The 120,015-nt window shown below is 37.5% G+C and overlaps 1 protein-coding gene and 1 pseudogene across 2 annotated transcripts; both read right to left on the minus strand.

The window, feature by feature from the left end:
* Positions 1-4,003: 4,003 nt before the first annotated feature.
* Positions 4,004-17,638, minus strand: LOC131554188 (uncharacterized; annotated as a pseudogene).
* Positions 17,639-26,064: 8,426 nt separating this feature from the next.
* On the minus strand, positions 26,065-118,339 carry LOC131554400 (LHFPL tetraspan subfamily member 6 protein). 2 transcript variants are annotated; one of them, XM_058799770.1, is made up of 4 exons: positions 118,022-118,339; positions 116,340-116,891; positions 34,361-34,459; positions 26,065-28,219 (listed from the first exon to the last, which is right to left on the minus strand). In XM_058799770.1, exons 2-4 carry the CDS (start codon positions 116,722-116,724, stop codon positions 28,101-28,103), a joined length of 603 nt encoding a protein of 200 aa, XP_058655753.1. In that variant the 5' UTR covers positions 116,725-116,891; positions 118,022-118,339; the 3' UTR covers positions 26,065-28,100. The 2 variants fall into 2 exon arrangements, with proteins under 2 accessions (XP_058655753.1, XP_058655755.1); XM_058799772.1 differs by lacking the exon at positions 34,361-34,459.
* Positions 118,340-120,015: the final 1,676 nt, after the last annotated feature.

Below are 120,015 nucleotides of genomic sequence, written 5' to 3' on the forward strand. Positions count from 1 at the left end.
CTCGTAAGTGGCTCTTGTGCCGTGGTGTCCCGCACATAGTGCGTCGTGGGCATACATCAGCCACACCCCCCTTTGGCACTGTGGCACCACAAGCCTTGGCGCAGTGAGGTCAACAGGGACATACCATAGAATGTTGTCCATCACATGCAGCATGGGTTTTACGTTGAGTAGTGCTTTGAGGGTTGGAGCATCAGCAAGCTGAGCAGGTGTAATAGGGTGGATGGAGGGGTCAGAGAGGTGGTGAAGAATAGTCTGTATGGCTTGCATGTCAGCAATGTCATTAGTGGAGATTTGAGGAGCCAGCGTAAGCGGCTGTGAGGTTGGTATTGTGGCAGGTTGAGTATGTTTGCTGCGGGTTATGGCTGCCACGTTAAGGGTGGGTGGTTGGGTTGGTGGAGACCATACCTCGCCGTGTAATGCACCTGCTTTGGCTAGGGCATCCGTTTGGTTGTTGAGGTCCTTGTCTGGACCAGGTTGCTTTGAGTGTCCTTTCACTTTCTTCCAGTAGACAATCATATCATGCTCACTTGTGATGTCGTCACATGCCTGGAACAGGTGTTGGTGTTTAACTGGTTTGTTGTTTGCTGTCTTGAAACCATTTTGCTTCCAGCCTGGAAGATGACATGTGAAGCCAAGTCTGGCGTAGTTGGAGTCTGTGCAGATTAGCAGTTCTCTGATGTTATGAGATGATGCTATTTGCAGGCTTATGAGAATAGCTGCTATCTCGCCATATTGTGATGATTGTGGGCCCTCGTTGTTGTAGGAACATCCATCGACATAGGCTGTGGGCATGCCTTGGCAGACATTCTCGTCAAAGTACCTGTGGCAAGTCGGTGGCAGTAGTTGGGGCCTTTCTGCTTCTACGATCTCAGTCTGTGTGTCGTCGGAGCAGTTTTGACAGGCTGCCAGGCCGTTACCCAGCGCCGACTTGTGATTTTGAGCATATCGTGCTTCCACATTGCGCCCCTGGAGGGCCATTAGCCATGTGGCAATGCGTGCGTTTGTGACCACACCGTCGCGGATACGCTGGCTGTTAAGAAATGTGACAGATTGATGACAGGTCTCGATGATCACTTTCTGTGCTCCGATGTAGTTGGAGAATCTTTGGATGGCCCATACAGTACAGAGCAGGGCTTTTTCACAGTCTGAGTATTTGCACTCTGGGGGAAGAAGAGTCTTGCTGGCATATGCGACCACCCTTTTGTCCTGGTCATGCCGTTGGTATAGACCAGCGCTGAGGCAGTGGCTGGAGAATCCAGCGTCCAAGTAGAACTCCTTCTGTGGATCCGGGTATGCCAGACCTGGAGCAATGCACAGATGTCGTTTCAGTTCATTCATGGCATTTTGCTGATTGTCTGTCCAGACGAAGGGGCAGTACTTTTTCAGAAGGGCAGTGAGAGGGCGTGCAATGTCCGAATAGTTTTCAATGAACTGCAGTGAATAGTTGCACACACCTAGAAAACTTCGGAGTTCTGAGACATTGGCAGGTGGCTTGATGTTCTGAATGGCCTGGATGCGGCTGGTTTGATGAGCAGGCCCACATAGTTGACCTTGGTTTTGCACCATTGTCCTTTGTGGAGGGCAATCTTGGCGCCAGCGGCGGTCAGCTGGTGCAGAACATGGTCAATTTCTTTCAGGTGACCAGCCACCGTCATGTTTTTCATGAGAACATCATCAACGTAGATTAAATTCCCTCTTACTCTGGCCTCTGGGCATGCTTTGTTGAGGAAGATGTTAAAGTCAGCGGGTGAGTTGGCGTAGCCGAATGGACACCTGGTGAAAGTGTACTGCCGATTGCAAAAGGTGAAAGCCAGCTTGTGTTGGTCATCTGGATGCACTGGTATAGTCCAAAATCCTGAGGCCACATCAAGAGTGGAGAAGATTGTGGCTCCTCTGATCCTTGGTATTTCTTGGTCCTGCTGTGTCATGGGCCACCGTGATAATGGCACCTGTTGATTCAGTTTCCTATAGTCAATTATTGGTCGCCACTTTCCGTTTGGTTTAAGGACAGGCCAGATGGGGGCAGAATAGGTGCTGTTACACGGACGGATGACATCTTTCTCAAGCATAGAGTTGATGATCTCCTGTATAGGTTTGTACGATTCTAGGGGGATCTTGTATTGCTTGACAAAAGTGGGTGGAGCTCTTGGGTGCGTTGGGATCCACACAACATGAAGGTTAGTGAGGCCACAGTCTAAAGAGTCTTTGGCAAATGACTCTTTGTATTTGTACAGGACTTGGCGGAGTTTGTGGCGGTCTGCATCCTCCTGTATGGCATCAGCATCTTTCAGAATTTGCTGGACTTGTGTCTCAAAACCTGGGTATGGCTCTTTTGTCATTAATTCCTCTGTCTTGTGTGCAGTCAGAGGTGCAGCAACACTGTCAGTCTCGCCGGTGGCGTGGTTAGAGACTGTATACACGGCAAGATGTTGGTCTTCTGTTAGCTCTGTTCTACACACCTGCTCCTTGACCACTGGCATGACTGAAGTTACGGTGATGATCTTGAAGGGTGCTGTTGACACTGTGTGGCCTGAGCTTCCTTCTGGAATCACTGAATCTGGGATGGGTCCAATTACTGGTAAAATCAGTTCAAAGTCATGGAAGTCATAACTCACTAGCCAACCCAGCCGGTAGGCCTTAGGCACTCTGACATCCGTTGCTGTGCAGTTGTTGAACAAGATGTACACTGCGTTGGGTCACTTCAACGAGGGGTGTAGCTTCCAGAGTGAGGCCCAGTTCCCCACACTCGGGTGAAGGCTGGAAGAAGCCCGATGGGTGGCTGAAGGTTTGACCGCATCGCAGGTTGAGTCGAACAGCGACCCCTTTGGTGCATACTGGTACTACAGTCTCTTGTTCGTTGATAAGCGTGCAGGCCTCAGGGATGGTTTCGCCTGACAGGAGGTTCTCAATGTTGACAGGAACAGTGGGGGACTGTGAGGTCATAGGAGCCCATATCACTTCATTGATCATGTCCACATGAGCCCTCAGACGAATCAAAATGTCCGCTCCGATGTAAACATCACGTGGTAGGTCTGGAAGGACCAGGAAGTAATGGGTTAAGCATCGGTCATTCCACTTCAAGTTCAGGGCACAGATGCCCTTGGCAGTCACCGTGGTCGACGGGCAGGAGTTCAAACCTTGCTCTTGGGTCAAGACGTTCCCGCGGCTGGCGTTGAGATTTTCTGTGACCTTTGTGACCTGGCAGTTTGTCTGGGGTGAACTTGGAGACTGAGGAGGCAGAGGTTCTCGCACTTGAGCCCAAATTTTCAGCTGTTTAAAGTCTAACAGGGGTTCAAAACGGTCTAACAGGTCTTTGCCAATGAGGAGAGGAAATGTATCCAATTTAGAGATGTACACAGGGTGTACTAAGCTCATAGGGCTGATGGTCAGGTGAATTGGAGCTATCTGTTCAAATTGGACCTCATTTTGGCTGTAGGATTGCACATTCAGCACACACCTCTGATATTTAAGAGTTCGATTCTGTCTCTTGGCTTCAATCTGAAGTCTGTCAAAAAGTTGGCTTGACATTAGAGTGAGGTCAGCTCCGGGGGTCCACGAGGGCGTCCAGTTTCACCTCATTCTCCAATGTGATGGCCAAGTATAGTTTTTTGGCCACCCCCCTTTTGATCAGGTTCCCCAGGAGTCTTGGCACTGGGGCTTGTGTGGTGACTGGCAAGCAGTCAGAGCTGGTTTCGTGTGGCTCGTCAGGGAGGCAGACCACCAAAACCGCGCTTTCGGGTACTTTGGGGTTTGTGTTTGAGATGTGATGCTGGATGTTGGCTGGCTCTGGTGGTTCAACAGTCAGCTGAGATGGTTGTGTGATGTCATCACTTGGTGATGGGATATGTGGTTCTGTGGTTGACAGTGGATTAGCAGTGGTCTGGTTGGGAGGTTCATTTTGAGAGGACTCTGAGTGGTCGTTAGGGTCAGATCTCATGCTCAGTCATAACTGATCTGACTCATCCTTCTTGTCTCCCTTGTGGGACTTTTCCTGGAGGAGCTCCTATAAAAGTCTCATGATCTCTGCTGATTCAGACGTAGCTTCCCGGTTCTGTTCGGCTGACGGTTTATATTTGGGCTTGTCCAGGGCATGTTGAGAGGGGTTCTGCTGCTGGCAGTCCGAGCTCGATGCTTGTGTCTGTGAGTGTCGGTACCCCTTGGACCGTCTCTTAGCCTCCCAGGTGGCTTCACCCTTTCGTTTGAGAGGTGGTTGTGACCTCTCCCAGGATCTCTCGGGGTGCCCAGCCTGATGCTTTGGACGGTCACCACCATGGCTACGCTGCCCTCTGCTGGCTGGGAAGGATCTTGACATTGTGTTGACAGGTTTGTCACTGTGGCGTGGCTCGGCGCCCTCTAGGGAAAGTTCTGAACTCTGATTAGTGACAGAATAGATTGTGGGGGGTTTTCCCATCTTTTCAGAAGCAGTTCTTTTTTTGGCATAGGCCTTATGGCTTAAGTCTCGTAGCTGTTGGGTGGACATAGTCCGTGGGCAAGCCAGAACCCCCAAATGATGACTCACTGTTGGGTGCAGGTTCCGGAGGAACAGAGTTTTGAAATTGAATTCTTCTTCCATTCCTGGCTCATTCCGTGCTCCGAAGTATGCTTGTCTGAGCCTGTTGTAGAAGGCCTGCATGGTTTCCTGTCTGCTCTGTTTAAGGTCCATGGCCGTAATCAGCCCTTGCTCTGATTCTGGGTCAGAGAATTCTTTAATCAAAGCCTGCTGCAGTTGCTGGTAATCCACTTTGACTGTTTCTGGCTGTCGGTGTAGAAAGCTCCGGACTTCACAGCTGGCGGTGATTCTGAGCAGGTAGAGTCTGTCTCGTGTGGTAACATTGGCAACAGTTTGCAAGTGAAAATCAATGTCTTTTAAATAATCATGCACATGGTGGCCTCCTGCAGGGTTTGGTGTGAAAGTGGGAATGTTTCTAGCCAGCTTATCCAATTCTTTAGGTGACACACCGTGACTGGAAGACAGCCTTTGGAAAGGCTCCCACCCCCTTTCTGCTGCTGGGGGTTCTGGGATGCTGGCAAGTGATGTCTTGAGCAGTGGGCTCTCACCCCCCTTTCGAACTGGGAGTTCTTGACTAGAAGGGATCAGTCTACTCAAAACTCTGGCCGTTTGATAATACCTAGAATATCAAAATCGACTGCGGGCGGCAGATCCTATTCCTATTTAGCACCCAAACTCTGGAACAATCTACCTAACACTGTTCGGGAGGCAGACACACTCTGTCAGTTTAAATCTAGATTAAAGACCCATCTCTTTAGCCTGGCTTACACATAACACATTAATACGCTTCTATTATTCAAATCCGTTAAAGGATTGTTAGGCTGCATTAATTAGATCAACCGGAACCGGGAACACTCCCCATAACACACGATGTACTCGTTACATCGTAAGTTGAATGGCATCTACGCTAATATTTGTCTGTTTCTTTCCTAGTCTGTTTCTCAGTCCGTATCCGATCAGATGGTGGATCAGCACCAAGAGATGGTGTCTACAGCCCTGATCGTCAGCGGAGCCCAGCACACCCAGATGACCCCCAGAGATATATCCCCAGATATATCAACCAAAAATAACAAAATAACTAAAATATAATAAAATACCTAACTACATAATACTACTATTGTTAGAAATTGCAACAAAATTAAAATAGAAATATAAACTTTTGAACTGCGGGTTTCGCCTGGTCAGAGGAGAACTGGCCCCCCGACTGAGCCTGGTTTCTCCCAAGGTTTTTCTCCATTCTGTCACAGAGGAGTTTTGGTTCCTTGCCGCTGTCGCCTCTGGCTTGCTCAGTCGGGGACACTTAATTTCTAGCGATTATCGCCGATTTGATTGCACAGATACTATTTAAACTAAACTGAGCTAGACAATGACATCTCTGAATTCAATAATGAAATGCCTTTAACTGAAAATTGAGTGTTTAATCTTATCATTATACATTACTGACACTCTATCCTCCAATTTGATACTGTTAAGTGCTTTGACACAATCTGTATTGTAAAAGCGCTATATAAATAAAGGTGACTTGACTTGACTTACTGGTTAGCGGAAATTCTGTGGTGTGCATTTCCCTTTCAGAGTCACTTTGCAGTCTATATGAATGTTTAAGCTCTCGGTGAACTGTGTAAAGTTCTTCTTTTAAATAGTCTCTTTGTTGGGCCAGGGCACTGACTTCAGCCCGGGCACTTTGCAGGTGGCCCTCACAGACCTTGGCCCTGGCTTCTCTTTCTTTAAGTTCTTTAAGTCTCTGCTCTCATCAGGAGAGCCTCAGCTTGCTGGAGTTTTTTACTCAGCTCCTCTCTGGTGTCCTTTTCCTGCAGCTCTCAGCGTGCTGTATCTACACAGAGATCTTTCAAGGCGTTCTGGAGTGTCTCTACTTCCTCCTGCAGCTCTGGGTCCTTTTCGTCCGATGTCCTGTGCTGGTGCTTCCTGTTCCCGGTGGGAGATGCTTGCTTCACTCTGCTTTGCCTGGCTGAGGAGGTGATTAATCTAAAAAATGTAACGCGTTAATATTTTTTTAACGCAAATTAATCGCTTGATAAGGTTTGACCCCAACTTCTTCCCGTCATCGCTCTCTCTCCCTCACAGACCGCACATACATAACAGTTACAGTTTGCACACACACTAACACACATCGCGCTAATGTTGTTAGCGCTGCTCTGACAATTTTATCAGTAAACAACTTAAAAACCACATGACTTCTCACAAACTAGGTAAAAACATTGGCGCTGTTTGTGAACAAAAGAAACTAAGTTTCACTATAACTAGAGACATTGCTGCTGAACACTATTGAGAGAAGCACAGAGGTAATCTCTCTCTCTCTCTCTCTCTCTCTCTCTCTCTCATAACTTACTTATTAACTGTATTATCTGCATTAGTCTGTTATCAATGGCTCAAGCCTCCGTTACTAGGTTTAAAATGACGTTTTGGAATTAGCAAGGCGTTGGATGAGATGCGGAAGAAATAATCCAACTCACAATAGTGATTTAAGTAGAAATACCGGACGAATGCCTTGAAATATATCATCTGATCGATGTCTTGAGGTGTGACAACCGTAGTATAAGTGGAATAATTGACTTCGGTCCGTTGAATTATTATAAAAATAATAAATGGTGTGCATTAATTTTCTAATAATTCAACGGATTCAAAATATTTGTATTTCTAATAATCCAACGGCCTGTCATCAATTATTCCTTACATATAAATGAAAAACTTCAAATAATGAATAAAACACAAATATAACAAATACATTAAATTATAAATTAAACTGTTCCATCGGGACGAGACCACAGGAATCAGATAATCCCTTTACAAACTCTGACATGGCTGGGGTTGGAATTGAACTGCGGGTTTTGTCTGGCCAGAGGAGACCTGGCCCCCCCGACTGAGCCTGGTTTCTCCCAAGGTTTTTTTCTCCACTCTGTCACAGAGGGAGTTTTGGTTCCTTGCCGCTGTCGCCTCTGGCTTGCTCAGTTGGGGGACACTTAATTTCTAGCGATTTTCGTCGATTTTATTGCACAGATACTATTTAAACTAAACTGAGCTAGACAATGACATCTCTGAATTCAATAATGAAATGCCTTTAACTGAAAATTGAGTGTTTAATCTTATCATTATACATTACTGACACTTTATCCTCCAATTTGATACTGTTAAGTGCTTTGACACAATCTGTATTGTTAAAAGCACTATATAAATAAAGGTGACTTGACTAGGGGCTACCAAACTTTCTATCATGTCAGAAATTCATCCAACCATCTGATTGCCGGTTGGGAGAGGTTAATCACCTCTTATTACACCGATGTTTGATTTTTGGGCCATTTTTTTCTGAGGTTGTTTGTTTAACACATATGTAAATGAACATGTTTAACCTTTTTTTGTAACGCTAATTTACTAAGCAAAGATGAAAATCAATGTCCATCAATATTATGCCTTACCTTAATGAAAGGTGAAGATGAAAAGATGAAAATATGCAAATAAATAAATAAAAGAAGTTTATTATTATTATTTGATGAAAAATGTATACTATACACAGCTTTAGGTGAAATTTAAGTAACATTTTAAAAAGCTACCAACACTAATGATGGTACATGATGAACACAACCTATGATTAAAGCAAAATCAATGACTGCCTTCCCTTAAAATGTGTACATAATGAAAATATGCATGCCACAGAAATGTATTAATATTTGATGAAAAATGCTTACTCCAGTGCTCTAAAAAATTCAAAGTGGACTCCCACAGAGAACATAAAAAAATGAATTCACGCCATTCTGAAATTAGCTGCTGCATCCTTCAGTTAACCCCTAATTTCCATTTCACTGAACCTTATCCACCTAAACAATTATTTTATGGTTTACAGTAGTCTACTCATTGAGCTCCTGTGTAACCATTACCACATGCCATTTATGTCAATGCTGAACCATTAGTTTACTGGCTATCCCAATAAGACTTCTGGATTTAAATGTCATTTCAGCTGGATTTAGAGTACATGACTAAATGGGAATACTAGTCTCAGTCAAATCACGTAAATACTGTACTACATTGATTTCCCACCAATAATACATGCAGTTATTGCACACAAATGAGTCCGATATTGCGATTGTCTCTTTGGTTAATCCTTTAACTAGGTTGTGCTGTGACATGCAGCTGTGTTTGCATACAGATGTCAGTGAATGTATGACATATATCCACACATCTCTCACGTCCACACATGCTAATTTCAAGGACTCGAGGCTGTGTTTGGACAATGTAACAGCAGTGAGTTGAAGCAAGAGGCAAATACCATTTACATTATAGCCAGTATGAAACAGTTCTGTATTTGAACACACATCTGTCAATATAACACATCCATATAACAGCAGACTGAATTTTGAATCTTGACAGTGTTTTTAGTGTCAAAATATAGAAGATACATTTACATTCACATGTATTCTGCAGGTTTTGTGATTGTTATCATACACTTTATATGAGCTTGTAAAGGGGAAACTATAACACTAAGTAACTGTTATTATATAATGCTATTATATCGCTTATTTTATATTACAAATTTATCCATGCAAATGTGCAAGTCATTATATATTATGGGGAAAAACTTAAATGTCATCCATTCACCATGAAGGATTTCACAGACATACAATCTAGATAAATGCAAAACAGGTTGAGCAGTCTGAATCAGTTTGAAACATCTGAAGATGACACAAAGTAGCTGTTTTAAGCTGACGTTTCCAGGTAAACTTTTTTCTAATCTCTAAAAACCAAGAGATGTTTAATTCAAAGACAAATATGAAATCGGAACTTTGACCAAATTATGATATGCAGACCATGTCAAGTTTTAACATGCAAACAAATATTTATAAAGTGCGAATTACAAATGAGGACAATGGAAGCAATCAAAATCAACAAAAGAGCAATAATATGCAAGTGCCATGACAAGTCTCAATTAGCCTATAATGCAATACACATAGCAAGGTTTTTTGTTTTGTTTTTGTGTGTGTGTGTTAATTATATAATAAATACAAAGAAAACAAATTGATAGAATAGAAAAAGAATAGAGAAAGCTAGCATTAGAGGCCTTTTTAAAAAAAGAAAACAAGCAGTTAGAAAACAAATATTTTTGAATATATATTATTACATATATTATTTTGAAATGTAAAAGGGTTTCTGGCATGTGTAAGTTTATGGGGTTGTGGTAGGATGGCCGGTGCAGTGGCTAAACAAACAGCAAAAAAAATAAAAATAATAATAAAAAAATACTCCAGAAATGTCCATGGAAAAATTGTTTTTAATTCCAAATGCCACAAATTCCAAAAAGGTGTAACAAGGGCCATAGCAAAATGTCCATTGTAAATAAAAAAATTACTCAAGAAAAAACAAGGATAAAAGAAAAGAAAACAAACTGTTTACAAAAATAAACAGTTCAAAATACAACTCAATTCATATAAATAGGATACACAGTTGGCTACTGGTCCAACAAACACCTCCTCTCTCTCTTCCAAACATTCATCTGTTCTTTTATAGGTTTAATCTCCTCCATTTTCAAACTGACCAATCGTAACCCCTCATCAGTTACTAACTGTACATTATCCAAGTTACAGAGGATTTATAAGCTTACAGACAGCACCTTAATAATCATCACCTCTAACAAGTTATATGATTAACTTGAAAAGCATCAAACATATTATCATTCATGTAATTTAGGCCTAAACATTCTTAATTGACAAACTCCTCCCCTTTAGGGTAACATATAGAGTGGGGGAACTGTGATGTCACTTTGTAGGCGGATCGGCTGTTAGCATGAGACTGGTTCTATGGAGCGAATTTTGTGCCAATAATCATCAAACAAATCCAGTGTTTTGCAAATAAACACAATCTGCTTTGCAAAGAAAACTGGACTTTCAAACAAGCATAAACTGATTTGCAAATACAAAACTATCTGAGAGAAAATGCAGATGTATGGACAAATATGTATTGTGTGTTACAACTGTGAGACTCATTTGCCTTTTTATGACGAAATGTGACTTGATTTTCTCACAAATGCGGCGGATGCAGGCGGATTTTCTCACATGTGTGCACACTGATTTTCTCACATGTGTGCACACTGATTTTCTCACATGTTTGCAGACTGATTTTCTCACATGTGTGCAAACAGATTTTCTCACAAATGCAATCCAAAACAGCAGATGGCGCTGTTGGTCAATTTATGCTAGTCTCTCGAGACCCGAAACACCCGTTGACCTTTTCAGGGAATACAGCAGACCAACATGAGTGGGGAACAGGTGAGTTTCTGTCTTACTATATCTATAATTAACCATTTAGCCTAGGTGTTTTCACAAAGAGTCCCCACTACACTGTTAGTGAGTGAAATTCACAATAAGTGCTGTAAAGTTGTTAACATGATTGATTAGTTCAAAAATCAGGAGTGACATGGCTAAACATTTAACTAGGCAGTCTTTCTCTATAAAAATGATCTGATCCATTCTCTGTACCTCTTATCCTCTGTTGGATCGCAGGATATAGAATATATAGGCTACATATGTTGATACAATTGTTCAACATTCAAAAAAACGCATGAGGTATAACAATAAATTGTCACAATATATTGTAATACTAAAATGAAGATGTATTTTGGATAGCGACAACTGTGTACCAAAAATGAATTTTATTTGTACGTTAGGTCAAGTAAGATTTATTGTCATTCTGCTATATATGTTGAGACATAGCCTACAGTGGAGAGAAATGTTGTAGGCTACCTCTGCAGTAAAAGTTTAAACAAGTATAAAACTACACATAGACAACGTACTGAAAGGAGTAGGCTAAACTAATTATACAAATAGGCTACTATAATCAAACTAGTTTAAGTTCAGATGACCTTTATCGTGATTCAGCTATATAAATGTACCGAAATATTATCTAAACATCGATATCCCTTTCGAAAATTAACCATGGTTTTACTAAATAAATACCATGGTGTTTGCAGAAAAGCTGCCATTACAGAAATGGTAACCTGCAAAAAAACAAAAACATGGTTACCACACTTTTACTATAGTAAAACCAACTTTAATTTTCATAAGGGATATCATAGTTTATTATCATATTTATGTTTATATATAGCATACAATAGTTTATATGCACGCCTTGTACAACATTTAAAACTAAAAGTGGCCTGTAAAGAGATATTTCATATTTCAACCAAAGCACATTGTTCTGTTATTAAGACTATACACCAATAAAAGTAGAACCTTTGCAGTTTAAAACTATGCAATACTCGTATCTGTATTTTTAGTTATTTTCGTGGTCTTCGACCCCAAAGATTATTTTCTAATCATTCCATTGTTAAAATCATTCTGAAATACTGGTAGACCACTGTTTATTAAAACACTGAATTTAGTATTATATCAGCATGAACTTGATCCTTCTCCCCAATCCACAGGACAAGAGTGACACCAGAAGAGAAATATTCATCATTTTGCTTGGCTACAAAATTACATAATTATTTGACACAAATGATTGCACAGTGTTATAACATTTAAAAAGTTTTAGATATTGCACTAAATGTGATTTGTTTTACATTTTTTTGTAAATAATTAATGACCTCTTGGGTGATATTACTATATCTGATACTAAATTAAATTGTCTAAGCTTTCATTTTTGGTACACAATATTGTCGCTATCCATAATACATTTGCATTTTAAAATGACTATATATAGTGACAATATATTGCTATACCCCTCCATTGTTTTGAATGTTGAACAATTGTATCAACATATGTAGCCTATATATTCTATATCCAGCGATCCATCAGAGGATAAGAGGTACAGAGAATGGATCAGATCATTTTTATAGAGAAAGACTGCCTAGTTAAATGTTTAGCCATGTCACTCCTGATTTTTGAACTAATCAATCATGTTAACAACTTTACAGCACTTATTGTGAATTTCACTCACTAACATTGTAGTGGGGACTCTTTGTGAAAACACCTAGGCTAAATGGTTAATTATAGATATAGTAAGACAGAAACTCACCTGTTCCCCACTCATGTTGGTCTGCTGTATTCCCTGAAAAGGTCAACGGGTGTTTCGGTCTCGAGACTAGCATAAATTGACCAACAGCGCCATCTGCTGTTTTTGGATTGCATTTGTGAGAAAATCTGTTTGCACACATGTGAGAAAATCAGTCTGCACACATGTGAGAAAATCCGCCTGCATCCGCCGCATTTGTGAGAAAATCAAGTCACATTTCGTCATAAAAAGGCAAATGAGTCTCACAGTTGTAACACACAATACATATTTGTCCATACATCTGCATTTTCTCTCAGATAGTTTTGTATTTGCAAATCAGTTTGCGTTTGTTTGAAAGTCCAGTTTTTCTTTGCAAAGCAGATTGTGTTTATTTGCAAAACACTGGATTTGTTTGATGATTATTGGCACAAAATTCGCTCCATATTGGTTCCCTCTACAAAAAGTCAATGGGATAGGCTTTTAGATAATCGCAAAAAATAAGCTCTGTGTTCAATCATAGTTCATGAAACTTACACGTTTTGTCCATCAAGATAATCTTCACAAAATAATATAACTTTGACGAATTTTGAAGCCTAATTAAAAGCGGCAGAACTAAAAAGCTAAACTTAGGCTATAAACGAACTACAGCACCATGGTCTCTCGCCTTCAGCGTCACCACCACCGTGCTCCCGACAACTGTTTCAAACTTATTTTAAACATGTTTAGTGAAATGTATTTACTCTGTTTATGAATTTTAATCCACGCTACGTGAACCGAGACTGGAATAAATACAAAACTAGAGCCAAACTAAAACTGAAATGAGACATTAATAATAAATAGTATAGTGAATAAATGAAATAATCTTAACTAAAGGACATTTAAAGCACGTATTTCTGTACATTTCAAAATGAGGTGCATTAGAAGTGAATAAATCCTTGATTAATATGAATATTTTAATTAAAAATGTATCCCCGCGTATTTAATCTTTTAAATAACAGCAGAGTGAGCGAGTTTTTGGATATGGTAAGATTAAATTTATTTTAGTGGACAAAGCAGGGCCGTAGCTAGTGGGGTGAAAGGTGGTGACAATTCTAGGGGCCCCCACCGCCCAGGGGGCCCCACAAAATCCAGGAATTATACTATATAGGCCCATGTTCTGTGAATAATTCTAATATTTTATTAGTTGTATAACTGAGACATTATGAAAACCACAGAAAACATGCAATTTGTTTAAATACATTTTCTAATATCTGCTCCTCTACCCTCCCGAAAAATGGTTTAGTTTGATACGAAGTATCCTCAGAAGTCCCACTCCAGATCGTGAACAAGACGACCAATCAGAGTTGAGACGTCAGATGAAGTTAGCGATGTACATTAGTGATGGGAAGTTCGGATTATTTTACTGACTCGGACCTTTGAGTCTCGTTCAGCAAAATGAACGAATCTTTTTTCGAGTCATTTCGTTCATTTTAGCAAAATATAATTAAAATGTTACATGCTACTTCCCTAACACATCTACTACTTATGCAAAAGTTGATCACACTACAAACAATACAAACTATAATGCTATAAGAAACATAAAAGATTAATTCATTGTTTATCTGGGTCTGTCTATTATTAGCTCACCTGACCTCTTATCTGACAAGTCTTCGGGTTTGAGTCGTTCGTTCATCACATGACAGCCTCATAAGCTAAACCAATGCAGTCAGAGCCGGAAAGAGAATTGATTAGTTCATATCCCGAGTCTTCGGGTTTGAGTCGTTCGTTCATCACGTGACAGCCTCATAAGCTAAACCTATGCAGTCAGAGCCGGAAAGAGAATTGATTAGTTCATCTCTCGAGTCTTTCGAGTCGTTCGTTCTTTTGTCACGTGATGTGACAGCATTGGACAGATAAATTAGTTAATTTACAAGCTTCCTTACAAACGGGTGCATAGTTATTATTATTATTATTATTATTATTATTTACTCTTACAGTTACGTGATGCGTTTCTGGTTTCAAATTGTAGCTTTTTAATTACAGTTTATAAATGTGAATTTCTGTCATGATGGTTCTTTTCCATAACACTGAATGTGGTAACAAAGGTAATAAACTAAAGAGTTGGTTATTATTGTTATTATTAAGTATTTTTCCCTCAGACTGAATAGGTGTAGCTTATGAGGCTGTCACGTGATGAACGAACGACTCAAACTTGAAGACTCGGGAGACGAACTAATCAATTCTCTTTCCGGCTCTCACTGCATAGGTTATGCGTATGGGGCTGTCACGTGATGAATGAACGACTCAAATCCGAAGACTCGAAACAGGTGAACTAATTCAGTGCAGAACCTACAGGATGTTGTGCATGCGCGACTGAACGAATCACTCTCCGAGACGACTCGTTCTTCCCGAGTCACATTAAAGATTCGTTCAAAAAGAACGACCCATCACTAATGTACATGCTGACTAACAATGTCGGGGAAAAGAAAATATAAATCAGGTTACCAGAAACAGAATGAAAAGAAGGAGAGAGAGGCCAGGAGAATTGCTGTATCCCAGTCTATCAAGACCTTCTTTAAGACAGGTTAGTATGTTGTCATGTAAACTATTGACCACCGCTGCCGCCACCACAATTTTATTTAGGCTACTGGCGCGTATCGGCCGCCGACCATATAGCGTAGTCGAGAAACTTGGTCAGATGGTAGTAGTCTGGCTCGCTACTCAGGCGTAAAGGCATTAGGCATTAGGTTCAGTAAAAAACCTTTATATGCATTTATTTGTTAACTGTTTTGTTATTTTGTAATAAACACCTATTAGGATAAATGTGGGCCTCCATGCTTGTATATTGTACAGTATATGATATGTGTGTGTGTGGGGGGGGCCCACATCAATATTTTTTCAGGGGGCCCCCAATCCTCTAGCTACGGCCCTGGGACAAAGTACCACATTTCAGCTCTCATTTTTTTAGGGTGGGTACACAAAATGTTATTTTATCCTTGCTTCTAGGAAATCCTCAATCTATATGCTTTCTAACAGCTTCATGTTGCCGTAAACATTTAATTTTAACGTGGTTTTAAGCACTATGCATCATTAAAGTTTCACTTTCACCACGTAAAGCGTAAATGTGGTGTTTACAAGTAATAATCGTAATATGAGTTTACCTTATGGTCCGAACCCAGAGTCTCCGTATCAGTAAATGATGAAGACATATGTCGCATTTCGGGGGAAAGCAAAAGAAAAGAAAAACATTGTCGAACAAAAATAAAATAAAATAAACAAAATAAAATGTCGAGCTTCTTTTAGTTCCAAGCCATGCGACGATCTGCGGCTGAGACTCAGGATCTCACCTGGACCACCAACACCATGTCACTCTCCAAGAAGGCACAACAGCGCCTACACTTCCTCTGCCGGCTCTCCCTCCACCCATCCTCACCACTTTCTACAGGGGCACCATTGAGAGTGTGCTGACCAGCTGCATCACTGTCTGGTACGGGAACTGTACAGCAGCAGACCGCAAGACCCTCCAGCGGACAGTGAACACAGCTGCAAAGATCATCGGTGCCCCTCTCCCCTCCATCCTGGACATTTTCCTCACACGATGCTCCAGCAAAGCCAATAGTATCGTGAAGGACTCCACACACCCCTCCCACAGTCTCTTCCAGCTTCTACCATCAGGAAGACGGTACCGGAGCATCAGAGCCCGCTCTGCCAGACTGCTCAACAGCTTTTTCCCCCAGGCTGTGAGAGCCCTGAACTCAAATCACCCCACCCCTCTCTGAAACCCCATACAAACCCCCTACCTCCTGAAACATGGACCATCTGAAACTTATGGAACTTTTTTTGTGCAATCGAAGTGTGCTACACACAGGTGAGTGGGCCTGTACAAACCACCTGTAGTAGCACACTCTCCTCCTCTATGCGCACTAGTCACTTTTCACACACAATGCAGTGTGTATACATATCCCACAAAAGACTCAGTAATATACGTATGTTTACATGCTCATGCACTACAAATCATCCTGCACTGTTCCCAAGCCAGCTGCTGACTCACAATGTTTCTCCTTGCACATGTACAGTATTTATCTGAAGCACTCGTATAGTTTGTATTGTTTGTATTTTTTAGTTTATGTATAGATAAAACATTTTTTTATATAGTATATAGTATATTTATAGTCAAATCTATCAGTAGGATATTGTGTATAGGTTTATATTGTTTTACTTCATTGCTGTATGCCTGTATTTATGTAGCACCGTGGTCCTCTGAGGCACGACATTTCGTTCCACTGTATGCCCCCGCATGTAGCGGAATGACAATAAAGCTCAACTTGACTTGACTTGACTTGATTGCGGCAAGTTCTTTTGGCTTTGCCGTGAGGTGAAGTTCTTCAGAGGGAGCTGGTGAATGTTTCAACACCACCCCCTCCACCTTTTGCTCATGTGTCAGTCCAGGAACAGGTGACCCGTTCCTGCTCGGCATGGGTGAGGTCGGTGCGCGTCGTGTCCTCGACGGCTCACGGCGCAGTTCGTAAGCGTGCTTGAGTTCCTCTTGGAAACTATCGGATTCCTCTCATGTTACTGTCGTGTTAGGCGGCTGATCTCGTTTCTTGACTCATCCAGGTGAGTTTCAAGGGCTTTGATTCTGCTGTTTTTATCCCTGAAGTCAGCCTTTGCCTTTTCCAGTAGCTGTTCTGCATACTGTAGCTTGTTAGAACGATCAACGTAGTCTGCCTTGACCTGTTCCATTTCTTGGGTGTTAGCTACTAGGGTTTCTTTTAGCTTGTTGATCTCCTCCTCAGCGCCTTGTTCCACCTCATCAGGCCTTTCCCGTCGTTCCTGAGCTTCCAGTTCCAGCTGCTCGATGCGTTGTTGTGCGTGTCTTAACTCCTGCTGGAGCTGTGCAGCGTGCTTGTCGCTCAATTTGAGGATGGCGATGAGTGTGTGACTTAAGGAGCCGGTGATCTTGGCTAATTCTTTGTGAGTGTAGCTTTGGCTTGGGTCTTGTGCCATGAGGCTTGTTATGTTGCCGTCCAGCTGGTTCTGTGTCTGATGTTTGAGTGTTTCAGCAGCCTTAGGGAGGAGGCTGTCTGTCGCCACACTGAGCCATGTTTCTAGGTCTTCTCAGTGGCCAACATGTTCTGTTGTGCGAGACATGTTTTGGCGGAATGAGGGGGATCTCGAACTGTGACTGACACAGACCTTGAAGAGAAAAACAAAACAAAACAAAACAAACAAAGCAAACAGGGGTGTAAGAGTGCAATGTAAAGTGTGTGCTAATGTTGAGTGTGGTTCTCTGTGACTGTGGTCCTCTGGGGCGTGCTTCTAATTTGTAGCCTCTGTGGGGGAAAATTGAACACACACGCACAGGTCACACAGCTGGAGAACAGAGAAAGGAAAGAAGAACACCAACAGAGCAAGGAACAGGGTAATACTCGAGTGTCATTCGTGCGTGCTTAAGGTTTTTGACGTCTACCTTCTCGGTGACCTGTTTTAGCCTGGCAGGGTAGGATTTCACAGAGGGGACATTAAATGGAAAACAGTTTTGAAATGTCGTCTCAAGTTCCACAAATACCTGTTCAAGGGTTAAAGTCCTCTGCTTGTGACAATCCTACAGGCACAATCTCAGCAAACAGTAGCAATAATCAAATTAGAAGATAGCAGCAAGGAGACCAGAGAAGAGGAAAAAGAGTGAGGAGTTGCTCCCAATTTTAGGATTAGTAGCAAGGGTGTCAGCGTGGTGGCGCTGTTGGATTGATACGCTTAGGGGGTTGGTTTTGCTGTTTTAATAGGCTAAAACCAACTGTCCTAAGTTTTGAGGAAACTCTAATTTCCTTTTGGGGTTTTGCTTAATTGGAAGGTTAAGGCTCTTATGCCCTAGGTTTGCTGAGAAGTTAAATTGTCCAGCGGAATCCCGCGGCCGGGCCTACCGTGGAGGCAATGTCACTTCACCAGCCAAGCACTAGGGGGAGCGCTATTTACGATCAGGCTTAAGCCAAACGTAAACCCATAAAGTTTTAGCTAAGTTAATTAAATAACTGAAGGAGAGAAAATAAGGCCTAACAAGTAGGACCAGAACTTGATTGCGAATTAATTTAGAGTTTCAAATGAGAAATTGTGGTTTCTAATTACACTTTAATGATGTTATCATTAAAACTGATAGGATGATTAGGATTAAAATTGTTCAATAATGTATCATTGAAATAGGGAAGCCAAACCCAAGATTTGATGAAATTAAAAATTTAGGGCAATAATGATAATCAATTATCAAAATCCAAAGATGTTTGTCATTCAAATTATCAGAGCAATTAACATTTCATTAATCAGCAGTTATTGTTGCAATCTGGAAACAGGAACTGTAATTAATTATTAAACTGAATTAGAGTTTTCAAACTCGTAATTAATTATGAAATTAAATTACAAATTTTGGTTTCCCCGGACAGCAGGTTCCTAGCATTTACTGATGTCATTAAAAATTCATAAGAGCAATTTATAATTCATTAAATTATAAAAGCACTTATAATTATGTTAACCAGTCTATGTGGAAGCAGGAACTGAAATTATTTAATTAAATTAAATTAAACTTTCAAATTTGGGATTAATTATGAAATTAAATTACCAATCTTGAATTGAATTTGGATCCCTATAACAAGTTACTAATTCCTCCTTGTGTCATGAAAGTCACAAGAACAAATAAATCTGTACCATCCTAATTACTTCTAAAGAAAATTAAAAATTTTCAGGCCAGAAAATTAAACACTTTGATAGTCAGTGATTAAGATCTTAATGTTATTGTAAAATTATCAAAGCCCTTATGATTAACTAATCCGTGACTATGTTGCTAGGTGGGAGTAGGAGCTGAAATTACTTAATGAAATGAAATTAATTTCAAATTTGTAGTTAATTATGACATTAAATTAACAATTTCAAATACTTGACAATAGCAACGTATCAACTGATGTCGTTAAAATCATAGGGACAGTTCATAAGTTACTTTAATCACTGTATTATCAAAGTAATGAGGCCAAAACCAAGAATTAATTCCTAATAAAACCAGTTATTAAACTGATACCCGTTAAAAACCTTAAACAAATGCTTATTAAACCACCAGTGAGATCGCTAACTAACTTCCCATGATAATTAGCCGCAGTGCACCGTAATGGTTTATTTAAGTTTGTATTTGTTAAAGTTATTTTAAATGGGAGGTGAGCGATAACAGATAGGAAGAGTAAAAGAGAGATAGAAATGATATGCAAATCTTAGTGTGAGTTAAAGTTCAGGATGGATAATCGCATCAATACTTCAAAACACACTGCAAAACACACTGCATTGACACCCACAAGCTAAATGCTACGTGCTAATAGCAAGCCCTCAATGCTACTAGTTCTGCCTAGTAGGTTTCAGTTAGCTTCAGTTAGCTTTAGCTTCAGGGCTATGTTATTCTTTACAACAGATTCAAAATGGCGTCGGGGCGGGGCCCACGCACTGAAAATTTTCCGGAAAAGAGTCTCGGAGGACTTCCGGCCAAGGCTGTCAGTAACACGCCCACATTGGCCTGTGAGTTCTAAGCTGTGGCTTGTCTAACTCACGTGAACTGGCTCTGCACTGAACAACCAAAAGCACTATGTAGATTCTCGTCTCTGTATAGCGCTGAATAATCTCAACTCGTTTAGAGCGAGATAAATTAATCCACAGATTAATTATTATGACGCTTCTTGGCCAAAGCGGTCACTATGGTGACCCACAGTCGGATGTGAGTTATATACAGTTTCAATACACACAGCGATGTGGGTGCATCTCACACTTGCAAAACCCACAAGCACTATATTAGATTTCCTATCTTTATAGCGCTGAACACTCACTCCTTCGAATGAGGTAAATTAATGTACAGATTTACTGCAATTAATACAATAACGCTATCGAGGCCACGGCGGACCTCAGTAACGTTACTTCTGATCTGTTTTCACAGACAAAACACAGTGGATTTTTTATCACACAATTTTCATTTCTTGATCAAGATCTCCCACAGAATGCGTTTGGCCACTCCTTCTGAGTGCCACATTTTACATTCACTGTTTTAGTGAATCAAAGTGGCAGAGAAATAAACAGTTAGCTAATCTGATATTCTCACCAGGGAGATAGAATAGTTTAATTGTTTCAACATCGGATTACGCGATGCAGATCAAAAGGCCTTACAGGAATAAACAAGGAACACGCTTATTTTTCCTATCCGTGCGCTTGGAAGAACGACTTTTTTTATTTTTCTTCTGTCCCAAACAGACAAATATTAATTACTGCAGTTCATTTCCTTTTAAACAACTAAAGTTGCTATTTCATTCAAACGACTCGTGACTTGTACCACAACTAAGCATATACAGTACCACAACAAGCAAACAAACAAACGCTGTCTCTCTGTATCTACACTATTTCTTCCGGTTAAAATAGACAAGATACAGCAATATTCCTGGTGTTATGAATTTTCAAATCAAACTAATGCCCGCATTCTCCACCATAATTGTAAGGAATTTAGCTCTAATTTATATGTAATAAATTTGATTAGCTCCTCATTTAAGCTTTTATTTTGAATTGTAGCTTTAGGAAATCGAATCATAGAGAAACTTATAATTTATACTTTCTCAACGACTTGAGCCAGCGAGCATTAAAGCAGTATATTTTAGCAATCCTGTTTATCTCATGGCCACGATAATAATACAGAATTGGTTGGGAAATTTTGAGCAACAGGTAACACGATCTTTGGCAAATAATTTAAGATTTGAAAATCACGGCACCAGACCATTCATTAAAAATGAATCGAGAGTTTATTTATACTCTAGGATACTATTCTAGGATACAATACTAACAAAACACATACACACACATACACACGTTCTGGCAAGATGAAAGCAGTTTGAAGAAAGTTTAAGGCTATTCTCTTTCCTGAGAATAAAGACGACCTGAAGACGTCTCAAACAGAAGACTCGACTATTGTTATCTTTTAAAGATTCATTCAAGTCAGCTCAGCAAATAGAGATTGTTTGTTTGTTTACTTGCTTTGAGTTGAGTTGAAGGCTGTTCTTCTTGAGGGAATCCCAGAGCTCCTTTTTGCGGCTGCTGTGTCGTTGTCACGTGACATCACTCGGGGAATCCTCTCTACGATTGGATGACTTCCTGGCAGCGCGCAAATGGCAAGGCTTTGAAGTTCTTACGCTGCAGGCTTTGCAAGTTACTTTGGTCAGACGTTGACAGAGTGTCCTTTGACATGTCCTTTGAGATGATCAGCTAGATGTTAAGTCTGTAGGCGGGTGAGGCGAGACCAAAGTTTCCAAGCAGCCAAGTTTTCCAGCTCAGTTTTTCTTTCTTCCGCAGCTTTTCCAAAGCTGGGTGTCTGTTTTATTGGACTGATGCGAGTCCATCCTATTCACTGTTTGGTCCAATCACATTGTCTCTGTAGGGTGGAGCCCCGCCCAGAACGGCTCCTTTTTGTGCATACATTATCTTAATGTTTCATCCATCATGTGAGGAACATTTCTTAATAACTTCTTATAAAAGTATTCATCATTCATACGAGACTGAAAATCGACATATAATTCATTTCAACTTCCGGCATTTGAGATAAGCTTTAACCCAATACTACACATGGCTATCTATTCAAAAAGACAGTTATAAGGCAAAGATAAACTAAAACACACCATGCATAACATAAAACACCAAGCATATATATAGATCTATATAAGACATCAATCATGAGGTATTTGTCATATCGAATACCTATAATTTTTACCTACTAAACGGGTTAAGTCATAGATTAAAATATCCTAAGTTCTAATAACCACAGCAAGATAAACAAGCATAAAATACCCCATTCATATATATATTGCCTCTTGAGTATATTGCTTTAATAGCAGCAGTTTTTTTTCTTAATTGTCCTTTTGGCAAAGTCCTTTTGTTCTCTTTTGCAGAAGGAGAGAAAAAGAGCGCATTCCTTTGGAAGGCGGGAGACCAAAGCTGAGGTCTTGAGGTCATTAGGAGTATCACGTTGTGTGGCTCTGGTGATCTTCTTAGCTCAGACAAAGCTGTAAGTCAGTCGCTTTTTATTTATCAGAAGCGTAGTTTATGGTAAGCGGGGTCGCATTATCGCGAACGCTCTGGTTCTGGAACCTCTCCAAAGAAGTAGTTCTTTGTTGTTAACTCCGTGCAGATGTAGTGTGGTCATTTCATCCTCAAACTTATCATGGTTTACGAGTCTCTCGAGGTGATAAGGAGTGTATGGCCGGACGCTAGTCAGAGAATTGTAGCGTTGTGTTGGTCATTTGTTAATTTTTACGACACAGCGTGGAGGGAGGAACTCAGTGGGATGTTCTGAGTTAAGATTATGTGTGTGCGTTCTTTTCGACCAGGTTCTACAAAGCAGACAGACTGGCTAAACCAACTGCCTGCTAGCTGCTTCAAATCAGTTAATTCTTAGCACATAGACACTCTTTCATCTAGATGTCATACTATAGAGACTGTGTCTGTTCCCTGAACTAGCAAATACAAAAAAAAAAACAAAAAAAAAAACAACAACAAAAAAACACGTCCAAACCAATTTAAAGTCTACCCCCATGAGTCGTGTACAAAAGTTAAAGGAGGAGGTGTTGCTACAATCTATAGTAATATTTTCAATAATTCTCAAAGGTCTGGTTTCAAGTATAATTTATTTGATGTAATGGTGCTTCATTTAATATTATCCAGAGAAAAAAGTGTTAATGATAAATCCGCTGTGATGTTTGTACTGGCTACTGTATACAGGCCACCAGGACACCATACAGACTTCATTAAAGAATTTGCAGATTTTCTATCTGAGTTAGTTAAGTTTACTTATTATGTTAATAAAGTGTTTTTAATTGTTTTATTTTTTTATTTATTTTTGCACAAAAAACAAATAAATACATGGAAAAAATATTATCTTCAACACTCATTCTGAACTTCTCCCAGAAACAGGCTGTTTTTAAGGGGCGGTTACTTTAGGCCTAGGCTACGAGATATCATATCGATCACAAGTACAGTATGGCGTACCACAAGGCTCAGTACTAGAACCACTGCTTTTCATGCTTTACAATTTACCCTTGGGAGATATCATCAGGAAACTTGGTGTTAGCTTTCACTGTTATGGTGATGATACTCGGCTCTATATTTCTTCGCGGCCCGATGAAACAAACCAATTTGTCAGACTAATGAAATACATAATTAATATAAAAAAATGGATGACTAGTAATTTCCTATTCTAAAAAACAGAGGTTTTAATTATTGGACCAAAAACCTCTGCATGTAATAACCTAAAACACTGTTGAACACTTGATGGCTACTCTGTTAATTCTTTGTCATCAGTTGGGAACCTAGGTGTGCTATTTGATAACATTCTTATTTATTTCCTTTGGAAACCATGTTTCTAGCATTTGTAAAACCACATTTTTGCATCTTAAAAATATCCAAAAAAAAAAAATTATAAAAATATTTTAATTACAACCTATGCTCTCAATGTCAAGTGCAGAAACATTAATTTATATGTTCATGATTATTGGGTGGTTGCTCTGCACGCTCAAACAAACTCCAGCTGGTCCAAAATGCAGCATCTAGAGTTCTTACTAGAATCAGGAACTATATAAAGCCTTATATATTGTCACAAACGGGGCAAACAAAGACAGGTAAGTACAACACAGGTAGGTTTATTGAGTAAATGGATGAAGGGAGTTCGTGAAGAGTAATGGCAGGTAGGGGAAAGATACTGATATCAGTCCTGGGAATGTCTTGCAGAATCTTGACTGTCTTAATCCTTGCAGGATAGTGAGAGCGGAGGAGTCCGAGGTCGAGGGGAAACAACGTGGGAGGATCGCTGGAGAATCTTTTGGAGAGGCAATGGGAAACTGGAAGGTAAACAACACAGGTTGGTAGCACAGGGGAGTCAGGTATTGTTCGGGGTAGTGAATGGTAGACCAGACAGTGAAGGACTGAGTGCAGCGTGCTTTTAAGTGCGACTTGATTGGAGATTGGCAGGTGTAGGTGATCAGAACACAGGTGAGTGAGATCTGGTGTAAGTGGTGGTTGATGACTGAGGTGACGGAGGAGGCTGTGACAATGTAACATCTCTGACATATATACTATTATACTATTATAAAGCCCTGAATGGTTTATCTTCTCAATACTTGAGCGAGCTCTTATAGCATGATAGAACACCAGATGCGCTCGTTACATCATAAGAAGAATGGCATCTACGCTAATATTAGTCTCTTTCATTCTTATTCCAAGGTCAACATAACCACCAGATCCAGTCTGTATCCAGATCAGATGGTCACTGCAGTCACCCGGATCCAGTCCATATCCAGACCAGATGGTGGATCAGCACCTAGAGATGACCTGTACTTCCCTGAATGTCAGTGGAGACCAGAACTAGATGCACCCTAGTCTCAGCCTCAGACGTCACGCCCACGGAATGCTGGCTAAACGTCTGATGCATATGGCACACAAAAGTGGAAACACTTCAGGAGTTTCGAAGTCGTCGTCGGATTGGTTAAATTACACAGGATTTCCGGGAGACGTGTGTGTCGCGTTCTTTAACGTTCCGCCTGGAAACAAAGATGCCGTGACGCCAAACCCCCTCACGAAAGAAGAAATCCATCGTGTTTACAACTGTGACGACAAACGCTTGTCAGGATCAAATAAACAATGGATTTTCAAAAGTATGTGAAATATTTAAAGTTCGCGGCATATAATCTTTTTAAATACGTCTGAGAGTTTTACTGTGAGTCTGTTATTGTGGCGACATTTCCACGCCCCGAAACATGACGCTGAACGAAACGAACTGTGATTGGTTGTTTGACGTGTCCTTGACCAATGAAAGCTACCATAGATTCCAGACCTGGCTACACAAGACTAGATGCACCCCAAAGACAGATCCCCTGTAAAGATCGCGTCAACTAGACAGCCATCGGGACAAGACCACAAGAGCCAGACGAGTCCTCTGCACAATCTGACATGTGTTGTAGCCTGGAATTAAACTACACCATGCTGTTTTCATCTGGCCAGAGGAGAACTGGCCCCCTTACTGAGCCTGGTTTCTTCCAAAGCTTTTTCTCCATTTCTGTCACCGATGGAGTTTTGGTTCCTTGCCACTGTCGCCTTTGGCTTTCTTAGTTGGAGACGCTTGACTGATTGCACAGACACTGTTGGAAGAGAGCTGAACTGGATGATGACATCAATGAACTGACTTTAACTGAAAAATTACTCTTTGTTATTGTCCTCTTGCATTATTGTACAAACTGTTTTCCTGTTTGACATTGTAAAGTTGCTTTGACACAGTCTGTATAAAACGGTATATAAATAAAGGTTACTTGACTTGGCTTGACTTAAAAGTAATTTCTGCACGAGTTGCACATCATACATTGTTACACAACTGACAGTAGTCAATGGACCTTTTTTCCTGCTAAGTTTTGCTAATGTGAAAACACTTTAAGTAAGTAGTCTGAGCAACAGTATTCTTTTAATATGCTTAATTATATGTCATTGGCCCAGCTGGGTATTTATTATACATTTATTAGCATCAGAAATCACATGCTCACATCTCTTTCACATGTCAGGGCTAACAATAGCAATGTGTTCAGTGAAACTGCTGTATATAATGGCTGTAACGATATCAAACAGTATTTTTGCTGTATCTTCTCTCACTGCCAGTGGTGAGATGTCAAGCTGAGATAATAGAGGAGTGAAGTGCTCTGTTCACTTGACCCCAATGTGTCATGCTGCGCACCTCAAACTTCCAACAATCTCCAGCAATATCAATGGGAGAAAAAGATCTTACACAGAACTGCAAGACACTTAACACCAAAAGAACAGGATCTCTTAGAAGTGTGAATGAAAGAGACATAGAGGTTTCCTCTGTGTGTGTGTAAAGTATCGTGGGTATTATCATTATGGGAACAGATCACAGGAGCAGCTTCATGCCCCACTAATGAGTGTGTGAGCTCGGGATATGAATTATAAACACCACAAACATGCGGTTAGCGGTACCTGCCTACCAACTGATATTAGATTCACTTGGAATAAGATTTAACATAAACATTAAAAAAGGATTCGCTGCACATTATTCCAAAGAAAGCATAAAATACTTTACAATCTTTTATCAAATGTAACAACTAACATGGAACCATCCAATCAAATCCTGATGGATAAAATGAAGTCCCAACCTACTTTAATTCCATTGAGTGTCTTGTTGTACTCTGAAATATGTCAGATTTTGGAAGCATAGTTGGCTGAATATGCCATTTCATACTAACTTTTGATAACCATCATTATGAAAATGGTGTGTAAAAAGTTCTGTGTGAAGAACGGTTGTAGCTGTGCTAATGAGTAGATACCTAAATCCTCATAACAACTAATGTGGACATATCTGTGTAGAGAGATTTAATGTACTGTAGTGTGTGTAATATTTTCTTATAAGCTAATATTTTATATCTGATTAACATAAAAACTAAAATGTTTATAAACAGATTTTATTCACAAACACAAGATGAATCAAATAAGCAATGATTCCTCTTTGTTGTCTTTTTAACACAATATGTTAATGAGTCATATTTCATCAGAACATATATTGTATTCTATATGTCTAGCATACATTAATGTAAAAATTATCAAGCTTTGAAACAAAAAGGCAATATATAGATATTAACTATGAATATTATTGCAGTTCACAATGGGTATGTAAATATAAACACAATAATGATGAATATATCTTTTGATAACAATTTACATGAAGTCTGTATATATAATGCTTAACGTTATTTTTTAACACACATTGTAATTGTAATTGTTACATAAACAATAAATACATTTTATAACATGACTCTGGAATACTTTATTCTGGAGTGGTCAAATATTTTTAGATAATGATTACTAAACTATATTTCACCACTGTCCATAACAACATACCAGTACAACCATTTTTTTTTTTTTTTTTGAGTTTTTGGCTATCGGTGCCGACAAATGATTTAATTTTTCATTTAATTCTTAAATGTAACTAAATATAATTTTAATCAATTCACATTTTTAAATGCCAGCTTTAGTTTTAATGCATTATAGAATTTAAAGTATAGTATTTATATGCAGTATGTAAGGCATATTTCAGGGCATAGTAATATTAATAGTTTATATACTGTATATATACAGACTTCATCTAAAGTATCTGTTTTACATCTACCAAAGCTTAATTTTACAATATCAATTCCAGAGAAAGAAAGAAGAGAAAAAAACAAACAAAGAAAAAAAGCACACTTGTAATATTCACAACAGTGGACATAAAAAGGCACACACACACACACACACACACAATAATTGGTCCTTTCACGTTAGATACTCTCTAGTTTTTTTTAGAGAGAGCAGAGGAAGTACTGCCAAAAGTCATGTCTCTTTGAAAAGTGCATGCTCATTTTAATCACACAAATGTCCATATGAGCATTTTGAGTCTTTTAATGAGTCGGAGTTGCATTAATGGAGGAAAGCCGTCATGCCATTGGCTGCAAAGTCGGTCTCCACTGCGTCTAAGGCATCTGTCCTGCTGTGGTTCAGGCTGTAGTTGAGGTCAGTTCTTCTAGTACGGGTATTGCTTTTGTTTCTTCCCTGCGAAACAGGCGAGCCAGGTGCACAGCAGAATGGCCGAGGTGGCGCCGGCCCCAGTGCAGTAGTACGCCCAGCCGATCTGACAAGAGCCTGAAGAAAAGTCAGAGAGAAAGAGCACTGACATAAATGCATGAACACTGCATGAACTTCTGAAAGCTTCAAATGTCAAAGAATGAAGGGAGCATATGTGTGATGGATGAAGTTTATGAAGACATGGTATGTGATAGATGTTTTGTTACATAGCTTATGGAAAGACATGCTAAAAAGTTGTGAAATTTGGCACACCGATTAGGAACATTCTAAACAGGGGTGTTCAGTCCATATAAGCTACAAATGTATTGAATAATCAAGCCATCTGAGAGAATGAGTTCGGGGCGTGGCTAATTAATATTATCATTACTATAAATTCCCATGCATGTCATTTGAGGTGTGACATAAAGCTTACATAATAAAATGCTCTGATTACATATGTAACTGTCCATAACATATTTATTTGTCACTCTTTTTCTTCAAATCTGTGCCACTTATGGAGGGATTAGGGTGAGCGGATCCACAACAGCTTTGGCGCCTACACCCTATTGTTATAAATCGTCATTATTGTTTCACATTCTCACTGGTTTGTTGGCATGTGGGTGATTTCATATGCAAGAAAATCTGTCAGCAAATTGCTCACCCAAGCAGAAACGTGCTTTTGATGACTGAAAATCATAGTAATTGTTTTTTTTTGGCATAAAAAAAAAAAAAGTAGGTACACATTACTCATAGCACGTAGCACTCAGCATACCAAGTTAAAGAGGTCACTCACCACTGATTCTTAATATTTCTAAAATCTCCTAATATATTCATATGAATTAATGATCCTAAAGTATAATAATTTTAACCAGTTAGTCTAGACACAAAAATTTGTTCCTGTTTCCTTGGCACATGCTGTGTTAAGTGAATTAGTGTTATTTTAGCACTAATGTACTATTATATTTTTTGTTAATAATTTGATTTTACAAAAATATTACACTATATTTTTATATTTTTGTTTTTATTTTATTTTTAGTAATAGGTTTAGGAAATTTGTTTATTTTTTTGTATTTATTACTATTACTACTATTATTATTATTGTTGTTGTTGTTTAATTATTATTATTATTATTCATTTGTTAGATTTTAGTTTGTAGATTTAGTTCACTTAGGATTTAACATTGCTCAGTGAAACTGGGACAGGATGTGACAAAATTCAATCAGTATTACAGGAATAATGAAGACGAAATAAACATTCAAAGCTATTCTGCCAGCAAGCAACTAACCTTAAATAACTGCTTTTCAAACAGACTCTCAAAACTGAATGATTAGACACAGCTCGTTTATTATGGACCTTCAGTTTTGCTTTGTTGCCGAGTTATGTATCTCTGATCACACAGAGGTCACTGCCAAACCAAGAGGCTTGCTGTGTGAATTTGTGTGTCAAAGTTCACCAAACTTGAACTCAGCATAAAATTCCCTTAGGGAAATTTATTTGCCACTGGAATTCCATTAATTTTGCCAGTTCCTATTGAATTGACTATATTCTGCTCACCATTGCTTTGTAACCTATTTTTTTTTTTTTTTAAAGATCTATTTTCATAATTTGTTTTGTCCTCAAATTTAGATCAGATCATACGGTGACGCATTGCTGCCGCACACGTTATTTTTTCCACTCAATTATGTCGTAATAACGAGATCTTTTTACGTTAAAATGACATATTTTCTCGTAATAACAAGATGTTATGTCGTTTTAACGACATCTTGCCTCGTAATAACGAGATCTTTTCTCGTTAAAACGACATCTTTTCTCATTAAAATGACAACTTTTCTCGTAATAACGAGATCTTTTCTCGTTAAAATGACATAATTATCTCGTTCAAATTACATCTTTTTTCTCGTTATAACGAGATATGTCGTTAAACTACATCTTTTTCTCGTTAAAACGACGCATTTTGTGCGTGATGTGACAACGTAACGTTAAGCCTATTTCAGTCATTTAGAACTGAGCTGCTTGGTGTTATTATAAGATAGACTAAGGCAGCCCATTAAAGTCAACTGTTATCAGTCAAGTCAACTGTAATAACGTCAACAAGGAATTTTGGAGTTTTCTTCGAAATCGTGGGGTTTCAAAGGAAGATATTAAAAAAAAAGCAGCTGGACAAGGTAAGTTACTGAATTCTGCTAATGCAAACAGTAAACAGGTTTGGGCCAGGGGTGTAAAACATAATTTCCTGGAGAGCCACAGCCATGCAGAGTTTAGATTAAACCCTAATTAAACGCTCCTGATCCATCTAATCACATCCTCCAGGCTTATTTGAATTTCAAAACTACATGGTAACATTATAACATTATTTGACCGGAACGATAAAAATGACGGTTATTATTGTACTGTATTACTATTCAAATGTAACTGTATGTTGCTATGGTTACCAATGTTTATAGGAAGCGCATTAATATAGAACGTGATTAAACTGGCAAATGGAGGTTTCAAAAAGTATTGATTAAAAGGGTGCCGTTAATTGTGGCCAATGTGTATTAGAGAAAAACATTTATTTCATAATGATATTTCCCCCCATTTTAAATTCTTATTATCCAATGAAAGGTTAGATTTTTGTGAATTTTTTAAATGAAAGATCAAAAGGATTAACAATGCAGATTCATTTTCACAGCCTTCTTTGAACATATTTACCAAGGGTGCCGATATTTTTGGCCATGACTGTGTGTGTGTGTGTATATATATATATATATATATATATCTGTATACGTAACATAGGCTAGGCTATACATTTCTGCAGGTTTGGACCTCCATACTGATTCTGGAGGTCAACAATTTTGGGCCTAATTTTAGACTGAGCATGCTGTTTTCTCATGAATACCCACCAGCTCTCAATGCACTGGTTGTGGTTGCTTGAACCATAGATGAAGCAGTTTTCTGCATATTCGTCATGGTCTTCATAGTGTAGGAACTTCTGCATTTGTTCCACATAACGGTTCTCTGTTGCCAGGTCTGACCTTATTCTGGCTGGTTTTCCCATTCTTTGTCTAAATTCATTAATAAAATAGCTGGCGATTACCTTTGGGTCAGAATTAGTAGAAGCATGGAGCCAAATTACCATTCTAGAAAATCCATCGATCGCGCCATTGATGCAGATACCAAAAGGTTTCAATTTGTCATAGGAGTCCATGTGCCACATAAAATTGGGGCCAGGATTTCCATATCCGATGTCTAAAGCGATTTCTCCTTCTCATTTGTACTCCATCGGGATCCAGAATGCCTAATAAATGTCGAATTACACGTTGACTGACAACAAATCCAGCCTGAATACACTTCAGATGTAGTAGTTTATATCCATATTCCATAATGGTCTTGTTCATTCATGAGGAATAATGCTACTTCCAATAGATCTGTTTGATTCTTTTGTCTGTACAGTCTCAGATGTTTAAGATGCCGACGAAGTGTTCGCATACTAATAATTATCCTATCGACGTGGCTCAATGTTAATAAAATGCTTTTGCGACTTAAACTGAGAAGAAAGTAAAAATAAATCAGTTAATTTAAATGTGCCATGAATTCAGCCAAAAAAGCATAAAAGTCGTTTTAACGAGAGAAAAAAATATTGTTTTAACGACATAATATCTCGTTATAACGAGAAATAATATGTGTGCGGCAGCAATACGTCACCGTAAGATCATCCATGGTGATCAAAAATGTAATATTTCTGGAATACCATGATTAACAATTTACACCTTTCTGCAATTTTGATCTCATCTGTTTTCTCTCATTTCCTTCAAAGTTTGTACAATCTCCACTAAAATTGGCTCAGATCATCCAGTAAAAAAAAAAAAAGTAATTGGTTGTATTTTTACAGGCTGAAACAGTTCTCTCTGCCTCATCTGATTAGTATTTCTAGGTATTTGTATGTAACATTCACGCATATAATTTTTGTGCATTTGGATATATAGTTGAAACATCAAATATGAAGGTATTGACATATAATACAAACTAGCACAAAAGCATGCATTCAGATTTAGAAACATTAAATACTTAAATTTTCTATTAACATTTTTACATGACTAAATGTACAGTATTTGTATAGTTATGTTTGTAGTTAATATAGGATTTATATGATTAATTTTAGTATTATTAATCTCATTATTATTAATAGCAGTATTAGTAGTAGTACCTTTGCAATCTAATAATCTAAGTTGTAATCTAAGTTAATGTTCACAGAAAAATGCAGAACAATCGATGACAATAATTCACCCAAAGTGAAAAGAAAACAATCAAACAAACAAACAAACAAATAAACAAACAAAAACTTGAAACGTTTAGCACCAAAATATAAAGTTGTTAGTATTCATGCCAAAGTCAAATGAACATTACAGCTTCTAAAATCAGTTAAGTGTTGAATATTTTATAAGTACAAATACAGATGCTAATTAAAGGCAGAAAAACAGTGGCATCATAATGATGATTAATTGCTTAAATAGAGAATTACAAAATTGATGTGTGCTGTGCTGTTAAGTTCAAGGGCATTCATGCTAAACATAGTATCAGACTGAAGGGAATTAAACAGACTCATGCTGCTTATGGGGATCAGCGGGCTATTCAAATTACAAAATGAACAGGAATGATGAGGTTTTATAACTTGAAATAAAGAAAGACAGAAAGGAAGACCTTGAGACATTTATTAAGGACTGTTACATGTTCCCTACAGGTATGTCAAAGGAACAAAACCCATTGATGTCTCATTTTAAAGCAACACATATGGTGAGAGACAAAACTTCTGTGTGACATTTGTTTGCTTCATTATTGCAGCAAACATTTCAAACAACATTGTCACATTTGCTCTTAGCTTTAAATGATGTGCAACCTTTACAATAGCAAAGCTCCTCAGAGTGAGAGCAGACAACCTCAGGAAATAAAAATATTCTTAATTCCTCCCAATTCTTTTAAGACATACTCACTTGAGGTTACACTATAATGCTTTCTCTTACTTTGAAATCATGCAGCCGTTTTCACTCTAAATAGCTGTTCGAAATAATAACACAATACTGTTTTTTATTATGAAAAATATTCCTTCTTAAAAACAGTTGAGGTCTGGGATTTGCCTAATGTGAACACAGTATGTCATTTGAATTAGAGAAGTTTGGGCGCTGAATGCAAAACATGCTCTCTAGGACAGTCTGAGTACTTTGTCAGGATCACATCAGTCTTCTGAAGCAACGGTCATTTGCATCCTTCTAGTTTTCATAGTGATTCATATTTTGTGTTGCAACAGTTAGTGGTATTTGCTAAGTCAAGAAAGATATTACTATTGCTAATACTTTTTTACTGGTTTAAATGTGAATTAGTGCCGTTACTGTTCTAACCAGTTAGACTAACGATTTTCACCTGTTGTACAATAAAACAGGAGGTATGCAGCAGAATTTTTATTTTTGGGTGAACTATCCCTTATTAAAACAAAAAGTGTGCTTATTTGTATTGAATGTTACTTGGAGTATCCTTTAAATCTTAAAATATATATTTAATAAAAAATATTGTTGATGATATGAAATGTTGATAATGTAACAATTAAAAAGGCCATAAAAAGAGAACATGACTGTTTCTTAACATAATTTAAGTCATTATGTTTTATGTATGTAACTGTTTTGTTATGAAACTGTGGTGCATTATTTTTAATCACATATTAAAATTAATATATTTAGTTAATATATTTAGTTAATATATTTAAAATGTTCTAAATTGCTACTTCATCATTACAAATGTGTAATTACAAATAAAATTAAAAACATGACACAAGTACAATGCATTACAGTACATTTTAATTCATCATGCTTGTCAGTATACATTCAGCATTACATTTTAACCATATTTAACCAAAGATAAATAATTATTTAAGTAATTAAGTCCTACTGAATTACGTACAAAATAATTTAAACTATAACATATTTTCATTGTCTGAAAACATTACATTCAGTTTGCACTTAAGTATATTCTTTAACAGTGTATTATTTCCATAAAAAGTTCACTTTTTCAAAGTATGTTAAAGTGTACTTATTATTTATTATATTTATTTATTTGTACAGGGATCTCTTTAAGCAAGGTCAACTGTTGAACATAATGCATTAAGTGTTTAATGCTGTCACTGTGTAATTAATGCAGATATTTTAAGATGTATGAGAACTTCAGAGTGTGGGTTACATGAGGACGTACCAAGTTCAAACTGATCTGAGCTGTTGTTGCATGTCTGCCGGACCTCCTCACTGTCCCACCCTAGAGGGTATAGAGCACATCCTGAACCGATGAGCAGACCTGCAAAAACAGAGAGAGAACAAGACATGATTAATGTTGCTCATGTATAATAGATTAAACACACACAGAAAGTTTTAGTGGTGTTTTATAAGAATAAGATTCTTAACCCTAAGTATTACATTTTATTGTGTAACTCAAATCACACAGTTTGTACTATATACATGAATGATATGTCAAATCAAGTGGCCTGTGCTATCATTTTTCTAAGTGATCAGACTTACCAAAATGCCATAAAAAGGGATATGCTCATCAACCACCTTCAGTGTTGGGGCTCACAAATCAACTTCCAAAGAGCTGTCTTCAGCCCACAAGTGTTAACAACGATTGCTGAAGTGAGAACACCATCTACCACACACCTCTAAGCTTATGAATGGTCTTTGAGAGCTGGCGCTCCTCAAGGGAGAAGGACCCAGTTGTTTGCTCAATTCCCACTTTAGTGCTTAGATGGCAGCTGTGTGCCTTCTACACTCAAAGTGTGCATTGCCGTTATATTGGCCATCCACAGCGAGGTTGACAGGCAGTCAGTGGGCAGGAATGCACTGGTAATCAGATTTATATGTGGTACGAGATGGCTAAACCCTCCATGCCCATCTACTGTCCCCACTTGGGGCCTAGCTTTGGTTATGAAAGCTTTGGCATGTCCTCCTTCATCACTCCCTTCTCGAATCCTGTTGATACAGCAAAGCTTGTCATAGCTTACATACAGTACATGTAAGTTCGTAATCACCTGCTTTGTTATCATGTTGTGCTTCGCTGACTCTTTTTGAGTCACTTTGAATGAATCACTGTATCGTTGTTGTTGAATCAAGAACAGCTGCAATCGGATCAGTCCAATTCACAAATGGATTGTTCAGTGCGATTTGTGAACTGTTTCAACAGGTTCATTAAAAAGAATCAGTTCTTTCACAAATTGGAGAGATTCTCAGAGGAGGTGGTGATTTTTTCAGTTCAAAATAAAGGGGAACAATGTTTTTTATTAAATGCGTAAAAAGTGTGATATTATGCATGCATTCAGTACTAATGCCTAATGAAATAAAAGTGAAGAAAAACTGTCCACCACTGATTTTTTTCACGTATGTTGGAGCTTTTCATAAAGTATTTAATTCCCATTTGCCAGAGAGAGAGAGAGAGAGAGAGAAAACGTCGTACAGAAAAGGGAAATGTCAAATTTGCCATCACTCCCTACGCTGTATTAGAAACAATCATGCAGCAGCATTAAATAGTTTTCTGAAATTTAATGCCATTAAAATAAATATATTAAAACATTCTAATTTATATTATAGCAAAACAGAACCTGCCTTTAATCCAAAAGATACTGCCTTTAATGAGGTCAGTAACAATCAAAGCTTTTTAGTGACAAAAAATAAATAAATAAATTCCTAAAATTATCATAGAACTAAAAATGGACTGAGATCACTTGAATCCTTGCTCAAACTAGTGGGCTGCAGCCAGGTCCCTAGTGCCACATAAAGATAGTGCGCTTTTTCTCCAGATTACCATGAGTTGGGGTCTTGACACAAACTCCCTTCTCACTCCAGCTGCTGTCTCCGTATAGATACACAAGTCCTTGGCTAAGGGCTTTTCTATCACATTAGATTAATCCTTTCCAATTTTTCCCTCATCAGTTTTAGCGGGGCCGGAGAGAGAGAGGGATAGGTACTGTGAGGCTCGATGATTAACCCCCATCACACTGCACAGATTTATTTACAGGAATTAGGCTAATCTATACACTGCTGTACACAGTTTGAGCAAGGTGGGATATGTCCTTATAGATGCACACACACACGCAAAAAGACGTAGAGATATTAATCAGGACTTGAGAGAGGCAATCATAAAGGCCCTCTAGAATGTATATTAAGACATCATCACAAACTACTTCAGTCTGTGTGCATTGAATTTATTTAATACACAAGTTTCACAATTTGAGTTGAATTACTGAAATAAATGAACTTTTCCACGACATTCTAATTTACTGAGATGCACCTGTATGTCACACCCTCAAAAATACATAACTGTATCTAGTTGCAAAATATGACAGCTTATTATACATTATGTCAAAGAAAGAAGCAGATTTAACTTTCTTTTTTTTTTTTTAATGAACACAATCTGTACAGGATTTTATTAAAAAAGAAGTTTAGGAGTGTGTCAAAGACAAATGCAGAATAATGACGAGGCAGCCTAAACAAAAGGCTGCATCCTAGTGAGGACGCATCATTTCTAAGTGTGCATGCTGCATGGTTACGTCAAGATATTACAAACTAAAATTTCATGAAAACTAAAACAGAGTTGAATATAACCATTGCTGCCACAAATTAAAGCTGCAGTCCGAAAATTGTGTTCAAAATTGACAATTTGAGTACACCGTGAATCCATTTTCCAAACCATGTTTTTGGCTTGTCCTGAATCACTATGGTACACATATAATAAGTGTTTATATTCGGACTATTTTAGACTGGTTCGGGTAGGTACCGCTGCGGAGTAGCTGTGTGATTCGTCATAGACATAAACAGAGAAGTAGCTCCAGCTACAGTGTTCTTCCGTAAGACGCACGCAGTTCTGTTTATTAACCGCTAGAGTGCCAAAAGTTACAGAATGCAGCTTTAAGAATTCCTTCCCAAGACTACGTGGGCATGTTTTATTAAGTAGTTCCCCCATTTCAGTAAATAATTTGTGGTCTCAATATCTTGTACACTTAATATTTAAATATATTTTAATATGTAAAAAAATCTATGCATTTTATTTTATTATTCATGTATAGTATTTCAATGGAAATGTCACTTATTTCCTTTTGACCAATAAAAGTTCTGTGGCTATACATTATGGAGAGCTTACGAACAAGTCCTGTTTTAAGAGCAAATGTGCAACCAAACTGTGAACTAGTACTTGTCACAGGACGTGGTTGTAGTAATAGCACCCAACGCAGAAATAAACAAATATTCTTTAATTCCAACTTGTGAACAAAGGACAGGAGAATAACCAAAAGAGCATCAGCACACATTTTCCATTAATTAACATCAATCCAGGACCAAGAACAGAAAGAAACTGAAGGCTTATAAAGACCGGGAAACAAAGGAGCAAACGAGATGATTAATACAAAACAGGTGATGTGAAACAACGATGATTAACTAATGAGAACAGGAAATACCAAATAAAGGCAAAACGGAACTAAACAGGAACACACATGTGACAGTACTAATTACTAACTCCCTAGTGAGAACATGGGTTTGATTCCCAGGGAATGCAGGAACTGTATACCTTTAATACATTTTACGTTGTTCTGGATAAAAGCATCTGCCAGATATGCAAATATAACCCCATCCAAAAGAACATTGAGACTTAGGCTAGTATGCAACCGGTATAGCAACATGCTACAAAACCACTTAGATGACATGAGTAACCACCAAAAACACCATACAGCATGAGTTTTATATTACATAAGTGGAAAGCACCATTTATATTTTGAAACATGTAAAAATTTAGTTTTTTCCCCAATGAGCCTTCATCAAACAAAATCATCCAAAAGAAAGTCACGCTTCTTGATTTTGTGTTCAGTGCCGCTAAAAGTTTTAGCACCGCAGAAATGTGAAAACTTTGCGTTTATATAATCTTTGCTGCAGCAGAGGCACAAATGTGTTTGCCAACAGCCCAGCCATGTTGTGACGCTAATGTATTCCTGCTGAATATTAAACAAAATCATAAATTCTCTTTCAAGTCGTCAGTAATGTCAAGAGATAAAGAGGCGTGTAATCAGCTAGAAATGCCCCACAGCACTCAAAAGTAAAAACAAAAGGGGTACAGCCTCCTCCATCCTAAAAAATTAAAGGAATGCAGCATGAGAGATTTTTTTTGGTCTTCATTAATCATGAAGTGGGTGCTGTCCTCATTTTAGCACTGAGAGACCTATAACACTAATACTGCTAATTAGCATAGTGATAAAACTGTATTTCTGTTATCATCCTTCATTTAGTTATGGACATTTTAATTTTAGCTGTTAGTTGCATAAAGCCTGTTAGAGGTTAAAAAATGGGTGAAAAATCCAATTGTTGTTGAACATTCAGTTCATAAAAATAAATCAGTTTTTTTTTTTTTTTTAAACAGAAGATAAAGGAAAGCAGGAAGTGCAGAACAACAAAGGCTGTTCTTCTCATCCTGTTCCTCGGCTGGAGCAGGATGACAAGGAGAAATGGAGAAACAGTTTCATTGCCTGCTGATCATCAGACCAAAGTGTTGCTTCTGTCTTTTATCTTTTCATTTTTCCCCCCGTTGTTCACACACTTCTTTTGCCAAAGAATTCAGTCAGGAATATTACTTCACCACAAAAATGTAAATGACACATATTACTCTTTTTCTTTTTTCAAATGGGAAAGTGTGCCAAATAATGATGGTGTTCCTATACGTACTCTCTAAAGGAGCAGGAGGTGAGGCAACATGGCTAATCATCTCAAGATCTAAAACATACTGAACATTAGAAATGCTCCCCAGCATGACATGACAGAAATAGGCCTATTATAAAATGGCCTGTCATTTGTCAAAAACCTTTTCTAACTAAAATTAAATAGTTATATGGAAGACAGCTCTTATTATTTGTGGTTTTATCAAGTTGAGTTTGGCTAGGGCGAGCTGTCTTGATATTGTGTTTTGCTCTAAAAACCTCTGGTATGGATCTCAGATTATGGTCTCAGGTAAGACTGCAGTGTATTTCCTCAAATAAATGTCTATTGGTCTGAGTCTGGATCCTGGAGGATCAATTCTTGATTCCAACTCAGTTTCAAGTAAAGCAACCAACCAGCAGGACACCTGAATCTGCATCAAAATAACTATATACAGTCCCACCTCAAGGCATATGTTTTAAAACTAGCACTCACCATATAAAGTCTGTCATTTTTCCATGTTTATTTGATTGCATTTTATTAAGTGTTTTCCCCCTGAAGTTTAATCCCATCCTCCACACTTACTATGTGGGTTACTGAAAGACTGAGATGGGAAGAGGAGGGACAGAGGGTGGGTGGAGATTACCAAGAATGGAAACAGCAACTTTATTGGTGTGCCAAGAAACCACAGGGAGATGGAGGTTCTGAGCACCAGCTAGGAGAAGCACGAATCTCAAAAGTTGCTCTCGAAAAACTGGGCTATGATGTGTCTCTTGTCTTTCTGTTTCCTGTTACATCAAACTTTGTGACCTCTTTATGTCTGTTTTTCTACTTCAGTGATAGACGCAAACAAAAACCCTGCAAGTGCGTTGATGATTCACCTCACGTCAGTGTCCCAGATGTGCATGCAATTACTCGTTTGAGGTGGAAAGTGGCAAGTTCTAAACCACCATAAACATGCTATAATGAATTCCATCTATTTCAGAGAGGTTTTGACATGCAACAAGAGGTGCTTTGGTTTTTAGAAGCACCCTTGTCGTGGGAAAGGAAAATTAGACACTACGAAAATCTCTGTTTCAGTGACTGATGTTGCTGATGGTTATTCTGGAAAATTTCTGATATACTTGTTACACTTTATTGTGCACTTGTAAAAATAACAGTCTCTGCATGTCTGGCATTATAATGTGTAATTTCATGACTGTGTTACAGAAACAGAATATTGAGGTATAAATCAACAAAATAATTCATCTGTAATTGTCACGAATCCAGCGGCTTTTCTAACGGACCCTGGTCAGGTATGGACCCATTCAATCAGCTGCTTGACCTGCGTCAAGGGAGTCTATCCATTGAGGAGTACGTCACTCAATTTTGTGTGTTATCTGACAAGGTACCTTTTGGTGAGGTTGTATTAAAAGACATTTTTCATTTCAGACTAAGTGAGTCCGTAAAATGAAAGGAAAGTTTAATGTTAGTTTAAAGGATTTATAGACTATGCTTTGCTGTGTGCTGGCTCTTCGTTTACTGTGGGTGTCGTGGAAGAGGAATGCGACACCGCGTCTGTGACTGAGATGGCGGACGCACCAGAATGCACTCACAAAATGGCGGACGCAACAACGCACCGTCATTTCTCAGCTGATCTTCGTGAGTCAAGTCACAGTTAATAGTCATGAGTCAAGTTACATCACAGCTGTTCACCCAGAGTCTCGTCACGTCTCAGCTGATCTGCCAGAACCGCTTTATGTAATGTCTACCGCTCCAGAGCCACATCCTGTTGCAGGTGTTATACTGCAACCCTCCACAATCCTACCAAGGGAACCTGTCATCAAGTGTCAGAGGTTGGCATCCAACGTGGAGAATCCACCGCTGGTGTCAGTACGCACAGTGGGTATCTCCAAATCTAATCACTCCAGTCCGCCTGCTCATAAACTCATTCCCCTGTCCGAAGTGCTTCCCATGATGGAAATCGCTTTATGTTGCGTTTGGGCTGTGTACACCACCACAGAACTGCCCGAGGTGGCGGCATCCACTGAGATGTCTCCAGAGGTGGCGGCTGAAGCTGCTGAACCTCTTGGGGTAGTGACGCTCGCTGCTGGGTTCTCCGAGACGAGGGCACCCGCTGCAGTCTCTCCAGAGGTGGCAGCACATGTTGCAGAACATCCCGTAGCGGTGGGGCTCGCTTCAACTCCTTGTATGGGGGTGGCGCCCAGCAATATTCTCTCAGCCTGTCGTGTTGTGGTCGAAGAGACTGCTACCGCTGTAGAACCTCCAGAGGTGGTGGCTACCGCTGCGGAACCTCCGGAGGTATCAGTGGTATCATCTCACCAACTCTCGTCCTGTTACGGCTATGGAGGCCGCCTACGAATCCTTGTCTTGCCCTGTCACGGCTATGGAGGCCATTTGTGATTCCTCGTTTTGCCCTGTTATGGCTATGGAGGCCGTCTGTGATTCCTTGTCATGCCCTGTCATGCCTATTGAGGCCGTTTGTGATTCCTTGTCATGCCCTGTCATGGCTATGGAGGCCGTTTGTGATTCCTCCAGTCCTGTCCAGTTTCAGTCAAAGAGCATGATTTTGAACTGTCTTCCTGCCCATTCCAGGCAATGAATCAGATGTTGGACTGTTTGTTAGCCCAGTTTCCCCCAATAAGCTCTATGGTGAATTGACTGCCCGCTCAGTTGTAACCAGGGAATCTGTTGATGGACTTCTTGTGTTCCCTGCCTCGGTCCTTGAGACCATATATGCTCTCTCTGTCTCTTGTGTTTCTGTTTTTCCTAGGTCTCAATCTCTGCTGTGGTTTTCTGATCCGTCGTGGTGCTCTTCTGCCTTGTCTGCTCCGCACTGGTGGGTTCCTGCTCTGTCTGCTTCGCTATGGAGGTCGTCTGCCCTGTCTGCTCCGCACTGGTGGGCTCCTGCTCTGTCTGCTCCGCCGTGGAGGTCTCCTGCTCTGTCTGCTCCGCACTGGTGGGCTCCTGCTCTGTCACGAATCCGGTCTGTGGCCTTCCGCCCGATAGCCACCAGAGGTCGCCTTCCATCGAATTGACTCTTGCACTACACTACTGTTGCACGTCACCCACGGACTACAATACCCATCATCCATTGCACTGCCGACACACACACACACACACACAGCTGATTGCACTGATCACACAGCTTACTTAAGCCATGGACTTCCTTAGTCAGATTGCCGAGTATTATCTGCATTCATCTCTCTCCTAGTGATAGCAACCTTACGGAGCCATTCCGTGTTTTCTGAAGTTAAGTCTAGCCTAACCTTGTTTATAGTCTGTTTCATCTGTGTCCTGATCCTTGCTTGGTTGATCTCATCTCGTCTCGTCTGTCAGCCGCCTGCCCTGGATCTATTGTCTGTTTGGATTAACCCTTGTCTTGCCGTTTCGGACTCTGTTCGCGCCTTGCCTGGATTATTGCTCACGTTTTGGATTACCTCTCTTGTCTAGCCCTCTGGATACTGTTTGCTGTTGTTCGACCCCGCCTGTATTTTGACCATGTTTTACAAATAAAGCTTGCACTTGGATCCGCACGTCTCACGTCTCGTCTGCCTCGTTACAGTAATACTTGATTATGACTGGTCAGTTGTTGCATTCTGCAGTCAAATATATTTGTATATTAACTGCTAAACTATATAATCGGCCGTTGCACCAGAAAACCAAAATACCTGTAGCAGTGCATATCCTTTGAACACTGAAACTTATTTAAGTATTTTTACTTATTTTGGTTTATTAATAATTGGCAAGTTTAGTTGTTTGTAATAATTTTACAAAATTATTAAAAACATAAGAATAATAATGTTATGATTAGTTATATTTTTTTATATAAAAAGTTATATTTTATCCAATAAGCTCTATGGTGAATTGACTGCCCGCTCAGTTGTAACCAGGGAATCTGTTGATGGACTTCTTGTGTTCCCTGCCTCGGTCCTTGAGACCATATATGCTCTCTCTGTCTCTTGTGTTTCTGTTTTTCCTAGGTCTCAATCTCTGCTGTGGTTTTCTGATCCGTCGTGGTGCTCTTCTGCCTTGTCTGCTCCGCACTGGTGGGTTCCTGCTCTGTCTGCTTCGCTATGGAGGTCGTCTGCCCTGTCTGCTCCGCACTGGTGGGCTCCTGCTCTGTCTGCTCCGCCGTGGAGGTCTCCTGCTCTGTCTGCTCCGCACTGGTGGGCTCCTGCTCTGTCACGAATCCGGTCTGTGGCCTTCCGCCCGATAGCCACCAGAGGTCGCCCTTCCATCGAATTGACTCTTGCACTACACTACTGTTGCACGTCACCCACGGACTACAATACCCATCATCCATTGCACTGCCGACACACACACACACACACACACACACACACAGCTGATTGCACTGATCACACAGCTTACTTAAGCCATGGACTTCCTTAGTCAGATTGCCGAGTATTATCTGCATTCATCTCTCTCCTAGTGATAGCAACCTTACGGAGCCATTCCGTGTTTTCTGAAGTTAAGTCTAGCCTAACCTTGTTTATAGTCTGTTTCATCTGTGTCCTGATCCTTGCTTGGTTGATCTCATCTCGCCTCGCCTGTCAGCCGCCTGCCCTGGATCTATTGTCTGTTTGGATTAACCCTTGTCTTGCCGTTTCGGACTCTGTTCGCGCCTTGCCTGGATTATTGCTTACGTTTTGGATTACCTCTCTTGTCTAGCCCTCTGGATACTGTTTGCTGTTGTTCGACCCCGCCTGTATTTTGACCATGTTTTACAAATAAAGCTTGCACTTGGATCCGCACGTCTCACGTCTCGTCTGCCTCGTTACAGTAATACTTGATTATGACTGGTCAGTTGTTGCGTTCTGCAGTCAAATATATTTGTATATTAACTGCTAAACTATATAATCGGCCGTTGCACCAGAAAACCAAAATACCTGTAGCAGTGCATATCCTTTGAACACTGAAACTTATTTAAGTATTTTTACTTATTTTGGTTTATTAATAATTGGCAAGTTTAGTTGTTTGTAATAATTTTACAAAATTATTAAAAACATAAGAATAATAATGTTATGATTAGTTATATTTTTTATTATTTTAAAACCTAATAATAATAATAATTATTATTAAGAAGGAGTAGTGGGTGGGGGCCAAAAAGAAGGATTTTACTTAGTGCCCCAATGCGTTTCAAAATGGCCCTGTGATACATTTACATTTACATTACATTTAGTCATTTAGCAGATGCTTTTATACAAAGCGACTTACAAATGAGGACAATGGAAGCAATCAAAATCAACAAACTACATACAACTGTCATACAATATTGATATTATATTACTGATATCATACAATATACAATATTGATGCAACTGTCATTACTTAAAAATGCCATGTTTATTTTGTGAAAATGACCACGACTTCTGTAAAGTTAATTCAGAACAGGGTTTGTAATTTTGAACATAAAGCCAAACTCTTATTGCTAGAGTTTAAAGTCAGATGTTGGCCAGACAATATTGACATATACCAGTTAAACAAGTTGGTATGGAAACCAGCAGATTGGGATTGTTGACAACCATCTGAACAGGTGGATGTGGGTGAGATCATAATATGAAAAAGACTTTTGCAACAGGCATTCATCCATGTGCCAAGGGTCAACACAGAATATTCCTCACTATCCATCTCAAATCTACGACAATCTCTCACATTCTATTAAGATCAGACACCTGCGTTTGAGAAGACATTGATCACTGGGAGTGTAAAAACAGTGCATTACAGGCTGCCATTAGTGTCGTCCATTAAAGAAGCATTCAATATCCACTCCTGACTGGGTCATAATGAGTCTGCTGTTAATGCATGCGCACGCTCTGTGATTATCTCTCTAAGTGCCATTCATTCAGTCTGGCCTGAAAGCCACCTACCTCTTACATCCCTACAAGTAATTAAAGATTAAATCACATGATCAGAATACTGAACTAGAGTCTTTAATCGAAGTGGTAAATGTAAAAAGCAGAGCAGGCCCCATGTTTACAACACCTTACCAGACCAGTTGCCTATTGGTTGAACTTGGACAAAAAAAAAAAAACAAACACTAAAAAACCACCCAAGGTGTGCATTATTTGTCTATTAATTCAAATGCTTGTTGTCAATTATTCCTAACATATATATGTCCTCCGTTTTATCAATTTGTTGTCTGGTACTGTCTTTATTTTGCTAGTAAAGCTGTTGCGTTTTTGTCTTCTCCCTTGTTTCTTTTGCCTGTGATTATCTTTTTCTATAAAATAATGAGCTAGAACATGGAAACAGGAACATGAGAGAAACAATAAACAATAAAAGACGAGACTATTAACAAGAACTTCAAAACAAAAGCTCATAACAAAATGAAAGACATTACCTAAAACATGAACGAAATCTTGCTTGTTTATATTTTCATTTGGGTGCCCAAATAATTTTCAACATTCACAGAAAGTCATTATCACTTGTGAGTCGCAAATTTCCTGACTAGTTGGCGGTTTTCTGGATAAAATTTTGTTCATGGACTCTCAATTTTTAGCTGGATATTTCAATAGGCAACATTTGCAGTGTTTATAAAACTAAACCCGAACATAATTTCTAAATGTCGCTGAGATGCCAACATAACTTAATATTTGCCTTCATGCTGTGCAGCACAAGCATGCTGCTTTATGAAATGTTGGTCTATGTTTACCCAAATAATAAAGGTTGAAAGGTGAGTTCTTAATCCAGCCATCGGGGGTTTACTTTCGCAACTGAAATGCTCTTTGGAGCGAGAACAAGGCTTTCTTCCTTCATCTGTCTGCATGTCTCGGGATCGCTTGTACCTTTTGTCATTCTTTCCTGGTCCTCTTCAATGGTGCCTCAAGAATTCTGCACCCCTGCTCTCTGGCCCACACAATACCATTCACATTTAGCATTCAAAGGGGCAGAAAGGAGAGGGCAGGGCAAAAAGAAATAAGCCCAGTTGAGTTTTGGGGAGCGAGGAGAATGGGAGCTGTGAATAGGTCACGTCAGAGCTGGATTTAAAGGGCTGCTGTCAGAGGCTTTAAAAGAATGAGGAGCACAGTGAAAAACGGCCCACCGAGGGTTGAAGGCAGCGTGGTGGCTGTTGAGGTGAATGAACTGTCAGGACGGGACCTGCCTCTCCCTCAGACACTTGCACAGGGACGAAGACTGATAGAAGGAGAAAAGAATGGGCAAATGAGAGCAGAGCGAGGAGAAGTGAGAGGAGAAAAGAATACGAGAAGAAGTACAAGGAACAACTGACAGAAAGAGAGACATGAAGATGGATGAGGAAAAACCAACGGAAGCCAAAGTGAGGGCTCAAAATTCTATGTAAAGATGCAATGCCTTATCAAAGCTATCAAAGACTGAATAATGCCTGCTCAGACCCACCTCAGCCCCTAAGTATCAAAGTATACAGTTGTAATTGCATTTATGTTTGTATTCAATGCTTTCTTCAGCCACAAAAAAATTTAATGTCTTTAAATTTTCTTAATTTTAGAGCTTTTCTCAGAAATATTGATATTAAATATATATTAATATTAACATATAAAAATATACATTATAAAATGCACATATTATATAATTAATATAACCATTAATAAATGATAATATAATATAAATGATAAATATGAATAAAATAAATCTATAATTAAATTAGTTTATATAAATGATTTAGTTTATTTATTTCATTTTAGTTAGGTTTTTTTTTTTTTAACTTAAAGTTTTAGTAATTTGTGTTGTTTTTTGTTGTTGTTGTAATTTATATTATTATTATTTTATTTTATTTTTTTTAAATATGTCTATATAGTTTTACCTCATATTAGATTCTGCTCATACATGCAAACTGTATTATCTTTAATTTTACAGTCTCAATATACCATTATGCCTTCTTTTATGGTTAAGGTCTCTTAAAACATATTACACAACAGTCTTGTATAATGTGAATATCTTTAGACTATTAGAATCATATTTTTCCAGAGTAGCCCATCCTCTTTGTCAGGTTTGTGATATGAATTTTGTTATTGCGAAGTGCTTTGATATTCCCTTGCTATTTCTGTAACATTTCATCTTCTTTTACAGTCCAAACAGGATCAGAGCAGATTTTTTGCAGCATCTTTTTACACAGTGAGTTTATCATTGCAGAAAGCTTTCCCATAATCCTGTGAGGGAGTGCTGTGGATTCTTTTAGGGTCATTGAAAGGATGTATACTGCAGCTTGGAGTGGGAGGGGATGGAGGTGGGCTACTTCGGTGGGAAAGTTTGGATCTGGAGTGCAGTAAGTGGAGGCTGTAGCAATTATGCATTGAAGACTGGATAGCTACAACTCTTATACCATTAGACAGTGGATCAGATGTGTTTTAATTCCGATTATATCTCTGTGTGAAGCAGTCTGGGAATGTAGCTCTGACTTTAGGGCATTAGAGGGAGATTTGAGGCAAGTCAAAGTTCAAATCGCTATAAATTAGCCATTGTTTTTCATTAGTGTCATCTTCATTAGTTCACACATAAAAGAGAAAATCCGCTGTATGGAAGGGAGAGAGATGGTTGTCAGCCCATGAGAACAAGGTCGGGTCAGATTGCATTAATCTCAGCAGACACTGACCCAATGAAGACAGAGGTCAAGGCATGCTAATGAACATGACTAGATCTATTTAAAGAAGTGGATTAACCAAAAATTGTAATTATGTCATAATTAGGACTTTAGCAATTTAAGACATTACTGCTGTAATATTTTATTCTGTAAAGATGCTTTAAAATAATGTGTATTGTGATTATTAATACAACTGACAACTTAATTTAAAGTGCTTTCACACCACAACATTCATACATTCATATTTCTATGTTATGTTGTTGTCTGCAAGTTTTTATATGCTGGTTGCACCAAATAACGTTGATTTGGGGGACAAAAGTATTAATAAACAGCTAAGCAATTTTGTTAAATATATATTTATATTATTGTAAAAATAATAAACAAATATTATGTCAAACTCTGTATTTGTTTGCCAGAATTTCATTATTTTAATTAATTAATTTTTCAACATTATTATATTAGGAAAGTTTTATTGTTGTTTGTTTACGCTGCCATTTAAAAGTATGGGGTCAGTAAGATTTTTATTGTTTTTGAAAGACAATAATGGTCTCTTATGCTGACCAAGCTGCAAAAAACAAAACAAAAAACAGAACATAGAATTATATACAGTATAGACACTATATACTGTATATATAGACACACAGACTATAATTTTATATATACTGTATGTATGTATGTATATATATGTTAGGGCTGTCACGATATTAGATTTTTCATCACGGTTATTGTGGCCATAAGAATCCACAATATCGATATATCGATAGAAACCTTGGGGGGGGGGTTTGTTAACATTAGTTAATATATGTATATGTATGTAAAATTATTTATTTGAAAACAATGGTCATTTTCTGTAAATCTACGTGAGTGACGGAAGCTTCCGGGTAAGCGGATTCTCCTCAGCTTTGGCGCCTCCGCTCTGTGGCTATGACTTGTCAGGATTGTAGCGCATTCAGTGTTTAGCTGCTATGCGGCTGATTTCATGCGCAAGGTAAGCTGTCCGAGAAGCGCTCGCCCAAGTGGAAAAATGCCCTGTTGCTGCCAGATCTCGATTGCCGAAAATTACATTGTGTTTGATGCAAATCTAACTCGACTAAATCATATGAAAAAAAAAAAAAAAAAAACATCATAACTGTATATTTTCCGTATACTTGTGTCGCTTACAGTTAAAGTCTTTCTGTGATTTTATTGTTGTTTGCAATGTTACTTGGCAATATTTTAAAGATATTATTATTATTATTATTATTTATTTATTTATTTTTATTTTTTGGTATTTTGCATGGTCTATTATTGTCATCCTGGTAGGAGTTTTAACTCCTATTCACTGGGAATAAAAATAAATGGAAAAAAAAAAAAGAAAACATTCATTCAGTTGATGCAAAGAGGTATAGACCGGGGGAATCCCCCATGTCCACAAGCTCTGAATATTACGTATCATAACGTAACTACGTGTAAACGTTATTTGGCGGGTTTTACTTGGTTTTCTAGCATTCGAATAACTATGGATAAACCTGAAACGATAGAAGCAGGATTGGAGATTAATTACATTTACAAATAGCCTAAGGTAGGAATGTGCATACTTTTAAATCGACACCTGCCACGGTGTTTTCCTCTTTGAGTGTGTCCTAAAAGCGATGAGGAGGGGGGTCTTAATCTTAGCACTCAGCATACCCTGTTAAAAAAGTCACTGCTCGCCACTGATATATATATATATATATATATTACTGCTGTCAATCAATTAAAAAATTATACCGCGTTAATCACAGTCACAGGCTGTGATTAATCATGATTAATCGCAAATTTAAAATACTAAGATTTACCTGTAAATGTGTTGAAAAAGAAATGCATGACAAACTAGTTTAAGGAAACAGAATCTTTCACACTTCCGCCAGGTATGAGATATAATCCTTATTATATTCTTTTGTTTTTATTCAGCCGTTATCAGCCTTTATACTGGCAATAAAACGTTTACCAAACCACATCGCTTCAATCCCAGTATACATTTACCCAACTATTATCAAAAGTATTTCTAAATAAATACAACAAAACATTTTCTTGCGACCTTACGTGAAGTATTATGACAAAATGCATTATGAAGAAGAATTGGACCTGTTCTGCAGGTGCATTAGAGCTAATATTAGCATCATGCTTCTTAAGACAATTTATGAGATTAATAGTACACTTCTAATCAGAACTCACTTCAAACCACCATCGAGTGTTTGTAATAACTTCCTTTTGCGATCACATGTGGAATTTGGTCGTTTACTGTTGTTAAAATATGCTATTTATAGCCTTTTATATCGTTGCACAAATTAGCATTTTAGATGTACACATTCACTCCAGAAGATCACATACAGACCATATCCTATCGTAATCGTGGCTGTTGTCATGTTTATTTCTGCTGCTCTGGCAGCTCCTCATGTTATTTGTGATGTTACAACCGCCTCTCAATTCTTAAGTTGCCAGGGATACATTCCAAGTATAATACACATTAGTAAAAGGATCTATTTTCATTTTTATTTGTCAATATACACTTTGGGCGGCCACGGTACATTATAAAAAAAAAAAAAATGTAGCCCAAAAAACCGCAACCCACGGCTCTGTAATTTTTTCCCGCGACTGTATTTTCAAAATAGCCCACTTGTGCCTTTGCCCTGGCAACACTGTGATACATCACACAATGAGAGCCGAGGAGCGGATATAGCGAAAGCTTGATGGAGCGACACGGAATTTAAAAAATTTCAGGAGTCACGGCAGTGCGGCTACTGCAGTAAATGCGGCGTGACTATAACGACACGTGAATAATCCCGCCCACTCTAAAACGGTACTAAACTGCAGTGGAAACACAAACCGAGCCGAATTGAGCCGTGCCGTGCAGAGTCGTACCACATAGCGGAAAAGCGCCAATAGATAACCTTCCACGCTGCGATAATGGGAAGAAGTTGGGTTCAAATCTTATCAAACGATTAATTTGCCTTAAAATATTAACGAGTTAAATTGTTTTGATTAATCGCATGTGTTAACACGTTAACGTTGACACTCCTAATATACATCAGAGATGCTGGCTTTTGAACTGAATGCTGATAAGACTCTGGAAGGTCTCCCTCCTCTTTAGCCCGGAGGACATGGCCTCCGTGATTTCCAACAAGAATGTCAAATTTGGACTCGTCTGACCATAGAACACTTTTCCACTTTGAAACAGTCCATTTTAAATGAGCCTTGGCCCACAGGACACGACGGTGCTTCTGGACCATGTTCAAATATGGCTTCCTTTTTGCATGATAGAGCTTTAGTTGGCATCTGCGGATGGCACAGCGGATTGTGTTTACCGACAGTGGTTTCTGGAAGTATTCCTGGATCCATTTAGTAATGTCAATGACCAAATCATGCCGATTTCCAACAAAGGTCTTCGGCCTTGTCCCTTACGCACAGCGATTTCTCCAGTTTCTCTGAATCTTTTGATGATGTTATGCACTGTAGATGATGATGAGATTTGCAAAGCCTTTGCAATCTGATGTTGAGAAATGTTGTTTTTAAAGTATTCCACAATCTTTTTACGCACTCTTTCACAGATTGGAGAACCTCTGCCCATCTTTACTTCTGAGAGACTCTGCCTCTCTAAGACATCTCTTTTATTGCTAATCATGTTACAGACCTGATGTCAATTAACTTAATTAGTTACTATATATTCTCCCAGCTGAATCTTTTCAAAATGTTCAAGTCATCTTTATTTATATAGAGCTTTTAACAATACAGATTGTGTCAAAGCACTTAACAGTATCAAATTGGAGGAGAGAGTGTTCAAACCCGCAGTTCAATTCCAACCGCAGCCATGTCAGATTGTGCAAAGGGCTTATCTGATTTCCGTGGTCTTGTCCCGATGGAGCATTTTAATTTATAATTTAATGTATTTGTTATATTTGTGTTTTATTCATTATTTTAAATTTTTCATTTATATGATTTATTCATTTGCTATAATTGTAATGTATAGTTTAATGCATTTATTGTTTCTCGGTGTATTTTTATAATATATATTTGTTTGTTTATTATAATTTACATTTATGTCTCAGGGGCTCTCCGCTGACGATCAGGGCTGCAGACATCATCTCTTGGTGCTGATCCACCATCTGATCGGATACGGACTGAGAAACAGAATAAGAAAGACTATAATGTGATAAGAGCTCGCTCAAGTACTGAGGAGCTAAGCCATTCAGGGCTTTATAAGTAATTAACAAGATTTTAAAATCTATCCGATGTTTGATAGGGAGCCAGTGCAGTGTTGACAGAACCGGGTTAATATGGTCATACTTCCTGGTTCTAGTAAGGACTCTAGCTGCTGCATTTTGGACCAACTGTAGTTTGTTGACCAAGCGTGCAGAACAGCCACCCAATAAAGCATTACAAAAGTCTAACCTTGAGGTCATAAATGCATGAATTAGCATTTCTGCTTTTGACGTTGAGAGGTCGAAATTTAGATATGTTTTTGAGATGAAAAAACGCAGTTTTACAGATGCTAGAAACATGGCTTTCAAATGAAAGTTTGCTATCAAACAGCACACCTAGGTTCCTAACTGATGAAAACGAATTGACAGAGCAGCCGTCAAGTGTTAGATAGTGTTCTAGGTTATTACATGTGGGGTTTTTAGGTCCGATAATTAACACCTCTGTTTTTTCAGAATTTAGCAGTAAGAAATTATTCGTCATCCAGTTTTTTATATCGACTATGCATTCCGTTAGTTTCACCAGGCCGTGAAAAAATATAGAGCTGAGTATCATCAGCATAACAATGAAAGCTAACACCATGTCTCCTAATAATATCTCTCAAGGGTAACATGTAAAGCGTGAAAAGTAACGGCCCTAGTACTGAGCCTTGAGGTACTCCATATTGCACTTGTAATTCATATGATACCTCTTCATTCACTGCTACGAACTGATGGCAGTCAGATAAGTACGATTTGAACCATGCTAAGGCACTTCCACTAATGCCAACAAAGTTTTCTAGTCTATTCAAAAGAATGTTGTGGTCGATTGTGTTGAATGCAGCGCTAAGATCCAGTAGAACTAACAAAGAGATACAACCACGGTCAGATGATAGAAGCAGGGCATTTGTAACTCTAATGAGAGCAGTCTCAGTACTATGATATGGTCTAAATCCTGACTGGAATTCCTCACAGATACCATTTTTCTCTAAGAAGGAATATAATTGTGAGGATACTACCTTTTCTAGTATCTTTGACAGAAAAGGGAGATTTGAGATCGGTCTGTAATTAACTAGATCTTTGGGGTCAAGTTGTGTTTTTTTAATGAGAGGCTTAATAACAGCCAATTTGAAGGCTTTGGGGACATATCCTTATGACAATGATGAATTAATAATACCCAAAAGAGGATCTATGACTTCTGGAAGCAGCTCTTTTAGTAGTTTAGATGGAATAGGGTTTAGATGATTTAACAAGTTTCAGCCCTTTGTTGCCCCCGTGTCAACTTTTTTGAGACCTGTAGCAGGCATCAAATTTGAAATGAGCTCATTTAGTGGATAAGAGTGTGAAATTTCTCCGTTTAAACATTTGTTATGTTCTCCATGTTCTATTGTGAATAAAATATTGGCTCATGTGAGTTGAAAGTCTTTTAGTTTTCATTTTATTCCAGTTTAAAAACGTCCCAACATTTCCGGAATTCGGGTTGTATATAGACACAAGGACGAGTGTCGTAGGTAATCACAGCCATTCTGATACAGAGTAATATCACAGGGGTACAAAGCCGTCACCTTTGAAGATTTCTTCTGAATGTTTGAGTCATTACTGTCTTGTTTGCAAGCCAAAGCAGATTTATCCAAATTAAATCCCCATAAAAACCAGTGATGTCTTACACAAAGTATTGCCGGATTGGTAATCGTTTCAGCAGTACAAGCAGATGTCAATGCTACTTCCCTTGAGAGAGACCTCTGCAGTTCTTTGGCAGGAACTCAATTTGTCCACATGGCTACTATGTCATTCCTGAAACCCATACATCTCACTTCAGCAATCCCCACTTCATCCCGATTGATCTGTTGTCCACTGAACATGCCAGAGATTGTTTGTCAATAGCTGGATTGATCGAATTAAACCCTTAGTAAATCAAGCCCTGTTAATTATCTAAGAATATTTTCACAGCAAATTTAAAAACATTAAATCTAATTTAAAAGGATTTTTCACTCAAAAATGAAAATTCAAATTTAACCACCCTCATGTCATTTGCATACCTGTACGGCTTTCTTCTGTGAAACCTAAAAGGAGACATTTCAAAGAGTGTACCTGCTCCTCTTTTCCATGCAACCTGAATGCAACTGGAAACAGGAATGTAATTGGAATGAATGATTACTGGTTTCTTTCAAACTTATATAATTATAATAAAACTTAAATAATCATACAAGAATAATAATCATGAAATTATTCAGAACTGATTTTGTGAACCAGATCAAATGATTCATTGCTAAAAAAAAAAAAAAACTAACAAAATTTTTAATAATTTAATGCCTTTTCTTCTCTAATAAATACTCATTTCTGTGTTCGCAGTTTATAAATATATACATGACTTCAGAAGAATATAGCACATGGACCATGGACCACTTTTATGATGCATCATTTTTATAGCTTGAAAGCTCCTGAACCCATACATACTTCATAATTTTGTTTCTTATGTCCCATGACATGAGAGTAAATAATGACAACTTTCATTTTTGGATGAACTGTGCCTTTAAATTCAGCTGTATTCTGATTTTCTTGGAGAAATGTGAGAGTTAATACAGCGTGTGGGATGATGATAAACTGCAGTCTCGCTGTAAATGACTTTAAGATTGATATCAGAAGCTCACAACTCCGATTTAACAGACTTCAGATGAGGGGAGCCATTGAGGTGCAGCTGGTAGGAACAGGAATGGTAAAATCCTTCAAACTAATACCACAATCCCTCCTACATATAAAGCCATTTTTATGACTGCACACTGAACGTCTATCTCCTTAAGCCTTATTTCAGACATGTCCAAAGACGATGCAGAGGAGGGTGCATGGAGACTTAAAAAGAAGGGCTAAGGAATGTATTAGTGCTTGTGAAATACTCAAGTTTTTCCTCCTTTCAAAAATGCAGACATGTCTGTCTGTCTGCTTTACTAAATTGTCACTAAAATCCTTGCTGCGGTACAGCTCAGACACCAAATAAGTCCATGTGAACTCGTACAAAGTGCGAGTAACTGAGCTATTAAGCCAATGGGGTGCTTCACAATGCTTGAGGATTTTTGAAAGGAATGTGAGCATCCTCTAAGATTTTGATTGAAATCTGCACCACAAAGAAAGCAAGCCAATGTCTCTCTATTGCATCCATCTTTTAGTAAACACTTAATTATTCCTTTGCTCTAAATGCTGAGAGCAGTATCTCAAAGACGTGATCCTTCCTCAGAGGACTTCACCCAGTTCCCATGACCCCACGCTTCTCTGGCTTCCATTAATAATGGGAAACTTTGTAGCACACAGCAGAGAAAAGAAAATTCAGAACTGAAATCACTTTTCATTTTTTAAAATGATTTCTGACTCTTTTTTGTATTATTTAATTTTGTTGTGCATCATTTGTCAGGCAGTGTAGAGGGGGTCACAAGGTGATTACATTTTGGTTACCCCTCGCAAGGGTCCCACGTGTTTATTTCACACATACTGTATAGTGTGAGCAGTTAAGTTGTAGCTCGGCTACTTTACTACATTGTGTGAAGACAAATAAACAAGAGCTTTGAATTTACAGATCATTGTTAAATCAGTTAATCTGGTTCAATTCAACAGTTGATTCTGAACAATTCAGTCTTATTAAAGGGTTATTCCACCCCAAAATGAAATTTTTTCCATAAATCACTCACCCCCATGTCATTCCAAACCCGTAAAAGCTTCGTTCGTGTTCGGAACACAATTTAAGATATTTTGGATGAAAACCGGGCGGTTTGTGACTGTCCCATTGACTGCCAAATAAATGACACTGTCAAGGCACAGAAAAGTATGAAAAGCATCGTTAGAATAATCCATCTGCCATCAGTAGTTCAATCTGAATTTAATGAAGTGACGAGCACACTTTTTCTGCTCAAAGAAAACAGCCGTGTGTCAGCCGCACCGCACGTATATGTTTTCTATGCTTTGATTTGAACTAAAACAGCGTATCTGTGTGGTGTGGCTGGCACAGAACAGCGTACGCAGTTTGCGTCCAGCGGATATTCTCCAAAATGGCGCTACTCTGATGCGGTGGAGACAAATTGTTGAATAAAGTGGGGGGTTTTTTGTTTTCTTTGCGTACAAAAAGTATTCTTGTCACTTCATTAAAGTCAGATTGAACCACTGATGGCAAATGGACTATTTTGACGATGCTTTTCATACTTTTCTGGGCCTTGATTTACTTGGTAGTCAATGGGACAGTCACAAGCCTCCCAGTTTTCATCCAAAATATCTTAAATTGTGTTCCGAAGACAAACAAAGCTTTTACGGGTTTGGAACAACCATTGGTAAGTGATTAATGGCAACATTTTCATTTTGGGGTGGAGTAACCCTTTAACTGAAAAAAAAAAAAAATCTTCACAAATTCTTCTCTCATGAACAGGCTAAAGAGATTATAGCAGATGTCAAGATTTTCAGTCAATAACGAGAATAACGAAAACATTTTCATTTATTTATTTTTTTGAACTGGACTGGACAAAGCATTGTCAAATCAGACAAAATATTTCTCTCTTCATATCTTCATAAAATTATTTGAATATGCACATTTTCAGATATGGTGTTTCAGGATTGTGTCAGGCTTATTGGAAAAACATGTCTGTGGCAAATTTCTGGAAAATGATATTACATTCAGTTTATTTAAAAATAGATAAGCATAAATCTGGCAGTGTCTTATTATGTTGGTAGTTATATGCAATGTGGCAGTTCGGAAATAAAATATTCAGTCAGTGCCGGTGGTGCTAAAAATGTTCTATTGCATTTGAAAATAACGTGCCATCTACACTAAACCTTACCAAAAGCGTTTAAAAAAGCAAACATGAGATAAAAGCACAACTGTGCCATTTTACACACTGTAAAAAATGATATGATGAAAAATTCATGACAACTTATGTTTTAAAGTTACTTTAACTCATAAAAATAATTTAAGCAATTTCAGCTTTTTTTTGTAAGTTATGCTAGATTCAACTTGATTTTTTAAGTCAGTTTAATGTTATTGAAATTCAAGGAGACCAATTTAATTCAGTGAACTTAACATTTTAAGTTCTAACTTACTGGCACACTGTAAAAAAAAAAATTGAGCCAACTTAAAAGTTTGCTCGACTTATTTTTGTGCACTGTAAAACCCGACAAGTTAGGTTAACTCAAACTGTTTGAGTAAACTTATTGCCTTAAACCATTTAAGTTTATAAAACTAACAATTATGAGTGCTCTGAGCTTATTTCAGTTGAGTTCACTAAAATAAGATATACATTGCAATTAAGTGATTAATTGAGTGATAATTGAGCATTAGTGATGAACACTTGCTGTTAACAAACATAATCACTGAAGAAAAAGAAACACAAGAACAACTAACTTTAGTCACAGCCTTAGATGAAATCAACTGAAATAAAATACATTAAATCTCTCAAGATCTGATTAAACAACCCCACAAACAGCATCACCAGCTCCACTTAATAACCAGACTGACTTTATTTCTGTCAGACATCTACAGAAGATCTTATTGAGAATTAACTAAGGTTTAGATGTTGATTTATTGTTTCAATTGAAGTAACCATGTTAGAGATCAGTGTCTGCTTTAGTTGGGCTCTTGACCCTTGACTTCTGTTTTAGTTTTTTTTCCCCGGCTGTTGTAACCATGTGTTCCTCAAACATATTTGTTATAACTCAAAAGCCGAGAGAAAATGATCAGTAGTTGGTTGTTATATGTTTATAATGACAAGTAGCTTGCTTATATGACTTGTGTCTCACTGGACTCATACCCGAGTGCTCTATATCGCAAGTGCAGTGCTGCAGCTGTACCAGATGAGCAAGTTTACTACAGTACATCCGGTAAGTCATACTAGTCACATATGTGATGCAAACGTCAAAAGTGTATTAGTCCATGCACTATGGTTTACTAGTGTTATGAGGTCATAACATACTGTAGTACTGTGCAAGGAACTGTGTGAAAACAAGTCTTTATTAATCAACAATCTGTCCCTGTAATTTGTGTGAAAAGGAATAAAAGTGGTTGTGTTTACTGCCACTATTCAACTGAAAACTACAGTGAATTTAATGTACAGGTAAGTTTTGGGAGCTTTGCAAAAATGTAGGTAGACGCACATTTTCTATTATATTAGAGAGTAGTCTTCATCTAATGTGAGTGTACACCATTCAGAAGACAATTAAACACAATTTGTTTCTTAATACGCAAAATTTGTACCAGACTCCTGATTGGAGCTTGACAGCAAAGGTCTTCATCAAACATCCACTTTTGTGCTCCGGTGAAGAACATACAGGTTTAAAACAACACGAGGGGGAGTAAATGATGACAGTTTATGTGTGAATTATTCCTTTAAAATGCCTGCTTGTAACTTTTAACAATAACGCTTGATCTTCAAGCCTTGGGATAAGCAAAGCACAACACAATTCATCAGCAAGAAACTGTGCAATACTAGGCTATAATCACACCTCTTTTTTTCTCTGACGCACACATGGTGAGTTTTTTCCCCCAGAGTTTTCAGTCAGGCTGTCAAGATCTTCACAACAGCAGTTACTGAGCACCGATGAGAAGAGTGCAATGTGCTGTGATAAGTCACTAAAACTGCATTTAACAATATTTCACTGCTGGAGCCAGAACATACAGCAATACGCCACACTGGATAACTAAAGGTGGTACCAAGTGTAATACAGGGCAGAATCTAAAATATGTATGGAGTTTTTTTATTGCAGTGGTCAACTAGGGTGTAATTTGTGTTTTCACAATGTACAGAGTTTTTTTTTTTTTTTGGTGGGGAAATCTCAACCCCAAAAAAGCCTTTTTACCATAATACATAATTTCAAATCTCTGCTGCATACTTCTGTGTTACGTTAATGACTTCCAAACCAGTTAAGCCGCTTTGCCGATTTGGTTAGTCTTTGTAACGGGCAGTGGACTATCAAAGTAAGCCTCTTTTTGCAATTGCTGATCAAACAGGCGCTCAGTTCAAAGTCTGCTGGCAATAAAAAACTGCTTAAATCATCAAGTTGAGCTGACAACATGCTTGTTACTAAACTGAACACTTTCTATAAGAAATCCCATTGTCTTACATTGAAAGAGGGGTCTGAGTCACATCTAGAGACCAGGATATCACAGAGGGCTAGTTAGCAACCACCTAGCAACATCCAGAATACCCTAGCAACCATATAGAAACCCATTTACAACCATTTAGGACACATTAGTAACCACAAAATGCCCTTGGAATCAACCAGAACACCCTATCATGGTGGCAAGCACTAAAGTACTCATATTTTCTTGTGAAAATCTAGTTTCTGTAAATAGACACTGAATGCACTGAATTACATGGCTTACATAAGCATCTTGCCCAAAGAACCGAGTTAAAATTAGGTAATGTACACAATGAAATGTAATGAACTATATATAAAAATATGCATGCATATAAGAAGATCTAACTGCTTATTTCATGTAGCCGCACTGGCTGTTGACTTGTCACTGTGATGAAAGCCATCATGTACTGCTTAGCTTCTCTAAGCCAACTCTCTGAGTGATTAGGCTGGGTTCGTTTTTTTGAGGTCCTGTCTGATGTGTGTTCACCTCTGGGCACATGACTGACAGATGCTATTTATGGTTTTTGGGTAATTTCTACATAGCATAAGAAACTTTGGGTTTAAAGTCGCGCACACAGAAATGTCTTGAGGCAAGACTTTTCCAAAACAGACTCTACAGTAGATCAAGGGCAGGATTCTGACAAAAATCCTGACCAGAGGCAGAATAATATAAATGTATTGCTGCTTTCTTTGGCAGGGTGTGGGTGTGTGTGTGTGGGGGATGCATGACTGGTTGCTATTTATATATACATAATAAATATATACAGTACACATACATATATTATGTAAACAAAACCTTTTATTTTAGTTACGATTAATCGCAATTAATCATTTGACAGCACTAATATATATATATATATATATATATATATATATATATATATATATATTAGGGGTGTCAACATTAATGCGTTAACGCATGCGATTAATCAAAAATGTTTAACGCGTTAATATTTTTTTAACGCAGATTAATTGTTTGATAAGGTTTGACCCCAACTTCTTCCTGTCATCGCAGCGTGGAAGTTTATATATCATTGTGTGATGAGGGTACAGCACCTTGGAATATTACATTATACTTGGAATGTATCCCTGGCAACTTAAGAACAGAGAGGCGGTTGTAACATTAAGGCTTTTACACAGCAGAAATAAACATGACAACAGCCACTATAGATTATATAAGATAATAAACACATGATTACGATAGATATGGTCTGTATGTGATTTTCTTGAGAATGTGTACGTCTGAAATGCTAATTTGTGCAGCGATATAAAGGCTATAAATAGCATATTTTAACAACAGTAAACGACCAAATTCCACATGTGATCACAAAAGGAAGTTATTACAAACACTCGATGGTGGTTTGAAGTGAGTTCTGAGAAAAAGTGTACTATTAATCTTATAAATTGTCTTATGAAGCATGATGCTAATATTAGCTCTAATGCAGCTGCAGAACAGGTCCAATTCTTCTTCATAATGCATTTTATCATAATACTTCACGTAAGGTTGCAAGAAATGTTTTGTTGTATTTATTTAGAAATACTTTTGATAATAGTTGGGTAAATGTATGCTGGGATTGAAGCGATGTGGCTTGGTAAATGTTTTATCGCCAGTTTAAAGGTTGATAATGGCTGAATAAAAACAAAAGAATAATGATAAAAGAATAATAAGGATTATGTCTCATACCTGGCGGAAGTGTGAAAGGTTCTGTTTCCTTAAACTAGTTTGTCATGCATTTTTTTCCCCAACACATTTACAGGTAAATCCTAGTATTTTACATTTGCGATTAATCATGATTAATCACAGTCCATGACTGTGATTAACGCGATTAATTTTTTTAATCGATTGACAGCACTAATACAGTATATATATATATATATATATATAAACAAACATGACCTATCATGAATATCACCAGGGAACAGGGTTATTATCATTAACTAAAAAAATGGGTCCCACTTTATATTAAGTGGCCTTAACTACTATGTACTAACATTTAAATTAATCATTTGATACAATGCACTTATTGTGTACACGCATGTTTTTACATTGTACTTATATATTTAAAAATACCTATATGTAATTACATCTGTAATTAATTTCTGTAATTACATTTATAATTACACTGTTGACCCATCCCTTACACCTTAACCCACTCTTAAACCTACCCATACCACGAAACCTGTCCCTAACCTTACCTGTATCCCCCTTCAATAGCAGCAGAAGTGTTTTGTAATACAGTATGAATACAAAAAGTGCATTGTACTTATTCTTTGGTGTAAGTACATAGTAGTTAAGGCCACCTAATATAAAGTGTGACCAAAAAATGATTTAAAAATATAAAAACTAGTGCTGTCAAATGATTAATCACGATTAATCGCATCCAAAATAAAAGTTTTGTTTACATAATATATGTATGTATACTGTGTATATTTATTATGTATATATAAATACAAACACATGCATGTATATATTTAAGAAAAATATGGTATGTTTATATATGAAATATATTTATATATATAATATAAAATATAATAATGTAAATATATAAATGTATACACATGTAAATATTTTCAAAATGTATACTGTACGTGTGTGTATTTATATATACATAATAAATATACACAGTACACATACATATATTATGTAAACATGTATATATGTATTTGAAACATAGCAAAAATAGAAGATGAAGGCATTTTTAAAGTTTTAATGTGACCTTCATGCGACAAAAAGGATTACCACCACGCCCTGCCAAAGAAAGCAGCAATAAATTTATATTATTCTGCCTCTGGTCAGGATTTTTGTCAGAATCCTGCCCTTGATCTACTGTAGAGTCTGTTTTGGAAAACTCTTGCCTCAAGACATTTCTGTGTGCGTGACTTTAAACCCAAAGTTTCTTATACTATGTTGAAATTATTAATTTAATTTTAAAATATTTACATGTATATACATTTATATATTTATATTCTTATATTTTACATTATACATACATTTGTTTAATATATAAACATAACATATTTTCTTAAATATATACATGCATGTGTTTGTATTTATATATACATAATAAATATACACAGTACACACACATATATTATGTAAACAAAAACTTTTATTTTGGATGCGATTAATCGTTTGACAGCACTAATAAAAACATATTTTTTTATTTCCACTAATTGTCAAGGCAACATTTATCATTTTTGTTTAGTTTAAGTTTTAGCAAAACATAAATGTTCATATGTTATTGTTAATACGTTAAAAAACACAATATAATACATTTGAGATGTAGAAATGACATTGTCTTGAAAATGTCCTTGACTTATAGAAAAGTGTGTTTTTTTCTAATACACTGCCCTGCATCTCACCTTTGGAACTGGCCCTAAATAAGTTAACCCTACTCTTTAAATGTTTGTGCTCTTTCTCTTTCCAGATACTCAAGTTTGAACTGTTTAAAGCATGTCTGTGTGCTCCATGGGAATGATTTTCCATCAGTACTTCATCCACATTCCACATCTATCTAAATTGACAAGCACAAACATTCTTAAATCAGTATCTCTGCTTTGCCTCGCTTTCACAGCTTTCATGTCCCAGAAGCCCTCTGCATGTGGATGCCTCGACACTTTCAAGACCACCCGTCTAAGCGGCTAATTAATCCCACTGCAGATAGAAGCCTGATAGAGCTTTTCCCTCACCCACTTCCCTCTGCTCTCGACCCAGCAACGAGTGCACTGACAGTAAGTTCAGCAGGGATCAGTGTTTCAATACACCACAGCCATATTCAGCCTCCCTGTGCTCCTCAATCACTTTAGCAGCTTTAGGACATCAGACTGTGTGCCAGAGACACTGCATTAGGAACAGTACTTTCATCCTGTGGATTTGTCCCCTACCCCAGGGTAATATGGATCCTGTGATGAACAGTACTACTTTACAGAATGTATGGAAATGTGATTGTCTCGCTTAAGACTTATTTGAGTATTCTGTCTCAGATGGAACTTCAGTGGTTTAAACCTTTTCTTTTACATGGTATATTACTATGAGTGCCATCTTCCAATTTAATGTACGAAATTAGTGAAGTGTTTTTTAGACACATTTTACATTTGTGCGAATTGGTGGCCAATTCATATGAATTTGTATGATCTGCTTACAGCCCACTGACGGTTAGATTTAGGACTGTAGTTAGGGTGAACCTTACTGCTTTTTTATCTAAATAAATATGTTTTCACACAAATCACATCATGCAAAAACACCACCTTTTAAAATAGTTACAGTATGAGATGGGTTGGCATGTTATTCTCCAAACCTAATGCAGTTAAGGACAAAGTGACATGTCCATCTTTTACTTTTTATAATTATTTATTCACATTGCAATTGAATAAAACAAGGATTCCCAGATACAAATTCATGTCTGCAATATTGCCTCATACGATATTATGATATTGTTCACCGTTAAATCATTGTACTCAAACTGGAACACTAAAATGTATAAATCATTGTGTAGTCACACATTAAATATTTCCTTACTTGCATGAATGTGGCTATTGTGGATACATACAACAGTGATTAAAATAGTTCTGTTGTATTTACCGCTTAATGCATAAGCCAAATTAAGCATAAAAAAATCCACTTCGATTACGGTGCCGTTGTCTAAGTTAGAAGTATAGTATTCATGACAAGTGAAATGTGAGATAAAGGTGATTTTCCCTGGTAGTTGTTTTAGAACATTAAGCAACGTTAAGGGTTTTTCACATGCTTTTCTACTCCACTGCACTTCCTTTGCACTCGCGTCTCACATCTTTTGTTCTAAAAACGCAGTGTCAAAAGAAATGTTTTTAAAAAGTGGCTTTGTGAATTTTTCCAAATTTCACTGCCACGCCTTGCGTTTTTCAATGCGCAAAAACATTCTATGTGATTTGTGAATGTCTTTTAAAATGCCCTGTGACTGAGTCCACCAAAGGGACAGGGCGGGTCCCGTACACCACTGATTATCGAAACGTTATTGGCCGATAGAGGCATAAAATGTAAACATCTGATATGATAAAAATATGCCGTTATCCCTTGCTGATAAGACGAATAACTCAAAGTGTGGTCATTCTTGAAGCATATATATATTCTTATATATACTTTGGTGGACTTAAACTTGAAAAGTGGTGTGTATTGACATCTTTCCGCGGTTGAAATATAATAAATTCTGATGTTCGTTCATGTTTATTTTGTGTTTTAATTATAAAGGCAAAATATGTAAGTTTTCGCCGCTAGAAGTCGCATTTTCAAAACAATAACAAAGGCAAAGCTTGATGACGCTATGAAGGAGGATGTTCATGGATGAGGTGATGTAATATGACCAGGGACCAGGGACGAGTCATTATTTAAATTGGGAATTTCTCTGGATTAACAAATCCTTAAGAACTTTTGGGATAACGTAAGTACACAACTGCATGAAGTATATAACACTGTGCATGTAGTTTTTGGATATTTTATAACGAAAATCTTACATATGGTGCCTTTAAGTAAATATGAAAATACAATCACTTCACAGGCTGCTTGAACTGAGGTGCTACAGAGATCTGTCACAGCACATTAAAGAGCCACAAAACTGTATTAATTGTTTGAATTTCTTTTTTTTTTAAAAATCACAAAATTTTAAAGCTGAGATCTTGTTTCATACCAGAAGTAACCTGCTCTGTCTTGTCTGTCGGCGTATTGTCAGTTTCCTCTTTGGACCTCGATAGGTCTAACTCAATCTGACCTAATGACATCATTATTACATGGCACAGCTGATTGGTTCTCTCCTGTATCGGTAGCCAATGAGCACTCTGCTCAACATTTATGACCAGTGCTTGTTGTAGCACTTTCGCAGCGTGCTTCAGAAACCCTCCACCTTCCCCAACTCCACCTGTATAGATCTGCTACGAGGTGATTCATGTATGCTATAGGGGGTTATTTTATGTATGTTATATTTGCAGCAGCAGTATGTCTTACATACTCACAGCAGCATGTTGTGGATGTATTGGCAGTAGCAAGTCAGTACTTGCTCTGCCACAGCAGCAGCGTAGCAGATCTATTCTGCCAAGACCAAATACATTAACATTGTCATGTACATTACCATGCCAATCCCTCTGAGAGTTGTCATGACAGAAATTATGTTGGTTTAATTTAAAGTGCCCTAAGTAGTATTTTTGAAAATGACCTTTAATGCAGTGTGTAATGTAGCTGTATGTGAATGTGAACAGTCTGCAAAGCTGTAAAGCAGAAAGTGCATCATAAATGAAGTTATGGTCTCTCAAAAGAAAAAGTCCACTCTGAACCACTTAAACAAGTTGTTTGTAATTTGAATCCCATTTCTGTGAAGTTCACACGTCACAAGTTATCACATTTGCATAATGCCCACCTATTGTACGTTCTGCGTGGACATCCCGCGAAAACTTGAACCCCACTCATATGTGTGTGTGTGGGGGGGGGGCATTTTATTAAATACCAAAGAAAGGGTGTTTATTTCAGATTTTAAAAGTCTGACTGATCTTAAAAGTCTGATGGAACATAAACTTAAAGATTAACGTTCAATATGGTAAATATGGAAAAGGATGTCAATTAATATTAGGGTGCATGATAAATAACAACAACAAAGGGGGGAACATGAGAACGTGTATGCAGTGGTCACACTGCACAACTGAAAAGGGTCATGAACTGCCTTTGTTTTTTTTATTTTGTACTGTTCTCTGAGGTCCACTTATAATGTTTAGATTTTATAATGTAAGATTTTTACATAAAAAAACATCATAATTTAGAAGTAATAAACTATTTTCTGTCCTGTTTTTAACCCCTTCATCAGAACGCTCTGTTTGAGTACTGTAGGTGTGGTGGATTGTAGACTCGGAAGTAAATGCCTGAGTGTATGTTTGACAGCACATAAAGAACTCAATACATGTCAAACAATCTGTAAGAAGAGACAAAGCAACAGTGACCACGTAATGAAAACTCACACTTGTGTTGCAACATTACAGTTGGATCCAATATAGTCGGTATACTCATAAACACTACGTGCACGAATTGGTGGGCGGGGCTAAACAGGCCATGATGTCGAGGCATTGATCTTCTTCTGTGGAGGTGGTGCTTATCCACACTTTTTGGGATCAATATCAGCTGTATTTAGACTAAAGTCAAAGTTTTGAGTTCTGAAACTTACAGAATGTATTTATAGTATAATGAACTCTTATATGTCAAAAGATCAAGGGAATTTTGGTTTCTCAGTTCATAACCCATTTAAAGCCTCTCTTATTAGGGTGTTTATCTTTGGTTTCTGAGCTGATTAGTGATCCAGACCAAGAAAATACTCCTAATGGCGTGTAAAAAAGATTTAATGCTTCATATGCAAAAGCATCTTATTTCCATACATATATGTTTATATTCAACACACTTTTCAAAATGTGTGCCTCAAATATCTTCTGAATCAAATATTGTATGAGAGTGAGAGGAAAATTCCTTCACAGATTCAGATGTGTGTCACAACCCCCCTCTGTCCCAGACTGCTCATTAGTATTCCATGCATTTATGAGTTCACACATCACGCACACACACATCTGTGGGAATATGCAGCCTTACCAAACCCACCAGGAAGCACCAAGACCGGCCCCCTTTCACATGAGCATGAACAATGAAAACTGCCCCAGTCCCTTAATCTCACAGGCACACACACACACAAACCTCTGTCCTAAAGCTCAATGTCACAGTGTCCTTACCAGCTCCATAAATGATCTTATGATCCGAGACGAAACAGAGAAGTCATTGTTCAACATTTTTATCATTACTATGTGCTTTCTAAATGCATGACATTAATGTGAGCCATATTTATTTCCCTTCATCTTAATTCACAGCGGGGATGTGCAAATAAATATATAAATAAATAAATAAAATAAATTGATTTCTTTCTTTAAAAAAACAGCTGGCAATTCAACACAAGCACCTCCTTTCTCTAGCTTCCATTCTTGAAGCAGTTTGCATTCTGATACAAACCATGACATTTCATGACTTTTCCATATAAGACAAGAAATTTGTGTTGCAGAAAAATCACACAGCAAAATCTAAAAGGGGAAGAATGAATAAGTGTTGGCAGTGAGACACCTTGTTCAAAAATCCTGATGGCTTCTCTAATGATTCATAAATTATGTTACGAGTCCAGGCTGCTCTCTGTTACTTGCAATGAATCACTCCATACGAAGGCACACACTTCAGCCAGTTTAATGAAACTCACCAATCCCATCCTACAGTACATTAGCACCTCAAGCCAATAAATCAACCAGAACAAAAGAGATTGGTTATACGCTATATGCAACTGACCATGAGTGTGAAGGACAACATTTATATATGCAAAACTGCATTTTCCAAAACTGACTAATGGGTAATGGGTATACTATTTTTGTATTTCTGTAGCTCAAACAGTTAGAGCATGGTGCTAGCAACACCAAGGTCATGGTTTTGATTCCCAGTAAAGAGATGTAACCATATCGTAATGGGACGACACTGCAACACCATCATCAACACCAAACCATGTCTATTTTTTCAAGTGCAACTTAACCATTACTGATTTTTTTTTTAAAGTACTGAGCATTAGAGGAGGTTGTTATAAAATGATTAAGCTCAATTTCCTCTGAGCAGGGCTAAAAGCGAAGAAACAGTGAGCGAGAGCTATCTGAGCAGTGCATGCCTCCTGAGACATTCCTGTTATATAGCAGAGCTCATCTTTTTGTTTCCACCATCAGGATGTGGGAGAGATGCTTTGATCATGGGGTGGAACTTTTCTACAGCCGAGAGCACAAGAGGGCAAGAGGAGCTTCCATCCAATGGCACTGAAGGAGACGAATAAGAAAATGAAGTGCAGAAAGTAGGACATGGAAAGAAAAGCATGCCTGGAATAAACACAGAGAAACCAGTGCCAAGAGCTTTAAATCAACGTATACTGAATCATATTTGAGACAGCCAGAAAAGAAGAAACATGACAAAAAAATACAACGGGACGCTATATTTGAAGCTTTCCAGTGTGGAAAAAAAAGAACACTACGACAACTAGCTACACGCATAGACGTTCATGCGGTGTCCAAGGTCAACACTGACAGAAAATAAATGGTTTGATTAGGTATCAGTGTAAATCTGACAGTAATTCTTCCTCATCTGCCTATGGTGGTTCCAAATCTGGGCTGCATTTCACTTTTGTTGTGCAGTCAACTGTAAAATAGGATTTCTCTTGGCAGGGGGCTTTCGCTTCTTAAAAGAGGCCGACATATGATGCCAGGCATAGCAATGCAACACAATGGTTTAAAGAACTAGCAAACAAACAAATCCAGACAGCCCTCTGAAGGCATGTGAGCTTCCGATGGCTTCAACAGGCTTCAAAGAGTAAAGATTCATGGAGAAAGGGGGGCAAGAGCACTTTTATTTGTGGTAACATGAAGTAAACTTCAGTAAAAGTCAGTGTTGTTTTGAAAGGCTGATATATTAATGGATATGAATATATAAAAATATACAAACGCATAAATATTTCTAAAGGAGGAATCAATCTCTTACTTCTCTTTAACTGGCATAGAACACAAAAGTAGACTTAAAATAAACCAGAACGCAAAACAGACAAGACCAGCAAAAACCAAACAAGAAATCCCTCCAATGTGTTTACAAAAATATTTTGTTTGCAAAGTAGCATAATTGATAATACAGTAGCCAGGCCATGTTTTATTTTACATTTACATTTATGCATTTAGCAGAAGCTTTTATCCAAAGTAACTTACATTGCATTTAAGTTACAGTTTTACATTTTTATCAGCTCTTTCTTTCCCTGGGAATCAAACCCATGATCTTGACGTTGCTAGCGCCATGCTCTACTATTTGAGCTACAGGAAAGGAAATTTACAAGAAATTTTAATATTGGCTTGTAATTATTTATTTCAAACAAACAAACAAATAAATAAATGGATGGGTATAACTTTTATTTTATTTTTAGATATACAATTATTTTTCACCATCCTTGACACAAATAAATAATGCAAAGTAATATATAATATTACATATAATGTTAAAATGGTTGCATTCTCTCTGAAGATTTTAGCATGGTAATGGTTATGACAATGTTAATGTTTTTGATTTTCGCGGAACAGATCTGCTACGCTGCTGAATTCCTGCTGCTGTTGGTTATTGCTGTTGTTGTAGATTATGTTGCTGCTGCTGCAAAGTAAGTACAGGAACTAGCTACCAGTGTTGGGCAAGCTACTTGGAAAATGTAGTGAGCTAAGCTAACAGTTACTCTTCTTTAAATGAAGCTTAACTACACTAAAGCTACAGCCCTGGGAAATGTAGCAAGCTAAGCTACGGCAACATGGCAAAAGTAGTTTACAACATCCAAGCTATTTAAAAAAAATTAAAAAAAATTCTATTGAACCAACATCATACCAAGTCAATGCTCTCTCAGTGATCAATACAACTGTCAGTCAAGCAGATAGACAGGCATGTTCAGTTTAATTGTTTATTCAACAGCTGTTCCAAACCAATTTGGCAACATAATCAGTATCAAATACAGGGTCGGATTGACCTCAAATTGTGACATAGGCAAAATAAATTTTTGCTGTTGACCCGGAAACCTCCTATTGGTAGTTGGTATTGTGGCTTTATTGTATACAGATACATTTATATAAATGGTAACACTTCACAATAAGTTTCAGTAGTTAACATTATTTAACTAGTGTAGTTAACATGAACTAAGAACGAACAATACTTCTGCAGCATTTATCTTAATGTTAATTTCAACATTTACTAACGCATTATTAAAATCAAAAGTTGTTTGTTAACATTTGTTAATGCACTGTGAACTAACATGAACTACCAATGAACGACTGTTTTTTCATTAACTAACATTAACAAAGATTAATAAATACTGTAACAAATGTATTTTAATGAAATCGTATTGTATAGTGTTAGGCCTACAGATAGGCTATGTTTATTTGCATCGTTGCATGTGTCATTGGATATTAATTTAAACATTTTGCTTTTGACCAGCGAATGTTTTTTTTGTTTGTTTTTTTTTCTGACTTGTGTCCCGTTTTCCCCAGTTTTCTGTCATTATGTGGGTGTTCAGTTTTTTTCTGTTATTTGGCCAAAGTATCATATTATGAAAGATTCAGCGCTTTGCATGAGCTATTTGGCTGTGACTTGACAACAAATGCTAGACTAAAACTAGCAACTCTTCTCCGCTCCTCAAAAAAAAAAAAAAGCATTAGCCTTTATAAATAGTGTTTTTTGAGTAAAGAAACCGCTGTACTTATTCAATCAACAGTTCTTTATTTACCTTCAGACTGCAAACAAGCTGAGATGCTCCAAAATGTGCGCCGCACTTCATTGACGAAAGAGGCGGGAGGAATAATGAGGTTTGACTGACAGTTTGAGGAGCCACTTGTAGCGACGCTACTGTCCATCACTGCTAGCTACTGCCAATACATACACCGTTACAGTGATGTGAGTACTTAAGACATACTACTGCTGCACAAGTAGCATATATAATAACCTGTAGCAGGTGGAACTGGGGAGGGTAGAGGGTTTCAGAGAAGCTCTGAAAGCGCACTGCAAAATGCTCTAGTAAATGCTGACCAGCCATTTAAATTTAAAGCAGTAAGCTCATTGGCTGCAGATGAACCAATCAGCTTGTGCCAAGTAGTTTAATGCTGTGAATAACATCAGTTCTAGTTTACTTTAACGACCCATCAGCTTGCGCCATCTAGAGTTTTATGACAGAACTCGGCTTTTTTAAGTAGCCATCCATAGTTTGATTTTTATTTTTTTCATTATTTTTGAAAAGCAATGTAAATGTAATTGCTATCTAATGGATTAAGGAGAAGTGGGTTTCAGCTGGAGAATGCAGGTTATGTGGTCATGGAAACAGATTATCAGCATTCTGGATTTATTGCAAGTGAGTTTGGGAAACCTTTTTAAAAAAGTCATTATGTTTGCAGTTCCTTTTAGTGCCACTAGTGGTACATTAATTTCCCAATTCATCTCTAAATAATCTTTTATTCATCTTTATTTGCAATGAGACAAGAATCTTCTTTTATTAGATAAAAATCTAAGTTTATGCTATCATTCTTGTTATCCCGTTGTGATTTAAACCAAGCACTATTTTGCAAACTCTTTTTTAACATTTTCTGCTTGCCATTTTGGACCCTGAGGAGCAAACATGCAAAACTATGTTAATGATTTTCAAATGGGGGAGTAAGAAAGATATACAGCGAGTGAAACATGTAGAAGGGTAATCAAATGTGTAGGCACAATGCCAATGTGTGGGTACCAATTACTGATGAGGATGGTGGCAGAGGGATTAGAGATGCCCAGCGGGCACAGATGGCGATGAAGTCCTGTGGGTCCCATTCAAAGGTCACCCGCTTTACAATAACCTCTACGCCACCTCCAGGCTATTCATAATTTACAAATCATTCCACATCTTCTCAAAGACAGCCTTTCCCTGTGTTTCATTCCTCGTTTTCTTCAGTAACAAACCCTTCAAAGTGAGAGCAGCTGTGTTATCTAGCGAACAAAGCCGGCACTTTGAAAATACACCCTCGCAGGTGAAGTGATGTCATTTACAGAGATTCTGGCTCTCAGGGGCGATTCAATAAGACACTTGTGTAGACAGGGGGAAGAAAATAGATGTTATCAGTATCTTTTGTCAAGACATTTCATCAAGAGAGCCACAGTTAAATGTCACATCCCCTTCAGGTTACGCCGAGGGGGTGTATGTCGCTGGTCGGCACCCACCAATTGCGATGTTATTATAGTGCCAATTTCCGCTCTGAAGGTCATTCTCGGCCTGCTATGCCCCCAACTCACTAAAATACCTTTTGTCTTCAGAGTGATATGAGAATCTGTTTCTCTTTGCCGCTCTGTCCATTTTAAAAGGCTTAAAATGGAAATAATCCTGAAACACAACAGTGTTTTAGAACACGATGTATAACCACATATTTGTACTTACCGTCATTATAATGTTGATAAATCCATATTGAGATGTGTTTAAACTAGATTTTGTGCTCCACTGACTTGTAATTATACGCATATGAACACGAGAGAGCTTAAATGCAAACAAAATTTCGTCTTTCATAGTTTACCAAATTCTGTCAAAAATGTTTGACTGAGACCATGCATGCAAGTGCAGAAAATATATATTATAAAACTTTTATATTTATAATTATGTTATCTGGAATATATTCATTCTTAAATTAATGCCTTAGAACAGAGATTCCTAAACCAGGGTCCTCGGGCCAAAAATGACCTTTGATTTGGCCCACTATGCCATATAACTGGAGAGGGTCCCATTGAAGCAAAGATTCATTTCCAAGTGACCTTTCTGCTTTAACATTATTTGATTTATTATTACACTGAATATAAGTAAATTTGATTAAAAAAATTAACAAAATTTTAATATAATATAGTAGTTATAATTGAATACTTTCAGGCCATGGTCTTAAATAAAGTTTGATTTTGGCCCTTCAAGTTTGGGTACAGAAGTCCTAGAGCGTGACATCATTTTGTTGATGGTGTATTATCAGTACAACTACTAACATTTTATTTTATTTATAGGCTTAATTTATAAAACTATGTTTATAGACTCCAGCATCCCCTCAACCCTATATAAGACAAGTGGTTTAGAAAATAGATGGATGTATATGTTATTTGTATAAAAATATAAACATATTCTTTACATTTTAAATGTATATTAAATATATAGATTGAACTTTTTGATTCATTTGTATAATTGATTAAACGATTTTGTATAAATGATTTCTGTGTGAAATCATTTTAATTTAAATTTTATTTTGGCATAAATACATGCATACACACGCCAAAGGGAATGAAAATAATTGTCTTAATGTTTTCAGTCAACATACGGCTAACAACCCCACAGGCACTTGCTTCAACAGAATCACCATCTGGTGTAATATGGTCATGGGCTTCACTCATGGGAGAACCAGTTCTTTTCTTGGTTTTCATCACTCATTTTGAAACTTATCCAACCCCATGCAATGCTTGGCCAGAAAACTGCATGTGTGCAGTTCCATACATACATAACATGCCATCTTGTGTTATCGGGATGTAACCCACATCAGTTCTTTGATCAAGTTCCCTTCAAATGTCTGTGCCATTAAACCAGATGTGTTGCTCAGGTAGCTAGCAATGAACATGTCTACAATTTAACCAACTTCCGCTAACTTGCTCAGCAATTGTAAATGCTGCAAAAACATCTGCTTAATAACATTCAAACATCTATCAGGGATATTAGAATATTTTATCAATAGTCCCAAAGTTATTCCACTGAACTACACAGAGAATCTCGTTTCTCACCCCCTGCCTTTTTGTAGCTAAATTGGGGTCTTTTTTTGTCTTTTTTATCAATAAACGATAAAATATGGCAAACAAATGAGTTGCAGGTAAATTAGAAAGACTGGTCTGTGCATTCATACAAAAATATTTTATCTTGTGGGTTTCAGTTTTTATCTTTCTTCTTATTCAAATGTAACAGTTTGTGCTTGTAAAGAAAGTAAGAAGCATCAAGTTTATTTGTATAGCACAAACTATATAATGTTTTAAATTTGTTTACACTTGCTGTTTGAAATAAACATTATTTATAATGAATGGCACTATCATTTAGGGCCTGTTTACTGGATGCTTATATTTTACATTCTCATTCTGTATACTGCTAATTTGACAATTTTTAGTAGAGTGAGGGTAACTAAAATACATGTTTGTGTTTATAATCTTTGAATATTTTTGTTTTATTTACTGATATTTTGCATTATTTCTGTAAAAATAAAATGTGACTTACCGCAACTTATGTGTTTTTTTTTTTTTTTTATGCATTTTTAATTTGGTGTGACTTAGATTCACGTGAGTAGTTTCCTCAGAAAATACAGTATATAGCAGGGCAAGTAGTATATGCTAATCAGTTTAGCACTGTGGTTTCATCAAGTAAAAGTGTGTGTGTGTCTGGCCTGCCATGCCCCAGCTTTTGTTGTCTAGAAAGTGCAGCATGTGCTAGCATGTGTGACTGATAGCCTCTCTTTAATGTAGTGTGATAAATGTTAGCATGTTAGTGGGGTGATGAATAGATCAAATTTCCCCTTGAGATCCAAACTCTCCTTTACACCTCTTGTTACCACTTGCTCTCTGATGTCTTAATTGAACCTCTAGGGCTCTCATGTTGACCTTGTGACCAAAACCCATGGGGTGGCACCTTTATCTTTACTTGAAAAACGAAGCTTTCCTCTGAAAGACTACGGCACCTGATAAGGGATGATAAGCGACCGTCTGGACCTCCCCTATTCCACATTCAATCTCCCATCTGTCAGACGGACATAAATCTACCAGAGGGAGATGGAATAAACCAGAGCTACTGGTGTGCCTGCATCTTACTTTCCCAGATTATTAGATAGCGTGCCTTGACAATGTATAACAATGATTTTCATTTATAGAACACAGAAAGTAATCATGGTAGACTTAGCAATGCTGTAAATATCCACAGTAGCTGAATTCCAGCATGCGCTAGTGCGGTAGAAGCAAAAATAAGCATGATTACAGTGGTATGCTTCCGTGCACTTTTTCCGACGTATTTATAACCTTGCGGCCTGATTTAGATTCTCCATCTGGTCTTTCGCTGTGGGGATGTTTGTGGTCTGTCCCTCTATTTGGCAACATGGCACCTCTACCCTCAGTTTTTATTTAAGGAACAGATCCTGACGTTTGTTTTTGTGTCCACAGAGGTTGAGGTTGAACTTCACTAACAAAAAAAAGATTATTATTATTATTTTTTTTACCACTGTTTTTTTTAGACATGTGCTATGGTGGGACCACGGTATTTCTTAAATTATCCTTCAGGGTCATCAAGATACCAAACATTAGTTGTAAAACAAATATGACTAAAATGTAAAAATTCTAAATACCATTTTTGAGACCACAGCAAAAATGAATATGCTAATATATATTCATTATACACTCCTTTTTATTTATGGGTAATTCCTATTACTTGATGCCTTTTAAACATGATAGCATCTAGAAAATTAAACATTGTGTACATTGTCATAGAAAATGAATGTCCCTTTGTCCTTTTAAAAGCTTATCAGTTAACAAATTATTTAAAAAAAATAATAATCTTTTTTCTAAAGAATTTTATTTAAATAATAATGTCAGCTAATTCTCAATTAAGCAAACAGTGCTTCATTGTTTTTTGTTTTTTTCTTAATGTTGTTTGATAAAAAATAATGGCCAGCAACTACATTTACACTGCAAGGCCTGATGCACAAATCCTATATTTTGACACAAATTTATTTTTGTCCCATCTGTTTACATTCACTTATGATAAACTGTTTACATTTTACCTCAGCAAGACAAGCATTTTTGACAAGTGCATCTGACCAGTAATTTGCACAGTAGCATTATACTGTGAGACAAGTTTGCTTCACGTGCATGTGAGCAATTGTCAGTTGTCTTGAGTCAGTAATGCAGAAAGACTTTTACCTTTAAAAATGATTTAAATTATATATTTATTTACAGATTTAAAAAAATATATATATTGCACTGAAGAACTTAATTATTAGTATTGTCAATATACCATGCATGAATGCTACTTTTATAAGGACCAGTGATGGGAATAACGGCGTTATAAATAAACGGCATTACTAACGGCGTTATTTTTTTCAGTAACGAGTAATCAAACGAATTACTGTTTCCCCCGTTACAACGGCGTTACCGTTACTGACAATAAAATGTGGCGTTACTATATTATATTATTAGAATTAAATTTTTCAGTTCATCTGAATGGATGCGCAGTGTAGCTGTATTCGACGTACCATAAACTCTAGTGTGAAGGCGCACACCTCGCCGTCGCTTTCTCTCACATACACGCACGCAAAGAAAGATACAGAGCAAGAGAGTCTTTCATAACATGCAGAATTGACGCGCTACATGTAAACGATATTCTTTGTTGTATTTTCCTGTCAAAATAACGGAGTTCCTTTGGAATTCTTCAGCTTTTAAGAACTGCCGGTTTCTCTGGTAGTGTGCGGAACTAATGCGCAAACTACAATCTCATTGGCTGGCGCTCACCTATTATCGTCCCTGTTTTGATCTCAGCAAATCAATTCGAGCGAACGCAGACAACGTGATTAATATTCATGAACCCAGCAGCTCATTAATCCTTAGTGAGTTTTATATTGATGACAAATATGCATTCATACTTGGTTATTCTAATTACTAAAGTTCTATCATCATATAATATTAAATGATCATAATATTATATTATAATGCTTTACTGACTGATTAAGTGTCGGTAGATAAATAGTGTAGATTAATGTACAATGTTTTATAATAATAATTAATTATTTTTAGTGTCCATTTCATTAATTTAACATATTTAATATTGGGGGCATCCAAAGTTACTTGACATTTGAACATTATTTTTAAAAGTAACGCAATAGTTACTTTCCCTGGTAATTAGTTACTTTTATAATGATGTAACTCAGTTACTAACTCAGTTACTATTTGTGAGAAGTAACTAGTAACTATAACTAATTACTTTTTTAAAGTAACGTGCCCAACACTGATAAGGACTAAGCTGAAGGTATAACCTAGGTTATGTTGTGAAAGGTGAGAAAAGAGCATCATGAAGACTTAAGGGTACATAAATAAATCATTACATGGATCACTCCCCACTCCATTTTTTTATATGAAGAAACGATGTCTGTGTATGTGCAAGTTAACACTAAACTGAGCTGCATTTATTGCAGTATAATGTCTTTAATTGTTATAAACATGTACATACGTTCCAAATAAATTTAAAAGGAAATGGAGCGAGTGTCTGGTGAGGAGTAACTATATCTCTGGCATATGGTTTGCAGAGGCGGACAGTAACTACATTTACTTGAGTATTGTACTTAAGTACACTTTTTGAGTATCTGTACTGTTACTGTATTGACCCGAATATAAGACAATGTTTTTTTCTTGGAAATACATCTGAAAAAACGCGGTCGTCTTATATTCAGGGTCTAGACTTTGACATGTCAATAATACACCCACAACAATAGGTGGCGCCAAACACATAAAACGAGTGTGTCGTGAAATATGTAATGTAATGTAATGTGTGTTGTAAAGATCGCGAGTGAAAACAAAAGAAAAAGAAAAGCTTACAGTGGCATGAGTCGTGACTGTCATGTTAGCCTGATGCGACCAAACTTCCTCTGTAAGTGATTTTAAAACATAAGACAGTACCTAGATTTGAAGACTACAATAAGATTTCACTTCTACTTTTAATAAAATTTTGGTAGGCTACTACGAGGTGGATAGACTAAATGTTATATAATACAGATGGGCTACCTGTTATTTTTATGGTAGCCTATATCAAAAAGTTTATATTTTTCAATGTCATTGTTGGTACATTTTACCAGTAGGGCCTATGTACCATACTTTCAAAACGAAAATTAAAATAGGAAAAATCTGCCATATGAAAATAATTTAAGAAAAAATGTGTTTTACAGAGAGGAAAAAAACAAACAAACAAGATTTGGTTTTCTAAAAGCCTTTTTCCAAAAGGTACATCTGGAAAAAGGGGGGTCGTCTTATAATCAGGGTCGTCTTATATTCGGGTCAATACGGTATTGTACTTTTCACTCCACTACATTTCTATCAAGGTCCTCGAAGTAGAAAGTCGTTACTATGTAGCAGCTTTGAAAGTCAGTGGGTGATTTTTTTTTTCTTCTCTAAAACGTGACTTTCTTTTTTTCAGACAGTTTATCAGTAATCACTCTTGTAGGGCTACATGAAGTGATTTCCCAGCATTTTTTGAACACTGACCAGTAGCAAATGTGATATTTATTTACAACAATTCAATAAGAAGAAGTTAATACTGTGGTATATATTAGACACAATATTTTCAAATTTTGCTAAATTGTGTAAGTGAAAATATTACCAATAAAGCCACAGAAGAACTGTTGTGTGTCTCCTAATAAAACACAATAGGTGTTGGACTTGAAGCAGCACTGCACAGACTGTTCAGTGTGTGATATCAAAGTACTGCGAGAGCGATTAGACACCATTTGTAAAATTTTTTGTTTTGATGTCAAATATGTCTTGTTTTGCTTTTTTGTTAAAGCAGTGTAGCTGTTATAAAGTTATACAGCTACAGGTGTGTTGCTGGGTTTAAAAGCAGGTTTGATTTTTTGTTTTTCTTCCGTATCACTCTGTATTTACAGCAATTTCACTGTCCACTCTGTTTTAATGTGGATGAATGGCAACACATAAATGTGTGCACACTGTCAGAGCTGTGTGAATGATGCTTTTGTTGGGGTGGGTAGGGGTGTTAAATAATAATTATATATATTTTTCCCCCCATAGGTTTTTAACATTCCAAAAACTCTTTATTCCAAAGATACTATAAGCTAATCGCTGAATTCAGTAGGTGTAATGTATTGTAACTTCAGAGGTACTGCAAGTATTATATACAAAAATAATAAAACAGTGCATTGACATAAAAAAAAATTTACTTTTGATACTTAAGTACTTTTACTTAAGTAAAAATCTGTCTTTTTACAACATTCACTTGTAATGGAGTAATATTTGACCAGCAGTATCTCTATTTTCACTCAAGTAATGGAGTTGTGTACTTCGTCCGCCTCTGATGGTTTGGCAGTCTTTTGGCACACAGCAGCAATCAGGGCATCTTGTTGAGTTTATAAGGAGGAGGAAGAGGAGAAGGGGGAGGAGGACAGTGAGTGCTTTATTACACACTAAGGCCCTTTATATGTTCCCATTGCTTCTAAACTTCAATTAAATTCTTTCTCCTTTCACCATAAATCTAATTCTCACAGTTTACTTCCTAGACATGGAGCATTATTGGAAAGTATTGCATAGGCCGGTCTCATATTTCTTAATTCATTCTTTTAAGGATGATACATTGCATGCAACTCTGAGAATAACATGTTGGTCACACAATAACTATGAGAATGATATCATTATATCTGTTGTAAGAGATTAAAGACCTAATAAAAAAGGTTTGACAAACACAAATTTCTTCATATTTTGTGTTGAAACAGGAAGTTGGATTAAGCATTAGCACATAGATTGCCTCACAGCTAACTGCCGTATAAACTTTGACAGGTAAAACACTCATCTTTATCAAAGCAGAGCTCACAACACCATGCACCTAATGAAGAAGCATTACTGTTTTTACCAGGTGACATAAGCATGAGCCTCAGTTCTCTTAATGCAATAAAGCATGACTCTCATTCTCTCAGCTGACTACTGGTTAAGTTGATTATTGTTGCATGCATAACCAGCCTTACCAATATATGATGAGTTACCAGTTAAAACCAGCATTAATGTGCCCAAAACATACTGCATACTAGTAACTAGTGATAGTTTTAACTGGTCATTTAGTAAGCTCAAGCAGCATGAAATGCATGAAAGCTGTCATGTGCATTTGGTGCTCAATTATTATCCATTATTTTTGTTGATTAAGTGTTTCATATATATATATATATATTATCAGTGTTGAAAATTTTTGATTAAAAAATATAATTTTATAAATACAATATAATTTTCTTTGATTCTTTAGTGAATAGAAAATTAAATGAGTTGCATTTATGTGAAATTTGAAATCATTTGTAAAATCACAAATCAGCAATATGAATGATTCCTAGTGGATCATGGGACACTGAAGTCTGGAGTAATGACTGCTGAGAATTCAGCTTTGCCATCATATAAATTACACTTTACAATATATTCAAATAGAAAACAGTTATTTTCAATGTATTTACAACATTACTGTTTTACTGTTTTTTTTTGTTGTTGTTTGTTTGTTTGTTTGTTTTTATCAAATAAATGGAGCCTTGGTAAGCTTAAAAAGAGACTTCTTTCAAAAACATAAAAACTTTATTACTCTGAAGCTTTAACATAATTTTTTTTTTTTAAATTAAAATAAAATCAAAAATTTTTTATTAAAATAATAATAAATAATAATACAAATAATAATCTTAAATAATAAAATATTATTTAAGTAATTTAAATGATATTCCAGTTTTTACATATGCAACATATTTTCATGACTTTACTTTTTTCTTTTTTTCTGTTTTGGTGTGCTCATAGGTGATATTTCATCCTTGTTGAGTTTTAATGATAATTAAAGTAGCCTAAAGCATTTTATTTTTATTTTTATTTTTTTTAAATACATAAAATGTCCCTACACCTGACAAATGTCACTGAAATAGGTGTAGTGAAAAATCCCACCTGTCTTTGTGATAGCCCTGGGCTCTCAAAACAGGAAAAAATACTGAGGGGAGCAGCTTGCTTTAAAAAATAAATTAATTAATTAAAAAAAACCTTTCCACTTGTCACTCAGAGAGAGTCAATCAGTTAGATTTGTTGAAATTTAATTGGCTGACATGTCTGTGGGTGGGGTTTTGTAATGAGACGTGGTTGAGGCTGAAGAGAATGAAATGAAATCAGTTGAAATATTGATTTAAATTTATTTATTTTTATTTTTTTTTGTATATATAAATGTATATATGTATGTGTGTGTGTGTGTGTGTGTGTGTGTGTAGACAGACAGACAGACAGACAGAGACAGACAGACAGACAGACAGACAGACAGACAGATAGACAGATAGACAGATAGATAGATAGATAGATAGATAGATAGATAGATAGATAGATAGATAGATAGATAGATAGATAGATAGAGATTTTGGTGTAAAATATGATATTTCTTTCTCTTACTTTCTACCTTTCACTCTCTGTCATTGCTCTTTTTTCACCTCTGTCTCTTCTGACAGGTGATGTGCTCCTGCACCCAAACTTGACACAAATCTGCTCTACAGGAACAAACAGAAAACTACATAGCTTCCATCCAGAGCTGTGAGTCATTCACTTGTCACTGGTTCTTGACTGCAGAAGAGCAGGCAACATGCCTTGTAAACTTCCAAATTCAGGGCTCTTTCTCTTATGCTGATAATACAATATCATACAGGATTCAAGCAACAAAAAAAAAAAAAAAAAAGTTTACTTCACATTTATTATTTTTACAAGTCAACAAATATGTCACACTAGCTCACGTTAAGAAGAAAATAATTTATTTTTTCCTTTTTTTTTTGTTTTTTTTGTTTTTTGTTCTGGGTGTCAAATGATCAATTAATTTTATGATATTCTGATTATGACAATAACATTATGGCAATTACTTAATTTCATAATCTGTCTTTGTTTAAAAAAAAAACAGTTTGCACATACAAATAAATTTCTTACATAAAAATGTTTCAAATATTGATTATATACTAAATTAATTCAATTACGTTTTTAGTATGTTACTAAAATAATAACAAATATAGTTTATTTGTCTAGTGAATCAATCTATCTATCAAATAATCAGTCTGAAATTCTCAAATGATGATAATAGCATATTTGCATTAACAACTATTAAAACAATGCTGGTATGAAGTATTCATAATTTAGCATCCCATTAACGTTAGAGACAAGGGTCATAAACAAGCTCATCTCCAATTTTATTGTTCCCAGCAGTTATCTTCTGGTCATCTTGTGAACAGTCTGACCTCTCGCTTGCTTCATGCTCTGTCTGCTGCCCTGCTCTGCTGAAGACAGATGTAGTAATAAGGTTCAGTCTGGGGTTTCTCTGGACCCCCTGAGATCAGGGCACCAGGTTGTTGGATTAAACATGGATTAGTGCTGACACCCTTGGGAGGGATGATGCCCTGGAGGGTCTGCTGGCTGCACTCGACCCAGAAAATAGCTTTACCGCAATCAGGTATTTGAGACTCAGGTGATTTAGAAATGTTGACGCTCAATCACATTGAGAAAGGGGAGCAAAAGAGCCTCAAATGGGGAAAAAAAAGAAAAAGTACATGGCATACTTGCTATAGCTACCACCTATGCACAGTACTGGAGAAGTGTAGGCAAGCTTATGTCCACAAAATAAGTCTACCTGCTCTCTTTCTGTGCATGAATGGGTTGGAATCCATTGACATACCTGTGAACCAAGTCACTAGTTCTGCAGTCTGCCCTTGACCCCAAACAATTAGCATTACAACTTCAAGGCTGCCCACTGGCTAAGTGATAGTAGTGGTAAAAGGGACAATAAATGTAGCAGTCTATCATACTTGACCTGAACACAAGGTGTCTCTCCTAATGGGACTGGGCCAATGTGCCAGGGTCAAGCAATTATGAGGCCACTGGAGGGCCATGACCAGAGCATAAACACACACACACACACATACATTTTTGTTTTTGTGAAAAGTGGGGACATTCCATAGGCGTAATGGTTTTTATACTGTACAAACTGTATGTGCTATTGCCCTACACCAACCCTACCCCTTACAGGAAACTTTGTACTATTTCAGATTTTCAATACACTCCATTCTGTGTGATTTATAAGGGTTTTGAAAAGTGGGGACATGGGGTAATGTCCTGAATAGTCACCTTCTCATTGTAATATCTATGTCATAACCTTGTCATTATTCAAATTTATGTCCTCATTTGTCACAAAAATGTGCACACAAACACACACAAACATTTATACTGTAAGCATTTTATGATGTCCTAAAAGATTTTAGGAAGGAATATTTCCCAACCCAAACTGAAAATTATTATTCGCATTTCTACATATTCCAACTAGATGTTACAAGACCAATAGCAATGTTTGCTGTCGTTGATTTCAAACCTGTAGCAATGTTCTAGTTACAATTTTACAAACACACAAATGCAAATGAGATTTAAGAGCTACAGCACAACAGGCATAAAACAAAACATCATCCTGCAATGAAACAACAACAACAAAGAAAAAAAGAAAAAGTAAAAGTGGTGGATAAACAGGCTGTGTAAAGATCTTTGAAAAAAAAAAAAAGTAATATAAGAGGAAATCTACAAAGGCATCATCAAACAATAAAATTAAAACATATAAATATATATATATTTTTATTATAAATATATATATATATATATATATATATATATATATATATATATATGTTTTAAGAGAAGATTTAAATGCAGATAAAGTAGGGGATGATCTAATACAAAAGGGTAAAGTATTCCAAAGCCTTGGAGCCTGTATTAAAAAAGCCCTGTCGATTCTGGTTTTCAATTGTGATTTTGGAAAAGTTAGTGTAGCGGCCAGGAAAAGCATCTAAGTAATCTCTGAGAAGAATGAAGAAATAAATGATCTGAAATGTATGTAGGAGCAAGTCCGTGCAGTGCTTTAAATACAAATACAAAATTTTGTTAAAAAAAAAAAAAAAACATTATGTATAGAATGAAATCAGAATGAACTACATTAGTCATGTTGTTATTGTCACGTGAGCTACAGCGTCAGTAGCACCACTTCACCACCATTCACAAAATCCCCTCCCACTGCCTCATAGGATAGCAAAGTGTCCATCAGATGCATGCTTTGAAATATCATCAGAATTGGTAGGTAATCTGGGTAATTTTTGTCTACTGGTTTATGCTTGCCTACTGTTTTATGAATACTATAAATTCAGACATACTACCATTTTCATCTTCTGTTTTTGACCTACTACATAGGGAATAGGCTACCTGGTCTCATGCCATAAACGTACCTGGGCGCACTTTTTAGCGAGACACGAAATACGTCCCAATAAGTATATCACTGCAGTTTCCAAAAGAAATGAACACTAAAGGCAGTAAAACTACGACGCCTTTTATTCCTTTTCACACAAATGTACAGAGTTTCGATTAATAAAGCGTAATTTTCTCACAATTACTTGAAGAATATCATGTTATGAATTCAAAACAATATTAATATGCTGGGAAATTTGAAAACTGATGCTTTTGAACGGTAGCATCACACATATCCAGCTTCATATCTATGGGTTTTCATAGAAGGTAGGTTTGTTTGGTAGCTCATGGAGACGTACTTGAGAGCTGAGGAGCTCTGGTTCAAATCCTGTGTAACTACGGTTCGACAAAACATTTCAAATCTGCATATAATGAAGTTCAAATAGCATGGCTGCATCAACAAATGCGTTTTTATATCAGTTTTGCATTTGACAGCACTATCGGGTAAGTTTAGGGTTGGGTTTGGTGTAGGGCATAGTTGAGCTGATAGAGCATTACGTTTTAGCAACGGACCCCGGATATTTACATTTTTAACTGCCGCAATACGTACCTGAAGCAATGTAATAAAAACAGCAGGTAAAACTGCCAGGGTTTACATTTTTTTTTTGGTTATCAACTTTTTATTTATTTTCATACACAACTTCATAACATAACATCCATTCAAAACAAACAAAACAACAGACATATAATCAATACTTTAAAAGTCCAGTCAAAAAGGAGAGAGAGAGGGAGGGGAAGAAAAAATCCCCAAAAAACAAGTCATTCCTTTATATAATCGAGTATGTTAAAGAAAAAACCCTGCCAAACATCAATAGTAGAAGGCTTGGCCCCATTAATTTCCACACATGTGCGGTGTAAACCAATTCTGTATTATTGTCTTCTTCGCAGCTGTAAAACCAGCAAACAGCATTCTCTTTTGTATTAAGCTTATACAGAGACCAGAATCATCATTAAGAAGACACAAACTTGGGTTAGCAAAGCAATCAATTTGTAGTAAGGAGGATAAAACCAGGTTTACATGTGTCCATAGATTAATGACGATAGGACAATCCAAAACATATGAAGAAAAGTACCTGATGATGCAGTATTACATATATGGCTGTTAAAATTTGGTTGTAGTTTCATTTTGAATCTTTTGTAAGGAGTTATGTATGCTCTATGAATGACTTTGAAGTGAATAAGACGATTAAGTTTTCTCCCAGTCGACAGATAGATTAATGTCAGATAATTCCCTATTCCAAATAGATTTAATAGAAAGAGGTTTTGTAATGCAATCAATAATTTTATTATATATTAAGGAAACAGATGGCCGACCAGAAGATGGTGCAATCCAATCCTGCACAGGATGAGAGGAAATGGGAGATGCCCAAGGAATTCCATACGCTTTGAGAGCAGAACGTAATTGAAGAAAGACAAAATATGCGGATGCTGATAAACAAAATTTAGTTCTTAATGTCTGAAATGAACAGAGGCCCTGGTTATCATATATATCACCCCACGTGTTTACGCCTAAAAAAGGCGTGCATGAGCATGTAAACATACATATATTACTGAGTATTTTTGTGGGATTTGTATACACACAGCAGTGTGTGTGAAAAGTGACTAGTGCGCATAGAGGAGGAGAGTGTGCTACTACAGGTGGTTTGTACAGGCCCACTCACCTGTGTGTAGCACACTTCGATTGCACAAAAAAAGTTCCATAAGTTTCAGACGGTCCATGTTTCAGGAGGTAGGGGGTTTGTATGGGGTTTCAGAGAGGGGCGGGGTGATTTGAGTTCAGGGCTCTCACAGCCTGGGGGAAAAAGCTGTTGAGCAGTCTGGCAGAGCGGGCTCTGATGCTCCGGTACCGTCTTCCTGATGGTAGAAGCTGGAAGAGACTGTGGGAGGGGTGTGTGGAGTCTTTCACGATACTATTGGCTTTGCTGGAGCATCGTGTGAGGAAAATGTCCAGGATGGAGGGGAGAGGAGCACCGATGATCTTTGCAGCTGTGTTCACTGTCCGCTGGAGGGTCTTGCGGTCTGCTGCAGTACAGTTCCCGTACCAGACAGTGATGCAGCTGGTCAGCACACTCTCAATGGTGCCCCTGTAGAAAGTGGTGAGGATGGGTGGAGGGAGACTTGCTCTTTTCAGCCGGCAGAGGAAGTGTAGGCGCTGTTGTGCCTTCTTGGAGAGTGACATGGTGTTGGTGGTCCAGGTGAGATCCTCTGTGATGTGCACCCCCAGGAATTTAGTGCTGCTGACTCTCTCCACAGTCGAGCTGTCGATGGTCAGTGGGGGGTGATCACCGGAGTTTCTTCTGAAGTCCATCATAACCTCCTTTGTTTTACTCACATTGAGGGACAGGTTGTTAGTGCCACACCATTTCGCCAGCTGTGCCACTTCCTCTCTGTAGTGTGTTTCATCGTTGTTGCTGATGAGACCTACCAGAATCCAATTACAGAGGGAGTTGTTAAGGCCCAGCAGGTTTAGTTTATTTATGAGCTGTTGTGGGATTATTGTGTTGAATGCTGAGCTGAAGTCAATGAACACTAAGAGTCTTTGTTTTCTAGGTGAGTAAGAGCTAGGTGGAGGGTGGAGGAAATTGCATCGTCCATAGAGCGGTTTGGACAGTATGCAAACTGGAGCAGATCGAGTGTGTTGGGGAGGCTGGTTTTGATGTTGTGCATGACTAACCTCTCAAAGCACTTCATCATGATTGGAGTCAGTGCTATGGGATGTTAGTCATTTAGACAGGACACAGGTGATTTCTTTGGTACCGGTATGATTGTTGTGGATTTGAGACATGTGGGGACGACTGCCTGGCTCAGCGAGGTGTTGAAGATATCCGTTAGGACATCTGTCAGCTGTTCAGCACAGTCTTTCAGTACACGGCCAGGTATGTTTTCGGGACCCGCAGCCTTGCGTGGGTTGATCCAAGATAGGGTCTTCCTTACGTTGGCTGGAGACAGATAGAGCGCCTGATCGTTGGGAGGTGTGGGCAGTTATTGTGCAGGTGTGTCATTCTGCATTTCAAACCGTGAATAAAAGTGGTTGAGTGTATCTGGGAGGGATATGTCATCATCACAGGCCTGTGGCAGGGGCTTGTAGTCTGTGATGGTCTGAATGGCTTGCCACAGACTCCGTGTGTCTCTGCTGTCTGTGAAGTGATTGCTTGAAGTGTAATTTATGTTGTCTCTGGCTGCTCTTTGAGCGTATGTGCGTTCAGGGGGCGTGGCTTTGGACGGCGATTGCAGGGAGGGTGGGACGTTTGCTTTCAGTGCTATCAGGCTAAAGTTAGCATTTTTCGAGATATCCTACTACACCTTTAAATCCCTGCCGCCAAAATGCTCCTCTGTCCGTGACGGATTAGAAAGCGAAACTTTAATCTATAGGGGAAGTTGGATTTATTCACGCGAATTAATATTTATTTAAATATTACTTTCTTTTTTAAAAGAATACTTTCTTTTAAGATTCTTATTTACAGCATTATCATAATAGGCTGTATATTAACTTATTCTGAGAAAACCAGTAGTTCGATGTGATATCAGACACTAAGCACCCCCATATAGCCAAAATGGCATGATCATAACACCCCGCGAATATTGGACTGTGAGATTGGGAGTCGAATCAGGCTCCTCGAATCGAAGCATCGAATCGTCGACTATTCGGGACACCCCTAAATTTATGCCATTGTCACTAAAACTATGATAACTTTTCTGAACACATTTAACTTTTGTTTCACTGGAAAAAAAAAAGACACAATCCTTAAGGGGGTGTTTTCCCCCACTCTACCCTATATTAAAGATTAATCCTTATTAAAGTTACAAAAGCTCTTCACTCAAGAGCAGTGAGTAATTTCCTTGTCTTTTGGTGGATGATTAACATTAAAAAGTGCTGTCACTTTAAGACAATGCACGGATCCAGTGCACTGATACTGTACATTCAACAGACTATGTCTGCTAGGATACTTACCAAGACGGACATGTTGACGTATTTGTGTGTGCATTTGTCCATTCAAACAAGACTTGAAAGAGAGATCAATATTAGTGCGCATTCTGAGAAGCGGGTTCGCACGCTTCGGATGAGCGAACAGATCTTCTTACCGTGCACATGAGTTCTCATTCGTGTCTTCTGGATCTTAAATGTTTAAACTGGCAAAGCTTAAATGAGTTTAGTTTAAACACAGATAGCAACATGTGCTGTTTTGGTCTAACCTGTGCAAGTGCGCTATCAACACCTGGGTGATGATGGCATAACTATCTGGTCATATTCGAGCATACGGCACTCACATTGAACAAAGAGTGACTGGTTTGTCCACGTTTGATTTTTTTTTCCTTTATTTTTTTTTTTCTCCATTGCTGTTGTTTTAATGTTTTGGGAAGCCAGAATGCGTATCCATTGACAGAAACATACATTAGCAAAACGCTGTCTGTTTTACGTGTTGTTATTTTTAGATGCATTGTCAGATTTAAGTTGAACCGCAATGCAAGTGCATGCAGAACCATGTTCGATTTTTATTTATTTTTTTACAGAGAACCATTTCACCCCTAGTATGGAAGTAATTCGATGAAAGGATACAGATCTGGGATGACATGAGGGTGTGTAATATTTGAACTTAAATTAACTTTTTCTTTTTTTTTTAAATTTACATTAAATTCACATTTTTTGACTCTTGAAATGTGGACTCTTTTAAAGACCTGTATTTTTAAGAATGCACTGAGCTGCTTGCAAATTAAAATCCATTTGACTGTGAACAGAATTTCAGTGGACACATATCTCTCTTCCTGCAGACAGCAAGTACGCCACCAGGTTCTGTATCTGAGTGCATGAGCAGCAAGCCAGAGACCTCTCACCAGTAACAAATAGAGGGTCTCCCTGACTCTGCAAATGGACAGGACAGGGAAGAGGACTGATCTCTTTTTACAGATCAGTAGTGCTTGAAAGTGCTTGCCTGGATTTGCCCCAGGTCGTTCTCCTCTGGGAACTCTGGGAAACAGAGTACTCCATAATACTGGAACTAAAGAGCTGGCCTCAGCAGGAATAGAGTCATGGAAGAGATGAGAGCTTTGATAACATTTATAAAGCTTTAGTTCACACTATTTCTTTGTCTATGTCACAAAGTCTTTCTCTCTCCCTTTGATTCAATTTACTCTGTCAGCTAACAGGTGTCTCTAGGGAACCGCCCTACCAACACTGACACAATACTAAGAGTACCTGAGCATTTTAGCTCATTGGAGAACTTAAATTCATTTTGAAAACAAAGTAGAAATGCTATTACTGAATATACTTCAAATTTACGCTCTTACAGTACATCAACAGACTCTCATGAGCCTGTTCTTTTTAGCGAAGTAAAAAACAGAGAGACCAGTGTAGTCCAATTCCTAAACAAATGACAAGAAATGCTGACCGACTTGGGTAATATTTACTTTCATCAAAAACATACAGTATACATTATACTGTACAGTATGTCATCCGATTCTCGAATAAATAAGATTTATAAGCTGTTTTTTTTTTGTTTTTGTTTTTTTAAATGAAGCAAAAACATACAGAGAGATGAGTGTATTCTGATTCCTAAACAAATGACTAAACATACTGTATGTTTCACTTCTTTTGAGTGGATCACAAAAAAAAAAAAAAAAAACAGAATAAGTATTACATTCCTTTCTTCTGCAGAACACAAAAAACCAAACAAGCCTCCTCAAAGCTACAAATAACTCGCTCATTTCAATCTTACGGTCACATTTTTACTTTAGTGTTGCAAGCCAAAACTCACATCGCTGGAATAACCTGATGGAAAAACCACATGAACCACACCCACATGGGCCCCTCCCATAATGCATCTGGTTCAGACATTAAAAAAAACTCTGGGTTTCCTCTTATGTTTTTCGAATGGCTAAAAAGCAGTCTCTCCATCACTAGTCTCAGCCTTAAACATCACGTCCACGGAGCATTGGCTAAACGTCTGATGCATATGGCACACTTAGCTGGAAACACTTCAGGTGTTTCAAAGTCGTCATTGGATTGGTTGAATTATACAGGATTTCCGGTAGACGTGTGTGTCGCGTTCTTTAACGTTCCACCTGGAAACAAAAATGCAGTGGCATCAAACCCCCTCACGAAAGAAGAAAGCCGTTGTGTTTACAACTGTGACGACGAGGGCTAATCAGTATCAACTAAACGCTGGAGTTTCAAAAGTATGTGAAAGATTTAAATTCACAGCATAGAATCTTTAAAATATATCTGAGAGTTTTACAAGTTTTTATAAGTCTGTTATTGTGGCAACATTTCCACACCCCGAAACATGACGCGGCACAAAACGAAACGTGATTGGTTGCTTTACCTGTCAGTCATATGGCCTCTGGGCCTTGGCCATTCAAAGTCTGAAGGTCTGGCTACACGAGACTGCTCCATCACTAGCGAGGTCTAACTGAATGACGTTCTCTTTTGAAACAGAGAGCTTGATTAAAGTCATCATAAAAAGCTCTGTTCAATTTGCTCTTGAGTGCATCACTTCAAGGATGCGGAAAGAGTGGATATTACATTACAAACAGTTTAAGAGTGTTGTGCATTATTTTCTTTTCTCCCTCCACTTGATTGTGAAGATCTGGACAAAAGCATGGATTATTAATGTATGCCAAACCTAGCCAATGCATTAGTTAAGTGTTAGAGAGAATGCCTGGTTCACACAAACCAGGAGAATATTTAGCCCTCTGGCTCAGTCAGTGCTCATTATATAAACACTTTCTCAAGTCTTAAGAATGACAGGAATCCCAAATCCAAACACAGCATTTCACAGGGCTTAGAGCAGGCTGCAGAGTCAACGTAATCAGCTGCTAGACTTTCGCATAAGCCTTTGACATTTCATTTGCTTTTGTTGCTCTGGCTGAAGACTTATTACCTCATTAGATGGGATACCTCACAGCAGAAGTGAATCTCAAGGCTGTAAAAGGTCATAGCGATGCTTAACTTTTTAACCATTTAAACATCACTCCCTCATTTATCGGCCTCTTATCTATGGAAATGTGAAGGTGAGTATGTTGGGTGGGATGTGAGAAACAAATGTGTGATGAAAGTGAGAAGTTTGACTTGTACTAAAAGTTTTGTATCAGGATGCTTGTAGGGTCTCATTGGTCTAAGGCAGAGGTGTCAAACTCTGCACCTGTAAGGCAGAATTTAAATCTAACACACTTACCTGGAAGTTTTAGTGAACCCGAAGACTTTGATTTGCTGGTTCAGGTGTCCAATTAGGGTTTAAGCTAAACTCTGCAGGACATTGTTCTTTCAAGAACAGGTTTGGACACCGCTGGTGTAAGGGTATGCTTCTCTCTTTGGGTGCCAGACATTCTCAGTTAAATTTCCATTTGAGCCCTAGTTTGAGCCCAAGGAGTAAAGATATGAGCAAGTAACTGACCTTTTTCCACTGCAATAGTGTCAGAGTTGTTGCTTAGCTGTGGGATCTGCTGAATTCTGGCCTGCCTTTGCAACATTGTAAGAGGTTTAAGATGATCCAGAAGACTATGGTACTACATAACCTGCCCAAAAATGAACACAGTGGACTTTGTTTTGGGAGTCGTACAAGTTGTGACATTATTTAACCTCTAAAATAATTTGTTTCTGTGGGCCCCCTGGCCTTTGACATTAGTGGTCAGAAGTTCGAGGCCAGCGGGTTTTTGAGGACATGGACAAGGAGTATAAAATGTTTTCAGGTTGAACATCACAAGAAATTATCCTTGACTTCTTACCTTCATGCCCTTGAGCAAGGCACTTAAACTGGTGGTTTCAGAAGGAATGTTCCTGTAATGGTCCTTTACCTAACATGGTAAAGTCACGATTTTCACCACAATCAGTTGTGAGGCTAAAAAAAATTTAGCTTTAAGGAGAAAAAAATACCTCACTGTTGCTTCCATTTTTTGTACTTTTTTGTAAAATTTACTAATGTTTGTCAATTGGCTCATAAATGAGAGCTTTGAGATTCTCTGAGAGTCACTGTCATAAGCATTGATGGTCAGTGCCTCGTGGTCCTGCTTGAGTGCCTATCTACTTGAAATTTCCATTAAATGATCAACACCTGGATGCCAAGGATCCTTCCCTTCCCAAGTCCAACTACTGCCATAGCTCTGTTCTGCACAACGTTGACCCAGTCACAAGGTTTCAAAGTTTGAAAACACTGCCAACAAGTGTACAAAACATTGATATGCATGTGCCAAAAGCTTTTAAGTCAGCATGCAAATACCAACATCATATTGACTCCATTTGTCATTGTGATATCTCCCCCTCTCAACCCCACAAGAAACTGACCCGAGCTGTGGCCTTTGCAAACGCCTTCATTGGAGAAACTGAATGGCTGGAAATGAATGAAATATGGCTCAGCGGATCGCAAAGCCCATAATGATGGGAGATTTGCCTCTACAATAGCAGAGGGGCCGACCCTAGGCACTATCAAGTGCTCCAGCACCCCAAGTGTGTCCTCTTTCTTATTATCAGCCTCTTAGCCCTGAACTTCCCATTTAGGCATTAGTGGCCTGCCGTGATTGAGTGCATCGTGGGCCTTCTGAAAGAACCAGGCTTTTGAGTTTCCACCTCCCCACCTGCATCCCACTGCATGGTTATCTCTCTGTCTCAAAGAAGGGAACCATTATCGCCGAGACCACATCCAGAGCCACAGCAGTGTAAATGCCTATTATGCTGGGACAAGGGTCGCTGCTATGGGCAGCTGGGATAAATCTGTTCTATTTAGAGTGAAAAAAAGCAACCTTACTTGTCAAAAAAGTAAAATGGAAAGAACATTCAACTTTCACAGAGTGCATTTACTGCACAGCTGCAGAACATGCATTCTTATAAAAACATTTTTGGTGCATGTCATCATCTTGCAGTATAATTGGTTAACATAATTTTTGTTAATAGTGTTTAATTATCATCATGACATCTTTTTTTATCTCATTTACAATTAATCCAAATCTTTGTCAACAAACATTTCATGTGTAATTTCATAAAATTAACATTGTTTTAAGGAATGTGTTATTGTTGATGAACTCCCTATTTATTGTTGACCATTTTTGACCTATCCTGTCCTTTCTGACTTGATAAATGAGTAGTATAGTGTCAGCATTGAGGAGGGTGAGAACCGCCTGCCGGGGAGATGGGAAAGGTGAGTATGTTAAAGTAACGCTAATGGAATTCTCAAGTGACAGCCTAGCTAATGATCATATCTTGCCTGTGCCAGAGAAGGTGGGCTCTAACACAGTGAAGCCCTGAGCTTCAGACAAGCATTAAGTCTCTCTAGAACTAATGACAGCTTAATTACTACTTATTCTACTGTTTCCTATAACACCAAGAGAGGCTAACATTTGCTGATTTAGTACATAGATGTCTATGTTCTCAAACGGATGAACATTTTGCTCATACAGACCATAGATTGTAAAAAAAGATGGACGACGCATCTCTGCTTCCTTCCACTATAGAAAAGTGAAGCGAATACATCTCAGTATGGCCGCTGCCATCTTGAGTAAATGACATCATTTGGAGCCCGAGTCTGTGCAGTAGAGATAAGTTTGGAGCCCGAGTCCGAGCAGTAGAGATTCGTTTGGAGCCCGAGTCTGTGCAGTAGAGTCGTGAGGTGGAGCCGCGGAATCAAACTCCCGCCCAAACTCCCGCAGACCCAATCAACCATAACGACACGCCCCGTTTTTATAGCATCAAGTTACTAGCTAAAATCAAACATATCACAAAAATGAACAATTGAACATATATCAGTGTGATAACAACTACCTTAAATGACCAAAACCATATTTCGGAAAATTGTATTGGAAGTGTAATTCATTTTTTTATTTTGACTGAAGTCCCATTCGTTTACGTGGAGAGGGCGGGGTTTATGACCTGCAGCCAGCCACCAGGGGGCAATCAAAGAGCCCGCAGTTTCACTTTTAAGGACGAGTGAGACACACCCGATACAGAAAGGAGTGGCTAATTAAATGCAGTATTTGGATTCAGCACATATGCATGAATTTGTGCTTTTTGGCTGAAACTGGTTCTGTGGGTGACACATCTGTCCTAGGGCACAGCAGTGTAATACAGTTCATTTTCCTACTGTTTTTGCAAATCGCTCACTGTAACACTCACTCAACATGGACAGATAAGGAACGCTGGTGGATGTTAAGGATGTTAAAAGTGTATTAAAAATGCTTCATGTATAAGGAGTTTTATTTTTGTGAGAGCAAAATGTAAAGAGACTGTTGTGCATTGACTGTTGCTAGAATGTAATGTTAATGGGGTAGTCGTGGCCTAATGGTCTCGCGCCGGCAGGAATTGAAGGTGGGGATTGTGAATGAACAGCACTCTCTCCACCTTCGATACCATGACTAAGGTGCCCTTGAGCAAGGCACCGAACCCCTGTGTGCACACACACGGGGAGCCCCGGGCGCTGGAGTAAGGCTGGAGTAAGGCTGCCCACTGCTCCGGGTGTGTGTTCACTGTGTGTGTGTGTGTGTGTGTGTGTGTGTGTGTGTTCACTACTCACTGCTGTGTGTGTGCACTTGGATGGGTTAAATGCAGAGCACCATTTCGAGTATGGGTCACCATACTTGACAATACGTCACGACTTAACTTAACTTAACTTAACTTAATATTTTAACCTTTTTTTCAGATAATGTATAGCATAGCCTACATTGGTACATTCTACAGTTGGAACTGTTTGGATATAAAAAAGAAAATTGGTATGTACCAATATATATACCATCAGATTATCTGATAAATCAAATAATGACTCAAAGATTAATTGATTATCAAAATAATAATTTGTTGAAGACATTCCTTATGCATGAGCCTGTGTTGTGGATGTGCTTGTCATATTCTACTAAAAAAGGCAAAACCACCTTGTAGTTCAATGGATTCTAAATGTACCCCGTACATCGTAAACTTTTTCCTGTTACAGTTTACCACCCCTATTGTTAAATGAAGTTGCTCCTGTTGTAAAAGCTATGGTTTGTATGTTAACAAAATTCAGACACCCCATTGTCTGAGATGGGTCTCAGTTTCCCACACCCGTTCCAAATTGATGACCATTGTTTCTGCTACATGCAGTTAACTATCAGATACTGTTTACTTGTAACAAAAACTGTCCCATCTGGCTACATTTGGAGCACTTGACCTTATGTGGAAAACAAGGATTAAATATGGATTGCACAAAGACAGCACAGACAGAAAGAGAAAGAGAACATTGTTCAGTACTTGTCATTCAGACACGTGAAAAACAGAGTATAAAGGAAGTGAAAGTTACTGCATCTCACATTTCACTGGAACTATAAATACAGGTAATTCCACAAAACAAGCAGCTGGAGGAGTTCAGAAGTGACTGAAATCCAGTGATGGGAATAACGGCGTTATAAATAAACGGCGTTACTAACGGCGTTATTTTTTTCAGTAACGAGTAATCAAACGAATTACTGTTTCCCACGTTACAACACCGTTACCGTTACTGACAATAAAATGTGGCGTTACTATATTATATTATTAGAATTTAATTTTTCAGTTCATCTGAATGGATGCGCAGTATAGCTGTATTCGACGTACCATAAACTCTAGTGTGAAGGCGCACACCTCGCCGTCGCTTTCTCTCACATACACGCACGCAAAGAAAGATACAGAGCAAGAGAGTCTTTCATAACATGCAGAATTGACGCGCTACATGTAAACGATATTCTTTGTTGTATTTTCCTGTAAAAATAACGGAGAGTTCCTTTGGAATTCTTCAGCTTTTAAGAGCTGCCGGTTTCTCTGGTAGTGGGCGGAACTAATGCGCAAACGACAATCTCATTGGCTGGCGCTCACCTATTATCGTCCCTGTTTTGATTTCAGCAAATCAATTCGAGCGAACGCAGACAACGTGATTAATATTCATGAACCCAGCAGCTCATTAATCCTTAGTGCGTTTTATATTGATGACAAATATGCATTCATACTTGGTTATTCTAATTACTAAAGTTCTATCATCATATAATATTAAATTATCATAATATTATATTATAATGCTTGACTGACTGATTAAGTGTCAGTAGATAAATAGTGTAGATTAATGTACAATATTTTATAATAATAATTCATTCTTTTTAGTGTCCATTTCATTAATTTAACATATTTAATATTGGGGGCATCCAAAGTTACTTGACATTTGAACATTATTTTTTAAAAGTAACGCAATAGTTACTTTCCTTGGTAATTAGTTACTTTTATAATGATGTAACTCAGTTACTAACTGAGAAGTAACTAGTAACTATAACTAATTACTTGTTTAAAGTAGCGTGCCCAACACTGCTGAAATCAAACCCACATCTCCATATCCCTGACTGAAGTTCAGGACAAAAGCACTGGCTGTTCTTCAAAACAATGAATGTCACAGGCTTCTCTATTACAAAATGTCACTGCTGTCTAAGAGAAACCAAACAAGATATTCTGGTTAGTCTACTACATAAAGCTTCAACCTCATCCATAGATCTTCTGTGAAAAATGACTCGTATATGAAGTTCATTATGCATAGACCAATATAAACCATAACCAACGTAAACCCATACATTATTAAAAGGACCCTTTAGGGACATTAACTGAAAAGTAAGCTGAAGAGGAGGATTCCAGAAGTGTGGTGTTACAGGTTCACAGGTCTTCTTGGGTCACGTTTTGAGATGTTATTTTTATGTGTTTCCCCTGCTGTGGTTGGTCAGATCAGGATCACAAAATCAGCGCAAAATATTGGGAATATCAGTCATATTAATGCCTTGTTATAAAAATAAAATGCTAAATTTTAAATTTAAAAAATATTTTTTTATAGATTTTTATTTTTAACATTACAATGATACTGGTGTTTAATATGAATTGAAAAGATGTGTGTTTGTAATAAACAAATCCATAATTTTTTATTTATTTATTTTTTAATAAATTTGAACCATTGCTTCTGGTCCTTTATCCATTGGAGTTGGATAACTTGTGAATTATTGTGATGTTTTTATCAAAGGTTTTCAACTCTCATTCTGACAGCACCCACATTGCAGATATTTCATTTATTAGCAAGTGATGTAATGATAATTTTCTCCAAATATGTTCTAACGAAGAAACAAACTCATCTACTTTTGGGTGAAATTTTCCTTTAATGTTTTTGAAAGAGGTATCTTATAAGCTCACCAAAGCTGCATTTATTGTGAAATATTATTACCATGTAAACAGTATGGCAACCTGTTAATACCATGTCCAGTGATGGCAAAGTTGTATTTTCAGCAGCCATTACTCCAGTTTTAACATGATCAGAAATCAAATCTAATATGTTGATTTGGTGCTCAAGAAACAATTCTTATCATTATCATTGTTGATAACAGTTGTGATGCTTAATATTTTTGTGAAATCCATGGTACATTTCTTTCAGCATTCTTTGAAGAAATGAAAGTTTAAGGGAAGACAATACTTTTTTTTTTTTTTACAGTTTCAATAAATACATACAAAAATGTATGTTTTGTGCTTGTAAACAATATGTACTAATACCTACGTATAAACAATGAGACCAGGCTGGGAATCTACTGTGAGTGTCAGTCGAGTCTCTTGTGTGGTTCATTTTAAGTTTACTATTTCTGTGTTTTGTGTAGTAGGTGACAGGTAAGAATATTCTTTGTCACTGGAAACTTGTTGTCCACAAAGGTTTTGAGGCAGTTCACAAGGATTTGCAATGGAGTGTAAAACCAATGGAGAGCTGCAGTGTGACATGTAAACTTGTGGATGAAGCCTGTTGTAGCGCTGTAAGCACTGACAGTTTGCTGGACATGATCAAGTATGAGTTTATGCCAACTGTTGCTCACCCACTAGACGTCTGTGCCCTCCTGCTACTATGGAAACAAGATCCCATAATAATCACAAGCCTACCCAACTGCTGCCCACCAGCGTTTAGGATTTGGAGGGCCAGCAAAGGAGAGAATGAAGACAGATAACAACATGCAAATGGTTCAAAGTTTCCCCTTATGAAGCTATATCATGAAACCGAGAATAGAATTATCAAATATCACAAGGACATATATTTGGTAAATTGGACAACCACTGTAGTCCATACAGTTTTTAAAGTACATAACAGTTTCAAAATCCATGCAAATCCATTAAATTGTATTTAATTAATATCAACCACAGTAAATGTAGTGTTTGTTCACAAAAATGTTTCTGCCACTAACTTAGGCTATTGCTAAGTTGTTGCTAAGGTTTTCTGGGTGTTTTTAACATGTTGCTATGTGGCTGCTGCTAGTGTGTTCATAGTGGTTGCTGGGTGGTTGATGAGACTGATCACACTTTCCATTCAATAAGCCATAAAAAATAAGCTCACCAAGTTAAAACTTGTTCAAATCCTTAAACCTAAGTGTGGACAATAATAATGCTGATGACTAATAATAAGAAATTACACATATGTAACATATGCAACCTTTAAAAAATTACTATCATTTCAGTTGACTTAAAATTACTTTTGCATAGGGTTTTGCCAGAAACATATAAAATTACACATAGCCATTTCTCACATCTCCATTAATCTTATCAGTATATAGTCCACATCGACCCTAAAAAAATATGAGAAGGAATTTCCAACAACAAAAAAACCAAAAAACTGCTATGGCTTATACTTGCTGTGAAACCAAAAATAGAGATTTAAATAAAGCACTAACCACTATTTTGTCAAAAGTCAAAACTATACTACTGATCAAAAGTTCAGGGTCAGTAAGGTTTTTTTTTTTGTTTTTTGTTTTTTAAAAAATTCATACATTTATTCAACAAGGATGCATTGAATTGAACAAAAGTGTCAGGAAAGCCATTTCTAAATATTTCTATTTCAGATAAATGCTGTTTTAAACTTTCTATTCATCAAAGATTTAAAAATAATAATAAAAAATAAATAAAAATAGCAGTTTCCAGAAAAAGTAGCACAACTGTTTTAAACAGATAACAACATGCAAATGGTTCAAAGTTTCCCCTTATGAAGCTATATCATGAAACCGAGAATAGAATTATCAAATATCACAAGGACATATATTTGGTAAATTGGACAACCACTGTAGTCCATACAGTTTTTAAAGTACATAACAGTTTCAAAATCCATGCAAATCCATTAAATTGTATTTAATTAATATCAACCACAGTAAATGTAGTGTTTGTTCACAAAAATGTTTCTGCCACTAACTTAGGCTATTGCTAAGTTGTTGCTAAGGTTTTCTGGGTGTTTTTAACATGTTGCTATGTGGCTGCTGCTAGTGTGTTCATAGTGGTTGCTGGGTGGTTGATGAGACTGATCACACTTTCCATTCAATAAGCCATAAAAAATAAGCTCACCAAGTTAAAACTTGTTCAAATCCTTAAACCTAAGTGTGGACAATAATAATGCTGATGACTAATAATAAGAAATTACACATATGTAACATATGCAACCTTTAAAAAAAATTACTATCATTTCAGTTGACTTAAAATTACTTTTGCATAGGGTTTTGCCAGAAACATATAAAATTACACATAGCCATTTCTCACATCTCCATTAATCTTATCAGTATATAGTCCACATCGACCCTAAAAAAATATGAGAAGGAATTTCCAACAACAAAAAAAACAAAAAACTGCTATGGCTTATACTTGCTGTGAAACCAAAAATAGAGATTTAAATAAAGCACTAACCACTATTTTGTCAAAAGTCAAAACTATACTACTGATCAAAAGTTCAGGGTCAGTAAGGTTTTTTTTTTTGTTTTTTGTTTTTTAAAAAATTCATACATTTATTCAACAAGGATGCATTGAATTGAACAAAAGTGTCAGGAAAGCCATTTCTAAATATTTCTATTTCAGATAAATGCTGTTTTTAAACTTTCTATTCATCAAAGATTTAAAAAATAATAATAAAAAAATAAATAAAAAATAGCAGTTTCCAGAAAAAAGTAGCACAACTGTTTTAAACAGATAAGAAAACGACATGTTTCTTGAGCAAATCAGATAATTTCAGCTTTGCCATCGAAGGAATACATTATATTTTAAAATATACTGAAACAGAAATAAAGTTACTTTTAAATTGTATTAATCTTTCACAATATAAATGTTTTTTTTACTGTGTTTTTGATATTATAAATGCTGCCTTTGTGAACATAAGAGACTGTTCAAAATATTTCACAAATATCTTGCCCAAACCTTTTACTGGTAGTGTATGTAGAGCACTGAAAGCACATTTTTTTCTTGACAGGGCAATGCATGATAAAGTTAATAAAGAAAATTGACTGTGGGGCTGGGTTTGTGCTACAGTAAATTGGTTTGAGGAATAAAATAATATGCTACCTACAGTATTAGCAAAATCAATTAAAAAAAAAAAAAAAAAAGACCGGTTATTTTTGAAAAAAAGAAAAAAAAAGATGTCCTTCAACTTTGTGGAAGTATGTCAACACAGAAAAGAAAATTACATTTCATGGGGTCTTTGAGATATATGAGTGCCTGTGGTGTTTTTAAATGGAGGTCGGTCACTAATGCACTGATGAAACTCACAGAAGCTTTTTACACCAGTCACACAGAGCTACACTGTGTTATATTACCATGGTGATAAGTGTGCATTTTCTCACATAAAATGATATTTCAAGAGCAGTCAACTTGTGCACTTATGGAAATGAGTGTCCATTGTGGAATACAGAACCTTAAATTACAGCTTTCTCAAATATCGACATGTAAACATGGTGCCTGCATATTGTTGCAAAACTAAAAGAATCATTTGATTACAGACATTCAGGCATTTAAATATATTCGCCTACTCATATTCACCCGAGTTACTTTCTCCCTAATAATTTTTGTAAGGAAAGAAAATAAAAATAATTATTTTATTAAACAATTAATCTAGGTGCTCTACACTTGTAGGGAGAGCGTTTCATGCAGCAGGTCATGCTGGTGCTGCCCTACACACCACAGCGATTCTGTAGGCATATCAGACTAACGTTCATAAAGATCTGAGCGCAGGGAGGCAAAGAAGCTCGAGAAAGCTTTCAATAAGTTTCTCCCCCACCATGCTCTAGTGTCGGGGCTGTCAGCCACCCAGTCCCAACACAGCCCAGCTCCTCTGAGGCGAGAAGCCCAAAAGAGTGTGTGCGAGCCATGCGCCCCCTCATAAGAGCGGGGAACAGCTCATAGCACTCAACAGCCAAGAAGGAGCCGGACCTAAAAACGATCTTTACGACCAAAAGGTCCTGAGGCTTAGAGGTCTGCGCGGGACTGTTTTTAAAGTCCCGCTCCCGCGAGGTTATATCCCGCACCCGCCAGCTCCCGCGATATATTTACTCTTTGTCCGCTTTGAAAAATTTTCTTCCCGACCCGACCGTTCCCGCTAAATTTAGATCTCGTTTCCAGAATCACACATTTAAATTTCCTCTACTGAAAGAAAGACATTTCTTTTTCACAAATTTTGTGTCTTAAGACACGAAATTCGTTTAACATTTTGCTGCCAACACAGTACGAAAAAAAAGTGTCACAGAGAAAATAAAAATGTACAAAAATTGTATTCCTTATTTTTATTCGTCTTGTCAGGATACAATTTGTTTAACCTTTACAACACAATAGGAACAAGTGTCGCAAAGGGGGAAAAAAATGTAGGTTGTACAAAAATGGCCTATTAAAATTTTATTCGTCTAGTCAAAATACTAAATTCGTTTAACATCTTGCTGTAAACACAGTAGCTAGCCTAGGAAAAGTGTCGCGGAAGAAAAATAAATAAATTCGACATCTGTCATTTAAAATTATAGGCTTAGCAAAATATAAACAAAACCGAGTTGAGCGTTCTTCAAGGACAGCGCATCCACACTTTGATCCATCTTTATTCTGCTCTGTCACTCATCGACAACCCGGGGTGCGTTTCCCAAAAGCATCGTTAGCCAACTATGGTCGCAAGTTCCGTCGTTACCAGCATAGTTCAACGATTCGGTGTTTCCCGAAACCATAGTTCAAACGAACATTCGCAATCAGCGTCACAAACTTACGTGGTTGGAACTGCAGCTCTCGATCTGTGGTTAGAAGCATAGTTTCTTGTTAATAAGATATATGGGCTTAAATAAATATGTTATTGGGCACAACAAGCAAGCTAACATGCAGTACATCTGTATCTCCCATTCTATCTAAATATAAAATGCATTTTAATTATGTATTTTTGTAAGTGCCATTTTTGAAAAGTGCGCATGTGCATAAATGCCTAAGGGAACCCCAGAGTGTGACGTAAGAGGGAACTTGCGATGAATCAAACATCAAATAAAGCAAAATGACAGGGAACAAAAAATAGTAAATTAGTCAGTAGGTGCCATGTTCAATACAGCAGTATCTTAGAGATCTCTAATCAGTTAAATGGCAGAAGTTATTCCTCCACCACATGCATGTGACGTCATTACCAATGGACCTATGTTGCTGAACCAATGTGGTTCAAACGACGGAGATGCGACCGTGTTCGGGAAACAGTCTTGACTAGTTAGTTTGTTTCCAAAACAATGCATCGTACTTTGGTGGTTAATCAGCGATTTAAGTTGTTGTTCGGGAAACGCACCCCTGCCTGTTCTGTCTGCGGGCCGTATATTCACTGGTAGGCTAGCCTGCTCTGAGCATCCTTATGCGTATGCTGCGCACAGACACTCGCAAATAAAACGAAGCACTGGTTCATGTGTGCAGGGCGTGCGAGTGCAGGCTGTACCGGTGCTTGAATAAAGCACAGATATGTTGTTCTGAAAAGACGTCGGAACGAGATATTGTTAGACCGCCCACTCCCGTTCAAATTGCACCAGAGTTACCGACCACAACCGCGTTTTATTCGGGAATTTAATCCCGCGTCGCAAGAAATCTGGTCGGGTCTTCTAGTGAGGCTGAGCACAGGACAATGGGTGTGTCCCCTCGGGGAGGGCCACGGAAAACTATAACGAGGAGAGTAAGGGCTCCTTCCCGGCACCCTTAGGGGATCGCTGTACAACTTCCACCACCACTGGTGTTTCGGGGTCAGCGATCTCCAGTGAGATGTTACATGTTCGGTTGTTTCCTGCCGTGTCACAGACAGTCTCCCTTTCAGAGAATTTGGCAGCGTAGAAGCTACTGCCAAATAATCTCTCCTTGGGTCGCAAGGACTCCACAAGAGGGCTACAGGATACTGTTTGCGTATCATCCTTCGTGTTTCAGTGGTGTTGTCTCCACTACCGTGAAACCGCAACAAGTGTATTCGTTGACACAGGAAATGCAAGCTCTGCTGGACAAGGAGGTCGTAGAACATCTCCCCTCCTAGACAGAGAGTCGAGCTGCTATAGCCAATATTTTCTGGTTCCCAAAAATGATGGGGGGTTGCGTCCAGTCTAGATCTTTGCGGGCTGAACCGCTTTCTAAGAATGTACAAGTTCAAAATGCTGACAGTCTATGATTGTTTTTCTCAGATCCAATCAGGGGATTGGTTATCAACAATGATCTCAAGGACGCATACTTTCATTTAGAAATTTTTCCACAATGCAGGAAGTTCCTGAAGTTTGCTTTTGGGGGTAAAGCTTACCAGTATCGGGTTCTTGCATTTGGCCTAGCCTTATCACCCCGCACATATGCAAAATGCATTGATGCAGCTTTAGCATCGGCGACTGGCTGATTTGGCCCAGTATTAAGAGCATGCGCTTCGACATCAGGATGTCGTCCTCACTCATCTTAACTATCTGGGATTGAGACTCAACGCCAAGGAAAGCGTTTTCTCTCTTGCCCGGAGGACAATGTATTTAGGGGTTAACAGGATTCTATCATAATGTGGGCACAGCTGTCTCCTACACGTATCGAATCCATTCTGAAAACCCTGAAGGATTTCAGGCTAGGCCAGAAATTACTGTACATTACTTTCAAAAGTTCTAGGTCTCATGGCGACCGCATCCACGTGAAACCTTTGGACGTCTTGCACATGAGACCATTACAGTTGTGGCTCAGAGCCAGGGGATTTAATCCAAGGGCCAATCCCCAGAGGCATATAAGGGTTACGCGCTAGGGCCTCGTACCCTTTTCTATGTGGTTCAAACCCTGGTTTTTAACTTTGCATCCCACTCTAGGCACGTGTTGTCGTTGCAAGATGCTAACGGATGCTTCCCTCACGGGCTGGGGTGCGGGTCCTGGCCCAAGGGTTCTGGAGAGGTCATCCTCTCGATTGGCACATCAATTGCCTCGGAATGATGGCTGTATTTTAGGCCCTGAAATACATCTTCCAGCAGGGGCTACCATGTCCTAGTGCGGGGGGACAAGGCTGTGGTAGTCACTTATATAGGTTGACAGGGCAGACTGTATCCGTGCCGCCGGAAAAGGCTAGCACAGCAGGTTCTGCTTTGTATATGGGACAAGTTCTAGTCCATCAAAGCGATTTACATTCTGGGGCATATGAATGTTGGAGCAGATTCGCTGTCCGAATTTTGGAGCTTGCTGTTGCGGCCCTCGAGGACGCTGAGTGCAAGCACTGTAATCACTTAGATCGGAGTGTTCTGCTCGAGGCTCGCTTTCATTCAGGAAGTGGCGAGCCTCTGCGTCCTCATTGCGATTGTGGGGCTCACGTGTCGAGCTGGCTGAGAGACGAGGGGCGCGCGAACCACCCCTCTCTCTCACGTTCTCCCCGATCGCTCTGCTCCCAGGAGTCCTGGCCAAGGTATGTCAAAGAGGGTCTCACCTCTTACTGATAGCGCCCCGTTGAACGACCAGAGTGTGGCTCTCAGATCTAATATTCCTCCTTGACGGCTCGCTATGAGCGATTCCGGTCAGGAGAGTTCTTCTATCTCAGGCACAGGGGACAGTATTTCATCCCCGGCCTGAGTTCTGGAACATTCATCTCTGGCCCCTGAGGAGGACCACAAGAGATGCTGGGTTTCCAGCAGATGTACTACAGACTATTCTGGTTGCTAGGACTCCTTCCACTAGGAGAAGTTATGCCCTCAGATGGTGCTTTTTCGAAAGTTGGTGTATGACACCATGCAGACCTAGTTCACTGCCAGGTTGTTTCAGTGCTGGAGTTCCTGCAAGATAAATTGTCCTCAGGCACATGTCCTGATACTTTCAGAGTCTATGTGGCCACCATTTCGGCTTGCCGTGTTCTGATTGATGGTGTTTCTGTGGGAAAGCACCCTCTAGTTGCCCGCTTCATTCATGGAGCTCAGTGGTTGAGGCCGCACACCAGAGCGGTAGTCCCTTCGTCGGACTTGGCCTTAGTTCCCAAAGGGTCTGGTTGGGACCCCATTATAAACCACTAGAGTCAGTGCCTGTCAGGTTTCTAACTCTAAAGATGGTTTTTCTCATGGCTATTACTTCTCTGAGGAGAATTGGGGATTTGCAGTCTCTGTGAGTCTCGTCATCCAGCTTAGACATTGCCCATGGGCTGGTCAAACTATCTTGCATCCCCACCCTATTATCTTACGGTCATTCTTGAAGCCTCTGACCTCCGCCGTTCAGCACACCAGAGCAAGAAGGACTTCATTTACTGTATCCAGTACATGCTCTTCATTTACTGTATCCAGTACATGCTCTTCAGATTTACATCCACCGCATTAGCCAGTGGCTTAAATCAGAGCAGTCTTTCATATGCTATGGCATTGGGTGAGGGATGCTATTGCCCTAGCCTACGTGGCGCTCGGTTTAGCTTCATCTCTAGGAGTTAGGGCCCATTCAACCAGCTGGGTTGCATCCTATGCTAAGGTTCTAGCAGGAGGATTCCCCTTGCATCAAGTGTGTGGTGCGACAGGCTGGTCCTCTCCGCACACATTTGTCAGACTAGTTGGATGTCCATGCTACTCCGGGCTTGCATGTCCTTGAGTCAACATCCTAGAGTCATGTCTGAGACCTCTTCAATGTTTGTGCGCACACACTACACAACCTTGGGGGGTCCAGACACTTCCAGTGCGGCGGCGTTGGTATTCTCGTTCCCATTAGAGTTACTGAAATGCAGCATCGAGAGTAGCTTTTGATAGGGAACGTCTCGGGTTACTTGACTGTAACCCTGTTCCCTGAAAAAGCAGGAACGAGATGCTGCACCTCAATGCACCACTATAGGCGAGCCTGGACGTCTCTTCAGACAAAGGTTTAACCTGAAGTTGTGTACGTCTCACGTCTATTTATAACCTGCAGGTGCACGTAATGACGTCACTCACCGAGGTTATTTAAGCCAATTCTTGGCGTGTTTGACACACGTGCTTCACAGCCGGTCGAACAAAGAATGTTCTCATTAGCGTTATTGAAACGCAGCATCTCGTTCCCGCTTTTTCAGGGAACAGGGTTACAGTCAAGTAACCCGAGACGTTCTCTTTGTGAAACAAAGACAACATCTGCAAATCTGTAATCAAAGTCAAAAATCTCAACATGAATTATTCCAAAACCAAGATATCTATCATGTGACTCCTCTAGTTTTAGTAGAGATCTTAACAATGTCTCATATTGTGCTCAGACTTGACAAGACACCAAAGTCTGCAATTAAAATCTCAAGAAGATCCCACATTTTTCTCACCAAAATATTCCAAGACCAAATGGATATCTCATATGAGTTGGCAAAAATAGTCATCAGTCACCTTTATTTCTATAGCACTTTATGTAATATAGATTGTGTCAAAACAGCTTCACAGGGATAATCACTGGAAAATAGCACAATCAATTATGGAGACTCAACTTTGGAGACAATTCAGATACTGCTATAAAGCAGTTCTATAATAAGTACTTCAAAAAGCGGCAATGCCGTTATTCAGTTCGAGTCAGTTCAGTGTTGAGCCAATACAGTTCAATGCCAGTGACAATGTTGCAAGTTGAGAACTCCATTAAAATCTCCTAAAACATAAAATATTTTCATCAGGAAAGTCACACATATCCTCTACAGCCTCATTTGCATTGATTTGAGAATTTAACTACAGTTGAAATGCAGCAAATCCAACAACACTTTATTCCTCAACATAATGCAGCTCTATCTGGGCTCTGGCCAAACAGCACTGAGATTTGCCCCCAAAACGGCATCTCTCTTTTAGCCCTGTGGAGTTGCATCACAGCAGGTCACATCAACACTTCTGAAATTACTAGTCCCCATCCATTCACATATGTGACCCTGGACCACAAAACCTTAAGTCGCTGGGGTATATTTGTAGCAATAGCCAAAATTAATCAGAGTCAAAATTATTGATTTTCTTATGCCAAAAAACATTAGGGAAGTAAAGATCATGTTCCATGAAGATATTTTGTAAATTTCCTACTGTAAATATATCAAAACTTAATTTTTGATTAGTAATATGCATTGCTAAGAAATTAATTTGGACAACTTTAAAGGCGATTTTCTCAATATTTAGATTTTTTTTTTTTTTTGCACCTTCAGATTCCAGATTTTCAAATAGCTGTATTTTGGCCGTTAAAAAGCTGTAAATATTGTCCTATCCTAACAAACAATAAATCAATAGAAAGCTTATTTATTCAGCTTTCAGATGGTGTATAAATCTCAATTTTGAAAAATTGACTGGTTTTGTGGTCCAGGGTCACAATATAAGCCTTTAAAACGACAAGAGTCCAAGATGCCCAAATGCAGATTTAAGACTCCAAAACATTTTCAGAACAAAATACTTTTCTTAGGTGACAAAGGGCTGCTTAATCACCTGTATTTGTAAATCTATGTTTGAACATATGGCCATCTTATATGCTGTTTGGATGAAGTGGAGAGAGATGGAGTGTAAACTGAGGGAGGTGGTGAGGAGGGTGAAGTGCCTTCCTCTCCCTCACTGTGCTGTGACAGATGACTGAGCTGTCGGATGGCTGCTGACAGGACTGCATATCACCAGAGAAGTGGTCACTACACCGCCCCTGTCATTTTACAAGGAGTCACTGCAGAGCAGTATAGGGTAAAAACCTATGTGGTTTTTGGTCTACTGTGTTTAACAATGTTCTTGGTCTAGTCAATGGAGAAAAATTACAAGAAGCTTTCCTTATACATTAAAAACATGTAAGTTTACCAATCATAATTCTAATTAAAAAAAAAAAAAAAAAAAAAAAAAGGTTTGTATAATAAAAAAGTTTTCAAGGTTGAATATTTTAAAACAGTATTATGAATTAGCAATTAGCTTGAAAGTTTGTAATTTCAACTAACCATGCTTTGTCATAAAAAATATTTTCATTATATTTTATCTGCATGTTTCTGTATGTTGGGGACACCACATGACTTTGTTTTGGCAGACAAAATGTTTTCTTTGTTTTTTCCTAATTTTAAAAATATAAAAAAAACAAAAAACAAATCAGGTCTTTTGGAGAATATGCATTGGGCAGGTAAATAGGTAAACAGAATATATTCATAGGGAATCGCTGGAGCAACAAATAACAGGAACTTAACAGAATAAACGCAGGAGTACATAAGAACATGTAATTAATCATCGGAGATCGCTTTATGGAAACAAATAAAGTCATTTGTTCTTACAGGAGGTATGCAGGAGAGTCTATATGTTTACACAAAAAAAGTATTTGCACTTTTGAAAAGCTTTGCATATAGGTGACAACATGCCTAAACGATTCCCGTATTTTTAATATATTCAGTTAATGGATTGCATGAAACTAAAAATGAATAAATTTATTTGGTCCAACTTTATATTAGGTGGCCTTAACTACTATGTACTTACATTTGAATTAATCATTTGGTACAATGCACTTATTGTGTACATACATGTTTTTACATTGTACTTATATTTTTAAAAACACCTATATGTAATTACATCTGTAATTAATTTCTGTAATTACATTTATAATTACACTGTTGACCCATCCCTTACACTTTAACCCACCCTTAAACCTACCCATCCCACCAAACCTGTCCCTAACCTTACCCGTATCTCACCTCAATAGCAGCAAAAGTGTTTTGCAATACAATATGAACACAATAAGTACATTGTACTTATTTTTTTATGTAAGTACATAGTAGTTAAGGCCACCTAATATAAAGTGTGACCATTTATTTATTTTAACTAAGATCCATTGTCATTTTAGTATTATTTATACACTATTATAACATTTATTAATATTTTATATTTTGAATTAGCTTACTGTACATTTTTATTTTGTTTTAAATGTCAATTTAGCGATATTATTATTATTATTATTATTTCAGTTTTAGTCATTTTAGTTTATTTCACCTTATTTTATTCAACATTTCTATTTTTTGTTTCATTTTTAAGTTTTTCCACTTAATAATTACATTTAATATTATTTCAGCTTTGTTTCAATTAACAGAAACAATTTGCAATAGTTTTAGATTTATTTAATAATAATGACAAAAAAAAAAAAAAAAAACACGTTCCTATAACACAATCAATCAGTTTCGCACCATGCCTAACAACACACATTATTTATGCTAAAATCACACTAAACACAGCCTCTCTGCTTATTGCTTAAATACAGTACATTCCTATAGACCCAGAGCTGTTCATCCCAAGGTAATTTCACAATAAATATGTCAATTACAGGCAAAACGGTTCTATCAGCTGAAAGAGCTTTGAGTTGTTTTAATGATCAACCTCTCAGACACTCTCATTTTCACAAAATTGTACAGTTTACTTCCATAAAATAGAAAACTGAAAGCACGGTCCATAAATCAGCTATGAAACAAATTTTCCCCACTACTGCTCCTTTCATTTTAAGGTTGGCTGTGCAATAACAATCCCCTTATGTCAGCGCGGTTCATTTTGCAGAGTGCTGAGTGTGAGGTGGAAGAGCGGTGTGGTGCGCTTGGCACCGTGCTGCTGAAAACAAGGACTTAACAACCTAAAGAGCTGAAATAACACTTCCTGTCTGTCCTTTGCCAGGCCAGACTTCCTGTTTGTCTGAAATAAATCTTTGCTTAAGCTGGACATTCCACTATGAGTCTGTTTCTCTCTCTCTATTCTTTCACAAGCTCTCTCTTCCTCTGTTTCTATTTTATTCTCTTATTCTCCCTCTCTTGAGCTGCTCGACTCCCCCATGGGTGACAGAGCTGTGAGTGAGAGAGGTTAAAGAGAGCTGAAATAGAGGGCTGGAGATCAGGTCACAAAGAGATAACACCTCCTGAACGTGGGTAATTGAAAGGTTTCGGAGGACAGAAAGGGAAAGAAAGAGAGCTAGTAAACGACAGATGTGAAAGACAAACAGTACACGGTCAAGCACAGATAAAGAGGAGAAATCAAAAAGACCAGCTGCCTATCATTTCATACATTCAACCAGTTCTCCTTTAAATTTTCTATAAGAGGTAGCCTGCTGTTGAAAATAACTAGAACTATCCACATCATGTTTGTCTGGCCAGAGAAGATCTGGCCCCTGGACTGTTCACTTCACAACAGAAAGCATTTTAATCAGATTTGACTCAGTACATTTTGACTGACAAACAAATCAACTATTCAGTACGAGTTACTCGGCCCCAATCCAACAGTACATGGTCAGCAATTCTTCACAGTGTGAATCATAAAAGCACCCAACAATGAATCACTTGAGTTTTCAGTATGACTTCAAGAAAGTGTCAAAGAGGGATGTCAGACAGACAGATAAATCAATAACCCAGAACTTAACATGAAAGGGAAATTTAGGATAATATATGTACTTTGATGAACAATTCGCTTACAATGAACAATTCTCTCAATGACTCATCTAACGTCTTTTAGCCAAAAGGACACAATGCAGGAAGAACCTGTTCTCTGATCCTCTGAAATGTACTTCAAAAATCACCATGAAATTACTATTGTACATTTCCAAAAACATGGTATTACATTTTCTTAGGTGATATGCATGTTACATTAAAATGAATTCAAATCCACTGCAGTGCCTGAATAATATGTCCATTAGTTTGACTGAGAAAGGTTTTCCATTAGGTTTTATTGGTTCAGTTCCAGCTGGCAAACACACACACACAAACAAACACACATTAACACACACAAACAATGCCATTACCCATGCCTGTTTACAGTATCTTTATCCTGTGCAGAAGCTGGTACATTTGTAATCCAGGGGAAAACAAGTTTTTTTGTTTTTGTTTGTTTGTTGTTGTTTTTTTATAAATAAAGAACAAGAATGAATTATAAATGTATGTCAAAAATATTTAAATCATAATAATACATAATAAATCAATAAATAATGTTTAGATCATTTTAAATAATTAAAAAAAAAAAACAATTAAAAGAGCCTTTACTTATCAAATTTCCCAAAAAAAAAAAAAAAAATTGATCACAGTTGATCACAGACAGTGTTGATAACATTAGCAGCCAATGAACATCTGCCTCAATCTTAAACCCTCTGAGCGATTTCATAGATTTGCGTAATAAACAGAACAAATCAAACATCATATTCACTGTTAAACTGATGAATCAGTTAAAAAATGGTTTGTAACAGTATTATTTTATTAATTATTGTAATATTTCATCTTTTAATATTTCTATTTATTCGATTTATTTATTTTCTATTTTTTTTTATTGTTTTAGTTTTTTATGTTTTTCATCTAATATTCATATTTCATTTTATTTCAACATTATTTCCATTACCAAAAAATATTTTTAATAATATTTAGTTTAAGTTTTAGTTAACTATTACAACACTGGTTTAGAACAAGGGAGTGAGTAAATAATATTGTAGTAATATAGTAATAATTACAGATTTTTTTGAGTAAACTATAATTCATGTGCATAAAAGAACCTCGAGTCAGCTCTGACCAACAAGACCATGACAAGGAACCTTTGAGTTATAAAAGATGAGAGTAAATTGCATAATTCTGGAAGGGCTTTCCAGTACTTCACATCACAAAGGGAAGCATCATTCATCTCTGAAAGAACAAAGACAGACTTTTGAATAAGAGGGCAAGAGGAGGGATCTAATCAAAGATGCTTTTGGTGACACATAAAGGGCTTATCGAACTCATTATCAGTAAAATGGGCATCAGATGAATCAATGTGAACCGCAGGGAGGTGCTGCCTTTGCCAAAGCCCCGCTGATCAGAGCCCTCACTGCCAGACAGCACTCATTAACACACCACAATATAAATGAAAGGGACTCAATTGGTGAGGACAACCGCGGTCCAATGATTTAACATCAGGGTTCTCTCTCTCTCTCTCCCTGGGTCACTCATCTTTCTATTAACCCCTGTCTGGTGCTTTTCACATCACTCATTCACTCTTGTACTGTCCTGCATACTTCAATTTAATACCACGCTTCAACCCAGCAACTAGTTCAATGTCAAGAGTTCAGCCGCTGCTCTCCAACGCTCTGTTAACTTCCTGGAACTCATCAAACACAATTTGATAAACCAGACATTATGACCACACTGTCCTACTTACACCTACACGAGAGTAGTATAGTAAAACCATGTTTTGTGTACATTATACAATAAGTACTAAGTGATATAAATTAACAATGTACTATAGGGTTTGGATTAGGGTGTGGTTTAGTTGCTTGTAATAATATAATGTTATTACTAAAGTACTGTTAGTTAATGTAACATATAACAGGGACACTGTAAAATAAAGTGTTATCCAGCTGTCTCTGAAGTACGTTTACTAAAAATATCATAGTAATACCATGTTTTGGACATTGAAATTTCATGGGTTTATCATAATAAAACTATGATATTTCTTGAAGCATATTATAATATTACCACTGCCATTGTAATATTATGATTTTGAAAAACTTACCATGATAACACTATGGTAATGCTATATTTTTGGACATCACTGCAGCTATACTTAAAAGTGTTTGGCATTACCATGGCAGCACATATTTAGAATAACACAAAATGGGACTGTGGTTAACAGGGTCAGATGATAACAATTTGGTATATACGAAACACATCATGGTACTGAAATTTATGTGAAATTCATGCAATGTCATCATTGACTGTTCCATTTTTGTAAGAGCCAAAATTTGTGTTCTACATTCATTATTGTATTCTTTGAACTTGAAGTACCTTTTATAATTATACCATGCATAAGATTGCAAAAAACCCTTTCACAACATCCAGCCAAGAGAAGAACACTCTCCAGGAGGTAGTCGTGTCACTGTCAAAGTCTACAATCAAGAAACGACTTCACAGGAGCAAATACAGAGGGTTCACCACAAGGTGCAAACCAGGCCAGATTAGACTTTGCCAAAAAAACATCTAAAAAAAGCCAGAGCAATTCTGGAAAAGCATTCTTTGGACGGCTGACATTAAGATCAAACTGCACCAGAATGACAGGAAGAAAAAAGTATGGAGAAGTCTTGGAACAGCTCATGATCCAAAGCATACAACACCATCTGTGAAACATGGTGGAGCAGTGTGATGGCATGAGCATGCATGGCTTCCAGTGGCACTGGGTTACTGGTGTTTAGTGATGACGTGACAGAAGACAGAAGCAGCCGGATATACTCAATATAGGGATATACTCTCTGCCCAGATTCAGCCAAATGCAGCAAAGTTGATTGGGCGGCGCTTCATAGTACAAGTGGACGATAACCCAAAACATACTGAAAAAGCAACCCAGGAGATTTTGAAGGTAAAAAGGTGGAATATTCAGCAATGGCCAAGACAATCTCCTGTTTTCAACCTGATTGAGCATGCATTTCACTTGCTGAAAACATAACTAGAGCCAGAAAGACCCACAAACAAACAACAACTGAAGTCAGCTACAGTAATGCCTGGCAAAGCATCACAAAGGAGGAAACCCAGTCTCTGGTGAAGTCCATGAGTTCCAGACTTAAGGCAGTCATTGCCTGCAAAGGATTCTCAACAAAATATTTTATTTATGATTATATTTATTTGTCCAATTACATTTGAGCCCCTGAAAATGGGGGGACTGTGTATAAAAATGGTTGTAATTCCTAAGCATTTTAATGTTATATTTTTGTTCAACCCCGTGAATTAAAGCTTAAAGTCTGCACTACAATTTCATCTTGATTGTTTCATTTTAATTCTATTCTGGTGGCATACATTTCAATTCTGAAAATTGTGTCAGTGTACAAATATATATGGACCTAACTGTGTGTGTGTGTGTGTGTGTGTGTGTGTGTGTGTGTGTGTGTACCTACTTAACCATATTTTGGGGACCAAATTTTGAGCTAAACCTGACAAAATCTCCAAAAACCTCCCTTTGGGGATGTCCTCATTTGTAAAACCAGTTTAAAAATAAAGTAAACAAAGGTTTTTTGAAATTGTAAAAATGCAGAAAGTCTCCTGTAAGGGGTAGGGTTGGTGTAGGGCAATAGAATATACGGTTTGTACAGTAGAAAAACCATTACGCCTATGGAATGTCCCCATTTAGATAGCTAAGTAAACATGTGTGTGTGTGCGTGTGTGTGTGTGTATATATATAAAATTATATATATATATATATATATATATATATATATATATATATATATATATATATATATATATATATATATAATTAACATTATAGATGTCTTCTTTACCTTAAATTAAAGTGTATAGGAATAGAGACATTCAAAATGTCTACTCAGTCCTACTCACATTCTCTAAAGACCAGCAAAAGCTCATACGTCCGTTTCATGATAAGTACAAATGACTAATTGTCAGTTTCTATTAATTGTAAGTGAAAAACTGCTGATAAGAGGCATGATGCTTGCTTGCATAAGCCATGAGGTACTATATTACTCTGTGTGATGAAGGCAGTGCTATGGGCAACATGACAGGATGTGATGCGTTCAGCAGCCCTGCAGTCCTGTAACCTCCTTGTGTCTTGGTCTCTTAAGTCAAATCCCGCTGTCTGCTAGTTAGAAGCGACAGCGACACCTCAACTGTCGTCCATGAACAAATGATGACGCACCTGGGTAGCCAACTGGAGATCAGGTGAAATCTGCTCTGACACTGTTAGCTTTGGGGAGAATCTAATGTCAGAATAGTTATAAGGGCAAACCTGAAAGGATTTATACATGAGGACAGCACATGAACACACAAAAAAGACACGATTTTCATTTACTAAATCATTATTAATTGAAAACAGCCATTGTTCTAACAATTATTATATTAACAATTTTTTTTTTTTTTTATAGAAAAGTTTTATGCAAATTGTTTGCATTTTCATGAATTTCAAAGGGTGTGTGGGACTGAACCACAAAACCATTTTTTAATCTTTCTTTTTGAATTCAGAATATAGAATATATTCAGCTCACCTGCTGTGTTTGCTGGTTCAAATTAAAAATATGTATTATCAAAACTTCTAATACATGTATATTGTAACAAAAGCTGCTTTGAGATGCATTGTTCCTGAAAGTTGCAGGTTGTTAGAACTTCAGAGTTTTTACCATATGAAATTAGATTTTTAGTGTAGTATGTAATAAGAAAAAACTACAATAATAAAAAAAGTTAATGTTATTTTCAGCATCATCGTATATTCTAAGTTTCTAAAGCACACAGTTAAAATGCTTAAAAGTCAGGAACATGAAACCCATTTTACATCCTTATATTTCTGATTGAAACTGGATATTCAAAGAGACAAAAATATTGCAAATGTGGTTATATCCATCTTCAGTGGTATTTATAGTGAAAAGAGGTTGTCACATAACAGAAAAGAAGCAGGTTATTGGCAGGCAAGGTTAAAAAATAAGAGGCATTCATTTACATTTACATTTACATTATTTATTTGGCAGACACTTTTATCCAAAGTGACTTGCATGTCATTCAAGGTATACTTTTTATTAGTTCATGTACTCCCTGGGAATCAGACCTATGACCTTGGTGTTGCTAATGTTTCGATGAATTGTGCACGCTTATACAAGAATATGCATTGTGAGGCTGAATTTAGACTTTAAAAAAGAGTGATTAGCAGTTGCTATGTGAGTTTGCACATACACTGAGCTAATGAGAATGAACATGAGATAGTGTCTGTTTGGCTGACACAACAGAGACAAATTGGTTGAGTTAATGAAGACGAAGATAAATGAAGATAAAGCATTTTAAACATCAGGAAACCAAGAGCCACACTAGAATTTTCCACACTTTGAGCCACTGCAGTACAAAGCAAACTTCTTTCTAAGACGCTCCACGCAGTATTTGTTTCACCTCCTCTGTCGTGTGCCAAAAGCCCTCAAGACTATCAGAGCAGCAAATAAAAGGCACCTTGCAGGCAAGAACTAAACAAACTGAGTTTGGAATTACAGGCCCCAGCTTCCAGTCTAAACTCAATCAGATTCCCTTCCCTCTCTCCTCACTGAGGCAAAGGCACCCTGAATTAAACTGAATGGAATCAATGTTCACTGAACTAGAGACAAAGAAAAAGGGGCTTGAACTTGATGACTCTTCATTATGATATGAATATGAGAAACTTAAGAACATTCATTACGTGAAAATAATATTAGTACCAATCAATAATGGCCCTGATATATGCTTATGCTGATTTTAGCACAGATATTTTAATCTCATACTCTGGAAAAACTATACCACACACATGAAAACAAACCTTAATTATGCATGTAGCATGTATGCATACAACGCGCCTTACGTTTGCATGTAGAACAAAAGTCCAAAAGTCTGGGGTCAGTTTTTTTAAAATTTATTTATTATTAACTGCTGAAAAATTCTGCTTTGCCATAACAGTTTTTTTTTTTTTTTTTTTTTGTATTCAGTGTATGTATGAACTCAAATAGATTTTTTAAATTTGTATTATTTCACAATATTACTGTTTTTACTGTATTTAATTTAATTTAATTAATATATGCAGCCTTCGTAAACATAAAACATTATTACTTCTTACAAAAACATTAAAAAATCTTACAGACCCCAAACTTTTTAAATAATTAGAATGGCTGTTATTGCTGACCGGTGTTATAGGGTAAGTTTCACAAAATTTCTCAAGAACTATAGAACATGAAATGGTCATATTCCAACCTAAAATAAAAAAATAAAAAATAAAAAATACATTCCAGTAAAATAAATAAATAAATAAATAAAAAGTTTGGAGTGAAATGTGACCAGGACATGTCTTTGTGAGATTCACCCTAAACCAAATACACTGTATCTTGTCAGGTTGACAGTCTATTACTCACCTCCAAGAAACTGCATGCCCCCCGCTGCACGTCCGATGGTTCTGGAGATGAGTTCTGATATGCAGCAGCCCATGACCGCTGTGAGTGCCACCAGCAACAGCAGGCCGCATCCAACCCCCGTCACGACTGTACAGATCCGCCACTCCACACTCGGGATACCCTGAAAGCTTGCATAGCGCCCACACTGCTCCAGCATGATCGTAGCCTGCCTCTCTTCATCCCGAACAGGGTACGAGCACCGCCGGAAAGTACCGAAGGAAACTGGCTTATCCATTTGTGAGCCCAGCAGCCAGTAGGGCATGAAGAACCCCACGCAGGAAGCTGCTGCACTCAGCAGGGACACCAGAGCCCAGATCATCCCCGTACACGTGAGGCTGGATGCCATCCTGGAGAAATGTCTTTAAATATTGGCCACAATTCCAGAAGAGAGCTTGGAAAGGTGGATATCAGACACACACACACACAAAAACTAAAATTAAAATTCCTTTTGCCTTGTTGGAAAGAGGATGTCTATCTCCATACAGAATTCACCATTGTTATGTGTCCCGTCACCTGAGAAAGAAGCAATAAAACACATTGTCTCCTCAGTCTTCACATTAAAGATTCACAGTTCCTGTTATATATGCAACAGACTACCAGTCAAAAGTCTGGGGTCAGTAAAATAAATAAGTAAGTAAGTAAATAACTAAATAAATAAATATTTACTTTTTTTTTATTTTTTAAAGAAAATAATATTTTTATTCAACAAGAATGCATTAAATTTATCAAAAGTTACAGTAACATTTTTAATTTTAGTAACATTTTTTACAATTTCTATTTCAAATAAATGATGTTCTTTTGAACTTTATAGTAATCAAAGAATCCTGAAAATCATGGTTTATTGTAATCAGCACAGCTGATTTATACAAACAGCCCCCAAACTTCTGAATGATTGTGTACTTTTTAAGTTTAGATTATGTGCCCAAATGTATCTGGCCACTTTACTGCACATTTTCTTCTTCTGAAGTTTAATTTAATGTTTGTTATATTGTTAATTAAAGTTGCCACCCAACTTTTTTCATATAAGGCTAGCATCTAATATTTACACAAAAGATTACAGGTGGATAGTAGCAAAGAAAAAGAAAAGAAAAGAAAAGAAAAGAAAAGAAAAGAAAAGAAAAGAAAAGAGAATGGCTAAAAACGTTTCACTTGGCAACACATTCAATGCTTTTATAAAGTATTTGATATGACTAAAGGAATCTGAATAAGTCGAATAGAAACTCATTTTAAGGGTTGGAACTCCTTATGGTAACAATTGCACATTTTCACTTTTCACTGTATGAATCTTCACAATAATACAGTAATTATATCTCTTATTAATAAGACATAATATGCATGATATCAGCTGTGGTCATATAGCATATGTGCATTTATATTTTAGGATGTTAAGAATTAGCCTATTATATGTAATCATAGGTATTTATCCAGTAATATGAATATAAATTACTATAAAGTCTCAAAAGTCTAATATTTACAGAAGATTAAGAAGAAGAAAAAAATATAAAAATCCTACAAAGCTCAACAGACTGATCATCTATTATTAGTGCCACTTCATGACAGTCCTGTTATAAACAGCTGCCATGCAGAAGACGCCATCATGCAAACCATAAATATTCATAAAAACATCGTATGTGATAACTTACATAGATATATTCTGAATGGTGTGTTAATTTCAAATTCCGGTCCAGCTTCGTGGGACCATGGAGATGAAATAAACTTTGTCCGCTGAACGGGGCGCAACTCGCGTTACGCGCGCAGAAAACATGCATTAAATTCCTTACATGGAGTCTGCTGAGATCTGCTTGTGTCTTTCTGTTTATTTCACTGTCACTCCTGCAGGAAAGCGCTAAAATAATCCCAGTGTATTTCAGAAGACACAAGAAATGTTGAGCTGTGTCCGTGTCCACGCACTGAGCGCAGTGTGCGGCAGCAGATAGACTACAGGAGTCCGAGGCGCGCTCGCTTGGCTCACTTACTCGAGGCTCCTCCCACAGTTCTGCTGCCTTTTAATCACAGCGGGGCGAGTTGTCACACTTTTTACTCCAGTGTATATTTCACAGGGTAACTTTATTTTAAAAATCAGTTTCTGTACATACACGTAAAGTCCTTACTACAAAAAAATAAAATAAAAAGATCATATATGCCTAGGTGAAAAAGATGCAGTTCATTTATCATGCATAGTACTTACGGCTGGGAATGTTGTATTACTGTGGGAGCTTGCTTTTCAGTAAGTACCTGGATTAAAAAATAAGAATAAAAACAAAAGACAGAAAGAAAAGAAAAGAAAATAAATAGTTTACTTAAAGCAAGTGTTCATGGACCACCAGGGGCCACAAGGGAGTACTAGGGGGTCAATAGAAAAGTTTAGTAAAAGTAGAAGAAAATAAAGAAGAGAAGAAGAAAAAGTAAAAAAAAAAAAGTACAATTAAATAAGTAATAAATTAAGTTATTAATATTGAACTTAATAAGATTAAACAAACTAAATATACTAAACTAACTAACTAAATATAACGGTTTGTTTTTTTTTTTTGTTTGTTTGTTTTTTCAAATAATAAATAATACAACTAACAGAAGTTTAGTGGGTAAAAAAAAAACAAAAAAACATAAGATAACGTAAAACAATAAGCAATAAATGTAATGTAATTAAACATAAGAAACTACATTCGTTTCCAAATAATATCTTACACATATTTACAATATTATATTTGATAATAATATTATTAATATTACATTTTTTTATATTTAGGCATAAAAATAATAATTAACATACACATGCATACATACATTCCTTTTTGTTCTCCTTAGACTTTTCTATGGCAATGAGCACATATGTTCACTAATAAGCCATTGACTAAAAAGCAGTGTAGGGACAGTTGTGATAGGGCTGATAGGATGGAGGAGATGGAGCATGTGTGTAAAGAGATGTTGGTGCAAAGTGGTGCATGCAGGAGGAGTGACCACAGCTGTGAATAATTCACAAAGGCATCACATCCAGAAACACCACAGAGAGCGTAACCCTGTGACTCACCTCCTTTCTCATTTAATCCCTCTGAAGAGAAATGGGCTGAAATTCAATTGTTTTTGCCCTCTTGGGTGCAATATCTGTAGTTGTTGTGATTATTCATTGTCAAGGTAACTCCCCTTTTCCCTCTGGCAAGGTGAAGTTAATGTCAAGGCACAGGTTTGAAGTGATTTGTTGCATTTCAACAGCAGTTATAGGTGCCATTGGTTGGGAAATTAAATAGTCAGAAAGTTGTGTCACCTCAAAATACCACTGTTTTTATTGTGCTTGTGAACTTATGATTTCAGGTGGTTAAATCCCCCCGGGAAAAAAAAACAAAAACACTTTCATTCTCATAGGTCTGACAGATTTTATATTTTTATTTCATTTATTTATTTATTTGATGTTTGAGACCTTCTGTTGACTTTGAATGCTTACATCTACTTTTAAGACCTTCTGTTGACTTTTACTGGTTAAATTTCTTTTTTTTTTTTTTTAAATATTGAGCAAATTTTTCTCCTAACTCTAAGCCTCAAATATTTCTGCATTTCTACTTTTTCATTAAGACATTATTTTTCCTCATAAGAATCATTAGCTTCTCCCCACAATGTAGGTAATTTCAGGTTTTATATTTAT

This window comes from Onychostoma macrolepis, chromosome 15 (assembly GCF_012432095.1).
Source record: "Onychostoma macrolepis isolate SWU-2019 chromosome 15, ASM1243209v1, whole genome shotgun sequence".
In the NCBI taxonomy this organism is placed as follows: Eukaryota; Metazoa; Chordata; class Actinopteri; order Cypriniformes; family Cyprinidae; genus Onychostoma; species Onychostoma macrolepis.

Bases quoted from the DNA above. Each gene is read 5' to 3' on its own strand.
- LOC131554400 (XM_058799770.1), bottom strand. From the start codon at position 116,724: ATGGCATCCAGCCTCACGTGTACGGGGATGATCTGGGCTCTGGTGTCC. The intron at 34,460-116,339 runs GTGAGTAATAGA...CTGTTTTTGCAG, and splicing joins GGGCATGCAGTTTCTTGGAG to GTCTGCTCATCGGTTCAGGA. The intron at 28,220-34,360 runs GTACGTCCTCAT...ACTTTTCTTCAG, and splicing joins CTCAGATCAGTTTGAACTTG to GCTCTTGTCAGATCGGCTGG.